Below are 127,633 nucleotides of genomic sequence, written 5' to 3'. Positions count from 1 at the left end.
TAATTAGTTTTCTTGCTTGAGATCGAATTAATTTCTCCAAATATTAAAAAGAAGTAATATCTGTATATTTGTAATGTGTAGTGCAAAGTTACGGAGATTTGTCCTGATATGAAGGGGATATCCCAGTTTAAATCCATACGCCCCCTATGGAAGACATGTAGATGTAGATTTCAATTGGAGTCACCCATTCTGGTAATCCCATTTGAAATTCACACTCCCCATGTGGAAGATATAGGGTCATATCTGTCAAAGGGAGTGTATAGATTTCAAAGTGATGCCGTTTATTATAAAAAAAAAAAAAAAATATTTTTGTATTGTGTTTTAATAGTACAGAGTTGTACTGGTAAAATGTGTTTTATGTGCTAATATTAATGGTGTGTAGGGGAGAGGGAATTGGGCTGTTGCAGTTGAAATCCATACACCCCCTGTGGAAGATATCACCTTCATCTCCCACACAGGGGGTGTAGATTTCAAATGAATTCAACTGAAATAGCCCATTTGTAAGTGGTTGGCAATTAAATTGCCGGTAAACTGTTGATTTTTGTTATTGTTAAATTTATTAACTCGCTCAAAACAACTGATATGTATAGATGCACATCGTAAATGGACTGTTGCAGCTGAGATCCATACACCCCCTATGGAAGACGTACATGATCTTAATCTGCTACACAGGGTGTATGAATTTCAAATGGTGTTACCTGAATGAGTGGCTATTCCATTAAAAATCCATACACCCTCTATGGAAGACATGACCATAATCTCCCACACAGAGGGTATAGATCTCAAATGGAGTCACCCATTCAGGTAATCCCATTTGAAATCCACATTGCCTGCATAAGTCATATCTTCCATAGGGTGTGTGGGTTTCAACTGGAACAGCCCATTTTATATGCTTTATTGTGCACTAAATTTGCACAAATGCACAAACTAGCTGTTATTATTTAAACATGTAAAATGTTGGTAGGTTTTTTTAGTAGATTGGGATCAAATTAGAAATCAAATTTCATTTTTAAATGCATATTGTACTGTGTGATTTTGGATGGTAGTGGATTCAACTCATTAATTGAAATTTGGAATAGTTGTAAAAACAAATTGGAACTTTTTGTTTGGAAGATCATAACAAGGACAGAGAGAGATGGTTGTATTCACAAACCAAACTACCTACAGTTTTCCAACACAAAAGAACGGCACATTTATTGCGTAAAGAATGGAGTAACGCCGCGCCAGGATTGGATGATACTTCGCAGCTTGGTTTATAATGAATGAGGTGTTGACTTGATTCAATGAATTAATCAGAACTCCCATTTCTTTTTGTGTACGCTCTAGAAAGGTAAACAAGTTGGTGGTTCTTCTCTGAAAGCAAATGGGGGGTTGTCTTATAGAATGATAGTATCAGATGACTTAACCTCATGAGTGCTACCTGCTGATTGGTTCATGAACCAGAAGGAACCAATCAGGAGGTGTTTGTCAAGAATTGTATGATCTCATCTCTGATGGTGAAGTTCAATAACCCTCATTCAACAATCAACTCAAAAGTTGACCTCAAGTTTTGAAGTATGAGTTTTTGTACCCAGCACACTCAACGGTCATTCTATGTATGTAGAAACATATTAGAGTAAAAGAATTGTGTACTGAGGGATGAGGATGTTTGGGGCATACTGTAGAAGTGGTAATTTTCACGCATAATTTTCACTTAAATTTTAATTATTTTGCTTGTGCTCAAATTTGCTATTTTTGGTACATATTTGTATGCTTTTTATTTTCGCAGTAGCTGTGTTGAACGCAAAAATTAATGTTCCGCGAAAATTAATATCCATGAAAATTTTCACTTATATAGTATTCTTGGCATGAAGGTTTTTTTTTTTTACAGGAATGTAGTTTGTTTACAAATTATTAGCTGAATGGGCTATTCCAGTTGAAATCCATACACCCTCTGTGGAAGACATGACCTTAATCTTCCACACAGGGAGTGTGAATTTGAAATCTACTGCACCCCCAGTGTGGGAGATTAATGTCATGTCTTCCATAGGGGGTGTATGGATTTCAACTCAAATAGCGCATTAATTGCATACATTCCAAGGTGCATGTTGTGTTTGCAATGCTTGATTAGAGCATTGCATATATTATTATTAATATTGTGTCGTTATAATGATGTTCCAAAATTATACATGAAAATTGAACTTGCGATTGAAGCAGCTGGTATTTGAGCTTTGGCAGGAAGGAGCCTATAAAGGGTCTGCAAGTTTCCCCTAAAACATTGTTTTATTATACACTCAATATATCATTACCAGTGATAGCTTCCAAACCCGACCGACAGCTCCCCAGTCCCTGCATTTGGTGTATTCATGGGTAGGCATGTTCATGGGCGAATTTTGAAAATGTTAGTCTCATTTTGCGAAGGTTTTGAGGTAAAAGACACCCCTTTTTTAGCTAAATCGCGAACAATATTTCAAAGATAAACCATTTTTGATGGAAACATGTGTGACGGGTTGCAAAACTTATTCTAGTTTCCCAATATAAGAATTTAGTACAATTTATACGCATATTTATTGACATGAATCCTAGGTAAAGAACAACTCTTATTTACAATTTTACGCATTAATATGTTTTGAAAAATTTACTCTTTGTTTGTGTGTCCTGAGAATCATGTTTCTTCATCAGAAGTCGCCAGTACATGGACTGAGCCAGCACACTGGTAGAACTGGGGGTTTAACCCTAACAAAGCCATGGTTTTTTTGCTATCAGAAGGGAAAGAAGAAACAAATAAGGAGAGAAAATGAACAAAGAAGTCACTTGGTACCCCGGGATTCTAACCTTGCAGCCCTTGCATGCCACGCAGAAGATTACCGACCTATAGCCACAGGGGTTACGCTGGCCCAGCCAGCAATTCCCTGGGTATATATGACTTGGGCTGATTGCATCACGTAGAATGCATGTTCGGGCAGTGGTTTTAATAGTGAGCTAGTTGTGAGACTTGGGTGGGTTAGGGTTAACCACACCGCCTATTGTTCATTGTGATGAACAATAGCACCCATGCAGCCCAAGTAATCGATGCTTCTGCCAGAGTCGGTTTGGTTTTGAAGCTATCCATAAGTTAATTACCAAGTGATAAGAAAGTTTCACTTCACAAAGACCTTGCACCTTGACCTTGATGATATTTAACTGCTATTCCTATAATAGTCCATGTGTGTGAGGACTTGCTTCAACAAAGTTCTGTTCCAGTTGAAATCTATACACCCCTATGGAAGACATGACTAGCCTTTAATCTTCCATTCAGGGAGTGTGAATTTCAAATGGGTTTACCTGAATTGGTGACTTCATTTGAAATCTACACCCCTGTGGGGGAGATTAAGGTCATGTCTTCCATAGAGGGTGTGTGAATTTCAACTGTAATAGTAGTGTATGTAATTGGTGTAAAAATTGCTCAGAATGTGGTAAAAGCATGAAACTTGGCACAAGTATTCGTAACAACATTGCACACATTTTCAGGGGTAGTGCCAATTTGAATTCTGTGTTCCTTAGCAACGGTTGCTAGGCAACATATTTTGCATAGAAACCAGCATATACAGCGTTCAGAGACCACATTATATGGCGGATACTCCTGTATTGTTATGCCTAACATATCAATCTTCATGTTTACATGCATTTGGAGTACTTTTAATATGTTTTTACTGTTACTAGACACTATTTTCCCTAGCAACTAGTACAAATTAACATATTTCCCTAGCAACCATTGCAACAGTATGGTCTCTGATTGGTTTTAATGTGTATATTAACATCTCCATTTATATTGTGATCAGTACTAGCATCACGCCGTAGCAGTCGGTAAGTACACAATGATCTAATGCACATAATTATTGACTCATTCACTCATCAGCTTTCATGTTTTTGCTTCTTTTATTGGGTCAAAAGCTGAGTGGTGGTGGGTAGTATAGTGATAGTCATCCGGCCTATACAAGCAAGCTAAAAATGGCAAGCCCCTCATGCAATTACCCCTATCCAGACAACTGACTGAACTAAGTGTGCTCTTTGTCAAGAAAAAGGCAGAGAAAAGTTGACAAGCCCCACTGCTGAAAGCTATAAATCCATGGCTGAGAACATTACTCAATTTAGTAAACTGAATTGCATGCCAGTACAAATAGATATCAGTCGATTGAACAGTGGAAATGGTATAGAAATCACTTTTCAGGAGCAAAATGCAAAGTGGCATAAATCATGTAGCTTAAAGTTTAGATCAAGCAAATTGGACCGTGTCAAGAACCGCAAGCGGAAATCTGATGGGTGTGACGATGGGGCAACTACCTCAAAACGGATTTTCACCAGAAGCAGCGTGGGAGAAGCAGAAACCCATATGCCCGAAGACAGCATAATTCATGTGTGCTTCTTTTGTTCCAAACCAGAGACAAAGACCGACAAACTTCATGAAGTCTCAACATTTCAAGTAGATTTCCGTGTTCGTAAGTGTGCGCAACAGCTTGAAGATGAAAATATGTTGGCGAAGTTAGCCGCAGGACCTGATCTGATAGCCATTGAGGCAAAGTATCGTGCAGGGTGCCTTGTCACTTTGTATAACAGAGCTGCACGCATTCCGCAAGACCCTGATACCTCAGGTGAGCAAATGTGCAAGGGTGTTGCGTTAGCAGAGCTGATATCCTACATTGAGGAAAAGAGACAGGATGAGGATATTAAGGTATTTAAACTTGCTGATCTTACAAAACTATACACCGAGAGGCTTGAACAGCTTGGCGTGACTGTATCTGCACGAGTAAATAGCACACATCTCAAAAACAGGATCATCATGCATCTCCCTGGCATGAAAGCCTTCAAGGAAGGCAGAGATGTGTTCCTCTGGCTTATAATATGAGGATGACATTGGTGCTGTTCTTCGGCAAGGATATCGGTCTGATCGAGATGAGCAAAGCATACGATGTGTATTTGGACAACCTCCCCAAAGGTCCCCCAGAGAGTTTCAGCTGCTGGTGTACACTGACGGAAGGATAATCATCCTCAGTTCCTATACTGGTACACAACACTTGAGTTGGAGCTGTTAATGTTGGCATTTGTGCGTTCTTTGCGCATAGGAGACTTTGATCTGTACGCAGACACACTAACCAAGCTGACACCTTGGTTTTTCAGTCTAAACCACACACACTATGCCCGATGGATGTCTGTTCATGTAAGAGATATGTGTGTCCTCGATGCAACCCATCCTGATGTTGCTCAAGAATTCCGGAATGGCAAGTTCGTTCTGGCCAAGTCTCAGAGAAAATTCCCCTTGATCGACATTGACCATGGCCATGAGCAAAATAACGGAGTGATGAAAGATGAAGGTGGCATAATTGGACTAACACAGGATGCAGACGCTCTTTTGCGATGGGCTGTAGCTGGGCCAGATCTCATTCGCCTCATTTATGAGTTTGAAGCATCCATTGTCGGAAAAAGCGAGAATGTCAGCGAAACAAACCACCATGAGCAAACGGATGCTACCCAGAGACTATTTGCCAAACAACTTACTTCGCTGGTGGATGTAATCGAAGACATGGGAACCCCATTTGAGGAGGAGAGTTCAGACATTCTCACACTACACTCAAGGGACATAATGGATAAGTAATCAATTGAGTGTCTCACATCCATACAATCAAAAGGTCAAGAGCAGTATGCAACCTTTGTGGAGGAGCGTCCTGAGACAAACAGCAAGCCAATAACAGCTACCATCACCAGACACAAGGTAGTACTGTTCAACAAGCAATCACAACGCTCCAATAAGGCAGATTCAAAGACCACCCTTCTCCAAAGTGACTCGGCTCTCTTCTCAAGGCTGTATATTGCCTGCCAGACAAGAAATGGTGACTTGGACAACTTTTTCAGCCACGAGAACCACCCATTTCCACCATCTATATCTTCTTATGGGCAGCTTCGTCTCACCTTATGAATTGTCTTGAGCAACATGTGGAGACTACATGTAATGCAAGGCCAAGAACTGATGTGAGCATCATGGACGGTGCGGTACTCGTCAGCATTCTGAAACCTGTCGGATGCAAGACATTTGGTGACTACACAGCAAAAGTGTTTGTTCCATACATCAAGATAGGGAACAAAATCAGGCTCAAAGAGTAGACATTGTGTGGGACCAGTACTTCGACAACAGTCTAAAAGCACACACCTGAGAAAAGCGTAGTACAGGACCAACTCAACGAAGACGTGTGGAGTTGTCTAGTCCCGTACCAAGGAACTGGAAACAGTTCCTCCGCTTGCACGACAACAAGACAGAGTTGTTCAACAGTGAACTTATAACTAGTACAACTGCAGAAAAGTCTCTCGTTGTTACCAATGGCGACACTGCACTCAGTGTCCCTGCTCGAGAAATGACCAACTTAGCTCCTTGCAACCATGAAGAAGCTGATTCCAGAATCATGGTTCACGTTGCAGATGCCATCATGCTGGGCTTTCAAAGGATTCTCGTTCGAACAGTAGATACTGACGTAGTTGTGCTTGCAGTAGCTGCTCTGCCACAGCTAAGAAGAACAGAACTTTGGATTGAATTTGGTACTGGCAAGAACTTCCGCTACATTCCTGCTCATGAGATATGTGCATCACTTGGACCACTGAAATCTGTGGCACTTCCGGTGTTTCATGCGTTCACAGGCTGCGACACTGTATCCCAATTTGCCCAAGTGGGAAAGAAGACTTCATGGAAAGTATGGGCATCACATGATGAATTCACTGCAACCTTCTATGAGCTGCACAATTCACCAGAGCAAATATCTGAAGAGACAGAAGCTTCATTGGAGTATTTCACTATACTTCTCTATGACAGGACAGCAATATGCACCTCTATCAATGAAGTTCGAAAGCTTCACTTTACACACAAAGGGCGTCAGATGTCATCTCTTCCTCCCACCAGGGCAACATATTAGAAGAGCAGTCTTGCAAGGGGGACATATCTGGGCTAGTACTACGGTGCCATATCGTCAAATACCATCGCCTGCTGACTGGGGTTGGACTTGTCCAGAACAGTGGATGCCCTTGTGGACACATTTGCCAGAAGCTAGAGTGTCCTGTCCAGAGTTGCTGAAGTGTGCATGTAGGAGCAGATGTAGAGACTGAAATGTGTAAGGGTACTCTTAAAGTGCACTGTATATTGCACATGCAAGGGCGATTGTGACAACGCCTAATTGTGGTAAAGGTCCATAAACAGTCTTAAGGTGATATGAACTTGAAAATGACTGGATACTAACTTTGAATGTGCTGCCTTCAAGTATCAGCAGAATCAGATGTGTGTAAATTTCACACTATTGTTTCAACTAACTGGCTGAAAGTTATTAATATTTTGCTCAATAGTATAGTTCCTGGTCAGTTACATAGATATGCCTTATTATATAGACTAATGTAACTTTAAACGCTTGTTGCTAGGTAATATGTTTGCCTAGCAACTGTTGTTAAGGCTTCTTTGGTTTTTTATGACCTTAGAATAGTCTACTGATAGTTCTGATGTTCTGAAACATTATTATCAACCTTTCTAAATCATTTAAAATGGATTAGAAAGGTCCAATTAACTGGTTACTAAGGTAATTCCCTTCCTTAGCAACGGTTGCTAAGCAACACTTTGCTATTTTTGGCACTACCCCTGGAAATGATCACTAAAGCCCAAAGAACATCTGTGCCAAGTTTGGTGCTTTTACCACATTCTGAGCAATTATGGCAATATATTGCACCAATTACATACACTATAGCCCAATTCAGTCATGTTCAGATGTAAAGGTTCACAGCTCTTAAAAAACTAAAACAATATATTTTTTGTTATTAAAGGTGGATGGACCGATTTTTTTCCTCAAAATATCAGTCGCGATCTCAAGAACCATAGAACCAATACCAGGCTTGTTTGTACTCATTGTAATGCATTTTCGTGTTGATTCGAAGTATAGTCATGAAAATGTACAATTCTGAAGTTTTTGAATTTTTAAAGCAAATTTGTAACTTGTCTGCAGCCAACACCCATGTGGAAAGGGTTCAATTTTACTGGTGCATTGTCACAAAAAGTGAGCTTTCTTCTGACATCAAAATCTCAGCTTTGATGATATGAAGTGAGTGTAGGGGGGATGAGGCTGTTGATCGGGTCATCCACCTTTATTCTTTTTTGTGGTAGAATCAGGGGCGTCGCTAGAGAGGAGTATGGGGAGGTGTAACACCCCCCATACACAATTTTTATCGGCAAAAATTGACTGTTGTCGTCAAAACCATGTGATTGTCGGCAAATGTATAAGCTATGTGATTGTCGGCAAATTGCAAGAGTCATATAAAAGATTATTGTGTTACGAAATTGTGCTGTTGTTACGTAATAGGCCTATTGTTAATGTTATATAGTTACTAATTTAAAAAATTTGTCAAATATTTTTTTGACCCTTACCTTGGGTCTACAATTCACAAAATATTTCCGTCGGCAAAACATGCTGTACACCCCCTGAATCATATTGGTCTAGCGACGCCCCTGTGTATATTTTAAGCTCAGAATTGCAGTAAATGCAATTTATTAGATATATTATGCAAATGTTTTATTTGGGTATAATATTTATTAACTGGAATTCATGTTTGGTTGGAATAAAATGATAAAAGGTAAACTACATCATGAGTGTGTGTTTCTCTTGCATCTTTGAGCTTTGTATGTGCTATTCCCAGCTCTGCCAATAATCATAATAATAATACGGTCAGCGAGATTACACACGCGTTGTCCGTCTTGACACATAAACTGTGTGTATATCACTATTCGTTTTACGTCTTGTTTGATCATCCCATCAGCTGCGCGAAGCTCCCGATAATCATGATAATAATACGATAGGCGAGATCATACTGGAATGAAATAGCAATTGTGTTTGACCTCATTTGTTCGGCTCGAAATTAAAAGGGGACAATGTGATCAGTAGCTATCAGTGAAAACTAACATTTATCTATTTTTTATGCAAATCACATGCACACATTACTGCTTCAAATCCAAGAAATCTCATAATTGATGACATTTTATTTAACTTTAAAAGGCCTCTTTGGGAATAAACTTGGCAAAATTTTCATCTGAAACACATTTATATATTCACTACATAAAGATTATCAATTTAAATTGAAAAAAAAATGCAATTTAACTAAAAGCCAACTTCAGTTTTAGCTTAATTGTCTCAAAACCGTGTTCATGGGCTCGTAGCGGGTGGGAAAACGAGGTCAGACTACTCATACATTGAAACCAGTAGCGTAGCCAGCTGAGAGGGGGGGGGGGCATGAAAGAAAAAAGTGCCCCTCTGACAATAAATGAAAGAGAAAATCTGGAGGGAAAAGAAAGGGGGTAATGAGGCATTTTTCCACCAAAATTCATCCCGATCGTAGGCCAAAATAGTGTAAAATACCTAATTGTTGTGCACTGCGCGAGCACATTGTCACAATAAAGCCCTTTTCATACCCATCATGGGCGAAAATAGTGTAAAATACAAAAAATTTGCACGCTTCGTCCTAATAAATACTTTTTGGAAGCTGGAAGGCATATACAGTCTCTAAAACAAAATGGATTGTATTGTATGATGCAACTGCAAATTTTTAGGTCTGTGCCCCAAAAATGTCCCCCCCCCGACCAAGAAAGCTGGCTACTCCCCTGATTGAAACATATGTTAAACTTTCATTGATTTGGAATTGACTGGTTATTGTCCAATATTTGAGATATTGCCCAAAAAGCCTCAAAATGAGTGAAGAAAAATGGCCTTTTACGTGTATTTCAATATGTGATTATTTAGTGGTGTGCGCCCTTTTGTTTGTTTTCATACGGTCTGCGAGTAGAGTGCCTGGTTCCCCACATTTCAACACTCCGCACTATTCATTGCGTGCATTTTCAAAGAAATAATGGGTACCAGCGTTCATCACTTCCTGATATCGGCAAAATTTTTGCAAACCTGGCGACCAAAGTCCATCTTCTAATCACGATAATCACAAATTCCCAAATTTACTGCCTTTCAGTGTATTGCAGTCGGGCTCTGTAATTTATAGTGAAGGGCAGCAATGTCTTTGTTGAGTGATATCGGTGTTCTTATTGGCCAGATCATCTTAGGTTGGCTAGAAGTGTTTGCTCGTCTTTTTGTGTCTCCAGCACGCAAGGATGTTACAGGGCGAATCATTCTTATTACAGGGGCTGGCCATGGGTTTGGACGGATGATGGCTCATCGGTTTGCAAAACTTGGAGCTAAGCTTGTGTTATGGGATGTCAACAAGTGAGTGCATATTAGGGGAAACAAAAATAGCCGGAATTGCAGATATTTAACTAGGCCTACCTTGTCGACCTTGATAGGCATGTTCATAAAATTTTGAAATTTAATAAATTCATCTAAAATTGCTTTCATTAAAGGGGCATTTCGTGATCCACAGCCTCATCCCCCCACTTTTCCCCAAAAAGTTGAGATTTTTACACCACTGGATACCTCTGGCTACATAATGTTTATGTACCAAATATTTCTTGCAGATTAATTCGTTTAGCAAAAATATCGCCAAATTTGAATTTCGTTCTGGTGCACCAGAACGAAATTACAACACATTGTCTATGGAGCAGTGTAATACACATAATCATGCATAACTCGCAAACGCACAATCGGAATCAACTGAAATTTTGGAAATACGCTTTTTTCGTGGATATCTACTGAAAAATGTCATAAAAAGAGGATGCTAGGATCACGAAATCCTCCTTTAAAAAGAGAATCGTTTAACTTAAAAAATGAGGGGTCAATCATGTATGTAGGCCTATAATTGGCAATGTTATGAGGAAAAGTATGCTCGCCTGAATGTCCCAAAATGGGCCAAATTGTGTGTCCCCAGCATTATCAATGGCTTCCTATGTCTTAAGGGGGTACTACACCCCTGCCCAATTTTGTGCCTATTTTTGCATTTTTCTCAAAAATTATAGAGCATTGATGACAAGTAAGATATGTATATTATAGGGGCAAGGACTACAACTACTGCACTTGAAATTTTATTTCAGCACAGACAACAGTTGTGGAGTTACAGTTGAAAATGAGGCCAAGTAAAAAAAAATTAGTTTCTCGTCCTAACTTTTTGAAAAAAGGAGGATGAGGGCACTTTTTTTCTCTTTTTTTTTTCCAAAATGGCCGATCCAAAATGGCGGATGACATTTTTACTCAAAATTACCATCGCGTTCGTGAGATTCATTTCAACATGGGGACGCTTTTTGCTACAAAGTGGTCATCACTTGTTTTAAATCTAGCTAATAACCTGAATAGGGTAGGGTACTCATTCAGATATAAAAACAAACCAAGAAAAAAGATGCGTCTCCTAGATCAACATATCAGTGTGGTCTGGCTCAAAATGTCATGATTCCCAAGACCATTCTGAGAAAAAACAAGAGTTTTACTATTTTCTTCTTTTGACAATATTGTTTCATCTTTTACTAGCGTACTCATTGAAGAGATCCATCAAACTCTGATTTGCATCTTGTAAATACAACGTATACTTGATGTAAAAATTGCTATCGGGTTTCGTATTGACACACACAGTTAATTCGATGATGACTGGCACTAATTAGTGGATCAACTGTCCGGTAAAACAACAAATATTTTTAGACTCTTCCACATATAGCGTAACAACAAGTAGTGTAGGGCCTACATGTAGACCGTGCAAACTACGCTTTGAAAGTCGGTCAAGAGTCGCGATCGGGAGACAAGTGAAATGAAACAAGAATACTCTTTAAAAAGATGTTTTTGGGGTTTTTTAACAAAAATTTCAACAAAAAAAAAAACTTTTTGGATGCGGCAGCCAAAACGCATCTTGTGAGGACGAGAAACTAACATATTTTTTTACTTGGCCATATTTGATCAATAAATCAATAACTACTTGCTTTGAGTTGCTGAATTTTCAGTGCAGTAGTTGTAGTCCTTGCCCCTATATTATACATATCTTACTTGTCACCAATGTGCTATAATTTTTGAGAAAAATGCAAAAAATAGGTACAAAATAGGCCAGGGGTGTAGTACCCCCTTAACATGTGTGTATGTATTTTATGGCTAAATTTTTGAGCATGAAGGGCCATTTTACAAAAATGTGCTAATGTTTCATGAAATGTGGCTTTCATTACTTGATAGCATCAAATATTATTCAAATGCAGATTTTTTAAAAATCATGCTAGGTTGGAGTTTTGAGGGTCAAAATCCAAATTTTCTTCATTTTCCTATTGGATTACACAGTTAAGACAGGATCTTGGATCACAAGTAAGCTTAACGAAGCCTGCCCTCACATGTACAAAATGTGATCATGTCTAACCTTGAAGTTCAAGCTCAAGAAGTAGAACTCCGACCAGGCTTGGCCTTGATTGGGCGGGACCAATACTATAGCCAAAATATTAAATTCTCGATCATGAGAGCCAACTTGGGTACGCACAGGTATTTGCGTCGAGCGTACTCACGCAAATACCGGCGCTTTACGGGCGCAAACACAGCCTTTGAGAATTGACCAATCACACGGTCGTTGCTAGGCAAGGTCAAGGTTCGGTCATGCAGGTCGCGCGATGGTGTTATTCTATGAAAAGTACGCTGACGCAGAAGGTACATCCTATCATGATCAAGAATTTGTTACTTTGGCTATAGCCCTAGAACTCTGGCCATAGTATTCGTTTTTACTTCTACTAAGGCCAGAGGCACTTACATTGAAAATATTTGTTGAGCATGCTTGAATGATCCAGTTCAAAAAATGAAAGCATTTCAAGGCTTTTGATCGAACTAATACAAATGTGTGTCAGGTCACTAATAAACATGATAAAACCCACTTGAGAGCACACAATCGCCGGTCATTTCTAAAGATGCTTTTATACTCAATCGCTTTTGCAGAAAACTGAATTGCACACATGATCAGTGTACCGTACTAAATCGCCGTCGTGTTGGCGTGTGTGTTACCGTAACACTTAAAACACGCACACACAATGCAGAAGTCATTATAGCGCGAATCACCTGTTCCAGATCGAGTTATTGTGGGTTGCGCGGTCAGGCAATCAATTTCTTTTGATTGGATCACAGACTTCTCGTATATTAATGAGGTTATGAATTGCGTACATGCTAACCTAATCCCATTGGAGCGGACACGCAGGTAGAAGGATGGTATGTCTGATCGCTGACAACGCAACCTTGTCCAAACACACTGATAGCACTATGATTATTATAGATTGTTGCTAGATTATCAGCAATAGATCCAGGTGGTCAAAACAGGGGCTGTTAGGATCCAAAGTGGGATGATTTTGCCAAAAAAATGGGGGCGATAAAAACACCCCCTGGATACGCTAGTGATAATTTGCTCACAGAGATGCTTGGATTTCTAATTTTTGCAATGTCCAATGGTGTAATTTTAATGCCATGTGAAAGACTAAGCCTGAAGTACTGGAGATGCTCTAGATAACCCATTGAACTGTGGCAGAGCATTCCTCCTTCCCCCTGAGGACACGGTGGCTCAGTGGTTACGGCATTTGACTCATAATCAGAGAGCTTGCTTGACGTGCATGGGTTTGAGTCCCTGTGGGAAACAACCAAATTGGAGTTGTCAAGTTGTTGAATCTGACAATATTATTCTTAATTCATGATTTTCAGTCACATTTATTGCAACTTTGTCAAATACTTAGAGAATGTATTGTTTTTAGCTGCTGTCATGCATCTATTGTCTCATATAACATTGGCGACATCATTATTTTAAGTAAAACCAACAAGGCCTGTTTACTGCAGACAACAAGTTCCAAAATTTCTTTTAAAATGTACAAAATTTCTTTTAAAATGCACAAAATTAAGAATTGTACATTTTTATGAACATTATTTTTCGGCATGAAGAATACTTTAAAATGAGTACAAACAAGCCCAGTATTGGTTCTGTGGTTCTTAAGATGGCTTCTGATATTTTGAGAAAATATTTCGAACTTTTTTTGGACTTTTTATGTTGAAGCCTATAAGCCATCATGCAAAGCATTAATGAATTTGCCCCATTACAGAGAAGGCAATGAGCAGACTGCAAGAGAGGCTAAGGAGTTTGGAGCTACAGTGTTTACCTATACAGTGGACTGCAGTAAGAGAGAAGACATTTATGAGACTGGGGAGAAGGTTAAGAAAGATGTGGGACAGGTAAGCTGACATTTACACCAATATTAATTAATTAATGAAAAATAGTCATTTTTTTAACACTTTTTTTTCTGGCTGTACAAGTATTTGTAAGACCAATTTACATAGAGAGAAGTCAACTTTAAATGCGACATCAAATTTGAATTGTGACTGTAAGGATTGGCATAAATTATTTTTAACCAACTTGAGAACAGTATAGTAGATATCTTGAAGTTGTGAAATTGACTTTTACTTGCTCAAATAATTATTAGGGGCTATATTTTCTTCAGAAGGGGGTCCCAAATTTACAAAAAGTAGGCGTCAATAAAACCCCCCTATTTTGGCACCAAAATGTTATGACCCCCCCCATCACTGATACACCTTACCCCTTAAGGGGGTCCTACACCCCTGTGGTAAATTTGTGACTATTTTTGCATTTTTCACAAAAAATAATAACACACTGGTAACAAAAGTTATGTATATTATTGGGGCAAGGAATCCAATTACTACACTGGAATTTCAGTGACTCGAGACAAGCGGTTCATTATTTATGATAAGAAAAGAGGTACATCCTAGCGGTACCTCATTTCTTATCATAAATAACGAACCGCTTGTCTTGGGTCACTGAAATTCCAGTGTAGTAATTGGATTCCTTGCCCCTATAATATACACAAATTTTGTTACCAGTGTGTTATTAGTTTTGAGAAAAATGCAAAAATAGACACAAATTTATCGAGGGTGTAGTACCCCTATAAACAGGCTAAAATTGTATTGAAATCAGTCTTTTGAATAAATAAATATACCATCTGTGGTCATCTTGTGACTCCCTACATTTTGGTCATCAAAAATTTTATGACCCTGTGTAAACAGGCTTTATGTTTGCTTACTCGGAAAGCGAAGTGAGCGAAGCTGCTAAAAAATGGGACGCCTATGTGCTCCGGTCGCCCCACTTGCAACATGCCTGGTTCAATAAATCATCTTCTTGTAACCAATCAGCATGTAGTAGGCCTACTCATGGGTTTATACCAAACTTTCTTTTCCTTTTCCATAGGTGTACATGTTAATCAACAATGCTGGGGTGCTAGCAGGACGTACATTACTTGAGTTAACTGATGAACAAATCCAGAGAACCATGGATGTCAATGTTATGGCACATTTCTGGGTAGGTATAAAGCATTGGGCTATTCCAGTTGATGATCCATACACCCCCTAAGGAAGACCATAAATTATAGGAAGACATGATCTTAATCTTCCACATAGGGAGTGTGAATTTAAAATGGAGTTGCCCATTCAGTGTCGTCTGCTTCAAAATGGGTTATTCCAGTTGAAATCCATACACCCCCTATGGAAGATATGACCTTAATCTTCCATAAAAAGGAGTATGAATTTCAAATGGTCGAGTTACCTGAATGATTGACTCCATTTGAAATCTATACCCCCTGTGTGGAAGATTAAAATCATGTCTTCTATAGGGGTGTATAGTTTTCAAATGGAATAGCCCGTAAATGATTAGTATCTTATCTAAGTCTGTGTGACCTTTGTTTACTTCTATCTGAATAAGGTCGTGGGTATTCTGTCCTTTTCTTATCAGTGTTATTGTACATGTGTCAACTAATCACGCTAATTAGTCACCTTAACCCTAACCCGGCCCCTGCACTCTGTGCATCCGCGGGTATTAATGCTAGTCGGTGAACTTTAAAAACACCCCCTTTTGCATCTCATTTCGCGAAGTTTTAGGGGAAAAACCCCCCTTTTTTTTTTAGCGATTTCGCGAATTATTTGCCCTTCAACAATACCCCTATTTTTGCTAAAACGTGAACGATATTTCTAATACCCGTATTTGTGAATAAACGCCTCGGCGTTACATTTTCCCAAGGGGCGTTTATTAGAGGTCATTTTTAGCACGAAAATTCCCGTTAAAATCATTAGGTAAGCTTAAAAGTCACGCTAAAATGACGAACTATGACCTTTTGACACTGACTTTTGATTCACTTCCGGGTTCGGATGCAGATTTTCGCCATTTATTGCTGCTACTCGCGACCATGTGAGCAACTTGGTAAGCTTACTACACAAGATAGCATGGAAATATCGGAATTTTTGAAACATCTTGTTTGAAAAAAGTGGTGGGGGGCATTTATTTGAGGGGGGGGCGACTATTCAACGAAATACGGTATATCCTTTTCTGGCAGAAACGCTGCTCGATGAAAATACCCTTTTTTTCTATTTCTCGAATACGTGGTTTGAATAAACACCCCTTTTATTTGTGTGTTTCGCGAATCGCGTTTCTTCATCTGAAAACACCCCTTATTTTGCGAAATTTTCGATGAGCATGATTACCCGCGGATGCACAGAGTGCGGGAGCCGGGACCCTAACACGCCCGAGTACTACAAAATACTACTTGATATATGCGCTGTTCGTGGGTGCATCCCACATGGTGTGATGACGCAATCACCCTAAGTGATATATAGGCAATTTCGCTGGCCAGCGAAGCCCAAGACCCGTGGCAAAGTGTCGCCGAGCCAGTGGTTGGCATGCGAGGGTCTCGGGTTCGAATCCCACCCGAGCAAACACCTTCGTTCTTTGTTTTTCTCTTTAGTCAGTCCTTCTTTCCTTTCCCATCTCCAAAAAGCCCCTGGTGGGTTAGGATTAGACCTATTTTAGAGCATGTCTGAATAGTAATTATGCTATATATTCATCTGAGTGACAAAGCTAGGGGCCTACTCAGCGTTTGAAATAGGGCCGGTCAGCCGGCCATTGGCCTGTAACTTTTTGGCCTGGCCGGTAACTTTTCTGACTGGCATCTAGTTGCCGGCCCGGCTGGCCGGTAACTTTTTAAGGTCAAGCCCGGCTGGCCTGTAACTTTTTGAGGCATATTTCGAACACTGGGCCTACTCAAGATTCTGAATGCTTAGACTTGTGTCAAGTCTTCAAATTTTGTGACTACTATTGTAAAAGGTTTTGGCCCTTATTCCAAAAATTGAACAAATATCAAAATTTGACGTTTTTTTAATATTGCCTGTTAGTTCTAACTAAAGGATTGAGCTGTGTGTCATTTGACAAAACAGGGTACTATATTCATTCCAATAAGTGCCCATGCCCCAATAAGCGCCCACCCAGAGTATTTTCAATTTGCTAAACAAGTATATATTATCAGTGGACTTCGCTGAACAGTGATCTTCGTAGGAAGTGAATCAGGATATACATCAAGAACATAGATCTTTACAATAAACCGTGTAAAAAATAAGCGCCCACCCAAAATAACTTATTGGAACGAATACGGTAATTAATATTTTTTTGATCCCAACAAAATTAGTGCTGTATTTTTCTGGAATCTGGAGTAATATCTAGCTGCAGGTTGCGGCAAAATGGTTCACAATTAGTGACAGATTTTACACATATCCACCTTTTTCAAAATTGACCACTTGGTTGTTGTTGGCGACGATTGGCTCTGCTAATTCCAATTAGGCCAGAGTTAGCGAAGTGGAAAACTAAAAGTGAGGCTAAAGATGTAAATTACATTCGCCCAAGTTTATGCAAAGTTAATTAGCCAAGTAACTATAAGGACACATGTCATTATTGAAGCAATAATTGCTATCTGCTGAAGATAGCATTTTACTGTCTACTGAAGATAACACATGATATTATTCAGGCAATAATTGCTATCTGCTGAAGATAGTATTTTACTGTCTACTGAAGATAACACATGTCATTATTGAAGCAATAATTGCTATCTGCAGAAATAGCATTTTTGCTGTCTACTGAAGATAACATACCGTAAAAACTCGATAGCTAGCATATGTACTTACTATCGAGTGCTTTTAAAACATGCAAACATGAAGTGCTCCATCCACAAAAGTGTACAGGGTTTTGAGCAAATTATCGATACACATAGTTATAGACGAACAAGTAAACCTGCAAATTTAATATTTGTGTCTCAACCCCATTAGCTCAGTTGGTAAAGCGCCAGACTTTGGTACAATTTCATGTTTTCAAAAGCGCTCGATAGTAAGCACATATGCTAACTATCAAGTTTTTACGGTATGTCATGATTGAAGCAATAATTGCTATATGCTGAAGATAGCATTTTTGCTGTCTACTAAAGATAAAAATGGCATCTGAAGATTCCTGCAAATTTCAATAGAAAAAGGTGACATGCTAAGTAGCAAGCCAGGTGTGTAATGCTGGTTTCATACATTCCTGCCGCTTTGCCGCTCTGAAGATGAGTTTACTTCACTGCGCAGTCGCGCCAGAAACGCTAGCGGTGACCAGCGGCAAACCGATATATCGATCACTCCACCGCTTTGCCGCCGCGTCAGTACCGCTGGGAGTTGAAATCAAATCAACTTGGAGCGGTGCCGCTCTGACGTATGAGAACAAAATACGATTTTGTAGCGGTGCAGAGCGGCAAGAGTGGCTTTCAGAGTCATGCCGCTGCCGCTCAGCGGTGTGCCGCTCCGCTTGCAGACAAGTGCAAGCGACATGATAAAGCGTCACGCCGCTCAGCGGCAGAAAGTATGAAACCAGCATAATAGTTGCATGGCCAATGGTTTCATGGTATACTGTAAAAGTGGTAATATTCACGGTACATTCATTTTCCTGCTTTTCACACACAACACAGCTACCGCGAAAATATAAACACACATTATGTTTTTTTAATGTATGGGTCTATGTAAGAAAACTCAAAATCGCAAAATTAAAAAACGAGCAATGTAGTTCAAAATCGGCAAAGCAGAAAAAAATTACACACACGAAAATTATGACTTTTACAGTATGTAGTTTGGCAGTTGCTTTGTAGCTGTATGGTCTTATATGGGCTAATAGAACCTTTACGCTACTACTACTCCCTATTCCAGATAAATACAGCACTAATTTTTTGGGATTAAAAAAATATGATCAAGTTCTGCAAAATAAAACATAGCTAAATCCTAATCCTTTAGTTAGTCCTAACTGGCAATAAAAGTAAAATTTTAATATTTGGCCAATTTCTTGAAAAAAGAGCAAAAAACATGCATTTTTGTCATGTTTTCTGACAATCAAGTCACAAAAATCAAAGACTTGGAACAAGTCTAAGCATTCAAAATATTGAGTAGATGCCGCAATTTTGCTCTAATTCCCACTTTTTTGTGTTACTATAATTAAATAATGGGGTATAAAAATTAAACATGTCTTTTCCAAAAACTAGAATGCATAAACTGAAATTAGTCTTAGTACAAGTCTTTGAGCTTGATTGTCACAGCATACGAAAAACACCCTAAAAACGCATGGTTTTTGGCCCTTATTTCCAAAAATTGGCCAAATATTAAAATTAAAATTTTATTGCCAGTTAGGACTAACTAAAGGATTAGGATCTAGCTATGTTTCATTTTAAACAGGATAATATTTTTTTTATCCCCAAAAATTAGTGCTGTATTTTTCTGGAATAGGGAGTAGACCATACAAAACCATTAGCAAAAAAAATAAGCTAAACTGTGCAAAAAGCTAAGCAAAGCTAATCTGTGTAAATGTAAAAGTAATTAAATCAAGGCAAAAATCTGAAGGTGGGATAAAAGTATATGTATGGAATAATAATATATATGCACCGCATTACTATTGACAAAACATAATGGCTATTCCATTTAAAATCCACACACCCTCTGTGGAAGATTTAGCTAAAGTCTTCCACAGAGGGAGTATAAGTTTCGAATAGAATAGGCAATTGGGTAACTTCCATTTGGAATACTCACTCCAGTTGTGGAAGATAAGGTAAAGCCAAAATACAGGGGGAGTATGGGATTTCAAAATTATTAACTCTGACCAATTACATTTGAAAAACATACTCCCTCTGTGGAAGATATTTTTAAAATCTTCCACAGGGGGAGTGTGGACTCTAAATGGAATAGCCCAATGACAAATAAACACTTTTCTTTTCCCAGACAATTCGTACATTCCTCCCAGACATGCTAGACTCCAACGAAGGTCACATTGTATCCATATGTTCCATCTCTGGTAAATTAGGCTGTCATCGTGAAGTAGACTATTGCGCAGCTAAGCATGCCACTCTGGGACTGCATGACTCTTTGCAGCAGGAATTGAGGGTGATTTATGGAAAAACTGGGATCAAAGTTACAATTGTGTACCCATATTTTGTAAATACAGGGATTGTTCAGAATGTGAAGATAAGGTATAAAGAAATATGTGAATATAAGGTATCAAGTCAGATATACTATTATACAATCACAACCCCCTTGTATCCATGATGATAAATCTCCATCATCTTAATCCATAGATATTATTAGCACCCCAGCAGACACAGCCCCATCACCAAAGGCAAGCGCGGATCCAGGGGGGGTGCTTTGGTGGCTGCAGCACCCCGGGGAAAAAAAAAAAAAAAAAGAGAGAGAGAGAGAGAGAAAAGAAAGAAAGAAAAGAAAAACTATGCACCAAATCGCGCGAATTGAGTTCAGAAATGCAAAATTTCCTTAGGCAAGGGGACCCCGACCCCTTCCACCACCCTGGACCCCCGTATTGGTCACTTACTTTACAGCAGGCGCGGTTTGGGTAGGTTCATGCCTAAAAAAACCGCAGAGTCGGGTCGATCGGAAGTAGGCCCAAAAATATGGGCCTGCAATTATTTTAGGCATTGCTTGAAGGCGGGACCTTGTACCAAAAGCATTTGAAAATTACCGTGGGCCCGCTGATATGCATGGCCTTGTCATCAAAGTCACTACAATAATGGGGAAAACTTCATGGACGGGCCGTCATTCACAAATTTTCGGCTTTTTCAAACTAAAATATTTTACACACTAATAATGCCAAAAATGGTCCACCAAATCGCTTCAATTAGGTATTCATTTTGCAAAATTTTCCAACTTCTCAGGGGGAATATCTCCCTCAGACACCCCCTTACGTACCGAATAAACAAGTGGCCATTTTCGTTTCTGCTAATTTATGTTTAAAGCAATTTATAGGCCTACAACAACAGGAAAGAGAAAGGCTTCATGGCCCGTCATATCACACATTTTCGGCTTTTCAAACTTAAATTGTACACACTAATAATGCCAAAATGGTCCACCAAATCGCTTCAAATAGGTCTTCATTTTGCAAAATTTCCAACTTCAGAGGCCCCCTGCGTAGTACATAAACAAGTGGCCATTTCGCTTCTGCTTTCAAAATTTATTTGTTTTAAAACAATAGGCCTATAACAATAGGGGAAACTTATCCACGAAAGGCTTCATGCCCCGTCATTTCACAAATTTTCGGCTTTTTCAACATATTAAAACTAAACTTTTACACACTATATATAGTGACAAAATGGTCCACCAAATGGCTTCAATTAGGTCTTCATTTTTCAAAAGTTTCTTACTTCTCAGGGGGGCATATCCCCCCTCAGACACCCCCCTGCATAGTGCATAAACAAGTGGCCATTTCGCTTCTGCTTTCAAAATTAATTTGTTTTTAAACAATAGGCCTATAACAATAGGGGAAACTTATCCACGAAAGGCTTCATGCCCCGTCATTTCACAAATTTTCGGCTTTTTCAACATATTAAAACTAAACTTTTACACACTATATATAGTGACAAAATGGTCCACCAAATGGCTTCAATTAGGTCTTCATTTTTCAAAAGTTTCTTACTTATGAGGGGGGCACATCCCCCCTCAGACACCCCCCTGCGTTCGCGCCCATTTTTTTACTTCTTTATGATTTTTTTTAAAGCACCCCGGGGGGAAGCAGTCCTGGATCCGCCCTTGACCAAAGGCCAAATAAATCCCCTTTTGTGACCTAAAAAGTCCTGTTTATTTGCGAGCGTAGCAAGCGTAAAAGAGTTTTTTACGCCTTTTTTAGTCATAAAAGGTCCAAATTTTAAAAAAATCCCACTTTTTTTAAATCAGCCCTCAAGTCCACTTCAATTTCAAAATCTGTCCACATTTTGAAAATCCTCCCTAAAGTCCACTTTTTCCAAATCAGCCCCCCCCCCAAAAAAAAATCCTGGTTGCAGGCCTGGCCGGGATAAAATTGAAGACCAAATTGAAAAGACTAGTTTGCGTCTGACGTCAGGGCAAAGGCGTAGCGCCCCACGGCGTGATTGGTTGATGACCTTCGCAGTACGGCATTTTTGGTCTGGTTGACATGACGTCATACGCAAACTAGTCTTTTTAATTCGGTCTTCTATTATAGCACCTTGCATGTGTGTTCACACTCAATGTCCTGCTGCTGTAGGAGATCATGCACTCTCTTAAATTATCCAATTAAAATAGGGTATCCAGTTTAAATCCATACACCCCCTAAGGAATATTTAGGTTATGTCTTCGGTACTTAATGGGTGGGCCCCATTTGAAATTCCCACTCCCTGTGTGGAAGATGAAGGTCATGTCTTCCAAAAGGGGGTTTATGGATTTCGATTGGAGTAACCCATTTTGGAGCAGAGGACACATACTGAATGGGTGGCTCCATTTGAAAGTCACACTCCCTGTGTAGAAGTTCATGTCTTTCATAGGGGTTGTATGGATTTCAACTGGAATAGCCCAATATTTCAACATTTTTAAAAACAGTTGATGAAGGGAATCATGCATTAAACAGATTGAAATGGATTTAATGGACTGACTTTTAACTCCTTTTGTAGGCTGGTTTTGGTTGATGCTTCATGTAATTATTTCATGTAAGCTAATTGTAACCCTAACCCCAACCCTTATCTTAACCCTAATCCTAACCCTACCTTAATCGTAACCCTAAACCTAACCCTAATTTTGAGTAATGAAGGAATAACCCTGGTATCACCATCCAATCAAGTTACTCTTAAAATACTGCCAAATGGCTTGCTTTATATGGTTGAAATGAGATTTCAAACTTTTTAGAGTGAATATTTTCAATTTTTTTTTTATTAATTAGAATTAAAGGATTTGTCCATAACATCAATTAGTAAAAGATTGAAAAACAATGAATCAATACTTTCAATTGAATAGTCAATCGGAAAAGATTTGTCCCTAAGGCTAGCTTCAGACTCCGTATTGTACGTACAATATTGTATGTACAATACTGTTCGTGACGTCAAAAAGTATTACACGTGCAATAAATATACGTGCCATGCACGAGTTGAATCAGATTAAATAACGCGCTATAACCCTGACGGTTCATTGTTTGCTAAATCCAAGCGAGGTCACCAGAAAATCTATGCAAGAGAAATTTCTACTGCTGCTGATGAAAAATCCTAGAGTGCGTTTGGAGGTTTTTTCTGCACTTTACCAGTAGCCCTAATAAATTCATAAAACAATAAAAATCAAATAAAGATTTAGGGCAAATGTTTTTACTCACTGCTCATCTGATCCACTTTCCCAGGAAACTAAATACCGATACTCCTTAGTTTTTCCCTGACTTTCCAGACATAATTATGAGTAAACATCAAATTTAATGTTTACAAAACAATCAAATATATATACATTCTTTTGCATTTTGTACATAAATATTGATATCAATAATGTAGGCCTACAAACATTAAAAAAGGGGGCCTAAGAGTATGTCTATTTTTAATCATATACTAATTCCGCCATGCCCAAACATATCTTATTATGAAATCGTGTAATGGAACCCAAATTCCAATCAAAAATAAAAACAAATTTGTTATCAAATACACTAGGCCTATACATTGTATTATAGGAATTTAATAGATGGTTCATTTTAATAAATAAATAGATTAAAGGGGCATTTCGTGATCCACAGCCTCATCCCCCCACTTTTCTCAAAAAAAGTTGAGATTTTTATATCACTGGAAACCTCTGGCTACATAATGTTTATGAACAAAATATTTCTTGCAGATTAATTCGTTTAGCAAAGATATTGTGAAATTTGAATTTCGTTCTGGTGCACCAGAACGAAATTACAACGTATTGTCTATGGAGCAGTGTAATACACATAATCATGCATAACTCGCAAACGCAATATCGGAATCAATTGAAATTTTGGGAATATGCTTTTTTCGTGGATATGTACTGAAAAATGTCATAAAAAGAGGATGCTAGGATCACGAAATACTCCTTTAACACGGGTAATGGACAAGAAATATTTGGCAATACCGGATTTACCAGAGAGCCAGTGGATAAAGAAATTAATTAAAATTAAAACAAATTAAATGAGAAAATGAAAGCAAGGACATTTGGCGAAGTATTGTTTTAGAATCCGAAGGAGTCCTAAATGTTATCCTGGCCCCAGGACACTGATTAATGTAAATTCGACCCATAGTTATTTTATCTACTTTTGCCAGCATCATGTGATTTATGCCTATTTTAATAAAATTCGAAATCTGACGTATCAACGTTGTATCGTGCACAAATTATGATTCGAGACTATTTCATTTGACACGGTTGTATGGATTTCAGAAGATCGGTCCTATAATAGATATCGATTAGAGAATTACAACAAGAGGCTTTGAGGATGCCGTAATCCTCTTGACCATCAACCAATCAGAGAGACATATTTCAGAAATATATTTGTAGGTTTGAAACTCTTTCAACTCTGAAATATATATTTCAAGTAATCTCGTTTCACACTTTGGCTTGCAATAAAGCCACGAAGGGGCGGTAATGTTAATATACGATTTCAGTCAAATATTGGTGCAAATATACGATGTCGGTCAACTATTTGGCTATCCTTTGCCCAAAATTATGAAATGTTTATTAGTAACAACAACTCTTAGGAGGGTTTCGAGTAATTTTAGCTAAATAATGAGGTTAAATAAAAGAAAACCCACTTACAATTTTGGACGCTTATCTGTGGTGTTCTAGCGGAATTAAAATATCACAATTAACATGTTTAATTCAAAATCGTTGTCCTACAAGCACATGTTCAGATTGTGTGAACATTACAAATACAAAGGTTGAAAAATAAATAGCCATTTAAAAATGATTTTAAAAGATCGTCTATTTTGTAGCTTTATGACACTGAATAGGCCAAATATCTGCCTCTGACGAAAAAAAAATGTTTTCCATGCTGATTTGTTTTGTAACAAGTACCGTATGTCATTTCAAAAAGAAAGAAAAAAAGGCGGATATTACTTTTTAAAAACTCAACGCATTACTATTAATACGCCTATAATTAATGAATGAAAAAGTATAGAAGGCGTTGCATCCGGTTCTGATGAGGGGAGGGGCATGCAAGCCGTTTTGCAGTTTTCCTATGGGATTTTCTATTATTTCAGATCAATGGGGGCTTCCGTGCCCCTAACGCCACTCTGTTACTGCATTAACACGTTTATGGATGTATTGTGATGATCATAACTTAGGCCTATCATAACATGCCTCAACGATATCAATATCATTGATATGTAAAAAGGTGTTGCAAATTCATAACACAGCGTGTTATAATGTAACGAATGCTATATGCCAAAACTTTAAAAATTAACAAAAATGTCAGTATCAATAAAATCAGAACCAGAATAAATACAAAGGCCTACAAATAACACCTTTAAACTTTCTAAATCAATACGGTATATGACTAAATATCAGTATAAATGAATCTCTAAATCAATTAATCAATCAGTTATCAATAAATAAATAAATAAATAAATAAATAAATAAATAAATAAATAAATAAATAAATAAATAAATAAATAAATAAATAAATAAATAAATAAATAAATAAATAAATAAATAAATAAATAAATAAATAAATAAATAGGCCTAAATAGATAAATCTATAAATAAATAAATAAGATCTGAATGTGCCATTTATATTATTATTACAATTTTAATATTATTAATATTAGTATTAATCTGACGTATTATTAACTTTAAAAGGTGCCCATTGATTATATAATAATTCAAGTACAGTTGAATCATGGTAGGTATTATGATACCTACCATGGTTGAATACAAGAAGACATTAAAAGATGTTCATCATTCCGTGCACTCACTAAATTTAGAACTCTTAGAAATTTGGCAACTCCGTATCAATTAAGCAACCAATGATTGTAGCAAAATATATATTTTCCCGGTACATACTTTTTTTTTTTTTTTTTAATTTCACTAAAAATTTTGTACATACAATATTGTACGTACAATACGGAGTCTGAAGCGTGCTTTACTGCAATCAGCAAAAAATTGAAAAATCAATATTGATTGAAATATTCAATCAAACAATTTAAGAGAGCATCCTTGTGTATATCATACATGCATCATGCTTTGCTTATACAGTGTACCCAATTGGCTAATGGTATAATAACAGAATAACAGAATAAAACTTTTTAGCCGCTACCTCCAAAAAAGACTTGCGCAACTTGTAGTAAGCGTGTATGCGCACACAGGTTCCAGGCATGACAAATTTATGTGCTCATGCGTAATATGTGTTCGCGTTTGCGTTCACGTATACGCTATTGTACAAGTGTGGATTCATCATGGATTAACAACCGTAGACTCCTGTACAAAGGTATAGGAAGAATTGTTGAATCACAGATTTTAAACTCTATCAACACCATTCACTATGGACCACAATGGCCTCATCCCAATGCCATAGTTCAATAACCTCAATAAAATAATCATAGTGCAAAATTTGACCTCAAGTTGTAGAGAATGATTTTTTGTACCCAAATTTTCAAAGTTCATTCAATGAATGTACAAATGTTTGGTTATCAAAAACTTCCTTCACCCAATGGAATTTGGGGAGCTGCATAGATAATTGGTGGATGTTGCAATCTAAGTGTGGATAGGTTTGCGCCGAGTTCGGTTGCAACCAGCCTAGTTGATGCGATCTGATTGTGATGATTCACCATGGCAGCGAAATTACAGCGCATTTCTCTGAGATCTGGGAAAAGGCGCTATATAAAACACCAACATTTATTTATTATTATTGTTTATTATTGGGGTTAAAGAAATGTGCCCTGATAGATGAGCATGTTTAATATGGATCCCAGTGACTGGTCTCAAATTAAAGAGATTTACTAAAGTTTGTTCAGTTTATATAAGGCGGAAAAAAAGACTCATAATAAAGTGTATTGATATAGAATATGGCGTGCATGCTCTAGGGCGCGATGCTTACGCTAGTTGTGTTTTGCTTAATGCGTGACCAGCGCATGCTTATGTGAAAATACACGAGCGTGAGTTGGGACTTTATTGACGCGCGCAGTAACAAAAGTGGAATGATTTCCGCATAATAAAAGCCGCACAAACTTAAGAAATCAACTAATTTTGTTTTTTGTAGACTCTACGTTCCTTCCTACCAGCCATGTTAGACTCCAACGAAGGCCACCTTGTCTGTATATGTTCTGTTGCTGGTAAAGTAGGAGGTCATAGGTTAACTGACTATACCGCAGCTAAACATGCTACACTGGGATTACATGATTCAATACAGCAAGAAATCAGAGTGGTCTACAAAAAGACTGGGATAAAGACTACTCTTGTCTACCCATACTTTACTAATACTGGTATTATACATGAGCCAGGAATGAGGTAAGGGAACAAACCAAATGTTCGATGATGTCCTATAAACTAAAGTCCCTTTTTTTTGGGGGGGGGGGGGGTAAGGGTCAAAAAGTCTGATAGTTCACAAATGTAATCAAAGTTGATCTATTGGATTGGAATTTTCAACATTTCAAACTTACGTTAAGGAGAGGGAGCGGTCAGCCTCTTAACGAAAGCACTCATTTCAAACTTATGCATTGCATTACTCCATAGGAAGCAAACTATACACAGCTCACTGCACACAGTGTTTACTGTTTGGGTGCAACATGGTTAAGATATAGGGATGTGAATTTAGTACGAAATATTCCTTCATATCAGGACATAAATACACATTTAGAATTTAGTTAGAGGGTGTATATGCTTATTTGACACAACAGCTTTCGAATCATGTAAAAATCGCCACTAAAATCGATGTAGAAATTGCCTATAACGGCGAAAGTGCATAGACCGTAACTACGTGTAGTTTCCACAGGACTTCTATGGGCAAAATGCACCTTATTTTCCAACCCATCTTGTTTACACGTTAACTGTCCATCATTTTTAGTTACAGGCAAAAATACCAAGATGAATATGTATATTTTACATTCAACAAAAAAATAATTATGAATATTTATGAAATTTTGCCTTTCTGGGCACTTGAAAATCATGCTCACTGCCTCGCCCCGCCTTCGCCATGGGCCGCCCAATGTAGCACTACAATTGAATACAATTACCATACGGGTGCTGGCCTTGGGCATATAGCGAGTAACTGTGGCAACTCTCTGATGCATGGATGAACACACCATCTTGCTCAATAATAGCTTACAATAGCTTCAAGGATGTAACCAGTGTAGTAAAAACATGCAATGTTTCCTATGGCATAAGTTTCTTATGTTTCGTTTATAGGGCGTCATTGAACTTTTGATTTGTTCCCTAAAGAGGTTTGTCTAAATGGGGACTCCTGTGTTGGGTATTAAAAAGATAGGGGTGTATAATGGATTTCACCTGGTCTTGCCAGCTATGATTTATCGGCCAACTCTGAAGCAGGGGTAGCGTTAACCCCCGATCGGGGGTGAATGACCCCCTAAATTAAAAAAATATTAATTTTTGACTCTCCATATATTGGGAATGTGCAGGTCTACTTTTGGACCTTACTCCTACCCCTGACTACACTGCAAAATATTTTTCACCCCCGAGATTTAATTTTCACCCCATGTATTTGGATTTTCTGCAAGCTCGGGAGTGAAAAACACGGGAAAACAACCCCCGACTTTCGGGCCTTAATGCGCTACCCCTGCTCTGAAGCAGGAAGAAGGGTTGCACAACATACCACTTGGTACTCAAATTTCATTACGTTTTGTTACCTGGAGAGGTTTGATCATGTCTCACCTCCTTTTTCAACCAAATCGATGGTAATAACTCTTGTAGTGAGGGATCAACATTTAACCACAAATTGCCTCAGGCAAAACTCACTTCCTGGGAACTAAATACCACACAAGGTCATTTTTATGTAACTCATTGACCATTTGTGTTATATATACTGCCAATAGCTATATGATATCCTTGTGATCTGGTCAACTCATTGACATGTACCAAGCTCAGGAGGGAATTCAATTTTTGATCAATTCTCTCCAGGTAGTGAAACGTAATGTGTCTTGCATTCATTTCATTCATTGCTTTCAGACAATACGCAGTTTTTTACCAGACATGCTAGACTCCAATGCAGGTCATATAGTCACCATATGTTCCACTGCTGGCAAACTAGGAGGCCATAGGCTGATAGACTATTGCGCATCCAAACATGCTGTACTTGGGTTACATGACGCACTACACAATGAAATCAGACATCTTCACCGTAAGACTGGGATCAAAATGACCATTGTATATCCATATTTCACAAACACTGGAATCATGCATAATCCATCCGTGAGGTAATGTTGACACCACATCACAGCGGGATCGACTGCATTGAAATGTTATCTCTTGGGATGCGCATCCCTAACAGGAAACGATTGTGTAGCGTGTGTTAATTCATAAAAGTGCATACAGGACGTGGGGGTGGGGGTGTGTGTGCGTAGGGCGCTCAAGCACAATGCTGTGTGCGTGTAGGGCCAGGGTTGTAGCCATGGTTGTCAGCGCTGGTCGGCAGTAGCCAGTACTCAGCCTGACGGACCGGCACTCAAGGGAATTATTAGTCTTGCCGACCAGCACTAAAGTGACAAATTGTCCTCAAAACAGCTGTCAAATGCCATTACTGTCAAGTAATTGGCATTTGACTCATTTTTCTCTTCATTTTAGCTAGCACTAAAATTTGGCTAGCTACAACCCTGTGTAGAGCGCTCATGACGCGATGCCGTCTGCGCGCAGTGGAGGAGATCACATTGAAACGCATCGCAGGAGTACATTTTAATGTGGATCCCACCTGTTGTGTTGAGTCACCAAATATTTACTGTTAATTTACTGTCAATTCGTTGGTCGCAACACTTAGTGGCGTACTTGAAAATACGCTTCTGAGAAAAGGATATGTTACTATTTACAGAGTCGATACTCGATCTTCCACTGTTATCCCTCAGTGGCCAGATTCCATTGGAAATTGAAGTTTTAAGGTTCAAACTATTAAACTGTATCTTTAATAGTTAAAGACAAGGAACTATTATAGGATACAGCTAACCTCTACGCCACTTTTATTTTTTTGTGAAACGGAAAATTTGGAAAAAATCACTCTACGCTACTATGTGTTGTGACCAGCGAATTGTGGAACTGTTTTCAACATTATTATTATCACACTCGTGGGAAAATCCATTGGTGGCTGGAAAGGCGCTGTCGACCCTGGATGCGCGTATTTTTTGGGGGCTTTAGGCGCCAGCCCCGGGTAAAAGCAGGGGCGGCCAAAATGAAGGCGGCGGAAGAAGAAGGCGGCAAAAACAGGGCGGCAAAAACTAAAGGCGGCAAAAAGAATTAGTAAATAAAAAAGGCGGAAAAATTTGATAAAGCATAAAAATTTTTGAAAAATGGTACTATACATGAAATGTGTTACCTTTAGGGCGCTTGCGCCTGAAATCCTTTTTTTTTTTTTTTGCTCTTCACTTTTTCAAACAACCGGAAAAAAAATTGGGTCAACCTTTTCGGGCTGTTGAGGAAGGGGCGGCAAAAATGAATTTTCTTCAGCCCCGGGTTGGATAGGGCGGCCACGGTACGCCACTGACCCTGGAGGTCAAAAATTGGACTGGCAAGAGCAACTGCTGGCTGTGCAAATGTATTTTGAATTGCGAGAATTGTCATGAAATGAAAAGCTATTCCTCAACAAGTCTCCGGTAGGGTCATCACCATTAAAATTATTTAGACTAATTAAGCTATTCCATTTAAAATGCACACTACCCCTGTGGAAGATTTAGCTAAAGTCTCCACAGAGGGAGTACATGTACAAGTTCTGAATTTAATAGACAATTAGATAACTTCCATTTTAAATACTATTTAAAAATACTCACTCCAGTTGTGGAAGATACTAGGTAAAGCCATAATACACAGTGTTGTAGTCGAGTCCTCATCATCCGAGTCCGAGTCCGAGTCCGAGTCCTTGGTGTCCGAGTCCAAGTCCGAGTCCGAGTCCCTGCCAATTTATGATGTCCGAGTCCGAGTCCGAGTCCGAGTCCTCAATGTTCGAGTCCGAGTCCGAGTCCGAGTCCTTATGTATCAAATTTAAGCCCGGGGTTTTCACCAATACTTTGTCAACGTGAGGCCTATACTTAACCAGAATTTTAGTTCTATATTATTTTCTTGTAAATACATAATTTGCTAGTCCCACCTAGCATGCCTAGTCTTGTTTTTGGGCTGTGCAATAATTATATGGAGCCCGGGAGGGATGAAATTGCAAAAATGCTTATCCCTCTCGGCCTGCCAAAAATCGCTTGTCCCCCCCTCCCACAAATCTGTGCACCCCCCCCTTTTGCACATCCATTAAGTTTTGGGATTCAAATTTACAAACCTTAAATGGTTTAAATTATGAATATGTTGCGAGCGCAGCGAGCAGGAAAATTAGCATAATCCCATGGAAATAAGAGAATATTTCCATGGCATATGTAAACGTTTCCGTACTGTTTTCTATACCGGTAAGCCTTTTAGAGCGCTTTATTTGAAAGGTGCCCCATAATGCCTAAAATTGCTTGTTCCCCCCTCTCGGTTTGCCAAAAATGGCTTCCACCCTCCCTTTCGATCGGCCAAAAAATTCTTACCCACAATTTTACCTTCCCCCCAATGCTCATAATTTTTGCTCAGCCCCTTGATAGCATACCTTGGAAACAGAATAATCACAGTAACTTATTAGGTTTGTGTTTTAAAGAGGCAAAAGATGCATTATGACAATAAATATATGACGTCAGTACCAAACTTCAGGTGCCAAACGAAGGGGTGTTGGATCTGGCTGTAGGCCTAAGGAGTATTATTCGGGGTGGGGGCTGGTCACTCCACATGTGAAGGTGGTGCGGGTATGTGCGGCGGTCAAGGGTCCCTTGTTCAGGCTCTCCGGCAGTTCCTTAAGACCCACATTTGCATCATGCTCCAGTTCATTGAGCCTAACACTCTGAAAATGGTAGCTCTTTAGCTCAAATTTGGAAACATTTTGAATTTGTTAGCTCCGAAGCCTATAATTTCACCCAATTTTAGTTCACAGACCTCCACAAAAATGTTGAAATTTCAGTTCATCAAGCCCCTATTTTGACCACAAAGTCGGCACAACACACCCCTACCAAAATTTAACTTGAATGCCCCATCCCTGGGTATTATTATTCATGTACATTCTAGACTTGTGTCTAACAAAGCAGTCATGTCAAAACAAATGATTATGATTAAAATCCATTTATATATAAAGATATAACTGAAAGGAATCTTGCTTTTAGTTGTACTTTTATTTACAAACTGAATTTATTTGCATGCAAAATTACTTAAATTAATCACGTGATGTGATCATTGATCAAGCAAGGAAGTTTACAATGAACGAAAATGAAAGACCTAAAAATACCCTTTTTTGCTGGACTCGAGGAGGACTCGGAGCCGAGTCCCCGAGTCCTTGGGGTCCGAGTCCGAGTCCGAGTCCGAGTCCGAGTCATTAGCTCCCGAGTCCAAGTCCGAGTCCGAGTCCTTGAAAAAAGGACTCGAGTCCGAGTCCGAGTCCCGAGTCCTCCAACACTGATAATACAGGGGGAGTATGGGTTTCAAAATGATTATCCCTGACCAATCACATTTGAAAAACATACTCCTCCTGTGGAAGATATTTCCAAAATCTTCTACAGGGGTAGTGTGGATTTCAACTGGAAGCTACTGGAATAGTCCAATCAGAAATTTGCTTTGGAAATGTCGACTTCTCTGCTCACACTGAATTATTGATTTTCTTTGCAGATTTGGTAAAATGATGGACCAGGAGCCAGTGAGTGACCAAATAGTAGACGCAATCTTACGAGAGAAAGCCGATGTATACATTCCAGCTGATTGGCGGTTTAATTGCCTAGTTAGAGAGTATGTATGAGAGATGTTGTCAAAATATATAGAGGCTTTCAAGATGGGTATTCATAACAAGCAATGAGGTTTTCTAAATTTTCTAAATTTGAAAATCCATACTAACTGGCCACAGGCCATCCATATCGGACAGGCCGTGAGTGTGCTAAAATCCAAGCCTTTGGACCCCTCCAGGGCCCTAAGACGCCCCACATGTTACACACTGCACTCACTCACAATGGGCTCATATCATATCAGACAGTGGTACAGGACAGGATATCCATTTGAGAATGCCTGATCTATATGGATTGATTTTACAACTGAATTGTAATGAAAGCTAATGAAATAACTAACATCCCCATTTTTCTTTTCTTCTCTCTTCTTTCAGTCTGGTGCCTCAGCGGGTATATGAAGCAATGCAAGATTTCTTCAAAGTTGAAATACCAACACAACCTGATAAGGAGAAATAGCTGCCAGATGTTAAATTTTGAGATAGTGCACAATATAGAATGCAGAAATTGTCAAATGTTTTTAGAGCAGCTATTGCATAACAGATATTCCTTGCCTGGAGCCTCCATGGCTAAACTCAGATATTCTTTCACTCATATCTATTGATGAATAAGAGCAGGGTTTAGGGCAAGAAGACCCTATCTGCAATAACTGCTAGGTGTCATATTTTTAGATTGTGTACCATATAGAATGCAAAAATTATCAAATGTTTATAGGGTAGCTATTACAGATAGGACCATCTGGCACTAATCCCTCAAAGTTTGGTTTGGGAAGGGATATGCCTAACAATATGAAAGTGTATCCATAATGTATACTGATTTTCCAATGTAATGTGAACCTTTTTTAATATATGAGCCCAGATTTTGAGACAAATTTTGGTTTACCCTGCGCACCCTATTTTTTAGGATTAGGGTTAGGGATATACTTTTGCGCAGGGTACGTATACCAATAACCATGCCTCAAAGCTGCTAATTAGTAAGATATTAATTAATTTAATAATGTCATATTTACGAAACCTTGAAATGTCTGTATCACATAACAGCGTATTTGCCGATTACCTATACTGCGCAAGCCCAGTGTGTTGTATCTGCAATTTGAAGAATTTGACATTTCACATAGTGGCGTATTTGTATGGCGTATTTGCAAGACGATATTTGCATAACTTTGTCAAATTTGCTGTTTTGTTCTTTTCACATAGTGACATACATTGTATTTGCGCAACTGTTTCAGAGTGACTTATTTGCATGATACATATTTGTCATCTGAATATCGAAATTGTCATTAGTCCTTTTCACATAGTGATGCATTTTATTTAATATTGACATTTTGTAGAATAAGTTATGCTCTGATAGTGAAGTGAATTACATTGAAAAATGGTAAATTTGCATTACATTTAACCAGGTTTTAATCGACAATAATCAAAATTATGCAGCAAATGAAAATCGCTAAATTTTCAAATTTGATTTTCTCGAAATGCATATTTTGCAAATACGTCAGTATGTGATGATACAGCCGACGAAATAAATGCATATTTTGTAAAACAATCTATGATACGTGTACTTGTATATAAATTTTATTATACGATTGTACACAATATTTTTATATATAGCGATTTTTTATACATGATTACAAATAAAAATAAAAATTGAATCAAAAAATGGCAATGTTCACATTCTCCTTATTATTGGGCTAACTGGAATAGTCCATTATAAACACCTCAAAAGTAATAAGTCCCCCTCTGAACATGTCGTCATAACATCGTAAGGTTTCGTTTTGTACCAACAAAACTAACTTTGAAATAATTATATGACTGTTTACTAAGTGCTGTGTGAAAATGAGAGATTTCCATGACTTCAGGGCTGAATGAGCCTAAATTGAAGACAAAAAGTGCCCTTTCCAAAAGTCACAAAGTAGGCCTATGCTTGTTAACTGCAAGGCGTATTGGGACAAGGAATGGAACTGACCATCTTACAACTCACTGTGCTGAACTCTGCACCAAGGGGATTTGCATGGCTGAATGATCAAGAATCGATACACATTACAGTAAATGTTCACATGGGGTTTTCCATTAGTAACAAGCCATGAATCAACTTTTGTGACAAGCATAGGCCTACTTTGTGACTTTTGAAAAGGGCAGTTTTTGCCTTCAATTTAGGCTCATTCAGCCCTGAACTCATGGAAATCTCTCATTTTCACACAGCACTTAGTAAACAGTCATATCATTATTTCAAAGTTAGTTTTGTTGGTACAAAATGAAACCTTACGATGTTATGACAACATGTTCAGAGGGGGACTTATTTCTTTTGAGGTGTTTAGTTCAACTTTACATTGGTAATGCCATCACTGTGTTTTATGCTGTGTAGCATTGTAGAATAATACAAGAGTGTGAAGGTGTGTGAAAAGACGCTATTTGACATCACTACCAATCTCACTTATCTCATGTGCCCCGGGGTGGGGGGGGCACTATAATGGCAAGGAGGTATCAGGTGCATCTAAAGATTCACATAAAAAGGGTATATCGACCACTGTACATGCATGCGTAACATGAATAGGGTATCAAATTCATGTAAAATTGGTGTAAAAGGGTATGTTTTTGGAGCTATAACGTGCTTAGGGTAGTTTTGCCAAGTTTGGGATTTTGTGCTTTCTCCTTCAAATGTTACACAAATCTCCTGAAATAAAAAAAAATTAAAAATGTGATGAAAACATTGAGCTGATCAGAGCCAGGGTGCAAAGTACCCCTCCCCAAGAACAAAATGCTGATAAGAACAAAAATCCACTTAATTTATGTAAAAACATTGAAAATCACATATTTTGAAGGAAAAATTCACAAATGTTCCAAATTTAGCTCCTGCAACCCTCCCCCAAATAAATCCTGGCTACGGGCCTGGCCGGGGGCAGATTGCCGCATGCTTTCAATCTAGGCCAATGAAATGGCATATTTTAAAAAATTTTTTTCAGAAGTTAGGCTCAAAATCAAAAGGGCAAAATATCTTGTAGTAAACAATATAAAATTTAGGGGAAAAATCTAAAAATTGTCAGAAATTTTACAATATGTTTCAAACAACATGTGATCATAGAAAAGCATAAAGGAAAGACTTTGACACAGTGGGCAATTCCAGTTGAAATCCACACATCGCCCATTGGAAGACACTCTTCAAATGGGATTCCCTGAATGGGCAACTCCACCGTGTGGGAGATTAAGGTCATGTCTTCCACAGGAGGTGTATGATTTTCATCTGCAATAGCCCATTGTAGACACAATAAGGGACCGTTCACAAACACTTGTTAGGGGGGCCCCCGATGCAAAAAAATTTCATCACAAAAAATATTTGGGGACCCCATTTTGGGTCTCAAAATTTCAGAGCCCCCTTTTGACATGAAAATTATGGGTCAACCCATAGAAAAGCATATAAACTCAATTTTTCCATGAAAATTTGTGGTCAATTTTCAGCCCCCCCTTAGGAGGGTCAAAACTTTTAAGGCCCCCCCCCCATTTTGCATCAGCCCCCATAACAAGTGTTTGTGAACAGTCCCTAATCATGATACAATTGTATATACATGCAGTATTTTGAATTACTATTTACATTTACAGGTGGGTAGCCAGAAGGGTCATGCATTAATACAATAACCCAATAAGGGTCCTTATAAACCCTAATCCTTTATAAACCCTAACCTTCAACCTGATCCATAACCTAAGCCCTAATCCTAAACATAACAGTACCCTATTCCTAAACCTTACTCCGACTCTTACAGGCCCTAACCCCCGGCTCTAATCTTAACACTGGCCCTAAATCTAACCCTATCCCTAACATTCTCCCTAAATGCTAATCCTAACTTAAAATGCAGTAAACCCTATTTTATCCCTATTTGGACTAATGACCCTTTAAATGGACTGTTCCCTCATTAACATACAAGTTATATATATAGATCAATAATTAGAGAATAAATGATAGGATTTTGTCTTTTGCCTATCCAATATCGTGTCATAATGGATGGGCTGGCCAATATTTTTATCGTAGTGGATACCGGTGCAAAATCCTTCATTTATTCTCATTCTTATTCAGTTTTAATGTAATTTTTGCGAGAAAAACTGCCTTTTTCAGAAAAAAATTAAGTTACTTTTGTGAGGACATCCCTGTTGTTTTAAATGAACGAACCCATCACGAACATCTAAGCCGCCGAATCGCGTTCTTGGTTCTCGCCATACGTGTATTACTTGAACGCATTATCGCTAGCGATCATTGAGGAGCAACAAGCGTGCTGCCGTTTGCGTGGCGGCGCACGCCCTGACTAATATCACTATCAACTATTGTGAGATATTATACACCAGAAAACCAATCAAATTACGTGAATTCTTTACAAGACGCACCCATTGAATAAGAATGATGTAATAAACGCCTCCAAAATCAAAGTCTCAACTTGTTTTAAAGGTTGAGCACAAATAATTAGCAGTAAGATTGATAGATGTCAATGTGAATGGTTTTCAATTGGAACAACCCAACATAAGACTTCCTATTGTGTTCATCATAGAGTTATAATAATGAGCATGCATGTTGGAGATTCTGGTCCCTAATCATGCTCCTGGACCATAACTCAATGACATACCTTATAGATGAGGTGACATATGACATCAACGCTATTGTTGCCCATCAGAATGCGCACACACATTGACAGGCAAACAGCAGGGATCATGCTTTTATTGAACCATTGCAGTAGCTACATAAGTGTGTTGATGCATATCAATGCATTTCGATAGCTGTAGCAGTGTCCGATTCACCTATTCGGTAAATCCCATAAGCCTTTGCGGGTAGACCAGAGATGTCGTCATTTGATGTCATGCCGATGTGCACATCGTTTAGGGAACATTGTTACTGTGTATTTCAAAGCCGCGAAGTAAGCAGTAACTATGTGCGCATCGATGTGATGACATCACAGGTCTATACGGCAAAGGCTTATGGGATTTACATTTATCAAAAAAGGTGAATTGTTGTAGTCCAGGAGCAGAACCCAGAATTGTTTAAGGCTGTTCAATACTTTCACCAGGGAGAAATGGGAGTTTTGAGGGAGGAATCCAATTTTGGGGGTCTTGAGTGGGAATCTGAATTTGTTATTTAAAGCATTGGGGGAATGTTGAGTTTTAAATAGAGAAAATCGATCAGGGAAAACTGTACACAAGCAGAAATGCAAAATTTTGTGTAAATTTTTTCTTCAAAACTCCCATTCTTCCCCTGGTGTCAATATTGAATGGTTTCTTAGTATTACATTGAAGTCTACATCTTGCTCCAGTTAGGCAAGCAAAATGATTCACAAGTCCCTTGGTAGTAGTGACAAGCTGTTCACTTTGTGAGTGCCTTTCCTTGTCTGAAAATGAAGAAAAAACAGGAAGAGTATGCCATACATTAAAGTCGCTTCAGAAAAAGTTTAAATTGGAAGAAATTTGGAAGAAAATATCAGATCTATTGCACAAAACATTTTATATCCTTAGAAATTGCATTGTGTGTGTGGGGGCATGTGTTTTGCATTACTTCCGAGACTCAACATAACAACACACCGAGGACCTTGTACTTTACGAAGACCTAGACACACGTCCTAGCAATGTATGTCCTTGTCAAACAGTGAAAAATGAGGTCTTATACCCTACTACCCCCTTTAGCCATTTTAACACTTGTTGAATTGGGTATCACTGAATTTTTGAGCACTTGGCATGACATCACAGGCCTAGAATGTTGGGCTTTTCCATTTAAAATCCACATTATCCCTGTGGAAGATTTTTGAAATATTTTTCACAGGGGTAGTATGAGTTTCAATTGGAATGAACACATCATGTGAATTGCATACACCCTCTGAGAAAGATTCAACCTGAGTCTTCCACTGAGGGAGGGCAAGTTTCAAATGGAAGATATTTCCAAAATCTTCCACAAGGGTGGTGTGGATTTTAAATTGAATTGCCCATTTACACTGCGATGTGCACCTCATACAGCCTGCATATAGCATGTTGCATAGTAAAAAGTATTCACATTCAAAATCATAGCTTGATTTTAGTACTTGCCCATTGAGAGTTGTAAATGCTGGGCAAGTCATAAATGATTGATGGAGGTGGACCCGATGGGGAAGCATGGTATAAAGGAGGGGAGTGTTTGGTATACACTCCCTGTACAAAGGGATATACCAAGTATAAAATAAAAGTACCAAGTATATAAAGTATACCAAAATTACCAAGTATAACATATTATAGGTCTGACCCATACTATATTGCCATCTCTCATTATCTGGACAACATTTGGTACACTCTCTGTACAAGATGGTTCCAAGTTCCCCCCCCCCCCAAGACTTTTTAAATAAAAGTTTTTATGAAATTTAAAAATTATGCAAATTATCGATTTTACAAACCTAGTCCAATTTACAATGTCACACATTGTTGTGTTCGGCAGGGCCATCACTAGAGGGGGAGGGTCGTCAAAAAGTGACTGTTGTACATGTAGTCAAATCGATACATGTAGGATTGTCAGCAAATTACAAGTTAAATATTTAAAAAAACTAAATGTAACTAAATGTGTACTTGTTCTCGACTTGTGATGTTGTACGATTTTGTTGTATGCTGAACTGTAATATGCTGTACACCCCCCCCCCCATTAAATCCAGTTCGATCACAATGCCTCATATGTATAAAAAGATTCAGTTTTGAAAGCAGTACTTTAGTTCATTCAAATCTAGCAAAGCATAGGCCAGGTCTACTCATTGTTTTATAGTAAAACTTTCAAAACTGCGTCTCTTTCTTACAAAATGACCCATTGTGACCAAACACAGTGATGTGTGATATTGCACTTACCTAGCATTACAGAGAAGTATCAAGTTTTGCACAGCTGTTAACGTGGAGGCTTCGTTCTGACCGGTTATTATATTTCTATCTACCACTACGTGAACACCATCTGGTACACTACCTGTACAAGGGATATCAAAATTACATAATAAGAATATAAGATAGCCTTTAAGACTTGAGAATATACAAGTATGCATATTGTCGTACGGCCATATCTCAACAGGCTGTGATTTTTTTTATCATTGTCATCTAATTGTGACAAGATAGTCTTCATGCCTGTATTAAGATGGCAGTCGAGTCCCAGTTCTCCTTCTCTAATTCTGTGGCAACCACATAAAATCACATAAAATGTCTTAATTTGTCTTACTTAATACGCGGCTTTTGGCTTAGCTCATCTATAACATTAACAAGGGTGCCAATATCTGAATTTCGATGATTTTACGATCCTCAAGATGAGCAAATCACTGAATAGGGCTTTAAGCGGGTACTACACCCCTGCCCAATTTTGTGCCTATTTTTGCATTTTTGCTACACTGGAAATTTTATTTCAGCACAGACAACAGTTGTGGAGTTACAGTCAAAAATGAGGGAAAACCAATATTTGATCAATAAATCAATTTCTACTTGCCTTGAGTTGCTGAATTTTCAGTGCAGTAGTTTTAGTCCTTGCCCCTATAATATACATATCTATAATCTTACTTGTCACCAATGCGCTATCATTTTTGAGAAAAACGCAAAAATAAGCAAAAAATTGGCTAGGGTGTGGTACCCCCTTAACAAAATTTAAAAACCTTAGTTTAATCTTACCACTGTAATTAGCACCATTATCTTTAACATAATCTTCTATAACGATGGGAAGGCTGGCAAAACCTGGTGTCCGGGCTAGCTCACAAACCGACGGCTGTAGGGAGCAAAAAGAGGCAGAAAGACATCAAGCATGAATAAAGATTTTGGGGGCACAAAAAGACATTCACACAACACATTTGCACATGGGTTTTGTTTAAAATAAAAAAGGAGACTTACACTAGCTTCCAGAGAGGCGGCACTCCTTGCTAGATCGATGCACGCCCTGTTACTGAGGATCATAGGAGGGACTTTGTATGCACTTCATGAGGATCGCTATGCACCAAACAAAGCTTGACCCATAATCAGTCACTCATATTGCCTGTTATGATTGTGGGATGATTGAATTGGCCAATGTGCTATTTTTATTTAAAATCCACACTACCCCTATGGAAGATTTAGCTAAAGTCTTCCACGGAGGGAGTATGAGTTTCTAGAATAGACAATTGGGTACCTTCCATTTGAAATACTCACTCCAGTTGTGGAAGATATACAATGATATAGGTAAAGCCATAATACATGGGGATTATGGGTTTCAAAATGATTAACCAACCAATTATGTTTGAAAATCATACTACCTCTGTGGGAGATATTTCCAAAATCTTCCTCTGTGGAAGATATTTCCAAAAACTTCCACAGGGGTAGTGTGAATTTTAACTGGAAGAGCCCAATAACAACCTCACTTCCATGTTTATGCTGTGTACGCTCACCCCGGGCAAGAGAGTGCCATTCTTCTCTGGAATCTACTGTAAATAAAATGATGGCTACTTTAACCCCATTTCTTACCGAGCCCCTGATTGGTTAATTACATGATATAATCATCTGAGTGACCAATCAAAATAGAGCTTTTAGATCCCCCTAAATCTTTTAAGCTTAATCCTCTTCTGCCCTACTGATTATTCTTACCATATCTCTGATTGGCTCAATACATGTACATGATATAGTCATCTTTGTAACCAATCAAAGTAGCTCTTAGCGGCCGATAATTTGGCAGGTAGTGCCCATATAGGGTTAAAATAAACAAGCTGGCTGGTGAATTGTCAGTTTGACACAATCTTCTCAATCAGCTCTCAAGTCAAAGGTACAATCAAGAGTTTACATATAACTGTACACAAAAAGTATCCGTACACTTAAAACAAAAGCCATATCTTAAGGGGACTCGATCTCTTGTGCGTAATTATAGAGGGCCAGGGGATTCACTCTATCATTAAAAAAATTATTTGAAGAAGTCAAAGAGCCCTAGGAATAAAAACTGTAGTGTAATTCACGCCCAACACAACACAAAATATGGTACCTCTCGCCCTTTTTTAGGTCAAGGCTATTTTTACCATTATGCAGCGAACCATTGTTGAAGCTATTTCACATACATGTACAAAACATTCTAAAGAAAGAATGAGGCTATATACTGTTGAAATATCTTTTGTTGATTTCGAATGATAATGTCATGAAGTCGTAAATTTTAAGGTCAAATTCCTAAAACCAAAACAAAACATTGCGAAGCAGATAATTCCCGACTTACGCAATTTCATCATCACATCAGTGTCTTTATTATTTGTTTGAAACCTTTCCCAAGCGTTAAGTGCTATTTATGCATAAAAGCGGCTAATCTATCTTTACAAAAGCGTGTCTTTTTTAGTAAACAAAAGGCTAAAGATGGCATTATGAGATTTATCTTTTATCATTACACTCCTCCGCTCAACTGCCACCGTGGCTGAGCGGTAAAGCGCTAGCCGCGTAATCGAAGGAAGTTTTCTTCAAAATTCATGATCGCATTCCGAAATGAGTCACTTGTCGGTAAATCATGTATCGTATCCTTAAAGACACTTAATATAAATTTCCAAATAAAATAATCATTAGAAGAAGAATTTTGTTCTGTGTATTTTGATACCTCATTCCGCATGATGCAACTTTTCCCAAATTATACCAATTTGAATGAAAAAAGAGAGCATGCATTTCAAATGTGACAAAATTTACATAGTCCTAAACATGCTAATTATGAGCACACCGAGTGAATGTTGATATGTCATGTTGTAATGTGTTCCCAATACAATAGCTGGTCGGAATCACCCTGAAGGAGGAAATATCCTAAATTTGCTATTTGTTACTCATATGTTGATGTTTTTAACAGTGGCATAGCGTCATAGTGCCCCCCCATCAAAAAAATGAAATTTTAAAAAATCCGACAGGAAAATTGCAGAAAAACGGCTTGTGCCACCCCACATCAGATCCGGTGCCCCCCAATCATAGTGGGTGCCCCCCAATGTGATGACCCACGCTATGCCACTGGTTTTAATGCCAGTATTTAAGTGTATACTCCTTGTAAATATCCAACCAAGAGTTTGATAAATAGCACCATCAGGGACAGTGTTTACATTTAGTTATAAATTACTATAGTTCTACATGCCATCAAATAACCGTGTGTAACTTACCCCTGTAAGGCAGTAGCCAGCAAGAGCCCATTTATTGATATTCTCTAACCACCTTGTGTAACTTACCCCTGTAAGGCAGTAGCCAGCAAGAGCCCATTTATTGATATTCTCTAACCACCTTGTGCAGGGATTGAGTTTTAAAGGCGTATGAGTGCGATTTTTTTTTTTTTTTAAGTTTTTTATTTTTATTTAGAATGTCCCAGGAACTTAAAAATGTCCCTGGAAATATTTTTAATTTTTTTTTTTTTTTTTTTGAAAAAAAAATTACAAAAATATTTTAAAAAATTATAAATTCATGTTCAAAATAGGCAAATTTATAATTGATGTTCACATTACAACCTATTTATGAAGTAAAGAAGCATACAAAACAAATGCATTTTAAAATCATTCATGGATTATTATGTGAACATAATTTACAAATTTGCCTATTTTAAACAAGAATTTATAATTTTTATATTTTTTTGTAATTTTTTTTTTTAAAATAAAAAAAAAAATTCCAGGGACATTCTAAAGTTCAGGGACATTCTAGGACATTCTAAATCCAAAAAAAAACTAATTAAAAAAAAATTACAAATGACACTAGCAATAAGTCCAAAGTCCAGGGACATCTATGCAGTATACACCATTCATTACCCCAGAGCTTTTACCATGGCCATTTAAAAAAAGTACATGTATGTTGTCACAATTGCTAAGTTTTAGCTGAAAATGAAATCATAGTCATACACCAGTTTTGAAAAAAGCACACCTTGGTTTATTTAGGTGTGCGATTTGCAGCACACCTAAAAGCACACCTCGGGTTATCCAGGCGTGCGATTTACAGCACACCTGTCACATTGCAAAACTCAATGCCTGTTGTGTAACTTACCCCTGTAAGGCAGTAGCCAGCAAGAGCCCATTTATTGATATTCTCTAACCACCTTGTGTAACTTACCCCTGTAAGGCAGTAGCCAGCAAGAGCCCATTTATTGATATTCTCTAAAGTCTGTACCCCACAAAACGCTGACACTCCTTGACCAACTGCACATATGGGTTCTAAAAGGAGAGAAAAATGTAATCCAATGTCATGATAAATGTTTATGCATTGTGCTATTCCATTTAAAATCCACACTCCCCCTGTGGAAGATTTTGGAAATATCTTCCACAGGGGGAGTGTGGATTTTAAATGGAATGAGCACATTAGGCAGCTCCATTTGAATTTCATACACCCTTTGAGAAAGATTCAACCTGAATCTTCCACAAAGGAAGGGCGAGTTTCAAATAGAGTTGGTTAATTTGTTAATTCCATTTGAAATTCATACACCCCCTGTGGAAGATATTTCCAAATTCAAACAGGGGGTGTGTTGATTTTACATGGAATAGCCTCATGTTAGATTTTGAAACTGCATTTGTAGAGGAATCCAAAAACTTGACAAATATTCATCTCATTGAGGTTTCTGTTTTCTAGGTCAAATTTCATGACTTTGTTTATTTTTCATTTTCTAAAACCTGAAGATTCCATGGAAATCTGATTTAAGTTCTAGCAATACTAACTAAAGATCCAATATGATGACTGGCGTCGTGAGATTGTGGTACATCCTTGATCAGGGAACTAAATGGCAAAAAAGGCAAGTAGGAATTGAAGAAATAAAACATGGGGTTTGTTTGAGCCATATCCTGAATGTACATTCAAAATAGCCAAAAAGTTGTTTGAGATAGATTCAGAGGCAAGTTTTGTTGATACCTGCCCAATAGATGGCACTGGCCAACCTGGCAAGAGCCATCTGCCCCCTCCCCACATATACGCTACTAAATGATTATGAAATGGACTATTCCAGTTGAAATAAATACACCCCCTATGGAAGACATGACCTTAATCTCCCACACAGGGGGTGTAACAGGGGGTGTAGATTTCAAATGGAGTTGCCCATTCAGGTAACCGCATTTGAAATTCACACTCCCTCTGTGGAAGATTAAGATTGTGTCTTCCAAACAGGGTGTATAGATTTCAACTGGAATAAACCAATTCTCTGTGATAAAATCCCCATTTTTGATTCTCTAAAACTATTTTTTTTAAGGGGGTACTACACCCCTGCCCAATTTTGTGCCTATTTTTAAATTTTTCTCAAAAATTATAGCTCAATGGTGACAAGTAAAATATGTATATTATAGGGGCAAGGACTACAACTACTGCACTGGAAATTTTATTTCAACACAGACAACGGTTGTGGAGTTTCAGTCAAAAATGAGGGAAAAAACCAATATTTGATCAATAAATCAATAACTACTTGCCTTGAGTTGCTGAATTTTCAATGCAGTAGTTGTAGTCCTTGCCCCTATAATATACATATCTTACTTGTCACCAATGCGCTATAATTTTTGAGAAAAATGCAAAAATAGGCACAAAATTTATCGAGGGGTGTAGTACCCCCTTAACTTACTTTTCTCAATGATGAAATGTTGCAAGATTTGAGCGAGTTGAGTGTTAAGAGCTAGATCATAGAGAGCACCTGGACAGTCTACCACTAATAACGCTGAGTAACGAGATGCTGTGAATGAAATCATTAATTATTAAGGGGGTACTACACCCCTCAATAAATGTGTGTCTATTTTGCATTTTTCTCAAAAACTAATAACACAGTGGTAACAAAAGTTATGTATATTATAGGGGCAAGGAATCAGTTACTACACTGGAATTTCAGTGAATCAAGACAAGCGGTACGCTATTTATGATAAGAAAAGAGGTACCGCTAGGATGTACCTCATTTCCTATCATATTATACTGAACCGCTTGTCTTGAGTCACTGAAATTTCAGTGTGGTAATTGGATTCCTTGCCCCAATAATATACATAACTTTTGTTACCAGTGTGTTATTATTTTTTACAAAAAATACAAAAATAGTCACAAATTTACCACAGGGGTGTAGTACCCCCTTAAAATACAATAAAAGCGATGATGTTACACTTCCATTGAGAGAGATATTTCAATTTTAAAATACAATTAAAATATGAGAAAGGTTTTTAACACAAGTCAACATATACATAAATGACAGCCAGTGAAAAAATTTCACTGACCATCCAGGATTTGAACCTGGGACCTTCGGATCACCGGACCGATGCTCTACCAACTGAGCTAATGAGTCAGATAGAGAAGAGCAGTGATGTTTTTTCACTGGCTGTCATTTATGTATGTGTTGACTTGTGTTAAAAACCTTTCTCATATTTAATTTACCACATAGTTTGACTTTATTTCTCTGTCACAATTAAAATAGTTGTAATAGCTAGCCCAACAACTATGTTTGCAAAAGAGATGTCTTTGCACTGCATGAACTAGGAAATTATACTGATCCAAGATTCACTGCCCTGTCTAGTATACCTCAGAGAGGGTAATTTTTTGTTGAGTTACTTACCAACGACTGTGTCTAATTTGATTGGTGTTGAGAATGGCTTGGTACGGAATTCATTAAGCCATCTCTTGCTGCCCTCATCCTGATTAGCAAAATCTATTGGACGACCCTGAAACAAACAAAACCATACTTGAATTGGAATATTCCAGAATAAATCCATATACACCCTCTATGAAAAACATGGCCTTATCCCCCACGGGTGCTGACTGTCATGATATATGTGAGATTTTATGCCTTTTTGTACTTTTTAGCCCATTTATAACAATTTTTGCAAGTTGCCTTGCCCCTTAACCCCGAAAAAAATTACTGCCTGACATTATCTGATATCATTGTAAGCTACACAGATTTCTCTATATTATTTGATTTTCTAAAAATCACTCAAGTTCCCACAGATTTGGGCAAATATAGACAAGTTAAAATGGTGGCTATAACCAGGGGCATAGTCAGCTTTTTTGGTCACTGCTGGCTACACTACATGGCTATAACCGTATGCATCAATTTGATTGGGGAGTACTACCGCTACCGGTATGGATATTTTGTATTTGTGTCCAAGCAGTTTTGATCACAGTTCTCCATAGAAAACAGTTGGGTTTTGGTACAATGTTTCTGATAGGCCTGGCTTGCAGATGAAAACATTTATAATCATTTCACTCATCCTGTAGAGGCGACAATTAGCACCGAGTGCATTAAAATTTAACTCTCTTCACAAGGTCAAGGATGTCGACTGCAGACGACAAGTTTCTTTTTTTTTTTTTAATTCAAAAATTTCAGAAAGATAAATTTTCATGACCATATTTGGAATCAGCATGAAAAATGCATTAAAATGAGTGCAAACAAGCCTAGTATTGATTCAGCAGTTCTTAAGATAGCTCTTGATATTTTGTGAAAATATTTCAAAACGCAGAGCATTAAGTATTTGATCTAGCGGTGTGGTACTCACCTCTGGGGAAGCTAACTGTACACTAAATGCTGAATGGGTTAAAGTGAAAGCATGGATGAAGGATTGGGCGGGAACACCTGCAAAAAATTAGAAGAAAAAAATAAGTTTCACATTAGGTTTCACTACCTGAAGAGAAATGATCAAAACTTGAATTCCCTCCTGAGGTTAGTATCTGTAAATGAATTGACAACATCACCAGGCTGTCATTATACTAGAGGCAGTATATGACACACATGGGGCAATAAATTACATAAAAATGACCTTTTGTGGTACTAGTATTCAGTTCCCAGGAAGCGAGTTTTGCCTGAGGCAATTTGTGGTTAAATGTTGATCCCTCATTATAAGAGTTATTACCGTCGATTTGGTTGAAAAAGGAGGTGAGACATGATCAATTCTGTTCAGGCAGTAAAACCTAATGATAAAAATCTATCAGTCTTTACTTATATTTGACCTCAGACGACCCTGAAATGACATCATTGAAAACATGATTTTCACATTGCTGTTCACTTTCACCAAGTTGTAAAATACAACAATTTTTTTAGTAACTTGACCTCAGATGACCTTGAAATGATATTGGAAATATTTCACTATCATTGCTGAACCACATTCACCAAGTTTTATGAAAATCCAACAAAACTTTACCTCAGATGACGTTGAAATGACTTGGAAAAGTTTGACTTTTCTAGTACCGTATGGTATAACAGTTCATGAAACCAAGTTTCATGAAACTTACTTGAGAACTCTAGCTTCAAATTTGCACTCGATAGTTACGCATTTGATGCTAGAGTGAATATGTTGTTATCATTTATCGGTTGCGGTTGGTCAGCTGTGACAACGGATAGCATCGGATAGTGTTTATTAGTTAATGTTAAAATTTGGATGAAAGTTTATTTAGTTAAATTCTGCATCATTTGAGTCCCGGGGTCACTCCCATTGTGGCCTGTACACCATCCGCGATAATCAACTTTTGAAAAGCACCCTAAACAAGGATTTAACCCTTGGCTAAAATGACACCCTAAACAGGGATTTCATTCCTAACATCAAATTTCATACCCTAAATTTCATTTCTGCGTATTTAGAAATTGCAATTTTGCTACCCTTTTTTCCAATTTTTCGTGTTTTTGTCACTTTAATCACGTTACGCTCGTATCGTGCCTACCCACTAAAAACGACCCTTTTACACGTTTTCATTATCGCGGATGGTGTACAGGCCACAATGGGAGTGACCCCCCTGGGATTTGAGTTAAGTATCCAACCAGCGTACATCAGATCATGCAAATACATGTATGATGAAATGCTTGTTTTTGTCATCTTTGAGTTTTACTTTGTAATCATGCATGATTATAAATCAACAAACAGTGATAAATCATCATCATCATCATGCATGCATCATGATCTGATCATGCATGTCATGACAATGAATGACAATAGCCATAGGCCTTTTAAGCATCATATTCCGCGGAGCGGAAAGACACCAAATTGGTGTTTTATGACCTTTGACATTCTTTTGTGGCGAGTGACATGGTCTTTCAATTCACGCCGAGTGTCCTTGACAGGCATGACTATGCTTCAATCCGGGGGTCACTTACTACTTGACTTGCTACGCACCCGCGTCCAAGAAAAACATTTAAAAGGGTATGTTTTTCACCACACAGCATCATCGACGTCTTTTTTAAAACGGGGTACTTTTTCAGAAGGCATCGCCATTTGGGGGTCCTTTTTCAGCCAAATCCTTAGACGTTTAGGGTACCGTATTATTTGAGTGAGTTTGCACTAAATTTATAAAAATCACCATTATTTAATTGATTCATGTTACCTTTGTGCATGTTTTCTTTAATATCTATAGGTCTGCAACATCAAAATGACACCCTAGGTATCAAATTAGCTCATTTTCCTGTTTACGCCACTTACATGTAGGTATAATATAATTTCTCAATTGACGCCATTTATTTAGAGTATGGTTTTTGAATGTGCTACGCCATTTAGGGTAAGATTTTGCATGTGTTTCGCCATTAAGGAGTGCAATTTTGTTATGTGAAAATTCGCCATTTAAGGGTGCTTTTCAGAGGTTGTCGAACGCGGGTGGGTAGCACTTTTGTGAGAGTGACCCCCCGAGGCTTCAATGACAATGGTCATGAAAGAATTCAAAAGATAACCTCTGCCCCAATAATCCCGAGCTATTGTCTGAAACTACTCCTTGGAAGATGTATCATAAGAACTAAGTCTTCAAATGATAGTCATATAACGACCAATAGATAAATGACTGACTATCATTGAAGACTGTAGGTATGCTAGGTGAATTCAAATTTGCCATCAAACTGCATCATTTTACATATCAAATTAAAGCCATTGAGTAAAGAAAGCCAAAACTGAAAACATTTTTGTCATAGCACTTTCCGTATTCAAAGTTACATCTTGTCAAAGATTGACTTTCAATCAAAAAAGATTCTGCTAGCAAAATTCCCCAAAACGGCATTTGGGTGTTTCTAGATCTTAGTCTCATTGGCGATAGCAGCTTTTTTAATGGAACTGCTATCAAAATCCTCTAAAATTCCATGTGCTTGACGTGATTATCACCATAAAAATCATATATTTGGGTCAAGTGAAGTATAGAAAACATATTCATGTAGGTTTCCTTCACCGACCTGTTCTCGAAAAAAAAAAAATTCAAATTTCTATGTAAATATGCATTGTGTTTGGGCCCCGGTCTCGGCGAATTTCGCTGACTAGTAAATGTGTTAACTAAGGTTTGCCTGGGATACCTAAAGTAGGTATGCCAGGTGAATTCAAATTTGACATCAAACTGCATCATTTTATATATCAAATTAAAGCCCTTGAGTAAACAAAGCCAAAAATGAAAACCTTTTTTTCATAGCACTTTCTGTAGCAAAGTTACATCTTGTCAAAGATTGACTTTAATCAAAAAGATTCAGCTAGCAAAATTCCCCAAAACGGCATTTCGGGGGGGTTTCTAGATCTTAGTCTCATTATGATAGCAGCATTTTTAATGGAACTGCTATCAAAATCCCTCTAAAATTCCATGTGCGATTGTATTATCGCCATAAAAAATCATATATTTGGGTCCAGTGAAGTATAGAAAACATATTTATGTAGGTTTCCTTCTTCGGCCAGTTGTTTTAAATTTCTATGTAAATATGCATTGACATTGTCGGCGAATTTGGCTGACTAGCAAATGTGTTAACTAAGGTTTGCCTGGCATACCTACCTAAAGACTGAGTCTGAGTAGACGTTCGCCTTTCGTATCTCTTTCCTTGTTGGAAAGGTATAACGTTGAGGAGATAGGAACATGTACAGAAGATCCGGGACCTACTCTGCCATGTTTGGCTGAGTAACGGTACATGTAAACAAACCAGGAGGTTGAAATCGTCCTCCTCGCCGAATACGAAAGTCAACGTAATAGTACGGCACTGACCTCGATCAATCATTGAAATGCTGTCATTTTTTGTACTGGATCGTTCAAGCATCTCCAACAAATTTTTCAACGTAAGTGCCTCTGGCCCTAGTAGAAGTAAAAACGGATACTATGGCCAGAGTTCTAGACTAAGTCTGAGTTCCGCAGTCTAGAATTATGCCTGGTCAAACACCCTCACAGACCCGAACGTAGTGAGGGTGCTTGGTATATCCGCCATGTTTCAAAGTCATGGATGGCCAGCATAATGGCCCGCAAATTTAAGCTTTATGAGAAGCCTATTTCAGTTGCAAAATGAGAACACAGAGTGGCTTATCTTTAACCCACATTCTCAATCTCTCAAGCCAGAGGTTAAAATAAAACGATCCCTAACTAATTATAAAAAGATCGTAAATTAAATTTCTTGAAACATGCCGGCGAAACGATTTGTTTACAAGTAACAATCCTTGTTCCGACACCGATACCGTTCATTCGGCATCATTCGGCTTCATTCGGCAAACCATGTGATCACTCAGGTGAACTAGGATTGGACGATCGATTGCGTTAAATTTTATCCAGGTTACCGGGCCATGCTAATGGCGATACTCACGTCTTGGAAATATTTTTCAACCACGTTGCAAAATTATCGGAAATACACCATCAAAGCGACTCGATCGGTAAGCATCATTGAAACTAAGCAATATTTAGTATTTCTTCTTTTGATTTTTTCAATAAAATTGTAGTTAACAGTTTTGATTAGTTTGATGAGAGTGGATTTAAAAACCAGGGAGTACCTTTAGAATACCCTACCACATCGACGGCGCCGTAAGCTGCACCTTTTTTTTTGTAAAACTACACCGGCGTCGGGCGCTTAATTACTTATTAATGGGATAGATTTAAATTAAGTTAGAGGTATTATATGAGTCAGGTTTTTTAATAAAGTATGTCGGCGTTTGACTAAATGAAGTTTGCATTCATCAAGGTAATAAGTGATAGTACGATTAAATTATTGTGGTTACTTCTAGATAATAGTAATGTCATTTGAATTTAATTTAAGCATAATGAAATAACTATATTGCATTATATAATGGCTTAGAAGTATTAATTATGCGTAATAGATTTTAATGTACTCAAGTAAAAATGATGACCGCATCAAAAGATGATGTTAATAAGCATGATATAATTATAGTTAGTGTGACGTATAAGAGGCCGATTGTAATTGATTATGAATGATTATATAATTCTAATTATTATGATGGATTAGAGGGGGATGGTAGTTAATTAATAATTATGACATAATAATAATGAGTATGAGGGATAAGAGGGTTGTTGTAAGTAATTAACAATGATTGTTAATAGTGATTAAAGTTATATTGATAAGAGGAATGTTAATTGTTAATGAGTGGTTTGATTAAGAATGAGTAGCATTTATTTCATGGAGTAAATACGTTAAGTATCATATATTGAATAATGATGTGATGGTGAATGAAGGTATCGTTGTTGCTGTGCTACAGCTACGCCAAAAGGTATCGCTGTTGCCGTGCGTTACAGCGACGGCGTAACTAGACCTTTATGAGGGGCCTACACCGACGGCGGTAAGGTAGACCTATTTCCGTAAGGCTACACCGACGGTGCAAAGGTGCACCTTATGTAGGCCTAATGGTTAAAGTTGTCATATTAGCAAATGAGTGTGGTGGAGGAAGGTATCGTTGTTGCCGTGCTACAGCGACGGCGCAAAGCTAGACCTTTTTACAGGACTACACCGACGGCGCGAAGGTATCGCTGTTGCCGTGCTACAGCGACGGCGCGAAGCTATACCTTTTCAATGGGCTACACCGATGACGCTGAAGGTGTCGTTGTTGCTGTGCTACAGCGGACGCGTAAAAGTAGACTTTTCGAGGGGATAAATCGAGGACGCGAAGGTATACCTATTTTCAGATGCTAACACCGGTGGCACTGAGGTGTACCTTATTTGGTCATGTCACCAAATGAATGTAGGGGAGGTATGTATCGCTGTTGCCGTGCTACAGCGACGGCGCCAAGCTATACCTTTTTACGGGGCTACACTGACGGCGCGAAGGTATCGCTGTTGCCGTGCTACAGCGACGCGCCGGGCTATACCTTTTACTGGGCTACACCGACGGCGGGAAGGTATCGCTGTTGCCGTGCTACAGCGACGGCGCAAAGCTATACCTTTTAACTGGGCTACACCGACGGCGCGAAGGTGTTGTTGCTGTGCTACAGCGACGGCGCAAAGCTAGACTTTTCGAGGGGATAAATTGAGGACGCGATTAAGGTATAACTATTTTCGTATGCTAACACCGGTGGCACTGAGGTGTACCTTATTTGGTCATGTCACCAAATTAATGTAGGGGAGGTATGTATCGCTGTTGCCGTGCTACAGCGACGGCGTAAGCTATACCTTTTACGGGCTACACCGACGGTAGCGAAGGTATCGCTGTTGCCATGCTACAGCGACGGCGCAAAGCTATACCTTTTACTGGGCTACACCGACGGCGCCGTTATCGTTGTTGCTGTGCTACAGCGACGGCGCAAAGCTAGACTTTTGCGTATTTTGTAATGACTTGATCAACTAAATGTAATGAAGAGGAGGAAGGTATCGCTGTTGCTGTGCTACAGCGACGCCGCAAATGATATGATGCACATGTGAAATGGGGAGTTGCTTGTTTGTTGACAAGAGGAAATATTAAGTTAAGTTGTCATTGGTAAGCGCATAATGCACATAACTTAGTTTGTACCTGGTCGTCACTGGTTGGGGCATTTTATGAACGACGTAACACTGGTTTATCTGATTTCATAATTTCCAGATATTATAAATAAAAACAGGACCGTGACCACTGAAAAGTTAATTAAAAAGAAACAGAACTTTTGCACCTGGTTATCACTGGTTGGGGCCTTTTATGAACGACGTATACACTGGTTTATGTGATTTCATACTTTGCAGTTGTTATAAATAAAAACAGGACCGTGACCACTGAAAAGTTAATTAAGAAGAAAATGGTCATACAGTCCCGACTAATTAGGTGAAAAAATAAGCATCATAAGACATTTCTTTTACAAGTTCAACAAAACATTGTGAATGAAACAGAACTGTTATCGTCCATCTTTATTCAGATTTGTATTGAACGTAAGAATGCGGTCAATGTAACATAAAGCTTGTGAGTGGTAGGGGCGCTTTATGAACAACGTGAATTCATGATAATATTTATCATTTAGGCCTATACTTAGCAAGATCTTTTAAAAAGAAGAAATTTGGTACAAAAATCATGGAAATCGGTAGTAGGGTTGTTGTGAAATTGTCGTTCAAAGTTCACACGGCGATGTCGCTGTAGCCCTGCAACAACGATAACCTTCCTCATAGGCATCGCATTAATGGGTTAATATTTATAAAGTTTGTTTGTTTGTTAATTAATTCATTAATTATCAAACGGCGATGTCGCTGTAGCCCTGCAACAACGATAACCTTCCTCATGGGCATAACCATGATAACATTAATGACTGAATATTGATAAAAGTTGATTGTTTAAGAACGTTAATTAATTGATTAATTATCAAACGGTAAGTCGCTGTAGCCCTGCAACAACGGTAACCTTCCTCGTGTGCATCATAATTTACATATTATACGGTAATTAATGACAGAGTATTGTTTAAAGTTAATGTTTTTATTTAATGTTTTAAGTTAATTAATAATTATTTATCTCTTCTTAATAAATAAGATAATTAATGAATGGAAACCGATCATTATGCAGATTTATGATTCCTGGCTGATTATGGGAAGCAAAGCAATTAATTAAATTTAAAATTTACTAATGTTCCTCTTCTTCATTGTATAGTGGCATTATTAATTAAATTACTACAATGTTGTTTTGAATCTCTCTCGTTCGTTTATTTAATTTGCTGAATTAAGTGATTTATTTATTGCACTGAGTTAATCCATACATCATTCAATGTAATCATATCATTGAGTTTCGCGCCGTCAGTGTAGCAGGGCTAAAACTAGGGTAGCTTCGGCGACGGCCAAATGTGGTAGGGTATAGTAAAGTTTAGCCAAAACCAGTCCACTAGTAGACGTTGTAATTGACAGTTTGACAGTTCCGCCGGAGAATAATGTGAATCCATATTAGATGTGGCGATCAATTTCACGATTAAAATCTTTCCTTTGGGGCGATTTCCATTTCTTGCTATCATTTAACGCCTGAAAGCATCAATACTAAAGATAGGCTATCAGTCGCTTGTGCAGATATATGTTAACATTGGATTCAATTTCTTGTTTATTGTTCACTGTATGGAAAAGCCTGTTCTGTTGTATTATATCTGGTTCCATACAGCAATACGCAGTATTGCTGTCTGGTAAGCAGGTACGAATTGAGACGTTGTGAATTGAGACGTCGGAGCCGGTCAAACACAGAGGACTAGCCTACATCCCGTATCCTACTATCACTCAAACAAGCAAATCTCTTCACGAATTCACTCACCTTGCGATCCTACATCATCAGTTGAAACAAACATCTAAGTTTCCAAAAACAACTTTGTCATTCCTCAAAACTACAAGTAACTTCATTAATACAAAATTGCAATCATACTATTACCCGTTATTGAAAATTTTGTTCGATTTATGTGAACCAAAAGAACGCACGAGTCGAGTTCAGTTTACCAAAATGGTAGCTCCTGCCTCCTGGTCACCTCAGATATGACGTCAGTATCAAGCTGCTTATTAAACGGTGGATCGGATTGGTTGAAATCAACGCCACGCTTTTTGACCTTACAGGGTCAGAGATATGCATATTCATGTATGAAAACAGCGATGCGGATATAGTATCATCACCGAGAACTGATAATTGCGACATTTTCGATGTTTGTACCGGGAATTTCAGACACGGAGACTCATGGAGATTTGAAAAATTCGCCCAAAGGTAACCAAAGGGTTGGGGATCGCATTTTTAAATTTAACTATCACTAAATGTTTCGGAATTGAGGTCGGCTAAAAAGTAGACAGTTTCGGGGACTGTAATTGGTGTAGATGTCACATTTTGTACAGTGAGCGATAAGTGACCAATTTCATGCTCAGCACAAGTGACTATCTTTACACAGGGTACTGTTGTATCTTGTATTGGTAGTATTTCCCACGTATAGTCTAGAATGACAATGAGTAATTGACATTATGATAATTGTGTTGCACAAAACGGTTAGATATGGACTTCTATTTGCACTTGCTTCACCCACTGGTGTCTCTAATTGTCATTATAATGCTTGCAATTAATTCATTACGTTTTAGACCAATCCTCACCTTCTTTATTGAGCTTACAACAAGCAAACAACTTGTTTTGGTTGACGCCATTTTCACATTTTCGGATTCCTATTCACAGCTTGCCATCCGACACGCCCTCTCTTCCGGGCGCACACCACCAATTAATCATCCCATTGAAACGCACTGTGACCAGGGCCGGATTTACCATTTTAGCTCATTTTGGTGGCCCTGGGCCAGGCCAAAATTTGGAGGCCCCCAAACGCACCATGAGGAAGGAATATGCACTCAGGTGGCCAAGTTCTTAGATTTTACTAGGACATTTGCGCGCGAAAAATGTCAATTTTAGATTATTTTAGCCTAAATGGAAGCTCAATTTTGCTATATAATGGGCCAGTGCGCGCGAAGCGCACCAAATTTTGCAAATTTTTGTACCCTATATTGGCCCAAACCTTTTTTTTCGGCTAAAATGGAAGATGCACACTGCACAGTGCAATTTTGGGGCCCCCAAAATTTGGGGCCCTGGGTCCGGGCCCGTCTGGCCCTATGGTAAATTCGGCCCTGACTGTGACCAGGCTGTGACGCTTCAAATTTAAGAGGCTGACACTGACATCACATCATTCAACAAAATGACCGTTATGTGTAAAGACAATTTTAAATTCGGGTTCCCTAAAATCTTAGTGTGTAAAGGGGGTGGGGGCCAGAGATTTCTTGGCACGTCAAAAGAGGGGGGGGGGGGGGCAAAAGTCCGTCTGGCCCTATGGTAAATTCGGCCCTGACTGTGACCAGGCTGTGACGCTTCAAATTTAAGAGGCTGACACTGACATCACATCATTCAACAAAATGACCGTTATGTGTAAAGACAATTTTAAATTCGGGTTCCCTAAAATCTTAGTGTGTAAAGGGGGTGGGGGCCAGAGATTTCTTGGCACGTCAAAAGAGGGGGGGCAAAAGTTTTTTACACATCAAAAGCGGGGAAAAGGGGTGGGGAAGCGATTTTGGCAGACCACTTTGAGAATTCACCACCCCGGGCTAGGGTACACATAATTATTGCACAGCCCCTAATGACATAAAATTTGAAAAATATTGTAAGGAACACTTGAGGTTTTGACTAAAAACCTATTGGACAAAAATTTTCAACAGATTTACCACATTTGCATTTGATATAAAAAAAATTCTGATTGGATGAATTAAGGGAACACATTTGAGGGGTGGTGCAATAATTATGTGTACCCCAGGGTGGTGAATTCTCAAAATGGTCTGCCAAAAATCGCTTGCCCCTCCCCTCTGGCCGTGCCAAAAATCTTTGCTCCCCTTTTGATGTGCCAAAACCTTTGCCCCCCCACCAATTTTGCAAGTTTTTGTACCCTATATTGGCCCAAAACTTGGTGTTTTTCGGCTAAAATGGAAGATGCACACTGCACAATGCAATTTTGGGGGCCCCCAAAATTTAAGGTGGGTCCGGGCCCGTCTGGCCCTATGGTTGAAATCCGGCCCTGACTGTGACCAGGCTGTGACGCCTCAAATTTAAGAGGCTGACACTGACATCATTTAACAAAATGACCGTTATATATGATAGGACAATTTTAAATTCGGGTTCCCTAAAATCTTAGTGTGTAAAGGGGATGGGGGGGGGCAGATATTTCTTGGCACGTCAAAAAGGGGGGCAAAAGTTTTTACACATCAAAAGGGGGGGCCAAAGGGGTGGTGGAAGCGATTTTGGCAGGCCACTTTGAGAATTCACCACCCCGGGCCGGGGTACACATAATTAGTATTGCACAGCCCCTAATAACATAAAATTTGAAAAATATTGTAAGGAACACTTGTTTTCAACAGATTTACCACATTCGCAGCTATTCGCCTTGCTATAAACATTAAATTGTGTTATCTGTTGACCTAATGAGAAAAAGTGTTTTTAGGGAGAAGTGTTAGGTTTCGTTTGATCCCGGCATTTGATATAAAAAAATTCTGATTGGATGAACCTTTTTAGGGCGTAATATAGAAACGGTGCCCAAAATATCTGTGCCAATAATCGCTTGCCCTCCCTTTCGACCTGCCAAAAATCGCTTGCCCCCCCCTTTCGACCTGCCAAAAATTGCTTGACCCCCCTTCTACCTGGCAACAAATGATTGCCCCCCTTTTGGCCTGCCAAAAATCTTTACACATACTTATTGCACCACCCTGAGGTTTTGACAAAACCAATAACAGATTTCTATTTTCCACTAGATCTCACACAGCTCTTATGATGCTATGCACTCAACCGTGTAGTAAAACACAGTCTGCGTAGAGTCTAGACTCGCTGCGCTTGGAAATTTCCGTTTGCTTCAGGGTGTCGAGGTGGAAACTGTGCGTAGATGCATATGCATTAGGGCTGTGCAATAATTATGACCCTCCGGGGGGAGGGGGGGTAAAATTTTCAAACGGCTCGCCAAAAATCGCTTGCCCCCCCCTCTCGGCCTGCCAAAAATCGCTTGCCCCCCCCTCCCGGCCTGCCAAAAATTCTTTGACCCCCCCCTTGCGCATGCCAAATTTTTCGGATCCCAATTTACAAACCGTAAATGGTCTATATACCTATTCTTGCGCAGCTTAGCAAGGAAAATTTGCATATTTAAGCGTTTCCGTACTGTTTTCCTAAGCCTTTTAGAGCGTTTTATTAAAAAGGCGCCCCATGAATGTGTGCCAAAATCGCTTGCCCCCCTCTCAGCTTGCCAAAAATTGCTTGCCCCCCCTTTTGGCTCGCCTGTAAAAATTTCTTGCCCCCCCAATTTTACCCTCCCCAGGGCTCATAATTATTGCACAGCCCCTTAGGGGTGGTGCAATAATTATGTGTACCCCCCGGGGGGTGAATTATAGGGGGGGGCAAAGATTTTTTGGCAGGCCAGAAGGGGGGGGCAAGCATTTTTTGGCAGGTCGAAAGGGGGGGCAAGCAATTTTTGGCATGATATTTTGGGTACCGTTTCTACATTACGCCCTAAAAAGGCATAGGAAAACGTTAGGAACACATTAAAATATGCAAAATTTCCTGCTCGCTGCGCTCGCATTATATGATAAGACAATTTAAGGTTTTAAATTCGGGTGCCCCAAAATCTTGCATGTGTAAGGGGGGCAAAGATTTTTTGGCACGTCAAAAGGGGGGGGCAAAGGTTTTTTGGCACGTCGAAAGGGGGGGGGCAAAGTTTTTTGGCATGGCCAAAGGGGGGGCAAGTATTTTTGGCAGACCATTTTGAGAATTCAAGTAGAAAAACAATCTTTCTTTCTTTTATTTTTGTGTGTATTTCAAGGACGTTTATTAGTGGTGTGCGCCCTTCAATGGTTCCAAATCAACAGCCCGTCAGCTTAGCGGTTCCTTCGCACGCTTCTTTTTTTTAAATAAGGATTTTCCTGATAAGTGCACAAACCATATACTTTGTAGAACAGTTATTGCAGTAATAATCCGTTGCAGGTAGGTATACAGATGGTTTGACTGACTCTAAGATAAAATGAAGTGAAATACAATGTAACGAAACAGAATCAATGCCCAATCAATGACGGTCGTTATTCGGTAAGCTTAACAATAATCAAAGACAATGGCTTCCCCTCATTGATGGCCCGGATGGATGGTCACCTCATGACCATGATGACCTTGGCATGCCCATGGACGGTACTATGGAGTACTCTTATTCATGCTCAAGAAGCTCACCGATATCTTCACAATCGAGTCTAGAGACCATTTGCATTCAAAATCTAGTCAGATTTGCTGAAGCATGAGTATGACTCCGTATCAAAGCCTCAGGCAAAGCAAATGGAACTTGGAAGTTCAGAAATAAACACAGCTGATCATGACGGGCGATCGCATCAAAAATGTTGCTATATTAAATTGCACTTTTAGACTGTTCAAATATGCAAATGTTACTCAAAAGATATAATAATTGACTCATCAAAATTACTTTTAAATTTTTATCCAAATATCAACATTAATTAAGGGGGTACTACACCCCTGGCCCTGCCAAATTGTGTGCCTATTTTTGCGTTTTTCTCAAAAATTATAGCGCATTGGTGACAAGTAAGATATATGTATATTTAAATAGGTAGCCAGGCTCACATCTCACACTATAGGTGGCGCTATTCATCCATAGGGAAGTGGAATGTGCCTGTACGGTCCAAAAATGGCTTTACTGTGGGGCTCAATGGAAAAAATTACTAAAAATTAATTTTGACAACCAAAACCTAATTAAGTGATGTTGACTTATGTTGGTACTGGGATAATAATGGATTCATAAACTATCACATAGTGCAATCCATGTTCCACCAAGTCGACACTCGATTTAGCTCAAAAGCAATTTGTGTGTAAATCAAGACCATCCAAAACAGCTTTCTTACAGTAAAGAATAGGAGGTCATCTGGGGTCACATACAGTAGTGTACATTGTACATGTGCCTGCTGTCACAATTTCACACACACAATTTTGGACAATTTGGTGACACTATTTTTGTCTGTAACATCAAAAGTATATGCACTAGAAACATGATTGACCCCTTATTGTTTAGGTAATTTGATTCTCTTTCAAATGAAAGAACTTTCAGCTGAAAATATTGAACTAAATTTTATGAACATACCTATTATAGGGGCAAGGACTACAACTCCTGCACTGGAATTTTATTTCAGCACAGACAACAGTTGTGGAGTTACACTCAAAAATGAGGGAAAACCAATATTTGATCAATAAATCAATAACTACTTGCCTTGATTTGCTGAATTTTCAGTGCAGTAGTTGTAGTTCTTGCCCCTATAATATCTTATTTGTCACCAATGCGCTATAATATTTGAGAAAAATGCAAAAATAGGCACAAAATTGGCCAGGGGTGTAGTACCCCCTTAACAGAATAAATAACATCCGTTGCAAAAAATGTCAACACTGTCTGACAGAAAAACGATAGTACGTACTCTATAGCATCGAATGTATAACTATCATACATGCAAATTCAAAGCTGGGGACAGGGTTGTCGAGTGAATTATATAGGGAGCGGAAATACATTGTATACAAAATTTTCATTTATATTGGGACCTTTGACATTCTTTTGTCACGAGCAGCAAGTCTTTCAATTCACCCGAGTGTCCATGACTATGCTTCAGTGGTCTTCAGTTATAGTCTCTTTTTCACTTTGGAAGTTGGAACATGTGGAAAACGGCACAGATGTTGCCATGGTGACTGTGATCATTATCATTACAAAGGAATTAACAGTCACCTACCTGGATAACCGATTCTTTAGAAATGCTTAGTCGCGCTAAAAGTCGATCAATACATGTTAAAATCAGCACAATTCAGAGATACACCTTTTTGCTATGAAATTAATTTTCTCGGTCAAATATAAAGCAATATTTTTTTTTCTTCAGTAATGTCAATTAAAAACTTGGTGCTTGGATATACATTTTTTTTTTTTTTTCTGGTGTTAAAAGTAAGCATCAAATTGTATCTTTTTGTGTGATATTTTTGATTTTTATAGGCCTTGAGTTCGCCTGCAGCTTTTTACGGAATTGATTTTTAGCGTCTCAAACTAATATAGTTTGCTAAAGAAAGATATTTCCCACCTCTGTAAAGCACATCGTGTGGGTCTATATATTATAGTTTTGTCAGAATTTCCGTTTTTATTTTACCCTTTTTCCCTTCATGCTCTGAAAATGTCAAACTCGGTGCTTTTATCTTGTGCGCAACCAGCAGAAATAGTCGATATTTTCATTGTTGTCATCCAGGGCAATTTTCCATTGAAAAGCAAAGATCATGAAGATTGCCCGATGCCCGACTAGCGATTTGGTAGCCCAAATCCCCAATTGGGTTTTCTGGTAAATGAGGTGAATTTTAAAAATTTGCTCCCGTGATAGCCTGCAATTTCATTTTATATGGATTCCATGATTATGAAAACCATTTTGTCTGTCTGTGTGTTTGTTTACCTAGGTTAGTCCGTATTAAGAGACGCACGCTTGAGGTTCATGAAAATCCATGGTCCAAACCTAGAAAAATTAGCGTGTTATTATAGGGGATTTTAATCTTCTGTCCCTCCTATCTCCATGTGAATTTTGTATGACCTACCCCCCCCCATCGCTGGGTTGCCATTTTCATTACACCCTTCAGACTTGTGTTCGGGTTTCTGTAGAGATTCATCAGTGTTCGGGTTTGTTTTTAATTTGAATATCATGTACATGTAGGCCTATAGGGTGGGGTGGGTGCAGAGGTGTGTGAGGTGGGTAGTGGGGGTGTATGTAGGGAAACTTTGGTGTGGTAATCAACACACTTTAACCATGACTTTCAATGCAAGGCTTATTGTTGCCACAAATGTTTTTTTCCTTAAGGTTATTTAATAAGTTTTTATAAACTTACATGTTTAACCTGGTATTGTTTTGGCTGCTTCATTAGGGCCTATGACTTTCGGTGGGTTTCCAAAAGCAGTTTCAAACAAACACAAACAAAAGGCACCATACCCAGTCACCTTCATGACAATTGAAACACTACGTCAAGTATTAACATCCAAGTTATTCTGTGTTTAGGGCAGCAATTTTAAATAATTGCTTGAACAGGTTTTTGTTTAAAAACAAAAACCTGTTTAAGTTAACAATGAAAATGAATGGTTCTTATAAGGCACAATCTCTGATGAGGAACTCAAAGCGTGTAAAGCACTAAATTTACAAACAAACATAAAAACAATCAATTTATAAAGATGTTTAAAAACAAAAACCTGTTTAAGTTAACAATGATAATGAACGGTTCTTATAAGCCACAATCTCTGATGGTTCTTATAAGGACAATCTATTTCTGGCGTTTAAATAACGAAAGTCTGGGGGCGTTACGCGGGCGTTCTGAAGGTTATTTCTTTGGAAGTGTGTTCCAAACAGTTTGCGTGATCATAAAACATACAGCGTAATATAATGTTTTGTAAAAGAAAGTTTTGTTTAAAATATTGCCCAATTGCATGTAAGCCTTCGGGCAAAGTTGTTTTGAGGAGAAGCAAATTTCAACACATTGGTCCGAATCACTCACGTGATGATGAAATATCCTCATCGTGCTATAAACATGATCAGTATAGGAGCGCTATTGGGCCTGGGAATTTCGTTGCTAAGTTCTGGCAACACTGTAAGTCTGTATCATGCCGGTATTCCTATTAAACCCAGGGATATCGATCCACAATGCTAGTATTATTAGCCTTATATTTCATGCGTTGATTTTGAAAAAATTTCAGCCGGTGAAAAAATGGTGAAATCAAAACGTAAATTCTGACAAAACTATGATGTATCGCTCACGGTGATGTGCGTTAGAAAGTTGGGAAAAATCCTTCATTAGCGAACTATATTACTTTGAAAAGCTAAAAGGTTGATCCAAGAAAAGGCTCGCGGGCAGAGTTTAAGCCTATCAAAATCGAAAATCTTACACAAAATGACTGAATTTCACGCCTAAGTTTAACAACTAAAATAAAAAAAATAAGTATCAAGCACTACAATTTGACCTGACATTTACTGAAAAAATAAAAATGATTGCATTTCATTTGGCCGAGAAAATTAATTTCACATTGAAAAGGTGTAACTCAAAATTTAGCTTGTTTCAACACCAAATTCGATCGTTTGTATTGCCACATTAAATGACTGAGTGAGCCTTGCTAAACAAAAGAATCTGTTGTCCAGGTTGCTAACTGTTAATGAATTATTATTTTGTTTTGTTACAGATGTTACCATGGTGACAGTGATCATTCCAAGATAAAATGTCAGCTTTTACCAATTTTGCCAAGAGAAGTTTGCACATTTCTGTCCAGATTGCCAAATATGGAGCCATTATCTACTGCACAACACACTGTATTACTGAGTATGTTGTGGACTTCACACGGGTAAGAACGCATAAAATAGTATGCTAACACTTACCTATAACTCAGATAGGATAATATTACCGGTACCGGTACTTGAATAAAGTTTTATGACAAATGAAATTTTTCATTTAAATTAAATCGTTAAGATTTTTTGGTTGTCAATTGGTTGCTTTCAGTGGCTGTTATTTTCCACTGGCATTATTGATTTATTGATTGAATTGGTTTCAATGGGTTTTCAAATCATTCTTATGCTTGCTGTGGATGTGACTGTGAGGTCATATAGATCTACCTTGTGTTCATTTTTAAGAAATTAAACAGCATGCATAAGTGGCAAACTATTAGTTTGAGTGTTATTTGTTTATGTCGTCCAGTACAATCTTAATAAATTATGAAGTGAACAAAAATAACCACTTTTTCTTTTCTTATACAATTTAATTGTAATTTTGTTGTGATTTAATCGTATTTGAATTCATTGTTAGATTCATTTATCAACTTGTTTGGGCTATTCCAGTTGAAATCCATACACCCCCTAATATTCCTAATATATTTGTCTGTATTCCTAATACATTTGCGTCTATTTCTAATACATATAGGTGGGTATGTTCCCAATACATTTGGGTGTATTCCAAATACATAATTTGGGTGTATTCCTAATACATTTGGACATATTTCTAATACATTTGGGTGTATTCCTAATACATTTGGGTGTATTCCAAATACATAATTTGGGTGTATTCCTAATACATTTGGACATATTTCAAATACATTTGGGTGTATTCCTAATACATTTGGGTGTATTCCTAATACATTTGGGTGTATTCCAAATACATAATTTGGGTGTATTCCTAATACATTTGGACATATTTCAAATACATTTGGGTGTATTCCTAATACATTTGGGTGTATTCCTAATACATTTGGTTTTGGACATATTTCTAATACATTTGGGTGTATTCCTAATACATTTGGACATATTTCTAATACATTTGGGTGTATTCCTAATACATTTGGACATATTTCTAATACATTTGGTGTATTCCTAATACATTTGGACATATTTCTTATACTTTTGGGTGTATTTCTAATACATTTGGGCATATTTCTAATTCATTTGGGTGTATTTTCTTGACAGTGTACTGGTCCGTCCATGATGCCAACAATACACAATGATGATGTGGTATTAACTGAACATATCAGTGCCAAGTTTACCCACAAAGTACAAAGGTAAGTTTGGGGTGTTTAATAGTCAAAATAAACAAGCCACAACTTCAGCCATGTTTAAGGGTAGACGAGGTATTGTTGGTGAAACAACCTTAAAATCGATTTTCATTATCTAGGTCAATATATTATTGAAAATTAACACCTTGATGTTTTGCAAAAGTTCATTTTACAAATCGTATACTTTGCAAACTTGCTTAATTTATTGCTGTTAATTAGTTATGTACATTTTACAAAAGTGTTGTTGTTTCGGCCCTCTTTAACGTAACTCAAGAACCGCAACATTTATAAAAGTATATCTGTGATATTTTAATTCTTCTACACGCTCGCTATTAATTGAGCAATGCAGTTTTTGCCAAAGCTCACTACCATTCTTAAGATGCTGTGAACTACCAAATCACAACAGTTTAAAATAATTAATAACCTTAAGGCCCATAACTAGTACTGTCGTAGCCCATTGAGAATGAAAATCACAAAACCAGGCTGCACCTGAGGGAGCACAGTGGCCAAACAGAACGGGGTCCGACTCATAATCAGAAGGTTGCAGGTTTAAGCCCCCCGACGTCATCATGTTGTACCCTTGAGTAAGGCACTTTATCTCGATTACTCTTCTCCACCCAGGTGTATAAATGGGAACAGGCATTCTTAAATGCTGGGATGATAACAGACTCGCTGTTGAAGACATGCGCATATTGGGGGGGCTTTGAGCGCCAGCCCCTCGGGTCAAAGTAGAGGCGGCAAAAATGAAGGCGGCGGAAGAAGAAGGCGACAAAAACAGAGGCGGCAAAAAACGAAGGGGGCGGCAAAACGAATTATCAAATAAAAAGGGCGCAAAAAATTGAAAAAACATATAAAAATTTGAAAAAGGGTTTCTTTTTTTTTTTTGCTCTTCAGTTTTTCAAACGACCGTGAAAAAAATTGGGTCAACCTTTTCGGGATGTTAAGGAAGGGGCGGCAAAATTGTTTCTTCTTCAGCCCCCCGGGGTTGGGGCGGCCACGGTACGCCACTGGAAGAGGTGTGGCGATCACCTCACAGCAACATTTCACGTTGTGGAGTCTGGCCAAATCGCTAATGAAAGAGAGATGGCACTCTGTCCTGTAAAATACAGGTTTGACTCCTTTACCTTATTTCACTTAGGTTGCATCAGGCTCTGTCCTGTCACCATACATCAAGGGTTCTCAGTTATTTTCTCGCAGGCCACAGACAGTGGCATAGCAATTGGCAGTGGCAATTAGGGTAGCCTCCCCCGTGTGAAAAGTCTTTCCCCACCCCCTGTTCCCTGTCCCTTGTGGGATGTTGGCCTCCCTAATATAAAATTTTGTAGTACTTTTTTGCCCATTTTTGACTATTTTGGTCAAATCTGCCCCCCCCATTAAGGTTACCTTGCTCTCCCCTTTTGGCCTCCCCTCTGAAAAAGTGCTGCACTACTGGCGCTGGCTACACCTGTGTCAAGATTAAGGTCATTCTTCCATATAATATGGTTGTACTACACTGTATTAGTCTCTTCCCTGTGTTTCATTCCCTTTGCTGCAGAGGAGACATAGTAATTTTCAAGTCACCAACCAATCCAAGACAGTTCATGTGTAAGAGAGTGGTTGGATTAGAGCTTGACAGAGTGCCTTATAATTCAGCATGGAAGTTTATACGTTCTTCACATGTGAGTATCTTTTTAAGTAAATTGTTTAATACTTCCGTTGTCTAGTGACGCGATAGTGATGATTGATTACATAGAAGAGGTGAGGTCTCCTCCCCGTCTATGCGCCAACGACTAATGGTTCAACCGGTGTTGTCAGGACCCTTGTTCAGCTAAGGGGCTATACAATAATTATAAACCCTGGGGATGGTAAAATTGGGGGGGCTAGAAATATTTGGCGAGCCGAAAGGGGGAAGGGGCAAGCAATTTTGGCAAGCTGAGGGGGGCAAGCGATTTTTGGCACACATTCATGGGGACGCTTTTTAATAAAACACGCTAAAAGGCTTAGGAAAAGCGGTACAGAAACACCTAAATATGCAAATTTTCCTGCTCGCTGCGCTCGCAACATGTATCAGGACCATTTAAGGTTTGTAAATTGGGATCCTAAATATTTGGCATGTGCAAGGGAGGGGGCAAAGAATTTTTGGCGGGCCGAGAGGGGGGTAAGCGATTTTTGGTGAATTACCCCCCCCCCCTTAATTATTGCACAGTCCCTAATCAGTATGATTGTTTATCACGACGTTCCGAGAACCACGCAAACCGAGAACTGCATAATTGTAATAGTTATTTGAGAAATTCAGAAAATAAAATGAATTTTGTATAAATTTCCAAAAGATTTTTTTATGATATCTATTTTGTTTACAAGCAATATATTATGAAAATCAATCTATTACAGGGTTGGCGATTTTTTTATTTAAAAAAAAAAATCAATTTATTTGATTTAAATCGGATTTTTTGATTTTGAATCGATTTAAAAAAAAAAAATTTATTCCAAGAACTGCTATACCCCATGATAAAGTCAAAAGAGACCAGTGGAATGCTAGACATGCACAATCCTATCAGGTATTTACAAAAAATCAAAACACGTTTTCAGATGTGAAAATTTCAAATAAAAATTTTAGTAAAATCATGGGAAAAAACCTGTTGAATTCTGTACCTTGAAAATGATTTTTTTAGCAATAGATAAAAATGATATCATAGAGGGATTTAATTGAATCCAAAAGGTGTAGAAGCATTGGGAATGAAGTAAAACAGTCAATTCAAGAAAGAAATTAACTTAACTTTATCAAAAATTGTAAAAACTGAAAAATTTGATTTAAATCAGTGATTTTTTTTTAAAAATCATTTGATTTAAATCGTGATTTAAATCGTGATTTAAATCAATTGATTTAAATCGCGCCAACCCTGATCAATTATTTTCCTAAAATTAATCATTTTCATATCTTATCTACTCTGCACTGATTTGACAATAAATATAATTAATGTTATGTTGAGTTATATGGTGTCTTTTGTCTCCGGCATAAGTCCTGGCTATAAAATTAAATAAATAAAAAAAATAATGCATTTTGCAGTTTGGTTTTTAGGCCACCTACTGTAAACACACTTTGATTTTGATATAAAACAAACATTTTCCAGGCTTTCAACAAATTGTACATTGCCATACTACCGTATTCGTCCGAGTATAGTCCCACGTTCGAGTATAATCCCACCCCCAATTTTCAAAAAATTTCAGAAATTGTAAAAAAAAAAAGATGCTAGGATCATTCATGGTTGACCTAAAAAAAAAAAAAAAAAAAAAAAATTTCAAGATATTTTGTATTTTTAATATGAAAATTGATAATTTGTATTCATGTCATACTCTATTAATGATTTCAAAATGCATTGAATTTGAATGCATTTTGAAATCATTAATAGAGTATGACATGTAAACAAAGTATCAATTTTCATATTAAAAATACAAAATATCTTGAATTTTTTTTTATTTTTTAAATTGAGTATAATCCCACCCCCAATTGTGAAAATTTTTCACATAAAAAACGGGTGGGACTATACTCGGACCAATACGGTATATGGTACATGTCAGTATGTAGGCTATATATTCAAAAAAAATCTCAGCATCAGTTACGTAATCACCCTAATTATATCGTATTATTCCCTTTTATTTGTATCATTATCATTTGGTCTTGAACCATATTTTGTACTTTGTTCTCAAAATTACAAAAAATGACTTGGGCAAAAAGCGTAGCAGGCTGACGATATGAGGGCTAGTTTTTGTAGAATCTGTGAAATAGAAGTGTCCATGTTTATTAAATTGAATTGGAAATGAGGGCATTTGAAATAGAACATAATTTCAAGTCTCTGATGTAGAAAGTATGTGTTTTTGTTTTAAAAGATACCAAAAGGTCACATATGGGTTGAAGGGGACAACTACAGCAATTCATCAGATTCCAGGACATTTGGACCTGTGCCATTTGGGCTACTCAGGGGCAGGGCAGTTTATAAGGTAAGCTTGAAAATTAGACGTCATTTTTACAATGATAATTCCCATTAAAAACATCGCTAGTACCGTCTGACAGTGTTTTGTTACTCAAAAATATGGGATTTCTATAATTACTGTAAACATCATCGATAACAATGGCCTGCAATTTCACGATATCAATGTTCGAAAATGCAGGCACTGTATGGTATTTTGACAGCATTTATGGAACAGTTTGGTTGAAAAAAATGGTGTGGGGGTGTAAATTAGACAGAATATGCTATGTGATTTAGGAAGGCATATTTAGAGCACATCAGCAGATGTCCCTAGAAAATGCCTGGTACCTGAGACCATGGAAATAGTAGATGAGAAGGAATCACAACGAAATCGATCACCTGTGACTAATCCCGCTTATCTATTCTTCATTACAAAGGAAGAGGACTCGACCAATTCCCTTTTGAGGACACTCATATTGCCGCCATCAGCGTGATTTGGTAGCATAACTGGAAATTCATAGCGATAAATCTTTGCGCACAAACAAATTTTGAACCGGTTGTTGTGACCTTAGTTGATGAAGCGTACTTTTAACGTTCATTTAGACTGGATTTTATAAACATTTGCAACAGATTTCTGGATTTTCAGATGCAGAGAAGTCAAAACAATACAAATATTGGGAAATTTAATCAAAATACGTTGTATTTTCGACTAAAGACACTTTAAAAAAAGTTTTACATTTTGTAAGGATAATCGTATTTTCGCTGACCCCAAATTTAATTAAAATGTAAAGGTATAAAACAAGTTGTTCGATTGTTTCGAAAAATGGGAACAGATTCTATCATAAGACAAACGGAAAATCAATTCTATCAAATTGCCTTCACATGTGCCCCAGACCGCCCACATAGGTAAATTTGCCCATAAATGTTTCAAATATATGACTTTCTACTTCTGATTTTGGTAATACATCCTTCCCACAAGGCATTATTTTTGGCTATGTTATCCCATCTGTCCCATAATGCATTCATATTTCCGCCCTTTCCTGCTCACAAGGCCGCATTTAGTCCATAAGCATTGGTCGCTTGACTGCAGCTTTAGAATTGAAAATGTCAAGTCATAGAAATGTTACGTCACCGATGACCATCGTGTTGGGATATAATCCGAGGATTATGATATAACTATAGCGGTTGGCGTGTATAGAAGCGTCAATGTACATGTCGGCAATGTGATTGGAACTTTGATGATGATTAGTTGTGATTCCTTCTCATCTACTATTTCCATGCTGAGACCATGCTATACATTAATGCTCTATAGCCATAGGCTTCAACATAAAAAGTCCAAATTTTAAGATATTTTTGCAAAATATCAAGAGCTATCCCCAAAATCACTGAACCAATAGTGGGCTTGTTTGTACTCATTTTAATGCATTTTTCTTGCTGATGACAAATTTGGTTATGATAATGTTCAATTCTGAAATGTTTGAATTTTTAAAGAAACTTTGGAACTTGTCGTCTGCAGATATTGTACTACAAAACCTAAAACAAGCAGTGACATTTCTACCAAACTCAAAGTGACAAAAGGTGTAAACAAGTTTCACCCGACCAGCAGAAAATACCTCTAAACAAGAAAAACATGTTTTCCTAATTAATATATTAAGGTTTTGGCCCCAAAGAGTTTTAATTTTAAAAAGTACACAAAAATGTCCCTAAATTAATTGACCAAGTTTAGAAAAAAGAAAAGAAAAGTAACCTACCTAATTGTTCTTGAAAATGTTTTTTTTTAACCCTTATGCACTTCCGGGAAGGGACTCCCTGGTTGAAGGTATACGGGATGTGCCATGGTTTTGGGGTACCTTTTCAGCTATATTGGTGAGTGGGTTTTCAGTGGAGACCAATGCGCCCAAGTGCATTTGGGCAAAAGTGCCCTTAAAAGCACCTAATTTTGGCAAATTTGGGTGTGTTTTGTGAAAAATTGGTAAACTGATGGGCTGTAAAAACAGCAAAAAGTTGGTATAAAGAAAGTCAGGGTTTAAAAGTCTGCATGGCACACTCTGGTACAATAATTTTCAAAGAACCCACCCGGGTATGCATCACTTCATTGAGTAACTTGCCTGGTCAGGACAATTTTGCCATGCATGTGTACTGTAATTTTAGTGGAAATTTTGTGAGATAGTTTCTTGTGCTTTGCCAAATTTGAACTTTTTCCCTATTTTGCGATTCTAAGTTTCCTTACATTGACCTATACACAAAAGGAATATATGTGACCATCCTCCACAACTGAGCCTGGATGTCGCCAGTGCCACTATTGAGATATGCTCCATCGAACGTAACAATAAACAATAGGAAACAAAGGATTTATTGACTGTTTTGTTAATTTTTCACTACTTAAATGTCAAGTACTATTATAGACATGATATACATCATTTTAAAGCTAATTTCAAGCAGAATATTTTGGTTGAATATCTCAAAAATGATGATTGGCGACTTCAGGGCTCAGTTGTGCTGAGGGGTCACATATTCGCATGTTGTTATTTTCGCGGTAGCAGCTTGGAAGGTAAAAAGCGCAAAAAAAGTAGCGCAAAAATGTCCACTTTTACTGTGCTTCTTGAGTGACCCTCGGGAAAGAATCAAACTTTTAAACTTGAAACATTAAATTTGGGCAGTTCTTGCTTCAAGCCCTTTAGAATTGGCTATTCCAGTTAAAATCCATGCACCCTCTGTGGAAGACATGACAGGGGGTGTGGAAAATTAAGATCATGTCTTCTATGGGGGTGTGTGGCTTTTAACTGAAATAGCCCATTGTCATAGCAACAAGAACCATGATAACTTACAATAATGCTTATATTTATGTTGTTAATTTTCCAGGTATGGCCTGTGGAAAGAATAGGACCACTACCTGCTGCTCCAAATAGGTGACACATAAGAATAGGACCACTACCTGCTGCCCCACACAGGTGACACGTAAGAATAGGACCAATGTTTGTCGCAATGGAAAAACACCTGGAAACATGTCAAATTATACACTTGCCTTAAGGCGGGTCAGAGGGGAGCATGACCAAGCGGTGTTTTAACTGAAGCATTTAGACAAATAAAGCTGACACACAAGAGGAATGGTATAAAGGAGATCCCAAGGCATGTCATTTCCGGGATTTTGCATGAAAAACACCAAAAACTTTTGTTTATTGGTCGTAACTCAAGAAGTGAGAGACCTGTGGAAATATGAATGATTACTGGCTTCCTTGACTCCTTTTCTGTATTGAAGATTAGGCAAAAAAAAAGTTTTTCTCAAAGCTTGCGCGCGCCTTTGTAAAATCGCGAGATTTGAAAAAAAGAAATGCAGAAATTTTTCCCGGAAATTTTTTTTCTCAAAATACCATAAAAATACCAAGTCGGGAAAAAAAATCGCATTTCGCATTTGTTTTCAAACCACTCGGGAGCTTTGAGACAAACCTTTTTTTTTTATCTTAATGTATTAATTTATTTTGTAAGGCAACACTGCAGTTTTTGTCTCGCCTGAACATGTTCAGGGAGAGACTTAGTAATCACTATGGTGTGTGTGTGGGGGTGAGTGTGTGTGGGGGTGGGGTGTGTGCGTGTGTGTGTTCGGAAAAAGCTTGTGAACGCGTTATCTTGAGAACCGTAAGTGCTATGATGATGAAACTTTATAGGGGGTAGCATTACCAAAGGATGTCGACCTGATTAGATTTTGAGCGCAAAATACCTAATTTGCATAATTTATGCGTAATAAGCAAAATACCTTGTGAACAGATTATCTGGAGATCCATATGGGGTACAGTGGCGTAACTTGGTGGGGGGAGTAAGCGTGGCCAGATGTTCTCGACCTGATTAGATTTTCAGCGCAAAATATGCTAATTAAGTACCTAATTTGCATAATTTATGCGTATTTGATGAGTATCAAAAAAAAAACCCTTGTGAACAGCTTATCTGGATATCCGTATGGGGTACAGTGACGCAACTTGGTGAGGAGTAGCGGGACCAGAGGTTCTCGACCTGATTAGATTTTGAGCGTAAAATATGGTAATTAAGTACCTAATTTGCATAATTTATGCGTAATAAGCAAAATACCTTGTGAACAGATTATCTGGAGATCCATATGGGGTACAGTGGCGTAACTTGGTGGGGAGTAAGCGTGGCCAGATGTTCTCGACCTGATTAGATTTTCAGCGCAAAATATGCTAATTAAGTACCTAATTTGCATAATTTATGCGTATTTGATGAGTATCAAGCAAAAAAACCCTTGTGAACAGCTTATCTGGATATCCGTATGGGGTACAGTGACGTAACTTGGTGAGGAGTAGCGGGACCAGAGGTTCTCGACCTGATTAGATTTTGAGCGTAAAATATGGTAATTAAGTACCTAATTTGCATAATTTATGCGTAATAAGCAAAATACCTTGTGAACAGATTATCTGGAGATCCATATGGGGTACAGTGGCGTAACTTGGTGGGGAGTAAGCGTGGCCAGATGTTCTCGACCTGATTAGATTTTCAGCGCAAAATATGCTAATTAAGTACCTAATTTGCATAATTTATGCGTATTTGATGCGTATCAAGAAAAAAACCCTTGTGAACAGCTTATCTGGAGATCCGTATGGGGTACAGTGACATAACTTGGTGAGGAGTAGCGGGGCCAGAGGTTCTCGACCTGATTAGATTTTGAGCGTAAAATATGGTAATTAAGTACCTAATTTGCATAATTTATGCGTAATAAGCAAAATACCTTGTGAACAGATTATCTGGAGATTCATATGGGGTACAGTGACATAACTTGGAAGGTCATTTCGGGGTCACCAGGGGTCATCTGAGGTCAAATTAGTCAAAACTGTCGGATGGGCATGAAACTTGGTGGGTACAGTCAACATTTAAAGCCAAATTTTTGGAAGGTCATTTTGAGGTTACCAGGGGTCATCTGAGGTCAAATTAGTAAAAACTGTCGGATGGGCATGAAACTTGGTGGGTACAGTCAACATTTAAAGCCAAATTTTTGGAAGGTCATTTCGGGGTCACCAGGGGTCATCTGAGGTCAAATTAGTAAAAACTGTAGTATGGGCATGAAACTTGGTGGGCACAGTCAACATTTAAAACCAAATATTTGGAAGGTCATTTTGGAGTCACCAGGGGTCATTTGAGGTCAAATTAGTAAAAACTGTCGTATGGGCATGAAACTTAGCATGGGGGTACAGTCAACATTTAGAGCCAAATTTTTAGAAGGTCATTTCAGGGCCACCAGGGGTCATCTGAGGTCATATTAGTAAAAACTGTTGCATGGGCATGAAACTTGGTGGGTACAGTTACCATCAGCCAGATAATCGTGCCCAGCCGATAACCGCCAAATTCATTTACCTCTCTACCAAAAGTTATCATAAAAGCAGGCGGTCACAAAAGCAGGGGAGACTCGTGGTTCGAGAACCGCCTTGTTTAGTTAATTGTAAAAAGTGAAAAAAAATATGGCTCCTGCCAACTCCCTCACCTTGAGTCTGGCAACCCTACAGATTTTAATATGAAGGCTAATTTAATGGTATTGATCTTTTCATTAAATCCCATAATTCCTTGCGGTTAGACCCGAAATGACATCATTTGACGTCACGCCCATGCGCACATCGTCAGCGAACATTGTTTCTGCGCATTGCAAGTCGGCGTGACATCAAATGTCGACATCTCGGGTCTAGCGCGAGGAATAATGGGATTTACCAAAAAGTCAGTTGATAAAATTGAGGGATAAGTGCCAGAATGCCCTACCTGCAATAGCTGCCATATACGCATTTGAGACACTGTGCATTCTATACTGTACATATATGACACCCTGGCAGCTATTGCAGATAGGACAATCTTGCACACAATCCTTGATATATTAGAGCATCAATGCCTATCTGCAATAGCTGCCCTATAGACATTTGACACACTCTGCATTCTGTTTTGTGGACATATGATGACACCTGGCAGCTATTACGGATACTGCAGATAGGACAATATTACATTATATTGAGGGATTAGAGCAAGAATGCCCTATCTGAAATAGCTGCCCTATAGACATTTGGAAATTCCTGCATTCTATTTTATACATAATCTAAGAATATGACACCTGGCAGTTATTGTTATTAAAAGGGTTTGAAAATGTGGTGAATATGTTTTAAAAACATAAATATAGAACATATTGAACAAATATTGAACAAATCTAAATATAGACATTGTAAAATAGAGAAGCAGCTGAAGAAAATGAGGGCTTAGAACCAGGACTGGTTTTCTTACAGGATATATTCGTCTGAGTGACCAATGAAAATACAGGTTCTAAATATGATCACATTGAGTCATGGTCAGTTTCTGCTGTTGTAATCTGACTCCTGTTGGTCAAGCAGAAATCAGAACACTGGTCAAATTTTCATCATTTAGGGAGTTTGGTGTCATATTTCAAAGGCCAATATTTCTGAAAGGAAACATTTTGACCTTCAAATGAAGAAATATGAGAAATTTACATATCAATGTATCATTATGCCAAAATTCATCCAAATCTAAAATTTTGGGGTATCCGATAGGGCTACCTTAAGTTCAACTTCAGCCCTACCTCCATTCTTACCAGGTTGCTGATTGCCTCAATAAATCATAATAGTGTTCTTGTAGCCAATCAGCAGGTAGTACTCATGGGGTTAAGCCTCTTCAGCCTTACCCCCCATTCTAACCATGTTGCTGATTGGCTCAATACATCATTATGATATAGTGTTCTTGTAACCAATCATCAGGTTGTACAGTTGTACTTTTGAGGTAGTACTGACAGGATTAAAGTGAAAGAATGATTCTTTTTAAAAAATCAGACATCCCTGTTTCTTTTTCCTTTGACTTTGTGTTAATTTTACTGGAAAATTATCAACTAACAGTAATGCTTGCCTTTTCATAACTTACGATTTTTGAAGGTAGTTATGATGTATGATTCTTTTTGACTCGTGAAAATCATGGCCACATACCGTAAAACCTCGTCTACAAGCATATAGAGTGCTTCTGATGAAAGCTCCATTAATCCAGGCGCCATTATGGAGTTTGAGCAAATAAATTACAGATCCAAGCATATACAAACAAGTATTGTTCTAAGACCAATCTACTGTATTGGCATATTTCACTTGTTTCGAATTAATTTAGCTTTAATAAAAAACACTATATATGCTTGTAGACGAGGTTTTACGTTAGGTTAGTTTTAAAAAAAAGGAGAAACAATGCCTTGCAAATCAAATTTTGAATGGACAGTGATTGTATGGGGGGGGGGCAACTGCTGAATTTACTTTACAATTTCTGTAGATTACATTCAGAATTCCACTCTCCATGGTTTGCAAGTTGAGAATAGACTGGCTAAGCATGGGTCGATAGCCAAGAAATAAACATTATTTTACAAAATCTGGATGTGCTCTGTTCATTGAGGTACTTTTTTTCAATATCGACCCATGTTGCACTAGATAGTAATTCAGCAGAGAAAACTGAAATAGTTCAGTTCAATTTAAAATAGAAGAAATGCATTATGGGAAGTGTAAGATATCTTCTTTGCTTTGAACCTTGGGTTTGTACAATGGGCTTATCCATTTTATGTACACACTCCCTCTGTAGAAAATTTTGGAAATATCCATGGGGGAGTGTGAATTGAAATGAAATGACCACATTGGGCTGCTCCATTTGAATTTCATACACCCTATGAGAAAGATTCTACTTAAATTTTCCACAGAGGGAGGATGAGTTTTTAGTTGGTTAATTCCATTTGAAATTCTTACTCCCCCTGTGGAAGATATTGCCAAAATCTTTCACAGGGAGATATTGCCAAAATCTTCCACAGAGGGAGTGTGGACTTTAAATGGATTAGCTCAATTTAGTTGAGTCTGATAATTATGCCTATTTTCAATATGATGTTTTCATATTTCTAATTAAAACAATGTATTTTCATAAATTTCATAAATGGTGAATTTTGACATAATTATCAATAAATGCACAAAATAAAGCCAAAGTGATGCTTCCTGAAGTTTAATCTTTTATATTTGTATAATAGGCACATTTCAAAATTGCCTGCCAATAAATGCTTACCCCCTGCCTCTCAGCATGCAAACAAAAAACTTGCCCCACCCCCTTTAACTTAATGTTAACGAGGTTCAGTGGTGGCGCAAAATGCTTCCCAAACTAGAGCTAGGTATAGAACATATACGTCATATGATGCTCGAGGTTGGTGAAACTAAAAGGTTGTCAGCCCATTCATGATACATTGTTTATACTGCCCTATATTATGACATCAGTCGGCATGCGCATGGGGGGGGGGGGGTAAAAGCAGTGAGGCAGCTAAAAGAGGCGACGAAAAAAGAAGGGGCAGCAATAAGAATTATTAAATTCAGGTTGTGCGGCAAGAATTATTAATGAAAAAAGGGGCGGAAAAATTATGGCAAAGTCAACCTCTGTGATTCTTTATGTTTGGTAATCCAGGGACAGGAAAGTCTACCTTGGTGATTCTTTATGTTTGGTAATCTGAGGACAGTAATGTCTACCTTGATGATTCTTTATGTTTGGTAATCCAGGGACAGGAAAGTCTACATTGGTGATTCTTTATGTTTGGTAATCCAGGGACAAGAAAGTCAACCTGGTGATTCTTTATGTTTGGTAATCCAGGGACAGGAAAGTCTACCTTGGTGATTCTTTATGTTTGGTAATCCAGGGACAGGAAAGTCTACTTTGGTGATTCTTTATGTTTGGTAATCCAGGGACAGGAAAGTCTACCTTGGTGATTCTTTATGTTTGGTAATCCAGGGACAGGAAAGTCTACCTTGATGATTCTTTATGTTTGGTAATTCAGGGACAGGAAAGTCTACCTTGATGATTCTTTATGTTTGGTAATCCAGGGACAGGAAAGTCAACCTCGGTGATTCTTTATGTTTGGTAATCCAGGGACAGGAAAGTCTACCTTGATGATTCTTTATGTTTGGTAATCCAGGGACAGGAAAGTCTACATTGGTGATTCTTTATGTTTGGTAATCCAGGGACAGGAAAGTCAACCTCGGTGATTCTTTATGTTTGGTAATCCAGGGACAGGAAAGTCTACCTTGGTGATTCTTTATGTTTGGTAATCCAGGGACAGGAAAGTCTACCTTGGTGATTCGTTATGTTTGGTAATCCAGGGATAGGAAAGTCTACCTTGGTGATTCTTTATGCTTGGTAATCCAGGGACAGGAAAGTCTACCTTGGTGATTCTTTATGTTTGGTAATCCAGGGACGGGAAAGTTTACCTTGGTGATTCTTTGTGTTTGGTAATCCAGGGACAGGAAAGTTTACCTTGGTGATTCTTTGTGTTTGGTAATCCAGGGACAGGAAAGTCTACCTTGGTGATTCTTTATGTTTGGTAATCCAGGGACAGGAAAGTTTACCTTGGTGATTCTTTATGTTTGGTAATCCAGGGACCGGAAAGTCTACCTTGGTGATTCTTTATGTTTGGTACTCCAGGGACAAGAAAGTTTACCTTGGTGATTCTTTATGTTTGGTAATCCAGGGACAGGAAAGTTTACCTTGGTGATTCTTTATGTTTGGTAATCCAGGGACCGGAAAGTCTACCTTGGTGATTCTTTATGTTTGGTAATCCAGGGACAGGAAAGTCTACCTTGGTGATTCTTTGTGTTTGGTAATCCAGGGATAGGAATGTCTACCTTGGTGATTCTTTATGTTTGGAAATCCAGGGACAGGAACGTCTACCTTGGTGATTTTTTATTTCTTTATGTTTGGTAATCCAGGGACAGGAAAGTCTACCTTGGTGATTCTTTATTTCTTTATGTTTGGTAATCCAGGGACAGGAAAGTCTACCTTGGTGATTCTTTGTGTTTGGTAATCCAGGGATAGGAATGTCTACCTTGGTGATTCTTTATGTTTGGTAATCCAGGGACAGGAAAGTCAACCTCGGTGATTCTTTATGTTTGGTAATCCAGGGACAGGAACGTTTACCTTGGTGATTCTTTATGTTTGGTAATCCAGGGACAGGAATGTCTACCTTGGTGATTCTTTATGTTTGGTAATCCAGGGACAGGAATGTCTACCTTGGTGATTCTTTATGTTTGGTAACCCAGGGACAGGAATGTCTACCTTGGTGATTCTTTATGTTTGGTAATCCAGGGACAGGAAAGTCAACCTCGGTGATTCTTTATGTTTGGTAATCCAGGGACAGGAACGTTTACCTTGGTGATTCTTTATGTTTGGTAATCCAGGGACAGGAATGTCTACCTTGGTGATTCTTTATGTTTGGTAATCCAGGGACAGGAAAGTCTACCTTGATGATTCTTTATGTTTGGTAGTCCAGGGACAGGAAAGTCTACCTTGGTGATTCTTTGTGTTTGGTAATCCAGGGACAGGAAAGTTTACCTTGGTGATTCTTTGTGTTTGGTAATCCAGGGACAGGAACGTTTACCTCGGTGATTCTTTATGTTTGGTAATCCAGGGATAGGAATGTCTACCTTGGTGATTCTTTATGTTTGGTAATCCAGGGACAGGAAAGTTTACCTTGGTGATTCTTTATGTTTGGTAATCCAGGGACAGGAAAGTCTACCTTGGTGATTCTTTATGTTTGGTAATCCAGGGACAGGAAAGTTTACCTTGGTGATTCTTTGTGTTTGGTAATCCAGGGACAGGAAAGTCTACCTTGGTGATTCTTTATGTTTGGTAATCCAGGGACAGGAACGTTTACCTTGGTGATTCTTTATGTTTGGTAATCCAGGGACAGGAATGTCTACCTTGGTGACTTTTTATGTTTGGTAATCCAGGGACAGGAAAGTCTACCTTGGTGATTCTTTATGTTTGGTAATCCAGGGACAGGAACGTCTACCTTGGTGATTCTTTATGTTTGGTAATCCAGGGACAGGAAAGTTTACCTTGGTGATTCTTTATGCTTGGTAATCCAGGGACAGGAACGTTTACCTTGGTGATTCTTTATGTTTGGTAATCCAGGGACAGGAATGTCTACCTTGGTGACTTTTTATGTTTGGTAATCCAGGGACAGGAAAGTCTACTTTGGTGATTCTTTGTGTTTGGTAATCCAGGGACAGGAACGTTTACCTTGGTGATTCTTTATGTTTGGTAATCCAGGGACAGGAAAGTTTACCTTGGTGATTCTTTATGTTTGGTAATCCAGGGACAGGAAAGTTTACCTTGGTGATTCTTTATGTTTGGTAATCCAGGGACAGGAACGTCTACCTTGGTGATTCTTTATGTTTGGTAATCCAGGGACAGGAAAGTCTACCTTGGTGATTCTTTATGTTTGGTAATCCAGGGACAGGAACGTTTACCTTGGTGATTCTTTATGTTTGGTAATCCAGGGACAGGAAAGTTTACCTTGGTGATTTTTTATGTTTGGTAATCCAGGGACAGGAAAGTTTACCTTGGTGATTCTTTATGTTTGGTAATCCAGGGACAGGAACGTCTACCTTGGTGATTCTTTATGTTTGGTAATCCAGGGACAGGAAAGTCTACCTTGGTGATTCTTTATGTTTGGTAATCCAGGGACAGGAACGTTTACCTTGGTGATTCTTTATGTTTGGTAATCCAGGGACAGGAAAGTCTACCTTGGTGATTCTTTATGTTTGGTAATCCAGGGACAGGAAAGTCTACCTTGGTGATTCTTTATGTTTGGTAATCCAGGGACAGGAACGTTTACCTTGGTGATTCTTTATGTTTGGTAATCCAGGGACAGGAATGTCTACCTTGGTGATTCTTTATGTTTGGTAATCCAGGGACAGGAAAGTCTACCTTGGTGATTCTTTATGTTTGGTAATCCAGGGACAGGAACGTTTACCTTGGTGATTCTTTGTGTTTGGTAATCCAGGGACAGGAAAGTCTACCTTGGTGATTCTTTATGTTTGGTAATCCAGGGACAGGAACGTTTACCTTGGTGATTCTTTATGTTTGGTAATCCAGGGACAGGAAAGTCTACCTTGGTGATTCTTTATGTTTGGTAATCCAGGGACAGGAAAGTCTACCTTGGTGACTTTTTATGTTTGGTAATCCAGGGACAGGAAAGTCTACCTTGGTGATTCTTTATGTTTGGTAATCCAGGGACAGGAATGTCTACCTTGGTGACTTTTTATGTTTGGTAATCCAGGGACAGGAAAGTCTACCTTGGTGATTCTTTATGTTTGGTAATCCAGGGACAGGAAAGTTTACCTTGGTGATTCTTTATGTTTGGTAATCCAGGGTCAGGAAAGTCCACCGAAAGACCCCTAGTTTAGAACTACTGTCCGCACATCCTGTCACTTCCAAAGTCGAGTAAGTGTATATAAATATGTAGTAAAATTGGTCTCAAATATTAATGAATTCAGAGAAACATACGGGATATAATGAACCATTAACCTGAAGCCATGATGGCAGAATTGATTAGCCGTCTTATTCCGTGTATATACCGTATGTCAAAATCCCACTAAAGAAATGCAATTAGCCACAACCCAATTACCATAAAGGGACATACCATAAACCATCGTAGCCAGGATCAGGGCACATCTTATACATTGGGCCATTCCAGTTAAAATCCTCACTTCCCCTGTGGAAGATTTTGGAAATATCTTCCACAGGGGGAGTAATTTTTTCAAATGTAATTGGTCAGGGTTATTAATTTTGAAACCTATACTCCTACTGTATCATGTGTATCATGCCTTTACCTATATCTTCTTCAACTGGAGTATTTCAAATGGAAGTTACCAAATTGTCTATTCTATTCAAAACTCACACTCTCTCTGTGGAAAACTTTAACTAAATCTTCCACAGGAATAGTGTGGATTCTAAATGGAATAGCCCATTTTATCTGCAAGCCTATGAGTGTTGCTAATGGTTTATAGGGTGTGTCAAGGGCTACAGCGGCCAGTGAATTCCTGTTAAAGCCATATTATAACATTTTCAAACAAAATAGATTAGCATTTCTTTGCCATCAAATGTTAGCTTTTACTGTCAGATATATCCCCTTTTATTTTTGAGTCGAACAACTACGGCAAAGCAAAGAAAATTGGAATTTACTACCAGCGCACATGTCGCCAATACGTACCACTCCTTCGGTCATGTTGTGGTACGACCCTTTGTTGTGTATATCACCGTCCCGCACGCCGTGTTGTGATGTGCCCTCAGTAATTTAATTTGATGATTTATCTTTGTTTACAAAGTTACATGAGTGATGACATCTTGGGGGAATTCCCCTCTCAAATTGAGCAAAACAAATTGAATCATTTCTAATTTTGGATCATATGGGAATACCCCTAGAGATTGTAAGGTGAAGTGATGTCAGGGGATTCCCCTCAGGAAATGATGTCATGTGAAAGGTTAATGTTATAATTAAGGCTTGGGAATTTCCAAGATCACATTTGGCTATTAATACTTGGGATTTCCCATTGCTTGATATATAAGAAAATGTAAGCACACTTATTGTCACAGTTTATCTGGGCTAGCTAGCTAATATGCTTACAGTCCAATTCCTTCAAAGAAAGGAAATTGCAAACCAGAAATATTTTATGTAGTCAAAGTACTACTGTTTGCCAGTGTTGTCGGAGAAGATCTAGAATACGTCAAAGAACGTACTTCTTCCAAGAAAGGAATATATATTATTCTGTCGACTTGCTGAAGTCTGGTGTTTTGATTCAACGCAACTGTCAAAATAAGTGGGGACAACTGCATCGCAGTCCTGCTTCCTGAAGATATTGTGTGAAAGGTGGAAATAGCACCAAGTTTGGAGAAAGCAGCGCAAGGAGTGTAGTATTGGAGAACGGCGCAAGGAGTAAAGTGATTTGGAGAACTGCGCAAGGAGTTTAGTATTGGAGAACGGCGCAGGGAGTTTAATATTTGGAGAACTGCATGAGGAGTTATAAATGTGTTTGGAGAACACGCAAGGAGTTTAGTACTTGGGAGAAAGTAACACCATTTTCGTATGAGGATTTTATACGTACAATGGACTTAGCTGATTTTCGCAGGACAAGTGAATAATGATATATTACATCAGTCGTCCAGAACATTGCAAGAACTTTATGATCACCAAGAAGAAGAATGCTGGCTAAGTACTAAATAGATAAAGAGTGATTATATTTTATTATTGTGTATGTGCATTTGTTGTCATATATTGTACCAATAATAACGTGCTTTCAATTAAAGACTTAGATTTTGTTAGCATAATCAAACAGTGTATTTGTGTTGTGCATTCGTGTGAGTTCGGGTAAAAGGTGATTTTGGCCTTGAGTCAAGTACGACTCGTAACAGTGTACGTACTGGGTGTTATGAACATCGTGTATGCGTTCGACTAATAATTCTATCGTAATAATAAAGCGCCGGTTCCGGCGTTTTATTCAAAATCTCGGATTTTGACAAAACCACAGCACCTAGAGTCTGGATTTTTGCAGGGTATATTGGTTTAATAAAGTACCATTTAATCGTGTAAAAAAGGAATTTTAAAAATTCAGTGAGGGCGTCTTCCTCAGCAAATGTTATAATATGGCTTTAAGTGTTTTATAAGTAATTTGAGGTGACATTTGAGGTCATTGATGACTCGAATGCTACATTGGTATTTCCAGACGATTCAGTTATTTCATCATTTACATCAGACCCCGTCTTCTTCCTCCCAGTTGTCACAATTGCATCACTTTTCGTCACCAAACAATCGCATCTGGATACAATTCGCTTCCATATATCCGAATAGGCTTGTCGGAAGTTCCTATCTATGGCGTAGACCAGAAAGTTAACAGAACTATTGGTGAATGCCATAAAGGAAGCTAGGAGAAACCACCAAAATTGATAATGTAAGTCAAAGACAACGATTATAGAGTACGGTGTCCACATTACCAAGAACACAATACAAATTATGGCGACAGTTTTTAGTACACGTCTATCAGCTGTTTGAGGTTTCTCTTTTTGACTTGACGATGGATTCGTGGCGTGTTGTCGCATTCTGCGACTTGAACTGCGAAATGTCATGAAAATACGAAAGTACGAATAGCATAGTACGCAAACTGGCACTATGACTCCTAAAGCGATTAAATGATAACGTGTGTACGATAAATTGTATGAGTAATCATAGTTACACAACAATTGACGAGTATCAAATATATGATCACCCCATCCTAGATAGTTTGGTAAATCTAGAAGAAATGCAATGAGCCACAACCCAATTACCATAAAGGGAAGGGTGCGCTGGTTGTATATCTTTGAATAAATCACTCGATGGCATATGTAGATATATCGATTTACGGAAACTGCGCTTATACTCCAGATGGAACAACCGCAGCTCGTGACAACCATTGTTGCGATAAATTCACATAAAGCTGGCAGACGGTAGAAGAGCTTTCCCATATCTAAAGCTCCTATAACGGCGAAGGGATTCACCAGTGCAGTGACCAAAAGATCCGCTACGGCTAGATTGATTATGAAGACATTTTGCAAGACGCGAAGTTTCTTTGAGGTTACAACGGCTACAATAACAACAATGTTTCCTACAGTGCCAACCAAAGACGTAAATATCATCAGTGTGATGTAAGTGTATAAAATCGGCAACTGTGAATCGAGTAAAGATTGGTCTGATTTTGCCGAATCCGATGAATTCAATGTCCGTGTCATTCCCCTTGTTGCCATGGTAATAGTGGTGTTTTTAACATTCTCCTCTTCCATGCTATCAGCTGTTTGTTTGTGTACGCTTCAAAACCTAAAAAATAAAAATATTTGGAATAATTAGCAATTAAATCAATATGCATTACTTTGAAACTAAAAGGTTTCACTCTCGCCGTGGTAAGAGTAAATGAACGAGAGTATCCATCATTCGAAAACTGCATTTGAAGACCTGAGCGCAAGAAGACCGTAAGTCCACTTGGCCCCTCAACATGTACACACTAAAGTTGCATATAGTTTCATATAGTTTGGTAATGTTTTATACATGTTCAGGGGCCAAAACAAATCTTTCACAACCTTTCATGATGTTTTCACCCTGGAACATGTATTAAACATTATAAAACCCTAAGATATAGTACTATACGTAACTTAAGTGTATACATGTTGACGGGCCAAGTGGACTTACGGTCTTCTTGTGCTCAGGTCTTCATTTGGTATGATTTCGGAAATATCTTCACAGGGGGAGTGTGGATTTTAAATGGAATTAGCACACTAGCCAGCTCCATTTCAATTTCATACACCCTCTGAGAAAGATTCAACCTAAATCTTCCACAGAGGAGGGTGAGTTTCAAATGGAGAGCCTAATGTGCTAATTACATTTGAAATTCATACTCCCCTGTGGCAGATATTTCCAAACTCTTCCACGGGGGGGGTGGATGGAACAGCCCAATCAGTCATGATTAGTAAGTTATAAGTTATGAGTTTCAGGATTGGTTTTGGTTTTGGTTTCCTTTTATCCTGCCTAAGCTCTTAACTGACGTCATTACCGTTATCTTTGTCTGTACCCTTTGTTAGAAACTCGTAGCAGCCTCGGTTTTCACTTTAGTTTGTTACATAATCGTGTGACCGCAGAATATCAGGTTTGAAGTTACCTTGATTAAAGTATACAAAAGAAGTTTTTAAATTTCGCAGTGCAATATTCACAAGCAGAGAAGTTGAACAAGTCAATCTAAGCGTGATTAAAGCCATAATGTACGATCTTATCATAATTTAAAAATTATGATAATATGTCCTCCATAGAACTGCATGTTAAATGACCAGTAGGGTTTCTTTCACTTTACCTTGTTATATAAGCTTAAAATGGACAGCACCCTTCTCGGCAGTTATTACTAATATTATTTAAACATTTTGAATAAAGAATAACAAAATTAAAATTTGACGGAAATCGTACATTAAGGCTTTAAGTTGGCCATTTAATTCTAGGATTAAGATAAACCAACCTCTTTTTCGCTGTTTTGAAGTCAATTCTTTACTAGTGGGGATTATGCACTTTCAGTTTCCCACGCGTTTGAACGGGAATTGGATTGCGTACTTTTTCGATGTCTAGTGAGCAAATTTCTTCAAAATTTTGAGAAAATGATGTCAAATTTTCTATTCTATATTGTTTGGTAATAATGTCTTTTGCCAATAGTATGTTTAAAGTTGTAATTTTGTGTTTTTGATCGCAAAGATCGGATATTTTCGTTCCCGATTCGAATTCTGAACCCTTCGCAAGGGTGCCGATTTCGGCAGAACTTTGACGATAATTTTGCTTTGTGGGGCACTATGATGCCTTCGATCCTTAATGTTGTGTCAACCGAGTCTTAAATTAGCAAGCACAATAAGGTTGGTACCACTTTTATATACATTGATGAAATTTTTAAGATTTTTTTTCAAGTTTCTAACCGGCGCAAATCGTTAAGTGTGTATTTCCCATTGACATCCAAAATGGCGTAAGCCAGTCCTTAATATACATAGGTACGGCGTATAGGACTGGCAAGCGAGTCTAATTCTTTACCAATTTCAACCACATTTATAACACGTCTCATATTATACACACATACATTTATTTCCTATTTATAGCAAGAGGGCTTCGCTAGGACAAATTCGATAAGAAATTATTTATTTTATTTCAATAAAAAATTATATAAAATTGTACCTGTTATATTGCCCACTTCTAAAACAGCGGTAATAAGATCAGAAGTATAACAGCCACTTCATACTAAGTGTATCAAAATTCCTCAGTTTCAGAATTTTTAGATTTGTGTTATTTATTATAATGTCAGTTGCCTGTGTTGCCGCAGGCTGTGGTTTGCGATTATGTCAGGTGCATGTGTTGCCGCATATTGCCACCCTCAACGTTATGGTCACTAAATAAGCATCAAACAATAAACAAGCGCAGTTATAGAGGACGAAGGATTCGCACTTTCGCAGCGAGCACTATCTTGGACAACTATCCAGTTACCACACGGAATAAAGCAAATGATTCTATTGGGGTCAGTCGTGGAAACTGGATAGTTGTCCAAGATTCTGCTTTGTGCGAAGGATTCAGTCTAGGTTTTGCCTATCAGAAAGCTCCCATTTCGTTACTATAGTAGTCCTATTTTGCGCAGTTTCCTCAAAACTATATATTAACCGTATATCATAAATGTTGATGTAAACCGAATTACCTGCCGTTACACAGAGATTGGATTACTTTTTCATCTTTTAGCAAGGATTTCAAAATACAAAGTGTGTTTTTACCTTTGCCTTTAGATTTTACGCCCGGGGTTGATCTTTAGTGGAAATGTAACTACGTGGTTGAGCAACTTTTGAGCGGCTGTTTTAGCATGTCAAACTCCCATGTTTAGGTATGGGTCACAAATTTCTAAAACTGTGTAAAGAGGTGTTGACAATGCCAGAGAGACACAGAGTCAGGTCGATTTATTTCAATATGTAGCTAGGCTTATACTACGGAAGCGTCTAAGTGCCACGACTTGGCAAGATAATCATGTTTTAATGTTTGTGGGTCTTTGTATCCCTGCGGGGCAATCTAGTTGGATATCCAAATTTCGCGGTTTGTGGTTCTTTGTAGCACTGCGGGGGCAATCTAGTTGGATATCCAAATGTTGCGGTTTGTGGTTTTTTGTAGCCCTGCGAAGCAATCTAGTTGGATATCCTATTGAGCGGCAGTTGTTGCTGGTCTTTCACGGTTTGTGGATTTTATTTGTTGGATATCCATATTTTGCAGCTTGTGGTTCTTTGTAGCACAGCGGCACAATCTAGTTGATTTCCAAACTTCTTGTGGTTCTTTGTAGCCCTAGTCACTTCTTTTGAAAATCCTAAACAAGGTATAGCAGCCCGGTATAGCAGCCGCTGATAGGATAAGCAGCTTATAGAGCAAGGATAACTTCTATTGGCTGTGGACGGTGAGATGTAAATTGGATAATGATGATGTCACAGCTCATAAGAGTTTGTCACTCGGTGTATGGCAACTTGTTGCATTTGCTCTTCCTTGATATGATAATTTATCTTGCCGTGTTGACTTATATTTTTTGTTAAGTCAACTTGACGTGACAAATTATCCTGCCATGTAGACATTCATTTCTTGTTAAGTTGACTTGGCATGATAATTTATTTCACCAAGACGACATCCATTTTTGGTTTGTCTACTTAGCATGATAATTATCTTGCCATGTTGAGATACATTTTTTGGTAATTTGTCTCGGCGAGGTAAATTATATCGCCACGACGCCATGGTTAATAAAGAATTGTGAATTGTTGGCGAATTGGGTTCAGAACTTGTATGTAGGATATCCAAGAAAATGCTAGGGTATATTTGAAAGTGAATCTCAAAAAGTAGCGTGAAAGTGATCTGCGGGTAGGGCTGAAGCCGTCTTGAAAAGTCTGGATATCAGTATTATTTTCCAATAATTTTGGCTATGAAATTCCGCGTGAAAGCAAGAATGTTTGTTTGCTGTCAAACAATGATTGAATGTAGGATTGGTGTCACTTTTTGAAGTAATGAGTTGTTAAAATATTACACTTGGGACAGTAAATAAGATTTAGCATGGCTTTAGATATATTTTGAGCTATTTTGTACCCAGCGAAAAATATCATAGAATAATAGGACTGAAATGTTTTAGTGTTTCGTGTATTTAGTCTTGCGGGAGCATCTGTCTATTCTTCTTTATCATTCGGGTTTTTTTTAACTTGCTGGTCACGGCTACCGCATGACTCAATTAATAATTCTAATAATTAATTTTCATATTTGATTAAAGTCGACCCATAATTTGTCTGTGAATCAAACTTTTATTCACGCTACTGCAGGTGGTGTATGACGTGCAGTCCCTAAATTCAGTAAATTTTCATCGTCAACCGTGTAATTGAATGGGATTATTTTGAAATTTTAAAACCATGAACGCTTGAAATATCACAAACAAATAGGCCTATGTTGATAAATAATATAAATACAAGCTAAAACCGTTGGGGTTCGATAATGAACCCCACAAAACTAACCGAGTATATGGAAAATGCCATACGGCCGGGCGGTTTCACGAGTTGCCGGCGCGATCATGTCATCCGCCGCCTGCGCTACTGGACGTTAAAAAGCGATGGGCAAATGTAAACAATACAATAGTCAAGATATAGGTGGAAAAATTTTGGCACACAATTTAAGACCGCTACCGCGATGTTGCAAGGTTGGAGCTAACAACACGTACATGACGTACGGCGCAAAGTTCATTCATCTCGGCAACATCAGATCGCCTCAGCAGCCAATCAGAGACGAGTGCCTGCGTTTAAACGCAGCATGATGTACGCTTAAAATACACTCTCGTTAAAAGTTCACAGGACAAGATTATAATCTACTGCTGATATAACAATAGACCACTGATGGTATTATCTGTAGATAGTAATTGTGGAAATGTAAAAAAAGTGTCGAAAATGATCAGAAGTGTTGATTTTAAAAGACTAGTTTTAAGTTTTGGTAATTAGATAGCATCAATAAGTTAAAGTTGTTCATCACTAGTGCTATCAGCAGTATGGCATCATAGTGGTCTGTAATTAAATTGAGCTCAAAAAGAAACTTATAATTTTTCACAAGGTCATATCTTAAAATCCTGTCCATCAAAATGAACCAAAATTACACACAGGATTACTTCAATACTCTACTCTAAACACATTTCAGTAACCAAGCAGTTATCATATTCACAGCCAAATAATTGGCACCCAGCACAAAAATTCTGTGATTCATTGACTTGCTCTTTGGGATTTATCAATGCTCACAGATTTCTTGTGCTGGATGCCAGTTATTATTTTTGCTGGTCGGGCTACCGTGGGTAAATATGATGTAATAAATAAATAATAATAAACAAATATGTATAAAAACAGGTCTGTTAGGTATATACATGAGTGATTTTTACGCTTTTTGAAGTCCAAAAAGTGTTTTTACTTCCTTTCAAATGGTTCATGCACTGTAGAACACATGACCATCTCAACGCGGGTGCCGACTGCAGACGACATGATTCAATTTTCTTTTTTTAATTTAAAAATTTCAGAAATGTAAATTTTTATGACCATATTTGGAATCAGCATGAAAAATGCATTAAAATGAGTACAAACAAGCCTAGTATTGGTTCAGTAGTTCTTAAGATAGTTCTTGATATTTTGAGAAAATATTTTTTCCGTTGAAGCGCATGGCTAGCACGCATAGCATTACGCCCATGCAAACAATACAAATAAATTCGTGTCTGCTGGTAATGTTTTAACCGGGGTTTTAACTACAAAAGATACAGCATATTAGTACTATTTTTGGCCATATCTCACAAATGAAATAAAGTTAATAAATAATAGATACATAGATCAACAAGCCCACATGTTACTATTTTATTATTAATGTTATTCGTAAATAGGTTTGTGTACTTACCTCATTTGTAGTCAAGTCTGATAATTTCAACCTCGGCTACACTAAATATGCTCTCACAATATAACACGTTGCTTCAAGCTACCGCGGCGTCAACTAAAATGAGGCGTAGTCTTATAGTTCCATTACACAAATTACTCCCGGAAGCAATTATCTAAAATATAGTGTGTCTTAAATACAGGTATATTTTGCTTTAATATCGCTGTTTACACATTAACATATATAATGAACCACTTGATCACTAAAGTGAAGTAATTGGATTCCTTGCCCCTATAATATACCTAACTTTCATTACCAGTGTGTAGTTATTTTTTGAAAAAATGCAAAATTAGTCACAAAATTTATCAGGGGGTGTAGTACCACCTTAATGCGAATGTTATTGACGGTTTATACTGGATTGATTTTTCCCGTGATTTTTGAATGGAATGGTGGTAGACCTGCATATTTTCGAGACGCACTATAAAACTAATTTATTATTGTAAAAGAAGTCATAGCAAAGTTACTGCAGCCATTGTATCTCTACCATTATATAGTTTTACTTCATTGCTGATGACACTGTACTTTTGCTAACTAAATTTCGTATACTGAACTCAAACAACTCTAACTCCACTATCTTAGCTGATAAACAATTCTCCTTCATACCACAGTAGACCAGCCTTCACCATTGACCTTCAAAACAGCTCTCAAATCCGACCCTGCAATTCACACCAATTAGACCACTCTCTCCGACTTTCCAGTTAAAACTCTTTTTGGAGTATTTAGGAGGAAGCACTACCAAGTACTGTGTTTTTAATAACTGAGGGACTCATATTAACTTCAAAACCCAACCCTTGTCATATTATTTTGCCTGCAAAGTATCGAGACACACTATATTTGATTACTTTCTGCTGTGAATGGATCTCAGCCATTAGTCATACATGAGTGCTGATGGTGCACTTAATGGCTGTATGCTTCTACCACCGATAATTATAATGCGTATTTAGTTAATTGAGATACTCCATTTTAATTACTTTACTTGGAAACTAATTATATCGTAAGGAAGATATGAAAGAAAAATACTGTTGATATCACGATCAAATAGGTATTCGACCAAAATCATTTCAATTAGATAAAAAGTTCTGAGCAATTCAAAATTGGACGTTGCAACCTGCCAACGTTACCATCTTAAATCCCCCAATATTTTGTCAGGGGGTAGTCCATACAATCATCCACCCAATGCCTGTATGTGGGTTTCTGACCAAATTAACCTCATATTTGGCCATTTTAGCCCCAAAAGTGCACTTTTTGCGCACTTCGCGCGAATTTATTCCACTTTTACACCATATTTCACTAATTTAGCTTCAATATGGCAAAATTGTTCGCGAGCTTTGCACGCATATTTACCATAAACTTATTATGTCGCCAAAAAGTGCTGGATTCATTATACTTTTCCAACCCCCCCCCCCAATGTCAAAAAGAAATCAACGCCACAGATGGCCTATCTCTACATTAGGAGGATTTGCCTTTCGTGTATATTAATTATAAAAAAGTTGTGAACACAGACTGATCAGTTATACATCAAGTGAGTAGCTTTTTGTAGCCATTTTTGGATTTTCGGCCAAAAAAGTTGACTTAAATTAAAAAGAAATGTTTATGCTATAAATAACTCAAGTTAAGCTGTTCCTGATTTAGGTTTCACACATTCCAAACATTTTTTTTTAAAGCTCGGTGATTATTTTTATAAAATTTCATGTATAAACAAAAGTTGCACTTTTATATTTTGGCTTTTGTATTCATTGATTGGTTTAAACCTTTTAGTAAACATTTCTTTATTAAGACTCAACTTGTTAGCAGACGAGTAATGGACAACACGAACTTACAGGACCACACATCCATGGTGGGCACGAGGCTGTCAATCGGATCACCCACTTACAGGACCACACATCCATGGTGGGCACGAGGCTGTCAATCGGATCACCCACTTACAGGACCACACATCCATGGTGGGCACGAGGCTGTCAATCGGATCACCCACTTACAGGACCACACATCCATGGTGGGCACGAGGCTGTCAATCGGATCACCCACTTACAGGACCACACATCCATGGTGGGCACGAGGCTGTCAATCGGATCACCCACTTACAGGACCACACATCCATGGTGGGCACGAGGCTGTCAATCGGATCACCCACTTGATTTTGTGGTATTTTTGATTCTCTATTTTCAGCAAGTACATCAAAGTACATTTTCTAACGGTTGTTTTATTTTTATCCACCTATATAATTTACTGAGCTACGCCTTTGCTTGTGCCAATTTATTGTCCATTGTATTTTATTTGTTTAAAGTTCGATGAACTGTCCATTATCACCTCGTAATACAAGTTTGTATCTAGAAACACTGACCTCAATATCTGGATAGTTGGAAGTACACTCGCAGAAAACAGAATCTTGGACAATTAACTATCCAGTTACCACGGTAGAATTGCTTTATTCCGTGTGGTTGTAACTGGACAGTGTGATGTGCCCTGAGTAATTTAATTTAATTTTTGTTTACAATTTAAAGCTATGTAATGGGAGAAATGAGACAATGGGAAAACCCTTGGACACTGTTGGAAGTAATCATGCAAGAGTTTGTATGTTATGACATGTTTGAGAGGAAACCCCTTTGGTTAGTAAACAAACTCAATCAGAGTTATTAATAATCGTGGGAAATCCCAACTATGCCGGAATGTTCAGTGCATTGCCTAATGTTATTTGGGAAACCCATTGCTAAAATAAGTAAATGTGACAGAATGGTCTATTGATAGATTGTGGGTTTTTATGAGTATAAGAGGTGAAAGCAATTTAGTTTGCTCTTGATAGAATATGAAGAGAGTTTGTAGGCTTTCGTAATGTGCTATTAAAACAGCAACAAATGAGATTTTGAGCACACGAATGTGCTCCTCCTCCCCCCCCCCCCCAAAGGATTAAAATTTCTGATGTCGTCTTGCTGGAATCTGGTTTATAAAACAACACATCTGTCAATAAAGTAGATCATTACAGAAAGAAGTCTGTATCCTGGAGAAAGAGAGTGATTGGTGAAAAATTCATCATTTTTGTCATCTGTGCGAGGATTTGAGTGTTTGTAGAAAGCAGCACCATTTCTGTGCGAGGATTTAATACACAAAGGATTATAAATGCAAGTGTACAGTGGACTTTCCTGAACAGTGATTGTCGCAGGACAAGTGAACAAGGATATACATCAGCCGTTCAGAACATTACAACAGAACAAGATATTCAACAAGAAGAAGACTGCCGGTTAAGTAATGATTAGTTAAAAGGGTGAGTATATTGTGTGTGCATTAATTGTTCATGTATCAATCACATTTTACTTCTAATTAAAGACCAGATGTTGTTCACTTAATCAAACAGTGTGTTATTGTTGTGCATTCGTGTGAATTTGGGTAAAAGGTGATTTTGGCCTTGAGTATCATACCGTAAATATGGCGGACGTCTCAAATGCATTCAACAAAAGCATGATTGCAATCTACCGCGACAGTTCGTCTCACAAACATAACAAGTGCACTGCGATCAAATAGGTTGATGATAACATTTAATGAATGGACTGCACTGTGCCATGATTATGGTGAAGGACACTGGTTCAAATCCTTTGTTTGGAGCCAATCGTTAAAAGCATGCAGGGCCTCTATAGTTGTCCAAGATTCTGCTTGCTGCCCAACAAACTTTAGGCCTGATCTACACATGCACTATTTCTGGTTATGCATCCTGTATATAATAATACAAGTGCCACACCGGCTTACGGGGTCAGAAACAGTTAGCAGGCTTGTTTAGGCCTAATTTTCTCAAAATGGTGTTGTCAACTTTCCGTAATTTTTACGTAAAAACTATGAAAAAATTTTACGTAAAAACTATGAAGCTCAAAAACCATTGCCATCTTGTGACTCTACCCAAACTTTATGTAACCAATTTGCTGAATTTTATGAAAGCAAAGTTGCCAAAATTCGTGATGGATTGGATCAAGAAAGTCTTGACCGCCATGACTTGGTATCCAATATGTGTTCTACATCCCTCACTGACTTTGAATGTGTGTCTGAAGATAGAAGGTTCTTAAACTTGTTATGCAGTGTCCAACAAAGACCTGCAAGCTTGATATCATCCCCACCTGGCTGCTCAAGAGCATTCTGAGGTTTTTGCTCACTGTCTCACTGTTATTATAAATAAGTCTCTATCTGAAGGTGCATTTCCAAAGTCATTGGGCCAAGCTATCATTACCCCTGCGTTCAAAAAACCATCTCTTGACCAGAATGATTTGGCCAATTACAGACATGTGTCAAACATATCATTTGTTTCTAAACTAATTGAGAAAATTGTGTGTAGACAGATTACTGAGTATATTCATGTAAATAATCTAGGTGAAAGATTTCAATCTGCGTACACTTCTAACATGAGCACGGAGACTGCGCTCATCAGGGTCAAGGGGAAGTAGTTTTATTAGTCCTTCTTGATCTGTCTGCAGCATTTGACACCATTGACCACGATGTGCTGATGTCCCGCCTAGAACATAGATTAGGTCATGTTTTTTATACTGGGCACCTAAAAAGGGTGGCTCTGTTGCATTCTTACTCATCAAGACATGTTAACATGCATTTCGTTTATTTATTTGATGTTTATTATGAGCTTGTCTAGTACTATTTTGTTCCTTAGACATTGGCCTTTCAATTTCTGAAACAAAAATTTATGATTTTCATTTGTACTAATTACTGCAACTCGTTAAGTCTAATTAGTCAGGGGTGGCTCATGTGATGGAGGATCATGTGGTGGAGGATCACAATGCTGTACAATGGTGATCCTCCGCCACATGATCTTCAATAAACATTATTGATGGATTTCTATTTTCTACTTGTTTCTGTACTTGATCTCGGCTAAATGATATCATGTTTAACATTCATTGCCTCAGTATTTGTTAATTAGACAATTAAAATTTACTAATTACTTGCTGCTACACTAATCAAGTTCATTGACCTCTATGCATTTGAATAGGGATTTAATGTAGGGAACATTCAAAAGGGTGCTACGGGCAAACAAAACATGATAAAAGGCTCAAATTTCTTAAGCAGACCTTGGTTGTGATCCTCTTTACTTTAGTAAACTAAAAACTAGTAAAACATAGAAGGTTTGCGACAAATCTAAAAGAGCGCCCTCACACTCAATTTTGGTCCAAAAAGTCAATTTTTACACAAACGCTTTGTCGAATTCTCTTTTAACTTTCAAAACTGGATTGTTGAGCTTATTTTACATCTAGTTACATCCCTCAATCATGAAAATTTGCATTTCCAGTGCCAAATAAGGTGTGTTTTGAAGAAATTTATATAAATATAGATATATTTTTGACAACCCTGTATCTACATTTTGAATTACTTGACCGCCATAAGTTCCATATGACTGGGTGGGCAATTAAGTTAGCTATTTTAAACATTTGACAAATTTTTACATTATCGATGTACGTCGGGGGGTGACACCCCTAACTGAATTAATATTTTCATCCTTATTTTGCTTGTTACACCCTGTATATTTTATGGGCCACCCTGTATAATGACTCCCATTGTTTCGTTTCTGAAATCATCCGAGTATATGCTCTCAGAATATATACTTTAATTGGGTTCTAATGTAAACTTTTGAAGTTATAGTACCAAACCTGTAAAAACATGTGATTCGCTTGAAAAATACACATGCAACGCAATTGGTGCCCAACATAAAAAACATGACCATTAGGTATTTCAGGTACTGCATTACAATTGATACGTTCATACCTCACTTGTAGGACCACGCAAGTTCACCCCGGGAAGTTCACATCGACGGTTTCTTCTCAGAAAAGCGTTCACTTGACTACGGTATCCCTCAAGGCTCGGTTATCGGTCCACTCATGTTCATCATCTATACACTGCCCATCGGTGAGATTATACATAAACACAGACTCAGTTACCATGAATTCGCGGATGATACGCAACTATACATATCGTTTAATCCTAGGGATCATAACGCTTACGAGATGGCTCTTCACAAACTTGAATCCTGTATCTCAGAACTCAAAGACTGGATGTGCGTGAACAAATTGAAGCTTAACAACAATAAAACTGAATTCTTCATAGCCGGTACTTCTCAAGGTCTTAGTAAACTTCCGCCATTGCAACTTAATGTGGGAGACAGCGTCATTAAACCATCTGATAATGTTCGGAACTTGGGCACAGTGCTTGACTCTCGCCTAACGATAACTCCTCAAATTAATAGCATGATTTCTTCAATCAATTTCTAGCTCCGTAATATTCGCCGTACCGTATTCGTCGCTTTTTGGACCACAAAACACTTCACACAGTTGTGCAAGCTCTCGTGATATCTCGCATTGACACCGGGAATGCTCTCCTCTATGGAGCAAAATCAAAAGACCTTGATCGTTTGCAGTCCCTCCAACACAAAGCAGCCAATTTCATATTCTATGCCGCCACACTTGATAGCCCCACACCATTAATGCATAGAGATCGAATCAAATTCAAACTCTGTCTGTACGTACCTTCAAATGTTTGCATGAATCTGCTCCTTCATACCTCACGGAATTACTCTCATACAGAACTCGCTCATCTGGACCCGTCACAAGATCCTCTATGGATACCAGTCTTCTGAACACTCACATCGGTAAAAATCGCAGTGGTGACAAGTCTTTTCGTTCTGCTGGTCCAGCGTTGTGGAACTGCCTCCCGCGTAACATCAGGGAGGCAGCCTCGGTGGCAACATTTGAAAAATCTCTTAAGGGGGTACTACACCCCTGGCCAATTTTGTGCCTATTTTTGCATTTTTCTCAAAAATTGTAGCGCATTGGTGACAAGTAAGATATGTATATTATAGAGGCAAAGACTACAACTACTGAAAATTCAGCAACTCAAGGCAAGTAGTTATTGATTTATTGATCAAATATTGGTTTTCCCTCATTTTTGACTGTAATTCCACAACTGTTGTCTGTGCTGAAATAAAATTTCCAGTACAGTAGTTGTAGTCCTTGCCCCTATAATATACAAATCTTACTTGTCACCAATGTGCTATAATTTTTGAAAAAATGCAAAAAATATGCATAAAATTGGGCAGGGTGTAATACCTCTTAAGGCTCATTATTATCCTTTTGACTCTTTGCTTTTGTTCATTCTCTTGTTTTTGCAGTGTATCACTTAGCGCTTTGATCTTTTTGTAATAGCGCTTTAAAAGCTCTTATATGTATGTTATGTAATGAATTTGGGGGTTTAAACATCGGGTCGGGTCTGTGGTTTAAATAATCACACGAGGTAAGGGACCGATCGTTGTTTACGGCAGGGGGGAATGGGTGTTTTGGAAAAAATATTGACAACAAATTTCGCGTTCCCCCTCGCGTCCGCTCAAAATTTTCGCGTTCCCCCTTGTTTTCCCAATTTTCTCCATGTAAAATTTAACAATCCCCCCTCCTGGTTCAACTAAAAATTTCAGGTTCCCCCTAAAGACCCAAACAAAATTTCGTGTTCCCCCCTAAATTTTCCCATTCCCCCCTCTGTCATAAATAACGATCGCTCCCTAAACATGGCATGCATTAGATGTTCATTTTCACGTGCTTTGAATGTAAATTTTGGAGTCTATGTACTGCACGTACAGGCTATTAAATACGCATCAATGGGTATGACCTTGCTCAATCCATTCCAAGATTCATTCAACTGGAAATATTAATAGTTGCCGAGTCATTGAGTTGAGCTTTACCGGTTGCTTTCCTACGCCGTTACTGAACTTATATTCATGCTTGTCAGTGTATACCCGGTGTATGCCTACTAATCACTGTTGTTGTACTAAAAAGCTCAAAAACACTACATGTACAGTAAACGACGTAACTTTTCGAGGAACTTCCTCATCGTCAGCCGATGTTGTTAGCTTATGGTTCAGAAGGCCAGTCACTGATTCAACTTGACGCATTTATAGATCTTGCGTGTCCATTTTCAAAAGTGGTATTCCCGACATTGAAGTAGTGTTGAAGTTTAAATTACTTTCATTATTGTATGAATCTGCAATTCTATAACGTGCGGTGTCGCCTGCTAGCATTATAACGTGGGTTCGGTGTACTTCTTTCTCAGAATGGCGAATAAACAAAAGAATAACTTCAACATACTAATGCAACGTACAGTGGCTAATAATATACTTTGCATGTCAAGTATGTGCTCAAGTACCTATACCAAATCGACAATTGGGTTTCCCGTATGGTTCAGAAGGCCAGTCACTGATTCAACTGGACGCATTTATGGATCTTACGTGTCCTTTTTCTATGGTGGCATTCCCGACATTGAAGGAGGTTGCAGATCATTATGGAGTGGCAAATATTCGCCTTAATGTTGTTCTCTTCCCGCCACCGTACCATAGAAGCGCGTGGTTAGCAACACAGGTAGGTAATGCCCCTGTCAGACCTTCCTGCCGCTTGCCACTGCGGCAAGCAGCATGACGTATCAGCCAATGACAAGCCTTGATTCTGTCGGGATGTCTGCAATTCGCATGCATCACGCCTCTCAGCGGTAAGCGGCATGATAGTATGAAACCAACATTAGGGTTCAGTGAGCTGGGTAGCGAGCGAAGGGGGAGGGTTATTACGTGCATGGATTTCATATTAATTTGTAAGCGCTCTTTAGCAAAGTCATGGTTCATTGAATTTACAACTTTTTGCACAATATTTGCAATTTGAAGACAATTGGCCATTGCTCATTGAAATGAAGCTAGTATATGGACAATATAAGTGTGCAATTGCATTGAGTTATCTGTTGACGTAATGAAAAAAGGTATTTTTAGGGGAAGTATTATCGTTCGATATAAAAAAATTCTGATTGGATGAAGGGAACACTTGAAGTTTTGACAAAAACCAATCACAGATGGCTATTTTTCACTAGATCTCACACAGCTCTTATGATGCTATGCACTCAACCGTGTAGTATAAACACAGACTGCGTAGAAGCTAGACTCGCTGTGCTTGTTTCAAGCAAAGCCCGGCACACAGAGTCCCGGCCATGGCTGGTGAGTTGTAATTAGGGCCAGGCGCCTGATATGACATTTTCTTCTTTTTTAAAAAACAGAGTACTTTCATCGTACAAGACATGGATTCAGCAGTAACATTTAAATGGATGGCGGACTTTTTCGCTGTTCAAAAAAAGTTCTTCAACGACCCAACACGGGACAAAAGTAACAGTGAAATAATGAGGTATAACCAATAATACAATGAATGAATGAATGAATGAATGAATGAATGAATGAATGAATGAATGAATGTATGAATGAATGAACGAAAGAACGAATGAATTAATTGTTTCTGTATGATACCCGACGTAGTCGGTAACGAATTAATTAATTCTTTTAAATTTATTTATTTATTTGTTCATTTGATTTTCGTAATATTTCAAGCTTTTTTCCCTTTGTTTCTTTATTTGTTTGTTTCTTTTGTTCTTTCTTTTATTTATTTATTTATTTATTTATTTATTTATTTATTTATTTATTTATTTATTTATTTATTTATTTATTTATTTATTTATTTATTTATTTATTTGTTTATTTGTTTGTTTGTTTGTTTGTTTGTTTGTTTGTTTGTTTGTTTGTTTGTTAGTTAGTTAGTTTCGTACTATTTCAAGTTTGTTTCCTTTGTCTCAGTATGATAGCCGACGTAGCCGGCAACGTAGTAGACAGGTCAACATTTCTATCAAAGCTTCAGGAAGATGAAGGTGATAGTGACGCAAGAATTATGTGGAAATACTCCTGCTCTAGTAAGTTATATTTTGACTGTTCAGTGCCAGAAGTGGGTAAGTGCAATAGCTGCTCTGTGAACATTTGCCAGTTTACGCACAGTATATTGTACTCATCTACACCTGGCAGCTGTTGCATTTACCCACTTTGGGCATTGAGCAGTTGATTTGTCGTAACGAATTAAGCAAACTTATATAATGAACCACCTGTCTTGAATCACTGAAATTTCAGTGAAGTAATTGGATTCCTTGCCCCTATAATATACATAACCTTTGTTACCAGTGTGTAGTTATTTTTTGAGAAAAATGCAAAATTAGTCACCAAATTTATCAGGGGGTGTAGCACCACCTTAAGAACAATAGTTTCCACATTTTTTCATAGACTACAAAATTACCTGTTATGTAATATTTAGTTAAAAGACCAATTATTGGAAATCAAATATGGTTTGGGTAAAAGACACGCCACATGTTGTTGAAAATTATTGACTGAATTAGGTTAAAATGATTTTCTGTTCCAAACGACAAGCTTGCTATATACTTTTGTGTGTGCTCATGACGTGCAAAAATCAGTTTGCGAAATGAAATTCTGCAATAACTTCAACGGCAAGGGGTTTAAGTTCCCGTATAAATGGGTTTTTTTTTTTTTTTTACTGGAGCGAGCAGTGTAGCATTGAAGTAAAAATGTGAGCAAGAAATTCAATCCACTCTCTATTATTTGAATACGCCTATTTCTAAACATACTTTACGTATCTTTGCAATATTATCACAGGATACATGAGTGGAACACCCCAGTTCCTTGTGAATGGCGTCACCTTAGCAGCAAGTTCCTCATGGACACTAGATGATTGGAAATCGATTATCGATCCATTACTAGGAGTGGACGTCGGTAGCAGGGAACAACATACCAAAGAGACAGGAAACTCTGTTATGCCACAGTGATGTTATTATTAACGGGGTTCAGCTACCTATATCAAACCATTGGTACATGGTACTCGACATTGCGAAAGTTGTTTAAACAATTAGCCAAATTAAATAGAATTTGATTCAAGAGTAGAAATATTTAGCTACAAACCCAAGCGATATGAAAAGATTACGATTATTTTTTTTTTCACTTGGCACAGTAAGATAAATAAATATTTCACACCCGATTTCACATTATGTAGTCAAATTAAATACATGTACATGTCACAGATTTTATCATGGTAAATACTGTACACCGACATCGCCTGGCTAATAATTACTTGGTGCAACAGAGATACTAAAATAAATACCCGGGATCGATACACGTGAATTTCCCGTGAATCTCCCGTAAATGATTTAGTCTCAAGAAACCAGATCTGGTCTCATACACTTGAAAATACGTGTTGAACAGATATGATAGTCGTTAGCTTGCGTCTTGAGAAAAGGCCGTGCGTCTTGAACTCAAAATGTGACCAAAATTCTGATTTTATATTGCGTTGGTCCTGTATGGACTACAGCGCGCAGGCTATAGCTGCACTCACTTCTCCCGTGGAAGCAGTATAGAAGTCGATGACCATTGACCTCAATGTCGTATACAAGCTTACTCACACACTAGAGATATCAATTACCCGGCTATTGTCAGTAGCCTTAGTCAGGTCCCTCGAATCATTATGCGTCTCAGAGGTTGGAACAAATTGGCCATGCGTGGCTGTGGATTCAACCTACCGTGGCGATTTCTGCCATGAAGATATCGGGGCGATGACACTGTATACTGTTCTCTTTGTCACTCAAGACATGTTAAAAGACAAACAAATATTGCACACTCTGTTGTAAAATTAAAATCATGTCAATGAAATATTGCATATCGTATACGTTTATTGAGCAATTGTTACATAATCATTTCTAATACTACAATGAATGTTCTTTTATTGACTGTACTGTACAGGTATTTGGATATAACATTCTATTCAATTTTCTATATACAAAGTGGAGGGTTTTCACACATTTGTGTTTAGTGAAGCAGATCTCTGGATTGCCGAAACCAAAATGAATGAAACAAACGGTATTTGAAAGTTAGTACTGCCCCCTTGACGTTGATGTTTGTTTGAGACAGACTATGTCTCTTAAAAGACAACGCAGTGAATAAAGAAAATACTCTTATATTAATACTGAAATGCTGGTAATGAGTTTTTGGTGCTTGGAATGAAATGTTACTGTTGGGGAAGGAAAGTTTTAAATGATTGTTTCCAACTATTATACCTTTAAAAGATTGATAATGACCTTTATAAAAACTTATCAATGCATGTTTACCAAAGATCTTTATTTTTGATTGCTGCTAAATCACTCTGGACCACAATGGCCTCATCCCAATGGCATAGTTCAACAACCTCAATTACACAATCATAGTGCAAAATTTGACCTCAAGTTACAGAGTATGAGTTTTGGTATTCAATTTTCAAAGGTCATTCAATGAATGCACAAATGAATTGGTGTTAAAGAACTGTGCCCTGATAGATGAGCGTGTTGCGGATCCTAGTGTTATTGAGTATCTCTCTGTCACTCCATTTTGTTAATTATTATATATAGGTTGAATGATTGAACTTGACTGCACAACAAACTTTACGGACTAAAGTCCTTAACCCCATGAGAACTACCTGCCGATTGGCCAAAAAGAATTTTTCATTATCAATTGGTCCAATCAGCAACATTGTTAGAATAATTTCACCACGCAAAAAAAAAATGGGTTGAATTATTTGCAAAGCTCCATTCTGATTGGTGATTAAAGTGGAAATATCATGTAATTGACCAATCAGAGGCAATGTTAGATCGGCAGGTAGTTCTCAGGGGTTCTTCCTACAACGTATTCATCATGGCTAGTAACAACAGCTTACTCTTTTGTTACATTGTCTGTATCTGCTTTGTATGTGGTCAAATACCTATACCGAATCGCCCGTTAGGCTTCCCGTATGCTCCAGCAAGTCAGTCATTGGTTCAACTCGACGCATTCTTGGATCTTACATGCCCATATTCTAAGGCTTCGTTTCCTGTATTGAAAGAGGTTGCTGATCATTATGGGTCGACTAATCTTGGCCTGAATGTGCTTATATTTCCGTTGCCTTATCATAGGAGTGCATGGCTAGCTGCACAGGTGAGTCCGCCCCAGATATCTTACCCTTCCCACAGTATCGTAGCCAGGGGGGGGCAGGGGCAGAGTGCCCCCTGACAAAAAATGAAAGAAAAAGTGCCCCTCTGACATAATAATGACAGAAATTGAGTTTTGGATACATACCTATAAAAACACAATATGTTGCTGGTTGTGTAGCTTTCATACCACCGGCCTTCCTTCCTGTTATAATTTTTACATTTAAAAATTCTTAGGGAATTTGAATTAGAGTGGTTATAAAAACCAGGGGGATTATGTTTCTATTTTATATTCTATTACCTCCACGACCCATTATTCAAAATCGCGCACTGTGATTTGTTGAAACGCATCACGTGAAAGACCATTAATTAACATTCTAAACGCATCCAAAAAAGAAAGTATCCAGTTTGATTTTGGTCCATAAGTCAAAGATGTGGTCTTAAATCAAGATCTTCCAAAGGTATGTTACAGATCAATTTATTCTGTTTGATACCTCATTTGTCCAAATCGATGCAGAATTGATGACACAATGACCTGTTGAATGCAATCACCTCAATTTCAAAAGTTGCAGTAAATTCCTATTGATTTGGTATTGCTACTCAATATGGGCAGCGATAGATCAAGGCCAGGGCGCATCAGAAGTCTCGCTGAAAGCATGGGCCGCAGATGTCTGGCAATCATTGATGCAGCAGGAAGACATACCAGATATGTAGTGCCGTACTATTACGCTGACTTTCGTATTCGGCGAGGAGGACGATTTCGACCTCCTGGTTTGTTTACAAACAGAGAGGTAGACAAAAAACCGTTCCGCTTGTCCAAACACTCAAGTATCAGAAGGATGGTCCACAATAGCGTGATTCACGTAACCTGAATAGGGATTAAAAAGCTGTCACGTAGAACCATGTGCTTCTATTGTCCAATTTGCCATCAAGATTTCATATGGAAACAGTTCAGACCCAGTACACGATCATGTCAGAAATTAATATTTTGTTCTGGGTCTGATTATTCGGACTACCAGATATGGACTGTGAAGAGTGGATGGGAAAACATTGAGCAAAAGAGTATCTGTATTGAATAAAACACATGAAGTGGAGTCAAACAGCTTAGACCGTCTATGTCATTGTGTACCTTTGTAAAGAATCTTGAGAAGCAGGAAAACAACATCAATAGGAATTACTGCAACTTTAAAAATTGAAGTGTCTGCATTTAAAAGATCACTATGTCATTAATTCGGCATCGATTTGGACAAATGAGGTATCAAACTGTGCGGAATAAATTCATCTGTAACATACTTCTGATAGGTCTTGATTTAAGACCCCTTTCTTTGATTTATGGACAAAAATCAAACTGGATACTTTCTTTTTGGGATGCGTTTATTACCCCCACGACCCTTTATTCAAAATAGCGCACAATGATTTGTTGAAACGCGTCACGTGAAAGACCATTAATTAGCGATAAAGTGGCCAGGGCAACGAACTTTATGTTCTTCTATCATCACAGCGCCCCGGCACAGCGCACACCTGCTTATGTAGGGGATAATGGAATGCCAGAGGTGTGTTATTGTATGTGCATACCTGCGTATAGGGGAGAATGGAATGTTAGGTTGTGTTATTGGAATGTACATACGCTTTGGCTACGCGTAGCCTAGGCGCCGCCTCACCCACTATTTACGTTTTTACTGCCTCGGACACATTATTTTCGTGTAAATGATCATGCATTACCCTTTATTTCTTAAATAAAGTCCTACGCAAAGCATTACACTTGGTTACGCGTTCCATATTTCTGCAATACTCGCTATCACTTACGCTTTGATTACGCGTAGGCGCTCCATCTTGCGGTTAACAACTTCAAATATTTGGGCAAAATAAGTGATATTTAAATCGCACTATTTTGTGGTAATAGAATAGAAATAAAGGTTGCAGCATTATCCTTTACACGCCAATAATGTGTCCTCGGCAGTAAAAACGTAAATAATGGGTGAAGATAATGCTGCACCCTTTATTTCTTAATTATGTTCTTTAACCTTTTAACCAAAATTAAACTGTTTATAAGCCATTACATCAGTAAGACTTACTTTTAACTAGTAATGCCTAGTACTACAAAAACCTGTTTTTCTCAAAAAGTTTGAAATGGACTTAAGAACTTTTGCAAATAAATTCTTCTTAATTGTTGTTACAACAACAACAACAAACACACAATGAAAAACGCAAGCAAATCCAATTCCTTTGTTCGACCTATATTGATAGGGAACGACCATAATGTATATTAAATATTTTAGAAGAAAAGGATCATTAACAAAACGTTATTTGTATGTTTTGTTTTAAATAATATGCACACTCAACACTAGGTTTAAAAAAACCCAAAATACTATCACTCTTTATTATTTTGTTTTCTCTTTTCTCTCACTAATAATTTATTGCGAAGAATAATATCTTTGCAACATAATGAATCTGCTGAATTAGTCTTGTAGACGTCTTGGGTCGATTATTCAGGTGTACCAACAAAACCTACATTTTTTGGCTTTTTAAACAAATTTGATCAAAATATAGAATTTTAACTTCCATTCCCAGTTAACTTGAGAGCACCAACGTTACACAAAAATTGTTGATCTATGTGGTAAAACAGAGTAATGCATTTTTATGATTGCTATAATAACATGTCCAACCATTAAAACTGCAGAAGTAACATTTGCGAAAATTCCAATGCTATATTAATTAAGTTAAGTCCCTTCGTTGATATAAACCTTTTTTTATCTCCTTCTCACCTCCTCCTCTCCCTCCCATTCTCTCTCACTCTCTCCCTCTTTTTCTCACCTACGTATTTGTAGAGTACTTACATCGTCAATGGCATGGATTCAGGGGCCACGTTTAAGTGGATGGCAGACTTCTTTGATGATCAAGATAAGTTCACAACAGACGCAACAGTGGACAAGAGTGATAGCGACATTATGAAGTAAGGACGTATTCTTTTGTGAAAATGGGCTATTCCATTTAAAATCCACACTCCCCCTGTGGAAGATTTTGGAAATACCTGCCACAATGGGAGTATGAATTTCACATTAGACAGCTCAATTTGAAACTCACCCTCCCTCTGTGGAAGATTCAGGTTGAATCTTTCTCAGAGGGTGTATGAATTCAAATGGAGCTGCCTAATGTGCTAATTCCGTTTGGAATTCATACTCCCATTGTGGCAGGTATTTCCAAAATCTTCCACAGGGGGAGTGTGGATTTTAAATGGAATAGTCCAATGTCCTCAATATGTGCCTATTAATTTTCTTTCTTGCAATAATACATTTCGTTCATATTTTTTCAATAAATTTCCCAGCAAACACAAAACGTTTTCGACATCATTCGCAAAAGGTTATAAAAGGTTGTCAGAAAACGTTTAAATGTCGGGTTATATAAAGGGTATAATAAGAGTATAAAACGTTTTTATAACCTTAAAACACATTTTTGATAATCTACTGCTCAGCAAACAAAAATGTTTTACAGAAAACGTTTAAATGTCGGGTTATATAAAGGATATAAACACGTTTTAATAACATTCCAAAAACATTCTCGAAAACTTGATACAAAACATTCTAAACAGAATGTTATTTTGGGAGTTGAAAAAATATTTTGCGAAAAATGTTTGCCCAAAATATTTTCAATAACGTTTTAAAAACGTTTTCATGACCTTTATATAACCCGACATTTAAATGTTATTAAAAGGTTTTGAAAAAACATTTTAAGAATATTTCTGTGTTTGCTGGGTTCAAATATTTTAACATAATGTTATTTAAGTATTGACACAATATTTGGCAGAAATGTTTGCAAAATTAGTTTACAATAACATTTTTTGAAAACATTTAAAAATATTGTTGTAGTGTGTTTTCATACAAAACGTTTTAAAACATTATCATGACCTTTATATAACCCGACATTTTAATGTTATTAAAACGTTTTTACCTAAACCAAAAGCCAAAATATAACTTATTTAAAATGTTTTTAAAACGTTTTTGTGTTTGCTGGGTTGTTCAATTGAAATTTATCCGAGATAAATCTTTCTTCAGCAGAATGTCTTTGAAATTACATGAAATGTATGCTATGTACTGGCAATTTTAAATGTATATATTATAGATGAGTTGACCTCAATGTTTTTCAACAAAGGCAATGGACTGGTATATTGATATGCTTGAGCGAACTGCATACAATCACTACACTGTTCAATAGCCTTATTGTGATGTGGCGGGAGTTTTAAAAGCACGAGCTCTGAACAAAATATGATGCGAGCATACTGCCAGGCAATGACGTCATAAGTCAACTCATCGATAGATGAGTTGACCTCAATGTTTATCAACAAAGGCAAGGGACTGGTATATCGATATGCTTGAGCGAACTGCATACAATCACTACACTGTTCAATAGCCTTATTGTGATGTGGCGGGAATTTTAAAAGCACGAGCTCTGAACAAAATATGGTGCGCGCGCATACTGCCAGGCAATTAACAATGGAAATTGTGATGATACGTGCCCATACTGCCAGGCATTGACGTCAGAAGTCAAGTCATCTATACTACATGCACTTATCATGTTATCTTGATGTTGGTACGTTATAATCTGCTTTACCCTTTAGCAGTATGCGTATAGAGTAAATACAGTCGAAAGTCCACTGAAGGCATGTAGAATACATTGTAGCTGACTGGATCAGGGACGGGTTCTTTTTTAGACGGGGGTGCTCACGAAATAATATTTTCCTCCTCGCTTCACTGGCCCAATTTTTACCGTAAATGCGATTATATTAGGGTAGCCGAGGATTTGACAATGTTGTTAACATTTTTTACACAAAATCGCCCACAAATGTTTTTCTTCACCCTATTCGATTAAAGGGGGACTCCGGCAATCATAACATTATGCCTTATATGTTAGAAAAATAATTATCAAGTACGAATCACATTGTTTTATTTCAAACAAACTCATATTGGCCATAAAAACGAATAAAAACAGTCGGCTCTCAACACGCGATATTCAAAATTCCCGCGCCGAAATTGTCTAAGTGCAATTACGTAATGGTTATTTGTGTTCAATTGTCGTCAGCCTTCATTGTATAACTGGGACGTCATTGCACTCGGCGCCCGGGAATTTTGAATATCGCGTGTTGAGAAACGGATGTTTTTATTCGTTTTTATGGTCACTATGAGTTTGTTTTAAATAAAACCACGTGATTCGTGCTTGATAATTATTTTTCTAACACATAAGGAATAATGTTGTGATTGCCGGAGACTTCCTTTAAGTCGTTTGTATAAACAAGTGACAATATTTTTGACTTGACAGGCCGGTAAAGAATCGTGTATGAAAACATTTTCAATTCCTACTTCTTTGTGCCGTCATACTTTAATAATGCGCTGTGGATCCCTTCAAACCATCTTTCAGGGATTCCCACATGTATGACATATTTACTAGTTCACTAACACTATGGACCACAATGGCCTCATCCCAATGCCACAGTTCAATAACCTCAATTAAACAATCGTAGTGCCAAATTTGACCTCAAGTGGCAGAGTATGAGTTTTTGTACCCAAGTTTCCAAAGTTCATTCAGTAAATGTACAAACGTATTGGGGTTAAAGAAATGTGCCCTGATATACATGTATGAGCATGTTGTGAATCATAGTGTAAAATACATTCGATATGATTTGCCATTAATATGAATACTGACGTCGTTCTATGTTTACGTACGTCTTATACAACTAAATATTTTCTTTATGCATGGCTTCAACATAAAAAAGTTTTAATACCACTACTTTTTGTATAAATGTAACAAAAGTAGAATAGCAGTTATATTTTAATCACTGTTTGAAATTATGTTCTTGGGAGACACACGCTTTAATGTTTGGGGATTAGTCAATAGAACTGACAAAAATAAATTCACGTTGGCAATCAGTCATTTCAAATATTGAGTTTTAGTTTTGGTCACGTGGATTCCTATTATCCTGCCTAAACTCTTGAGTGATGTCATTATCCATATCTTTGTTTGTACCCTTTGTTCGAAACTTATAATTTGTAAGAAGCTGTTCCAATTTTCATTTGAGTTTGTTATATAACTGTGCGACCACAGGAAATCAGGTTTTAAGTTACCTGATATTCACGAGCAGAGAAGTCGAACAAGTCAATCTACATTTGAAAGCATTGATTTAGTTTGCGAAATAGCCATAGCTTATTTTACTGTGAAAAATATAGACCATCGAAATATTTCCACCCACATTACAACAGACAATTGAGTGATATATAGACAATTGAGTGATATTTACACTTTAAACATTACTCTATTTATGTGCATGTCGCATAACGGAAGATCAATATGATAGACTTTTATTCAATTTATTTATTAATTTGGGTATCGCATGATGTCAAGGATGCCCGGTATAAAGGCCTAGACTTGAGAGAAGAGATCGAGAGGGAAAGAGGGTGTGTGTGTGGGGGGTGTAAGTGGAGGGAGAAAAGGAAACAGAGGGGAAGAGAGCATTGAAAGTGGGAAGGGAAGGGGGGGAGAGGAGAGCTCAAGAGTGGAGTGGAATAGTAGGGGAGAGTCGCTGTCGAGTATGGGGAGGCAGAGGCAGGTTATATAGGTGGGGAGGGAGCATAGGTATAAGAGGTATGGGTTGTGCTTTCCGGAGAATAGACTAATTCATAATCAAATCATCTCCATCATTATGCATCGTTTATACAAATAAACAAAGCACCCCACCCCCTCAATATACGCGCATGATTTCTAGGCCTCGAAGAACTCTGGTGTAATTATACGTTGACATGAAAGTATGCCCCATACGACAGGGAGCATCAACTGTCGCCCGCGTTGATAGATATCCGATAAAGAAAATGTTAGCACAATGGACCATTATATACTTACAGTTATAGGCCATTATATACTTATGGTTATATACCCTCGACCCTCTTGTGTCCTCCCAGCACAATAGTGTTATGATTGCAGACCAGTTCCACTTCACTTTTTAATCCAATGATTTTTGGTTTCTGAACAAAGAGAAACCAAAACTTGAAATGAGAAAAATATCAAACTGTTTATAGAAAAAAAAAGCCTTGTTTTTTTTCTTCAAAAATAACACATATTTGACCACACATTATAAAAACTAAAACCTTTCCAGCCCGAAAAAGATGAATTTTTGAGCTGGCGGTTTGTGTTCCAAATCTTTTACAAAAGGCAGCACTCTATACACTTTTATTCCGAGAAAATCTAGTATATACAACGATGCCTCATTTCAGCCTCTTATAAACCAAAAATGACTCATTTTTAGCATGTGACTGTAGACCATTGATTTTATGCTAATGCTGTTACGTAAGCAAGTGTGTGATTTAATTTTTACATTGTCAGAAAGACCCTCGTATGGTCATGGAAATTTACAATTTTTAAATTTTTAAATTTTAACAACTAATTGTTTTCTTTGTTTAAGTATGATTGCTGACGTAGCCGGTAAAGTAGTGGAGAGGTCAACATTTCTGTCAAAGCTTTTAGAAGATGAAGGTGATAGTGACGCAAGAATTATGTGGAAGTACTCCTGCTCAAGTAAGTTACGACATAGTGCAGAATCTCGCCGATGAAGTCAACGTCGTCCGGAGCATTTCGATGGCTCTCCTGCGACTTTCATTTTCAAGACGAAGCAGCCACTAACTGTACTTTTTAGCTATGATATAAGACCTTGTTGAAATTGGTTGAGAAATAAATTAACGGTGATCTAATACCTAAGGAAGAAACGAAATCAAAAGTTGCAATTTTGTGTTCTTATCAAGCACGACGCTAGTTTAAACGTGCTAATCAATGGAAGCACGGTGCTTGTTCTCTTGTTCGAGAACGCCATGTGTACAAATCAATAGGGCTTGGAATGGAGCAAACTGCAACTTTTAAATTGGCATCTTCCTTGGGTTTTTGGATGTCGTGTCTTTATTTCTTGAACGATTTCAACGACTGAGATTCGAACTAAAAGACGCAGATATTAACTGCTTATTCCAATTATGACATTGTCTTTGTTTAGGATATACAGGGGTGAACATAACTGGTACCTTAATTTTTTTGGCTTACTGTAGTATGTTTAATTCTCAGCATAGCTGCATAGTCTATGGGCCAGCGTCTTTGGTTCCGGGTACGCCGATGAATTAGTCGGCGAGATTTTGCACTAAATCCTTGCATTGACGAGCCGTGTTGATTTGTTTATACTGATGAATAATACCTAGGCAACTGTAAACCGGCCCATTGCATTCTATGTACTAGTACACCAAACGCCCTATTAACCAGGACGAATTACATAGACACAAATATTAAGTGAAAGTAAGAATAAACAATACTATATAAATGTGTTACAAAATTAAAAGGGTACGCAAGTCTTCAAAACAATAAACACTGACGGCTTTCCTAGAAAATGTACCCTGGAAGCAAACTTTTTTTTTACATTGGGGGATGGGGAAGCTAAAATGGTGAAATATGGGGTGTATAGTTTATAAATAATGAAGCTGAAATGGTGAAATGTGGTGCAAAATTGGAGCAAATTCGAGCGAAGAGGGCAATAATGCACATTGTAGGCTAAAATGGCAAAACATGAGATTAATTCGATTAGGAACCCACATACAGACGTCAACATGGGGGGGTGTGATTGTATTGATCATCCCCCCTCCCTTATGAGAGAGGCGTGTGTTTGATTTGAATTAGTTTGTGATGAGTGTGTCTGGAGTGTGTGTGGGGTGAGTGGATGCAGTGGCGTAACTATGGTTGGTAGCGCCCGGGGCAAAAAAACAAAATTGGCGCCCCTTACCCCAGAATATCTTAGACGCAGGCAGCGGCGTAGCTAGGGGTTGTGGCACACAGGGCTAAGGATCATACATAATGGCGCCCTCCCTCCAATTCTTGAAACAATTGCGCGCGGTGCGCGCGAAATTTTGGACAAATAAGGCCTACCACTAATTAATTTTGGTTACTAGAAGTTGAATATCGGTCTTGAAATGTTCTTTCAATTGATTTTGTGCTGAAATGCGAGCGGAAATTTTGACTTTCATCGCTTGGAGGGGCGCAGAATCGATGCTGAATTGGTCAATTTGGCGCCCCCTAAGGGTGGCGTCCAGGGCACGTTGCCCCACCCCACCCCGTAGTTACGCCACTGAGTGGGTGTGCGTGGGATGTTTTGTTGGTTTTTGTATGTGTATGTGCGTGGGGTGTTTGTTGGTTTTCGTACCTGTAAAGTGTGCTGAGGCTTGTGGATCAACGTCTAGGCGTTGTACTACCTGTGCGTGACTATAAATCACTGCGCTTTTTATGTGCGGTGGAAGAATAGCAGTTTTTTGCAAAAAACAAATGTATACTTGTTTGCTCGTTTGTTTTTAAAAGGAACAGTTTCAGGAACGCCCCAGTTTCTTGTTAATGGCGTCAGCATAGCAGCAAGTTCTTCCTGGACCTTTGATGATTGGAAATCGATTATCGATCCATTACTGGGGAAGAGGTTTATCACAAAGGTAATTAAAAGTTTTTTGGTTACTTATGTGTGGTCTGTCTTTACAATTGATATAGTTAATTTTCCTATTTAAGACCCCAAAACACCTTTGATTCAGTGGAACACAATATAGGCCTACAAACAATGCACCCACTTGCTCAATAAGTAGTGGGTGTGTCTGATATTTGATTACAAAGCTATAGAAAGAGTTTAAACACTTTAAAAACACCTATTTTTCAAAGTATGCATATTAAATAATCATAATGAATGTGTATATTAATGCGACCTGCCCCAACAGACCCAGGAACAAGTCCCTTATTTGATATTTTCAGAATTTTCATATAAATGCAAGTACTCATGTCCTATAGCTATAATAGTACTATGAAACAAAGATGTAAAATACCAATTTTGCCAAGATTTCTGCTTTACGTCTTGCATTTTTTATGTCGTTTGTCATTAAGAAATTGTGTACTAAGGATACTAATGTCAGGCCTTTAATCTCTCAGAAATGTTTATAATTGTTTCCATTTGAGAGTTTGTGATCCCTGGACTTGTGCATGATGGGATATAATTAATGTATTTCTATCGTTTTCTTTGTTTTGCTTCCAATAGTCATTGATCGGACCTAATTGTGCCAATGGAACCAAATCATGCGAGTATCTACCTGGAAAATACGAGTGTTGTACTGCTGGGGAGAGTTGTACGCCTAATGTCGGATGCAGATGTTGAGCAACACTAACCCTCGACACGCGGGTGTCGACTACACGAAAAGTTTTTAAAAAAATTTAATCAAACATTTTCAACATTGTAAATTTTCATGACCATATTTGGAATCAGTATGTAAAATGCACTAAAATGAGTACAAACAAGCCAAGTATTGGTTCAGTGGTTCTTAAGATAGCTCTTGAATATTATTTTGAAAACATATCTCAAAACTTGGGCTTTTATGTTGAAGCCCCGTTGCTAAGTGCATTATAAATGTGATCTGCAACAACAAAATGAGCGTAAAGTCACAAGTTGGTAGTTTCGAGACGCCCTGGCTACTGCGTCAGGGGTCTTTGTTTTACACGCACCTGTTCAAGCCAGTAGTATGTCCGTATGTCCTTTGTGAATGGGGGCACAATGGGTCATTCACCAAGGACATACTACTGGCTTGTACAGTTGCGCGGCAAACAAAGAACATCAACTCAGTCAGCCAGGCACAGTGTCAACACCCTGTATTATAAATATTTTTTTCCATACAGCTCTATACTCCGTTGAAATCAATATTCTATTATTGACACAGATGAAGAAAGTTTACATATGCATTGTGTTATAGCACTTGCACCTGGAACTTAACTGAATGGACTAAACGTGTTCCTTTATACCTATAAAGTATAATTGTAATTCTCAAAATTAAATATATCACAATTTTTTACTTTGGATTTCAAAATCTTTACTTATAAAATGCAGTAAAAGATATCCACAGCAAGCTGCAAGGCCCCGCTAATTAGTGTATTGCTTTTCGATTTTCTTGTAATAGAAACATCATATGGGGTACTAGAGCATGCACAAATCGTAATAATGTGTAGAATATAGAAACTCTATGGTATCTCGTATGATAGTCATGGTATGCTTAGCCTGAGTCGCTCGGCCTATCTCGAACAAAATCGCCATGCGTAGCTGTTGAAAAACGAGAGGATTCGCTGTACTATCACGGCAATTTTGGACACGAAGATATGATATAGGGATGATGACGATGTGCCAGGATATCTCTAAACTACCATACCATTTGCGACTTTATACTCATTTGGTTGTAGCAGGACATGTTCAAGTCCCGGGGGGGCACTTCAATATGAAATGGATTATAGGTGTAGGGCTGGCACTTTCGCACTAAAGGGCATTCGGTGAGAGCAAAATGTAAAAAATAAGGGGTCATTGGGTGAGAACATTACCTTTTTTTAAATGGATCTTTGGGTGAGAGCCGAAACAACGCCACAGAAACCGCAAAAATCAAATTTCTAGTTCTAAATGGCTTCAAATTTCGTTGTTTTGTCAAAATAAGTAACAAAATCAGTGATAAATGAAAGTTGCTGTTCAAATTGAACTTGTAAGGGTCTTTGGGTGACAGATCAGATGGAAAAATAGGGGTCTTCGGGTGACAGAGCATGTGTTCGTAAAAAATATGGGGTCTTTGGGTGTCAGCGATGCTGAAAAAGGGGTCTTAACAGCCCTACATACGCGTCACCTCCAAAGTTGAGTGCCCCCCGGGGTTCAAGTATAAACACATCACAAAAATTAATTAAGGAGATAATACTCAAATCTACGAATTAATTTTAAAACTGAAAGGAAATCCATTTAGTTTTGATAAGTTTGATACCTCATTTTGAATGGATAGCTCAAACATGAAAAATGATACGGATTCAAAAGTTGCACTAAACTACTCAAGTCAATGTAAAACATGACATTCTATGTATGACTGGTCATGGATGACCAGTGGTGACCAGGCACGACCAGACACTCTAGCAACAAAGGCAACATTATTAATTAAGGGTTTTTATGCAACTTATGAATCTGCTTCTTTTTAATTCAATAGATCACAATGGCAACACATGAAAAATGAGGCATCAAATTGTGCAGAACTGGATTTCTTTTTGCTATTTCAGTTTTAAATTTTGATGCATAAACAGATTGTGAGTTATTGTCTCGTAATGAAGGGGTAATTACTTTATGTGACGTGCAAATTTTACCCTCACATTTAGGTGTTACGCATGCTCACGAGCAACAGTCGCACGCTGCCTGCGACTGCTAGTATTAAAGGATGTCTCTGGCAATCACAACATTATGCCTTGTATGTAAGAAAGATAATTATCAAGCACGAATCACACGGTTTTATTTTAAACAAACTCATTTTGACCATAAAATTAATCAAAACAGCCCGCTCTCAACACGCGATATTCAAAATTCCCGCGCCGAAATTATCAAGTGCAATGGTTAATATTTGTGCTCAATTGTTGACAGCCTTCATTGTATTATGTCACCGCACTGAACAATATCGGCGCCCGGGAATTTTGAATATCGCGTGTTGAGAGACGGCTGTTTTAATTCGTTTTTATGGTCAATATGAGTTTATTTCAAATAAAACAACGTGATTTGGGCTTGATATGCATGACCCTGAATTGTGGTGTAGGCTACAAAATATAGCAACAGATATTTTGTATTAGAGTAACGAATAATGCAGCAAAAAGGAACTGCATAATGATATAATGGATATAGAAAGGCTGAAATATAAACTTACCGTATATACACTATTTTACTAAACATCAATATTACTAAGCTTTAAGAGATTGACAGTATAGACATTTACCACTAAATTTGCTAATCGGTCAATCGGAAAGCATCGCAGAAAAAGGAACGTGGAACTACCAGAAGTCATCAGTTTGACTGAAATTCTTTCCCACAAGATAATAGGTGTAATGCATATATAAAGTAGAGCTCGGAGGTTAATCCATCAAATTTATTTTAAACTTTATTTACATTCTATTACATCAAAAACAAAAGAATGTCAGTGCCCAACAGGTGACAGCCCACTGAGGGGACACTACTTTAAGCTGAAGCAGAAATCACATCACGTCGTTGGACAGGAATAACCTATGTGTCATTGGCCCTGAACATGTTTAAAGCAAAACCTCTTATGTAACCTCTTGGCAGTGTTCAAGGGCCACAAGTACGTAGAAAGGTTTTCCAACGATGATGCGCATCAATTGTTTTGAGGGTATCACGATGGGTGCAGCCTGAAAGATGTGATGTGACCTCTGACATTGCCTGTGTTGCCAGGCCCCTGCCCACTGAACATGCTGAAAGTGGAGGCACCCAAGCTGCTGGGGTTTGTTGAGTTGAGGACGGTTAGGGTTATTGATATGAATGGAACTTTATAATTTAAGTCCTCAACCATTGGAAGATAATACAATGTTCCTCGAATAAAGACTAATTTTCTGTGTTGTTTCTTTCTTAACAAGACAAGGTATTCTAATACCATACTTTCAGCCCATTTAACCATTTCTTTCGTTTTATTCATTCATCTATCAGCAACGAGAACCGATTGCGCCGATAGATTAAAAGCATGCGAGAAGTAGTCGAAGAAGTAGTGAAGAAGTAGTCGAAGCAATAGCAGCCATGAAGACCAACAAGGCAGCAGGATTGGACTGTGCTATAACCGCAGAAGCACTTCAGGGAGGAGGGGATAGCATTATTGATATGATTCTCGAATTCTGTATGGAAGTATTCTCAACGCTGACACTGCCACGTCAATGGGTTACGAATGTAATCATTCCTCTACCAAAGAAAGGTGACCTCTCTCTCATGACAAACTACCGTGGTATTTCGCTTATGTCCATTGCCGCAAAAGTGTACAACAAGATCCTTCTGAACAGGATCCGCCCTCACATTGATCCTTTACTGAGAAGCAGCCAGGCTGGCTTTAGATCGGGTCGCAGCTGTGCTCAGCAAATACACATTTTGAGGAGGATCATGGAAGGCTTCAAGGAGTACCAACTTCCCTTAACAGTCACTTTTGTGGACTTCAAAAAAGCCTTCGACTCCATCAACAGGTCCGTCATGTTTTCAGTGCTGCGGCATTATGGAATACCAAAGGTTGTGGTCAATGCCATCCAGGTGCTCTACAAAGACTCCAATAGTGCCGTTATGGTAGATGGCAGTATCTCAGAGCATTTCCAAGTAACAACTGGAGTGCTTCAGGGTGATGTGTTGGCACCATTCCTGTTCATTATCCTGGTAGACTACCTTCTGATGAAATCAACTTCTGGAATTGACGCTGGGATTGTTACCTACCCACGTCGGTCAAGCAGGTATCCTGCCAAGATGTTGAATGACCTGGATTTTGCTGATGATATTGCCCTGCTGGAATCTTCCATAGCCCGGGCCCAGTCACAGCTTACTAGGACTGCAACTGCAGCAGCAGATCTAGGCCTTGTCATCAGCGCACCTAAGACAGAATATGACTGCAAACTGTAACGCCCAACCAGCACTTGAAGTCTATGGTAGTACCATCAATCATGTCACAGACTTCAAGTATTTGGGTTCCAAGATGGGCTCTAGTGTTGGAGACCTAAAAAGAAGAAAAACACTAGCCTGGGCAGCTTTCTGGAAACTGGAACGCCTTTGGAGAAGCCCGTCCCTGCCAATCGAAACAAAAATCAAGCTTTTTCAGACAACGTGTGTTACTGTCTTTCTGTACGGGTGCGAGTCATGGGTAATTACCAAGGACATGGAGAACAAGATCAATGCATTTGCAACATCTTGCTGCAGAGTCATGTTAAACATCAAGCGTTTGGATCGGATTCCAAATGAAACCATCTACAACCTGATCAACACCACTCCACTGGTTGCCAGATTCAAGATTCATCAACTCAAATTTCTCGGCCATATACTGCGTCTTGAAGATGGCGAGCCTGTGAAAGAATACGCGCTTTATATTCCACCACATAAATAAATAAATTTTGGATTTATAAAGCGCCTTTCTCCATATCTTAGAGGACTCAAAGCGCTGTAATTTCGCTGTAATGGTGAATCATCACAATCAGATCGCATCAACTAGGTTGCTGCCGAACAGCGCACACCTATCCGCATTTAGATTGTAACATCCACCAACTATCTGTGCAGCTCCCCAAATTCCATTGGGTGAAGGAAGTTTTTGATACCCAAACAACTAATCACTGATTTTTGCGATACAGGAGGAAACCGGAGATCCCGGAGAAAACCTGCGAGAGCGAGCATGGAATCAGGATAAACCAAGTGCACATGAGTCCTTGGGCCGCGCCGGGGCTTGAACCCGGGACCTCAGTGGTGCAAGGCGAGGGAACTACCGCTGCGCCAACTCGGGAAGAGGAAACAGGGGAAGAGTAAACAGGGACGGCCGCGTACACTGTATTTACAGTATGTCCAGCACCTCCTGGGAGATACTGAAGGGATGCTGCAGCCAAACAAAATTGTTTCGCTTGCCCAAGATCGCATTAGTTGGAGAAAGCTTGTAGTCGCCTGCTCTGCAGCCGACTGATGATGATGATGATGATGATGCGAGTATATACCTTAAACATTCTCTGTGCGACGGACGAGAGGTGACCTGTACTATATACCAACCCCATAGGCACACAAATCGGGCGTCTTTACGCCAAAACGACTTGAGCTAATCATAGATCCATCCTTTGCGCTCATTTTAATGATAAAAACCCAGCACCTTATCCGGTGGTAGGACCGACCATCAAAAATTATGATGCGGGTGGTGAAGCACACCATAGGTTTCTGCAGTAAAAACCATGATTTTCATTTTGCTCTAAAAATTATTGCAAGAGATATTGACTTTTTACTTGGCAGTTAGGTTGAAATAGTCATTTCCTATCATCTTTAGGAGAATATCTGGTGAAAATCGCACGTTCATAGAATTTTTAGCCGAAAAAGCAATTATACATATACTTTACCTACTTAGCCAGAATTTTCCAACTTTGCGAGGGCGCGCTCATTATTACGTCATAGCGACATTATAAATTATTATGTGGGTAATGTGTGTACTCATTTCTATGTCACTGGATAGAAGAGACATATAGTTATACACTGGTACCAAAAATAGCAGTATACATTGTATGATGTTAATAAACAGAATAAACAGAAAATTATGGGGTTTGCAACAACACCTCTCCTTCGTAGTCCGTGTTACAAAATATGGCTAAGTAGGACTAGGGTTAAACTTCGCGTTTCAAAGATAATATTTACACTCCCTCATAAAAATGTCAAAAAAAGAATTAGTGCAGAATACGGTATGCAAGATACAACATGATGATTTTAAATGCGTCAATTAATAAACAAATGAATAATATAAATAAATAAATAAATAAATAAATAAATAAATAAATAAATAAATAAATAAATAAATAAATAAATAAATAAATAAATAAATAAATAAATAAATAAATAAATAAATAAATAAATAAATAAATAAATAACTAAATAAATAAATGAATAAATAAATAAATATATCAATAAATACATCAATAAATAATCGAATCTCGTTCAGACCAGGGCCTTGTACGTACACGCGCAAAGTAAGGCAAACCTGGTAAGACAACCCGTGATGACATGACGAGAACAAATCATCGGATATTTATCTAATATTTGTTTGCATTGACTTATATAATGCATACTGTAGTAGGTATACCATCTTGATAATAGTAGTAACGCTGATTCATCGTGTGGAATCAAATATACAAGGTCCAAGATTCATGATGATAAGCAGTTGTTTATAATACCAAAACAGTGTTGCATCTCTTTTTTTTTTTTAATAAAAAGCCACATTTCGCCATGGCTAAGTTAGCAATACTCACAATATCCCTTCTGGTCGCAATGGTGAATGTAACAAGTGCTCAAATACCTATACCAAATCGACCATTGGGTTTCCAATATGGTTCGAAAGGCCAGTCACTGATTCAACTCGACGCATTTATGGATCTTGCCTGTCCAGATTCTAAGAGGGCATTTCCGACATTGAAGGAGGTTGCTGACCATTACGGGGTGGCAAATCTTCGCCTTAATGTTGTAATGTTTCCGTTGCCATATCATAGATCTGCTTGGTTAACTACTCAGGTAAGACTTTAATCTATTTTGAGGGGTGAGAGCCATTTGGGTGTATTCCTAATACATTTGGGTGTATTGTTATTACATTTGGATGGATGTATTCCTAATACATTTGGGTGTATTCCTAATACATTTGGGTGTATTTCTAATACATTTGGGTGTATTCCTAATACATTTGGGTGTATTCCTAATACATTTGGGTGTATTCCTAATACATTTGGGTGTATTCCTAATACATTTGGGTGTATTTATGGATCTTGCCTGTCCAGATTCTAAGAGGGCATTTCTGACATTGAAGGAGGTTGCTGACCATTACGGGGTTTCGAATCTTCGCCTTAAAGGCTTAATGTACGATTTCCTTCAAATTTTAAATTTGTCATTATATGCTCAAAATGCTGAAATAATACTAGTCATAATTATCGGGAATGGTTTCTGTTAATTTTGAGCTGAAATAACGAGGTAAAGTGAAAGAAACACTGCTTGTTATTTTGGCCGTTTAACACGCAATTATACATGTTATATGGGAGGACATAAAGTCATAATTCTTTGAATTCTTTGAATTATGACTTTATGTCGAACTTTGCTCTGTTTACCTACAAACACAAGACATTTGGCTGATTCCATTTAGGTGCAAGTTGCGACATGTGTAAACATTACAAATATGCCAAAAAATCAGGTTTGAATTCATATTATAAGATCGTACATTATGACTTTAATGTTGTTATGTTTCCATTGCCATATCATAGATCTGCTTGGTTAAGATTTTTTTAAAATCTATTTTGAGGGGTGAGAGCCATTTGGGTGTATTCCTAATACATTTGGGTGTATTCTTAATACATTTTGATGTATTTCTAATACATTTGGGTGTATTCCTAATATATTTGGGTGTATTCCTGATACATTTGGTTGTATTTCTAATACATATGGGTGTATTCCTAATACATTTGGGTGTATTCCTAATACATTAGGTGTATTCCTAATACATTTTGGTGTATTTATGGATCTTGCCTGTCCAGATTCTAAGAGGGCATTTCCGACATTGAAGGAGGTTGCTGACCATTACGGGGTTTCGAATCTTCGAGGGGTGAGAGCAAAAATAAAAGTACAAAATAACCATTTAATGATACAGGCGTTTTTTGTACTTAGGGCTCTGGCTCTCAAACATTTCATACATTAGTGTTGCACTAGGGCTTTACATTTCGCTTATAAAATAAGGAATACACTCAAATTATAAGGAGTACAACCAAATGTATTAGGAATACACCCAAATGTATTAGGAATACACCCACATGTATTAGGAATACACCCAAATGTATTAGGAATACACCCAAATGTATTAGGAATACACCCACATGTATTAGGAATAACCCAAATGTATTAGGAATACACCCAAATGTATTAGGAATACACCCACATGTATTAGGAATACACCCACATGTATTAGGAATACACCCAAATGTATTAGGAATACACCCAAATATATAAGGAATATACCCAAATGTATTAGGAATACACCCACATGTATTAGGAATAACCCAAATGTATTAGGAATACACCCAAATGTATTAGGAATACACCCACATGTATTAGGAATACACCCACATGTATTAGGAATAACCCAAATGTATTAGGAATACACCCAAATATATAAGGAATATACCCAAATGTATTAGGAATACACCCAAATGTATTAAAAGTACACCTAAATGTATTGGGAATACACTCAAATGTATTAAAAATACCCCAAGATGTATTAGGAATACACCCAAATGTATTAAGAATTCAACCAAATGTGTCAGGAATACACCCAAATGTATTAGGAATACAATACACCCAAATGTATTAGAAATACACCCAAAATGCATTAGGAATACATTAGGAATGTATTAAGAATACACCCAGATGTATTAGGAATACACCCAAATATATTAGAAATACATCCAAATGTATTATGAATACATCCAAATGTATTAAGAATACACCCAGATGTATTAGGAATACACCCAAATATATTAGAAATACATCCAAATGTATTATGAATACATCCAAATGTATTAAGAATACACCCAGATGTATTAGGAATGCACCCAAATATATTAGGAATACACCCAAATGTATTAAAATACACCCAAATGTATTAGGAATACAACCGAATGTATTAGGAATACAACCAAATGTGTCAGGAATACACCCAAATGTATAAGGAATCTACCCAAATGTATAAGGAATACAACCAAATGTATAAGGAACACATCCAAATGTATTAGGAATACAATACACCCAAATATATTAGAAATACACCGAAATGCATTAGGAATACATTGTATTAGGAATACATTCAAATGTATTAAGAATACACCCAGATGTATTAGGAATGCACCCAAATATATTAGAAATACACCCAAATGTATTATGAATACATCCAATTGTATTAAGAATACACCCAGATGTATTAGGAATACACTAAAATGTATTAGGAAGACACCCACATGTATTAGGGATACACCCAAAAGTATTAGAAATACACCCAAATGTTGTAAGTGCGCTGCTAGTACCGTGCAATGCGTATGTCGAAGTTCACGTTGAATGAAAAGTTACATTTCCGCTATCTAATATTCGTTTTCAGAGTACCTTTATCATAAATGGGATAAATTCAGATGCAACTTTTAAATGGATGGCCGATTTCTATGCTGTTCAAGAGAAGTTCTTCAACAGTCCAACTATGAATATGAGTGATACTCAGATTATGAGGTATGGATAATAATAGGAATACACCCAAATGTATCAGGAATACACCCTAATGTATTAGTAATATACCCAAATGGATGACAGATTTCTATGTTGTTCAAGAGAAGTTCTTCAACAGTCCAACTATGAATATAAGTGATACTCAGATTATGAGGTATGGATAATAATAGGAATACACCCAAATGTATCAGGAATACACCCTAATGTATTAGTAATATACCCAAATGGATGACAGCTTTCTATGTTGTTCAAGAGAAGTTCTTCAAGAGTCCAACTATGAATATAAGTGATACTCACATTATGAGGTATGGAGCGATAATCAATAGTAAATAGTCGGCATAATTATAGTGTTATCAGTATGGTCAGGCCTGAGTCTGGTTAACAATACGATGCGCCTCCAGCGGTTGCTAGAGAGAGGCCAAAATACGCAGCGTATCATGGGAAAAAGTCGCCATCCAAAGCCCGCGTAATACGAATACAACTCAGGAACATGCCATTGTGTGTTTACATGTCAATATAATGATGTTATACGCGAATGCACACTAAAACAGCAATTTACAATTACAGTAGATCCATTTTTATCTATTAAGCACATGGGATCCTTCGTTGAGCTGTTTTCAACATATTATAACACTCATGTGGAAATCCAATGGTGGCTAGAATGCAATGTCGACTACCTGGAAGCTCCTGGAGGTCAAAAATTGGACTGGCAAGAGCAACCGCTGGCGGCGTATCGTCAAGATTATGAATCGTGAGACTTACTGTTACAAAAGTGGACTTCTAATAATTACCTTCATAATATGCATTAAATTTAAAAAACTGAAATAGCAAAAAGAAGCTCAGTTATGTTGTGCAATTGTTGATATCACATTTGTTTAAATAATATCCTAATATTTTGTTGCAAATGAAAAAGATGTCAATTTAAAGTTGCACACATTGAAAATGTTGATTTGTTGCTGAAGTGCCTATCACTGGTTATCAACAGTGATCACTGGTATGCACCATATCCAAATTACTATACCATGATACAATATTTGGTTTCAGTATGATAGCAGACGTAGCCGGTAACGTAGTTGACAGCATTAGCATGTACCATAGCCAAATTACTATACTATGATACAATATTTGGTTTCAGTACGATAGCAGGCGTAGCCGGTAACGTAGTTGACAGCATTAACATGCACCATAGCCAAATTACTATACCATAATACAATATTTGGTTTTAGTACGATAGCAGGCGTAGCCGGTAACGTAGTTGACAGCATTAACATGTACCATAGCCAAATTACGATACCATAATACAATATTTGGTTTCAGTATGATAGCAGACGTAGCCGGTAACGTAGTTGACAGCATAAGCATACACCATAGCCAAATTACTATACCATGATACAATTTTGGTTTCAGTTTGATAGCAGACGTAGCCGGTAACGTAGTTGACAGGTCAACATTTCTATCAAAGCTTTTAGTAGATGAAGGTGATAGTGATGCACGAACTATGTGGAAATACTCCTGTTCAAGTAAGTTATATTTGTCATAACAAACTCAATATCTAAATCAAAATTCAAAATCACTCTACAATAACTATGTCTGAATTTGAATTGATCTATTTGTCACAGAGAAGATATTTTACCCTTCCCAGAATCCTTTGCAACATGATACATCACCTCATGTCATCAAAAGACACTTCTATTACTTTGCACATGTTCTATTTGTTTTCAAGTTGTGAATAGACTAGCTAAACATGGGTCGATAGTCATGAAATAAACATAATTAATTTGCAAGATCTGGACATGCTGGATGTGGTCTGTTCATGGAGGTGCCTTTTGTCACTTTTGACCCATGTTGCACTAAATAGCAAATCGGTACACAAAATTGAAATGGGAGAAATGCATCTTGGGAGGCATAAGATATCTTCTCTTAATTGGCATACAATTTATCGTTGGCTTAAGAAATCGCATTAGGTCAATCACACCAGACTAAAACTTCTTTAAAATGCCATTGTAATTAATAAACTTAGTAAGCCCTTCCCGCTTAACTTGAGACGAAACAGACTATAATCATGATAATTATTATAGTTGTTGTTTTTTCACTGGGTTTTGTTATCCTATCTCTTTCTAAGGGACTATTTCTGGAACGCCCCAGATTCTTGTTAATGGCGTAGGTGTGGATGCTAGTCTCTCGTGGACCCTGGACGATTGGATGAAAGTCATTGATCCTTTACTGGGAAAGAAGATAACTAGAAAGGTAAGTTAACTTTATTATTCATGGTTAATTATCCGAGCTATATATCGTTAGAATTTTAGCAGAATGGCGAATATCAATTGTCTCTTGTTACGCACGAATTCTCTTGAATCTGGGGGTAGTGGATCAGACAAGAATGACGACAGTAACAACAAGATCGAGGGCAGCATATCAATTATTTTACGGTGATTCAGCATGCGCGTATTTGGGGGGGGCAGCCCCGGGGTCAAAGCAGGGGGCGGCCAAAACGAAGGGGCGGCGGGAAGAAGAAGGGGCGGCAAAAAGAGGGGCGAGGGAAGAAGAAGGGGCGGCAAAAAGGATTAGTAAAGGAAAAAAGGGCGGAAAATGTGAAAAATTGTACTATACATTTTTTGCTCTTCACTTTTTCAAACGACCGTAAAAAAAATTGGGGCAACCTTTTCGGGCTGTTGAGGAAGGGGCGGCAAAGTTGGATTTTCTTCAGCATCCGGGGAAGGGGCGGCCACGGTACGCCACTGTTCAGCGTGATAAGTGAGCAAAGAGAGCGGCTTACATATTAGTTAACGGTGCAATTAATGCCACGCCGTCTGATCCTATTTTATAATTCAAGAAAATCCGTGGTAAAATGAATTGAACAAATAGACGAATCGATATCCGGTATTCTGCTAAACTTCTATGGCTATACAAAATGTAAGGCATTTGTAAAGACAAACAAACACTTTGTATATCAATATTACAAGGACTCAGCTATTTAATGAGATCATTCCAGTGTCGGATATTCTTTTTTTTCTTCTAAACATCATAGTACACAATGCCAAATCAACACGGTATCTGCTGCACCTTAATCAGATTACTGCTGATCACTGTCCGATATACCGTTAATCATTACAATGAAGAGGGACTTGCAACTAAACAACGCATACCCTTAACATCCTACGTTATAAACCATCGCAGTCATGATCATATCTTTCGAGTTTTGTACGAACAATATTGGGGATATCAGCATTAATAATGTGTTTTTCTTTCCACAGTCATTTAACGCACCCAACTGCCCTAGTGGGACCAAATCTTGCGAGTATCTACCAAGACAGTATCAATGCTGTACAACGGGAGAAAATTGTATACCAAACGTGGGATGCAGATGTTAACTTTCTCCACACGGGTGTCGACGGCCGATGACAAGTTCAAAAAATTTCAAAAAATTCAAAAATTGTACATTTTCATTGCCATATTTGGAATCGCCATGAAAAAAGCATTAAAATGAGTACAAACAAGCCTAAAATTGGTCCAGTGGTTCTTGAGATCCCGGCTTGAGATAGCCTGCGAGTATCTACCAAGACAGTATCAATGCTGTACAACGGGAGAGAGTTGTATACCAAACGTGGGATGCAGATGTTAACTTTCTCCACACGGGTGTCGACGGCACATGACAAGTTCAAAAAGTTTCAAAAAATTCAAAAATTGTACATTTTCATTGCCATATTTGGAATCGCCATGAAAAAAGCATTAAAATGAGTACAAACAAGCCTAAAATTGGTCCAGTGGTTCTTGAGATCCCGGCTTGAGATAGCCTGCGAGTTTCTACCAAGACAGTATCAATGCTGTACAACGGGAGAGAGTTGTATACCAAACGTGGGATGTAGATGTTAACTCTCTCCACACGGGTGTCGACGGCCGATGACAAGTTCAAAAAGTTTCAAAAAATTCAAAAATTGTACATTTTCATTGCCATATTTGGAATCGCCATGAAAAAAGCATTAAAATGAGTACAAACAAGCCTAAAATTGGTCCAGTGGTTCTTGAGATCCCGGCTTGAGATAGCCTGCGAGTATCTACCAAGACAGTATCAATGCTGTACAACGGAGAGAGTTGTATACCAAACGTGGGATGCAGATGTTAACTTTCTCCACGCGGGTGTCGACGGCACATGACAAGTTCAAAAAGTTTCAAAAAATTCAAAAATTGTACATTTTCATTGCCATATGTGGAATCGCCATGAAAAAAGCATTAAAATGAGTACAAACAAGCCTAAAATTGGTCCAGTGGTTCTTGAGATCCCGGCTTGAGATAGCCTGCGAGTATCTACCAAGACAGTATCAATGCTGTACAACGGGAGAGAGTTGTATACCAAACGTGGGATGCAGATGTTAACTTTCTCCACACGGGTGTCGACGGCACATGACAAGTTCAAAAAGTTTCAAAAAATTCAAAAATTGTACATTTTCATTGCCATATTTGGAATCGCCATGAAAAAAGCATTAAAATGAGTACAAACAAGCCTAAAAT

At 38.0% G+C, this 127,633-nt stretch overlaps 8 protein-coding genes across 11 annotated transcripts; 6 read left to right on the top strand and 2 right to left on the bottom strand.

Moving 5' to 3' along the window:
• Positions 1-3,998: 3,998 nt before the first annotated feature.
• On the top strand, positions 3,999-4,864 carry LOC140167722 (uncharacterized). The gene has a single exon (XM_072191017.1). It carries the CDS (start codon positions 4,088-4,090, stop codon positions 4,862-4,864), a length of 777 nt encoding a protein of 258 aa, XP_072047118.1. The 5' UTR covers positions 3,999-4,087.
• A 4,969-nt stretch (positions 4,865-9,833) lies between these two features.
• LOC140168447 (estradiol 17-beta-dehydrogenase 11-like) lies at positions 9,834-34,243 on the top strand. Of its 3 annotated transcripts, none has more exons than XM_072191843.1 (6): positions 9,836-10,244; positions 14,006-14,135; positions 15,163-15,273; positions 29,202-29,449; positions 32,913-33,029; positions 33,397-34,243. In XM_072191843.1, the coding sequence occupies exons 1-6, from the start codon at positions 10,036-10,038 to the stop codon at positions 33,476-33,478; spliced, it is 897 nt and encodes a 298-aa protein (XP_072047944.1). In that variant the 5' UTR covers positions 9,836-10,035; the 3' UTR covers positions 33,479-34,243. The 3 variants fall into 3 exon arrangements, with proteins under 3 accessions (XP_072047945.1, XP_072047944.1, XP_072047943.1); XM_072191842.1 differs by lacking the exon at positions 29,202-29,449 and adding an exon at positions 27,280-27,527 and having other exon boundaries at positions 9,838-10,244; positions 33,397-34,242; XM_072191844.1 differs by lacking the exons at positions 32,913-33,029; positions 33,397-34,243 and adding an exon at positions 27,280-27,527 and having other exon boundaries at positions 9,834-10,244; positions 29,202-29,358.
• Positions 34,244-37,274: 3,031 nt separating this feature from the next.
• LOC140167721 (glutamine amidotransferase-like class 1 domain-containing protein 1) lies at positions 37,275-49,261 on the bottom strand. Its single transcript, XM_072191016.1, has 8 exons — positions 49,252-49,261; positions 47,436-47,512; positions 46,499-46,604; positions 45,530-45,637; positions 44,044-44,144; positions 40,648-40,741; positions 39,850-39,961; positions 37,275-38,381 (listed from the first exon to the last, which is right to left on the bottom strand). The coding sequence occupies exons 1-8, from the start codon at positions 49,259-49,261 to the stop codon at positions 38,357-38,359; spliced, it is 633 nt and encodes a 210-aa protein (XP_072047117.1). The 3' UTR covers positions 37,275-38,356.
• A 10,168-nt stretch (positions 49,262-59,429) lies between these two features.
• LOC140167308 (mitochondrial inner membrane protease subunit 1-like) lies at positions 59,430-72,601 on the top strand. The gene is made up of 6 exons (XM_072190638.1): positions 59,430-59,552; positions 63,802-63,960; positions 65,072-65,163; positions 66,692-66,815; positions 69,025-69,135; positions 71,967-72,601. Exons 2-6 carry the CDS (start codon positions 63,838-63,840, stop codon positions 72,015-72,017), a joined length of 501 nt encoding a protein of 166 aa, XP_072046739.1. The 5' UTR covers positions 59,430-59,552; positions 63,802-63,837; the 3' UTR covers positions 72,018-72,601.
• A 10,499-nt stretch (positions 72,602-83,100) lies between these two features.
• On the bottom strand, positions 83,101-90,496 carry LOC140167307 (melatonin receptor type 1A-like). Its single transcript, XM_072190636.1, has 2 exons — positions 90,415-90,496; positions 83,101-84,786 (listed from the first exon to the last, which is right to left on the bottom strand). Exon 2 carries the CDS (start codon positions 84,750-84,752, stop codon positions 83,598-83,600), a length of 1,155 nt encoding a protein of 384 aa, XP_072046737.1. The 5' UTR covers positions 84,753-84,786; positions 90,415-90,496; the 3' UTR covers positions 83,101-83,597.
• A 7,639-nt stretch (positions 90,497-98,135) lies between these two features.
• On the top strand, positions 98,136-102,451 carry LOC140168444 (uncharacterized). 2 transcript variants are annotated; one of them, XM_072191837.1, is made up of 5 exons: positions 98,136-98,274; positions 98,498-98,837; positions 99,517-99,641; positions 100,085-100,197; positions 100,946-102,451. In XM_072191837.1, the coding sequence occupies exons 2-5, from the start codon at positions 98,697-98,699 to the stop codon at positions 101,113-101,115; spliced, it is 549 nt and encodes a 182-aa protein (XP_072047938.1). In that variant the 5' UTR covers positions 98,136-98,274; positions 98,498-98,696; the 3' UTR covers positions 101,116-102,451. The 2 variants fall into 2 exon arrangements, with proteins under 2 accessions (XP_072047938.1, XP_072047937.1); XM_072191836.1 differs by lacking the exon at positions 98,136-98,274 and having other exon boundaries at positions 98,428-98,837.
• A 326-nt stretch (positions 102,452-102,777) lies between these two features.
• Positions 102,778-114,093, top strand: LOC140168443 (uncharacterized). The gene is made up of 5 exons (XM_072191835.1): positions 102,778-103,285; positions 106,107-106,231; positions 110,726-110,838; positions 112,648-112,772; positions 113,363-114,093. The coding sequence occupies exons 1-5, from the start codon at positions 102,956-102,958 to the stop codon at positions 113,477-113,479; spliced, it is 810 nt and encodes a 269-aa protein (XP_072047936.1). The 5' UTR covers positions 102,778-102,955; the 3' UTR covers positions 113,480-114,093.
• A 6,010-nt stretch (positions 114,094-120,103) lies between these two features.
• Positions 120,104-126,871, top strand: LOC140167306 (uncharacterized). The gene is made up of 5 exons (XM_072190635.1): positions 120,104-120,385; positions 123,003-123,127; positions 124,532-124,644; positions 125,247-125,371; positions 126,379-126,871. The coding sequence occupies exons 1-5, from the start codon at positions 120,104-120,106 to the stop codon at positions 126,493-126,495; spliced, it is 762 nt and encodes a 253-aa protein (XP_072046736.1). The 3' UTR covers positions 126,496-126,871.
• Positions 126,872-127,633: the final 762 nt, after the last annotated feature.

Source organism: Amphiura filiformis, chromosome 13 (assembly GCF_039555335.1).
Source record: "Amphiura filiformis chromosome 13, Afil_fr2py, whole genome shotgun sequence".
Taxonomy (NCBI): domain Eukaryota; kingdom Metazoa; phylum Echinodermata; class Ophiuroidea; order Amphilepidida; family Amphiuridae; genus Amphiura; species Amphiura filiformis.
Note: the sequence above shows the minus strand (reverse complement) of the source record. Positions and strands in the feature narration are given on the sequence as shown.

Bases quoted from the DNA above. Each gene is read 5' to 3' on its own strand.
- LOC140167721 (XM_072191016.1), bottom strand. The intron at 45,638-46,498 runs GTAAGTAACTCA...TTTCATTCACAG, and splicing joins CAAATTAGACACAGTCGTTG to CATCTCGTTACTCAGCGTTA. The intron at 44,145-45,529 runs GTAAGTTAAGGG...CTCTCCTTTTAG, and splicing joins ACATTTCATCATTGAGAAAA to AACCCATATGTGCAGTTGGT.
- LOC140168443 (XM_072191835.1), top strand. From the start codon at position 102,956: ATGTTAGATCGGCAGGTAGTTCTCAGGGGTTCTTCCTACAACGTATTC. The intron at 106,232-110,725 runs GTAAGGACGTAT...TCTTTGTTTAAG, and splicing joins AGTGATAGCGACATTATGAA to TATGATTGCTGACGTAGCCG. The intron at 110,839-112,647 runs GTAAGTTACGAC...TGTTTTTAAAAG, and splicing joins GTGGAAGTACTCCTGCTCAA to GAACAGTTTCAGGAACGCCC.
- LOC140167307 (XM_072190636.1), bottom strand. From the start codon at position 84,752: ATGGAAGAGGAGAATGTTAAAAACACCACTATTACCATGGCAACAAGG.
- LOC140167306 (XM_072190635.1), top strand. From the start codon at position 120,104: ATGGCTAAGTTAGCAATACTCACAATATCCCTTCTGGTCGCAATGGTG. The intron at 120,386-123,002 runs GTAAGACTTTAA...ATTCGTTTTCAG, and splicing joins CTGCTTGGTTAACTACTCAG to AGTACCTTTATCATAAATGG. The intron at 124,645-125,246 runs GTAAGTTATATT...TCTCTTTCTAAG, and splicing joins GTGGAAATACTCCTGTTCAA to GGACTATTTCTGGAACGCCC.
- LOC140167308 (XM_072190638.1), top strand. From the start codon at position 63,838: ATGTCAGCTTTTACCAATTTTGCCAAGAGAAGTTTGCACATTTCTGTC. The intron at 63,961-65,071 runs GTAAGAACGCAT...TTTTCTTGACAG, and splicing joins ATGTTGTGGACTTCACACGG to TGTACTGGTCCGTCCATGAT. The intron at 65,164-66,691 runs GTAAGTTTGGGG...CCTTTGCTGCAG, and splicing joins TTTACCCACAAAGTACAAAG to AGGAGACATAGTAATTTTCA.
- LOC140167722 (XM_072191017.1), top strand. From the start codon at position 4,088: ATGGCTGAGAACATTACTCAATTTAGTAAACTGAATTGCATGCCAGTA.
- LOC140168444 (XM_072191837.1), top strand. From the start codon at position 98,697: ATGGATCTTACGTGTCCTTTTTCTATGGTGGCATTCCCGACATTGAAG. The intron at 99,642-100,084 runs GTATAACCAATA...CCTTTGTCTCAG, and splicing joins AGTAACAGTGAAATAATGAG to TATGATAGCCGACGTAGCCG. The intron at 100,198-100,945 runs GTAAGTTATATT...ATATTATCACAG, and splicing joins GTGGAAATACTCCTGCTCTA to GATACATGAGTGGAACACCC.
- LOC140168447 (XM_072191843.1), top strand. From the start codon at position 10,036: ATGTCTTTGTTGAGTGATATCGGTGTTCTTATTGGCCAGATCATCTTA. The intron at 10,245-14,005 runs GTGAGTGCATAT...GCCCCATTACAG, and splicing joins GTGTTATGGGATGTCAACAA to AGAAGGCAATGAGCAGACTG. The intron at 14,136-15,162 runs GTAAGCTGACAT...CCTTTTCCATAG, and splicing joins TTAAGAAAGATGTGGGACAG to GTGTACATGTTAATCAACAA.